General features: G+C 34.9%; 2 protein-coding genes, 1 long non-coding RNA gene and 1 pseudogene across 3 annotated transcripts; 1 reads left to right on the top strand and 3 right to left on the bottom strand.

Annotated features, from left to right (window-relative positions):
- Window positions 1-16,438: 16,438 nt before the first annotated feature.
- Window positions 16,439-25,700, bottom strand: LOC123649698. The gene is made up of 3 exons (XR_006739122.1): window positions 25,628-25,700; window positions 16,901-16,936; window positions 16,439-16,734 (listed from the first exon to the last, which is right to left on the bottom strand). It is a non-coding gene; the product is annotated as an uncharacterized LOC123649698 (long non-coding RNA).
- Window positions 25,701-31,431: 5,731 nt separating this feature from the next.
- On the bottom strand, window positions 31,432-32,630 carry KLLN (killin, p53 regulated DNA replication inhibitor). Its single transcript, XM_045567912.1, is given in 5 exon segments — window positions 31,432-31,498; window positions 31,500-31,587; window positions 31,590-31,673; window positions 31,676-32,108; window positions 32,460-32,630. Coding segments are annotated over 5 exon segments (843 nt in total).
- A 1,163-nt stretch (window positions 32,631-33,793) lies between these two features.
- PTEN (phosphatase and tensin homolog) lies at window positions 33,794-120,861 on the top strand. The gene is made up of 9 exons (XM_045569062.1): window positions 33,794-34,004; window positions 59,248-59,332; window positions 81,091-81,135; window positions 86,894-86,937; window positions 88,787-89,025; window positions 106,347-106,488; window positions 111,439-111,605; window positions 114,014-114,238; window positions 117,390-120,861. The coding sequence occupies exons 1-9, from the start codon at window positions 33,926-33,928 to the stop codon at window positions 117,573-117,575; spliced, it is 1,212 nt and encodes a 403-aa protein (XP_045425018.1). The 5' UTR covers window positions 33,794-33,925; the 3' UTR covers window positions 117,576-120,861.
- Window positions 71,635-71,729, bottom strand: LOC123650492 (annotated as a pseudogene).
- Window positions 120,862-129,369: the final 8,508 nt, after the last annotated feature.

Below are 129,369 nucleotides of genomic sequence, written 5' to 3'. Positions count from 1 at the left end.
AAAGCTTAAAGCTTAAATAGAGAAACTTTCCAAAGTTCATGCACCTAATATATGGCAAAATTTCTTTGGAACCTAGATCCATCTAATTAAAACCCTGCACTTTACATTTTCTCTTTGAGATGGTGCTTTTATACTATTAATAGTTAAATTAATAGTTAAATTTTAAAATCTAGTTGAAAGAGGTAAGACCATGAAATGCCAAAATCACAAGACTTTAATGGATAAGGATGGGATGAAAGGGATGTGTGAGTGTTGAAAAACTATGATTAAGTTCATTGACAAGAATCATTCAAAATGGAATTTAGTACTATTAAGTGGTTCATGTTTTACTTCCAAACCTTTTTGTCTTTAAGGCTTCATATATGTGTGTGCCTACATTCATAATATAGTTTTTGAAAAATTAATGTGAAGCTAGGTATGGGACTTCTAGACTGATTATTTAGAGAGTGAAATAGAACTTTGAGAAGAACAGGAAGATTATGAGACCAGGACAATGTTCTCACACACACACACACACACTCAAAACAGAGGCCATCTGTGCTCAGCAGTCTTGGAAGAGACTCTCCACTGGGTCCATTGGATGATCCCAAGCTTAGTCATTGCTTGGGAGGTTCATGGGGACATGATTTGACAGGGCTAAAAGGGAGAAGTTACTGAAGGAAAGAAACCTAGGTTTTGTGATACGCTAGGATAATCATACCCACTGGTTAAGGAAAATGAGCTGAGAAATTCAAAATGGTAATGGATTTCCATCATTAGTGAGTGAAACGGATTCACCTAAGAATTTCACCTTCCTTACTCTAAGGACTAGGGTGACCAACCTATTTAGTTTGCTTGAGACTGAGGGGTTCTCTGGGATGTAGAATTTTCAGTGCTAAAACAGAGAAAGTCTAAGGCAAATCACAAGGAATTGGTCACCCCACTAAGGACATCCTAAGTGAATTCTGCAATGAGCTGGAGCTCCCAATATGGTTACATCTAGTCTCAATTCATCTGCCTAATATCTAAGGTATGATTGCACAGGAAAGGAAATTGTTGGATAAAGTAATCAAGGCTGACTGTAAAGAGTCTACAAATTTTAAAATAAGTGCTTTCTCTTGTTCCCTTTCCAGCAGTTTGGCTATAAACCCAATGCCTATACCTAACACCTTTTGGACCTAATACTTTTACCTAAGAAATCCTTAAGAAAGCTCCTACGTCTAGGCCCTAAGACATCAAAAAACTGCCTTCCCATATACCTTTCCAGCAATCACTCTATCAACTAGATTCTTCCAGAATAGATCAGAGTGAACATATGCTTTTCATCTCAGGATAACTTTATATAATCCCTGGCAACACAAAATACCACAGTAGGGGCTCAATAAATAATTTATTATGTGTAATATTGATCAGGATATTATAACAACAGATTTTTCGTAGACTTTCTGGGCCTTACCTCTTTGTTAGAATCAAGATATTAAAAATCAGTGTTATATTTATTATAGAAAATTGGAGTTTTTTTGAAGTGTGTTTTTTTGTACAACATGTGCTAAAATAGTTACAGCAGTTCTCCCCCATGATAATGAATTTTCCGTTTTTATTATTGGGTGGGATGTGGTTAGTTTGCTTTGCAGCCAAGGTCAATACATTGGATATCTGGTGTGAGGAGGGGATTCCTAAGATTAGTTCTCAAATTTCATTGCAGATAGATTAACTTGGAAAACTTGGCAAAATGCAGATTCGTGACTCCTAGCCTTAGAGGCTCCCATTTAAGTGCTCTAGGTTTTGGCCCAGGAATCTGCATTTTTAATAAGCATCTGGCTCTCTGCCATGTGAAGCTACAATGGGTAGATAGATGTCTGTCTGCAAGCCAGAAAGGGTGCCCTCACCAGACACAGAATGTGCCAGCACCCTAATCTTGGGCTTCCCAGCCTTTAGAACTGTGAGAAACAAATTCCTATTATTTAAGCCTCTCAATAATGAGATGATTTGGATATAGGTAGTTTTGGACCATACTTGGAGAAACTCTGCCCTAGTGAGTGAAGACTTTAGATGTATTTTTGCAAAAATTTCTACCACCCCAACCCAAAAGGCCTATCTGGGCATCTGAACCATTAAGCCAGCTGCAATACATCAAGAAATTAAGCCAAGGAAACTTCATGATGAGATTTGGAATAAAATCCCTTTAGAAGGAAAAACAAATCTGAAATCCTTGGATAAGTAAACATAGCAAACCTGACCTTATTCATTGCTCATTAGAAATAATTCACTTGACAGTAATTTAGAAAGAGCAGAACTTCAACAAATAGATAAAATTATATAGCAATAATTATACCAGTAATAATAGTTACTTGGTAACTTTGATTATTTTTAAAATATTACATCAGAAAGGGATAATCTTAATTATCATTTTGACAAGGTAAATTAAATAGACACACTTAGCCTTAGCCAAAAGCCTGGGAAGCAATGGGGTAAATGAAATAGAATGGGTGGAGAAAGAAAGGTAACTATGTGAGCATGACGAAAGACCAAGATTTAGTGCTTGAAGCTCAAATAGAAAGAGTAAGGTGGAATCAAGGCAAAAATAATGGAAAATTAAAATTTCAACAGAGAGGAAGAAGTAGAAAGATGAATTGATAGCTCCATTCTATAAAAAGCACCGAGCTAAAAGAAAGACTACAGCAAAGTTCAAAAGACACGTTGTAAATCTGCTTTCCATGCTTTTGTGTTTTGAAACCTTACACATAATTTAAAATAAGTGTATATAAAAATGAGATATATTAATAATTTTCCCATGTTATCGGAGTAGCACTACCTACAATCTTACATTCTGCATAACCCTTTTTCTCACACAGTGCTGCCAATTGTACATTTTTTAACTGTCTACTAAAAAACATATCCTAGAACTTAGATAATTTACTTAAAATCCACAGTATTTTGTTGTTTAGCTTTAATACAGTACTGTTAAAATGATACTGTCTGTGAAAAGTCAGGATTGAGCAAAAACAGAGAATTGCTTTAGAACATGTCTAATCTTACTATAGCCTCATCAAAAGTTTTAAGGCATAAATGGACTTTTGTAAATGCCCCCCATGTAGTTTCTTAAATGGGGGAGGAGGTGGGAAGAATTAGGTAAGAATAACAAAGATATAGATTCACTAGCTAAAATAGAAGAAACAGTAGTTGAAATTTTAATTCTCAATTCCTGTAACAACAGATTGATAGATGAGGCATAAAACAAGACCAGATGCTGTGGTTTCCAGGATGCACTTGGCTTCCCATCCTTTATAACCCAGAGCAATTTTTGCTCTAAGTAGGTCACTTGCTTGCTCTCATTTACCTGATTCTAGGAAAATGCCCTTTAAAGTATTTAGAAAATAGTATGTACTGGTGCTTAACATTTTAAAAATTAAGACTGCATAAAACCTCCCCCCAACCTGATTCTCTATTAGGCAGAATAACTTATAAACTTGAAGCATAAGTTAAACTAATATGGACAAGAAGAATTTGAGACCTTTTATTTTCTAAGCACAAGTACACTGAAATCTGTGCCCATTTTGTTAGCTCCCATAATTCACTTTGCTTAGCACTGGCATAATACTCAGCTCACGAAATTATAGTTGAGGTCTGTATTCTCCTAGCAGATAAGAACTTGAGAAAAGAGGATGCCTAGGACATAGGGTGGATTTAACAAATGTTTTAGCTTATTTATTTATTTGCCAAATCTGGTATATCTAACAGGGCTTTTCAGGCCCCATTACTGTAGATTTAACCTGACTAGAGAGAAAAAAGAGGGAGGAAAGAAAAATAATGCAAAGGTAGGGTATATGAAGCAAACCATTTTACTGACCATAGTTATATTATTGCCCTGTCATGCTAAGTCTGCTCCTGGTGTATCTATCAGAAACCAGTTGAATCAGGGTTTAAGAATATAGACTTTACAGACTTGGGTTTGTATTTAAGATCTGCTATTTGCTAGCTCTCTGATTTTGGACAAGTTACTTACGCTCTCAATCTCAGTTTCCTCATATTTAATATGGGAGCAATAACAGTACACATGCCGTGGACTTGCATTAAGAATTAAATAAGACAATGCATGTAAAGTGCTGAGCTCAATGCCTAGCACTTAGCAAATGCTCAATAAACATGCTAGTGTAAATACCTCAGATGATATTTTTATTATACTATGAATTGATATTCTCATTCCCAGGAGTCTGTGAGGACAGTGATCCTTTCCTATCTACTTTGTGCTTGCATGAGGAATTTACCTCTCAAGTTTTCAACCATGGCATCTTGTCTGAAATATTTATTTTCTCTGACTTGTGAAGAAGCCATGCCTCTCTCTTGTTTTGACCTCTTGGTTTTCTTATTCCCAACCTTAATATATCCTTTTGGCTGAGTCTTACTGATCGGTAGTCTATAAACCACTTATGATAGTTATATAAAATCTATAAGATTCCATCCTTATCATCCCAACATAAGTTTAAAATATTGATCAATCCATGAAAATAACTGTGTGGATATTTCTCAGTTCACCGAAAATCATCATTAATATTGGCTGTTATTCCCATCTGTCTAATAACAGCCATTTATTGAGCACACAGTTCCTGGTCTCATGGAGTTTGAAAGACCAAAACATGTTACAAAATCACAAGTCCTTGTAGAGCTGTTGATCTTTTTTTTTTTTTTTTAAGCTAGAGGTTTGTCCCATATTTCATCCCCATTCATTTTTTGTTGAGAGAAAACTTCCTTACTGAAGTTGCGAGGTGGGTTTTCCACAAGAAAAAGAAGTTAGTTCAGTAGATGAAAGTGAGATGCTGAGCCAGACTTAAAATTTTTAGAAGTCAGTACTTCACATGTTATATCTTTTCTCTGCAAACCACAACCTTCTTATTACCCTCGGGGACTATTGTAACATCAGAGCTGTTTTTCTTCATATAAAATTTAACTCATTTGAGCATAACACATATTTTTTAAAAAATTATTACTATGTGCAATTCATAGAAACATTCCTAAAATTGAGGAAGTTTTACTGAGCAAAAGAAATGATATATCCTGTCCAGATGCTGAATACATTTCTTCCAAAGGCAAAGATAAGGGCAAAGCTGGCCCACTTTGGATGTTTAAGTATGAAATAATATCAACTAGGCCTTCTCCTTTCACCTAGAGGGGCCCTGCAGCAGTGCACTGGCAAGCCAATGTTAAAATCTACCCCACCCCACACTTCTTATTGTCATTGTTTGTAGAACCAGAAAAACTAAACAAAGGGGTAAGAAGAAAAAAGGCAAAGCCTATAACTTGAGTTACAGAAATACGGAAACAAGTATGCTCAAAGTCTCATTCAACTGAAAAATATTATACCTTTCACAAGCCTTTCTACTTTTTAGCCTGCTGCTTATTGAGTTTAAATACTGGAACCATTCTGAGAGCACTAAATGCCCCGGTGAGACCTAGTGCATGGGGGCATTCTACACTCATTTCTTTATGTCTTCTGAGTTCTCAGGTTAATGAGGGGTCAGAAGAGTGGATAGTAAAGGACAGAGAGCAATGTTTGCTTCCCCTATAGTGTTTTGTAAAAAGCTGAATTGATGCCAATAATTCTTACCTGATTAAAAGCAGCTTTAGAATTCTGCCTAGGTATTCTTGAACCTCTGGCTGGACTGTGTCTCACCTTCTACATTCATATGCACCCACCATCTAATCTTACTTATATTAGATAAATTGGCTTTCCATAGTTTGTCATCATATTGTCCTCAAAGGCTAGTATTTAAGAACCCTTTTCCCTCCCTCCCTCATCCCTTACTTGGGACTCTTAGAAATAAACAGGTAAAGCAGTTTAAATGAATGGCATATAAAGCCATGAAATATAAGGATTGTGTTTTATTTGGTTTTGATGAATAGTCATATTTCTTCAGTTCAATGAATCATAAAGCTTTAGTACTTGAACCCACACTCATAGGCCAAAAAGAGAAGGCAACTAAAAATCTCTGCAGGGGTACTCTGTTTCCTCCTCATTCCATAGGAAGGTAGAGGCCATGACACTTCATTTTAATGATCACTCCCAAAATCTGTTTCTGTACCCAACACAGAAAAGTGTTGCCAAACATAGAGTGTCAAGTAGGGAAAAACAATATAGCCTCTGCCAAAATAGTTTGAACAATGCAGGATACAGATTATTGCTGTTTTATTCAGTATTTAATATAATGTTATTTACTATAACTAAATATTATAACATTATACTATTTATATATTATACTATTATAATGTAATTATATAAACTATAATCCTAAGTATTTATGTAATAATTTAATAAAATTCTATTTTATTTAGTATTTATACAATATTTGAGAAATTCTGAATTATGACAGTATTAACTAAGAGGGGCCAGCTCCATGACCTGTCCCATGTCAGACAGCTTTTCTGAGTGTCCTCCTCTGAAACTGAGATACAGACATACATCATTTTATTGCGCTTCCCTTTATATTTCACCTCACAGATATTGCGCTTTCTACAAATTGAAGGTTTGTGGCAACACTCCATCAAGCAAGTCTATCCACTGCCATTTTTCCAACAGCATGTACTCACTTTGTGTGTCTCTCTGTCACATTTTGGTAATTCTTGTGACATTTCAAAGTTTTTCATTATTATTGTATCTGTTATGGTGATCTGTGATCAGTGATCTTTGATGTTTCTGTTGTAATTGTTTTGGGCCACGGCCATCTGTGCCCATATAAGACCGTGAACTTGAGAAATGTGTGTGTTCCGGCTGCTCCACCAAACCGCCATTCTCCTATCTCTTTCCCTCTCTGCAGACCTCCCTATTCTATGAGACACAACAATATTGAAATTAGGCCAATTAATAACCCTACAATGGCCTCTAAGTGTTCAAATGTAAGGAAGAGTATCACATCTCTCCCTTTGAATCAAAAGCTGGAAATGATTAAGCTTAGTGAGGAAGGTATGTTGAAAGCTGAAACAGGCCAAAAACTAGGCCTCTTGTACTGGTTAGCCCAGTTGTGAATGCAAAGGAAAAGTTCTTGAAGAAAATTAAAAGTACTACTCCAGTGAACACATGAATGATAAGAAAGTGAAACCCTTATTGCTGATAGGGAGAAAGTTTTAGTGGTCTAGATAGAAGATATAACCAGCCACAACATTCTCATAAACCAAAGCCTAATCCAGAGCAAGGCTCTAAACTCTCTTCAATTCTATGAAGGCTGAGAGAGTAAGCTGCAGAAGAAAAGTTTGAAGCTAGCAGAGGTTGGTTCATGAGGTTTAAGGAAAGAATCTGTCTCCATAAAACAAAATTGTAAGGTAAAGCAGCAAGTGGTAATGGAGAAGCTGCAATAAGTTATTCAGAAGATCTAGCTAAGAGAATTGATGAAGGTGGTTACACTAAACACAGATTTTCTTTTATTCATTTTTCTTTTTTCTTGAAAGATGGGGTCTCACTCTGTCACCCAAGCAGGAGTGCAGTGGTGCTATTGTAGCTCATTGCAGCCTTGAATTCCTATGCTCAAGCAATCCTCCCACCTCAGGGGAAAGTCCTCTAGGACTTTCATAGCTAGAGAGAAGTCAATGCCTGGCTTCAAAGGCCAGGCTGACTCTCGTGTTCGGGGCTACTGCAGCTGGTGATTTTAAGTTGAAGCCAGTGTTCCTTGACCATTCTGAAAATCCAAGGGTCCTTAAGAATTGTGCTAAATCTACCCTGTCTGTGCTCTGGAAATGGAACAACAAAGCCTGGAGAACAGCACATCTGTTTACAGCCTGGCTTACTGAATTTTTAAGCTCCCTATTGAGACTTACTGCTCAGAAAAAAATGATTCTTTTCAAAATATTACTGCTCATTACCAATGCACCTGAACACCTAGAGCTCTGGTGGAGATGTATTAATACTAGGAGATTAATGTTGTTTTCATGCTAACGTAACATTTATTCTGCAGCCCATGGATCAAGGAGTACTTTCGACTTTCAAGTCTTATTATTGAAGAAATACATTTTGTAAGGCTATAGCTGCTACAGATAATGATTCCTCTGGTGGACTTGAGCCAAGTAAATTTAAAACCTTCTGGAAAGAATTCACCATTCTAGGTGCTAGTAAGAACATTTGTGATGGGAGGAGGTCAAAATTATCAACATTAACAGGAGTTTGGAAGAAGTTGATTCCAACCCTCATGGATAAGTTTGAGGGGTTCAAGACTTCAGTGAATGAAGTAACTGCAGAGAATAGCAAGAGAACTAGAATAAGAAATGGAGCCTGAAGATGTGACTGAAGTATTACAATCTCATGATAAAACTTGAATGTATGAATAGTTTCTTCCTGTAGATGATCAAAGAAAGTAGTTTCTCAAGATGGAATCTACTCCTGGTGAAGATGCTATGCACAGCATTGAAATGACAACAAAGGATTTAGAATATTACATAAAGTTAGTTGATAAAGCAGTGGCAGGAGTGGAGAGAATTGACTCTAATTTTGAAAGAAGTTCTGCTGTGGTTAAAATGCTATCAAACATCATTGCATGCTACAGAGGAATTTTTTGTGAAAAGAAGAGTCAAAACACATGTCCACCCTCCATATACAGGGTGTCCCAAAAGTCTCCATACAAAGGAAAAATTTTGTAATGAATATTTTGTAAATAAATGTACATTTAGCTACAATTTCCCATTTTCCCTATGTATGGCAACTTTTGGGACACCCTGTATAATGAGTGGAGAATAACAGTAGGAGACTGGGTCTGGAAAAATCATGCCCTTCATTTGTGGAAGGACCAGCTGGCTGCTAAGAATGTTGCCAAGGCTTATAAAAATGATAGCAGTGAGAAAGCAAATATAAGCATTAGATATCAATATAGTAAGAGCTGGATCAAAAGCTTAAAAAAGAAATACGGTTGATGTAAATAAATGCCATCTTCCACAGCAGATCATGACTTTCAGAATATGAGCTCTTGAACAACTCAGGGAGAAGATTCTTTTCTGCTTCATTACCAATTTTGTCAGTTTATTCTCTTGTACATTTCCTGTTTTCTTGAACTTGCCAATGAAGGTTTTACCTAACATGACATTTTTCAGGAATGTAATCATCCCCACACTTAGTTAATGAGAGATTATTACTGTAACAAATTCTGAAAACACTTACAGAGATTTTCATGAATCTTGTTTTAATTGAGAGTTAGCCAAAGGGAAAGAGCAGAGAGGTAAGGACATAGATTTTCCTCTGCTTATGTGTTCATTTACTACTTTTATCAAGATAAGAAACATTTTACCTCTTTTTTGTTTGTTTTTAAATCTCACTGTCTAGAAAATAAATTCAGGAGTAAGAAACATCATACCTTTTGGCATAGACCAATTTATTGTTAATTTCATTGTCTATTGACATCCTGAGCAGTATGTTGGCTGGTAACACATCTCTGTTATAGAAGTAACAAACCAACATTAAAGGTAAGACAAGTGCCATCTTTGCAATTGAGAAATACGCCTTCTCCCCTGTTATAGAAATGGCTAGGAAAGATCTGGATCTATATCCAGGAAGATATAATTTCAACAAATCACAGACTCTCAGGATTGAAAGGAATGTGGAATGTCATTAAATCTTCAACCAAAAGCAGTATGGATTGTAGAAAGAATGTGTGCTATGGAATTAGAGGACCTGGATCAAATCACAGCTTTACCACTTAAAAACCGTACATTTTGGACAATTTATTTGACCTCTCTGGGACTTGGTTTCCTTATCTATAAAATGGGGATAGTGTCTACATTATAGAGTTGGTGAGAGAATTGAAGATAATAAGTGTAAAGAAACTGGAACAGACATAATAAGCATTTTGGGAATGACTGGTTGGTGTGATCATAATTGTCCTAGCAAGTGGTCATTGAGCTTATTTGAACTTTATGGTGACATGGAATTCACTAACTGCTCTGGCAGTCCATTCCATGTTCAGAGACTCTTTGGTATTAGTTCTTCCTTTTATTGAGCCTAAATCTTTTCCCCTAGAACTTTTATCCACTATTCTCTTGCTTGCCAGTGAGGCTGCACAGATTAGGTCTGTGTAACTAGGTTGAACGTGAAACTGGAGTGGAATATATGCTTCAAGAGTAGTGTGACCAGTGTGGATAATATAAATTTATCAACATGATTTAGGATCAAACTAGCTTCCTTTTGCTGGTACCTACCCTTTTGATACCTAGTGAATTTGCTGTTCATAAAGCCTATTCACCTTCTTCACTAGAATTGTAGACAGACAAAGCTTGGGTACTACAAACTATACCTGTCATAGTTTTGAGGAAAGACTCAAGTGCAGAACCTTACAATTAAACCTTTTCATATTTATTAATAAATGTAAAATTCCTTATGAGTCAGCAGATATAATTTGGGTATTTAATCAGTTATAATGTCAGGTGGCATACCTGTAAAGATATGGATAAGAACCTAGTACATTTTATTTAACAAACACTTATATAGCATTTACTAATAATAAGTGCCAGCTACTGTTCTAAGTGCTTTACATATATTAACTCATTATAATTTTCATAACAAACTTATGTAGTAAGTACTATAATTATCCTCAGATAAGGAAACTGGGGCACAGAGAAGTTAAGTAATTTGTCCAAGGTCAAAGATTATTGCGAAAGCCAGGATTTGGACCAGGCTGCCTAATTCCAGAACCTGTATTCATACTCATTATGCCTTGTTCCCAAATCTGTCAAAAATGTAAAAAAATTCTGGTACATAGACTGTTATGGCTCCTTAAAAGTAAGAAAAGTGTGATGAGTTAGTGCTATTGAATTCAAAACATCTAAGCTTTATGAAAGCACTATTAGAAATTATCTTTTGAGTTGCTATGGATTTGATATATAAGAATACAAAATGTTGACTAGAAACAATGTCTAGCTCCATTCTAAGCAAGACTAGTTTATCTAATGTTGCATTTTATATTTCAGCTGTACAATTAAGAAGGAATTAAGGAATGTCTTCAAATTTTGATCTTTTGATGTATACTTATTCTGATAAAGATTGTATTGAAATATTAAAACAGCAACATGTCATGTTTTAATTTTATTTTTAAATTAACATACAGTAAAATGGACTCTGTGCGTGTATATAGTTCTATGAATTTTAATACAAGAATAGATTCATATAAACACCACCACAGTCAGAATACAGAACAGTTCTATTACTCCAAAAAACTCCCTTGTGTTACCTTTTTGTAGTTGTTTCCACTCCCTCCATTCCAAAATCTGGCAACCACTGATCTGTTTTCTGTCACTATGATTTTGTCTTTTTTGAGACTGTCACACAAATGAAATCATATAGTATTTTAAACTTTTGAGATGGGCTTGTTTTACTAGCATAATGCCTTTGACACTTATCTAAGATGTTGCATGTCAATAGTTCATTCCTAAATAGTACCTCATTGTATAGATATCCCACAATTATCCATTCACTCATTGAAGGACATATGAGTTGGTTCCAGTTTTGGGTAATTATGAATAGAGCTGCTATAAACATTTGAGTGCAGGTTTAGGTGTGAACAGAAGTTTTTATTTCCTTAGAGTAAATACCCAGGAGCGGAATTGCTAGGTCATATGATAAGGGTATTTTTAAGTTTATAAGAAACTGCCAAATTGCTTTCTAAAGTGGCTGTATCATTTTGCATTTCCACAAGAATATATGGGCATTCCATTTGTTCTTCATCCTCACCAGCTCTTAGTATTACCAGTATTTTTTATTCTAGTTATTCTCATAGGTATCTCATTGTTGTTTTAATTATTACTTCCCTGATGACTGATGATATCAACATCATTTCATGAGCCTTTCATGAGGTTATTTGTCATCCATTTATCTACTCTGGTAAAATGTCTATTCAAATCTTTTGCCCTTTTTTTTTTTTTTTTTTTTGAGACAGAGTCTTGCTCTGTTGCCTAGGCTGGAGTGCAGTTGTATCATCAAAGCTCACTGCAACCTCAAACTCCTGGGCTCAAGTGATCCTCCTGCCTCAGCCTCCCGAGTACCTGTAGCTGGGACTACAGGCATGTGCCACCACACCCAGCTAATTTTTCCTTTTTTTTTTTTTTTTTTTTTTAGAGATGGGGTCCCGCTATGTTGCTCAGGCTGGTCTCAAGTGATCCTCCCATCTTGGCCTCCCAAGTGCTAGGATTACACTCATGAGCCACAGTACCTGGCCTTGCCCATTTTTAAATTGGGTTGTTTTCTTACTGTTGAGTTTAGGAATTCTTTGTATAGTTTAAATACAAGGTCTTTGTCAGACTATGTAATTTGAGAATATTTTCTTCTATTCTAGATATAAGGCCTTTGTCAAATAAGAGATTTGCAAGTATTTTCTTCTAGTCTGTAACTTGCCTTTTTATTCTGTTACCAGTATCTTTTGTAAAGTTTTAAATGTTGATGAAGTCCAATTTATCATTTTTTTTCTTCTTGTGTTGTGTTAGAACCCTTTGCCTAACCCCAGGTCCTGAAGATTTTCTCTAAAAGTTGTAGAGTTTTAGATTTTACATTTAGATCCATGATATATTTTGAGTTAATTTTTGTATAAGGTATGAGGTTAAGGTCGAAGTTCAATTTTTAGCATATGAATGTCCAATTGGTTTAATACCATTTGTTGAAAAGATTTTCTTTTGGACCTTTGTCAAAAATTAGTTGGCCATGTTTGTTTGAGTCTGTGTCTGGGCTATTTCTTCTGTTCCACTGATCTAGGTGGCTGTCCCTTCACCAATACCACACAGTTTTAATTAATCTAGCTTTATAATACAACTTAAAATCAGGTAGTTTGATTCTTCAACATTATTCTTCTTTTTAAAACTTATTTTGACTTTTCTAGTTCTTTCAAATTTCTATATTAATTTTAGAATGAGCTTGGCTATATTTACAAAAAATTCTGTTGGGATAGTTAATGAAATTGAGTTAAAATATTGATGAATTTGGGGAATTGAGTCTTTCAGTTCTGAACACGGTAAGTCCCTCAGAGAAACTCCCCAATATTAGACTGGTAGCTTTAGAGATCCAAATAGTTTTGTGTTGTTTGGTTGAATATATTTTTGATATGTCTTTTTATAATTAATTCATTGCTCGATTGTTTGGTCGCTAGGTCACTTGACTAAATTTGCTTCAAGTTTCTCTAAATAATCTCAAGGCTAACTGATGTAGGTCCTGTTTGGGCCAATTCTTTTTAATTTTTTGTGTCTCTCAGAAGCTTTCTTCAAAGAAAACATATGGCTAGAAGCCCAAAGACCATTTCTTTCACATATAGCCTGTTAATGTAAGAATCAAGGGTAGTATTGAATACATATAATTGAGTAGAAGGAAGATACAGGAGTTTGCTTGTCTTCTGCAGATAATAGTTTCGAATGCATTCATATCTGATATTAAGAAAACACCAGTAATTCTTGACCATCAAAAAAGAAGGACAAATCCTCATAATTGGAGTGAAACTGGACCAGAACTAGGCTATTGTCTGAAGTGGGACGAAGACTAGAATAGATCAGTGAGCTTCGGTACCTAAGGCAATTTCATGTTATGCTCTATTGCTCTCTACCAGATGGACTTCTTTCTTTTCTTTTTTTTCCTCACAGTAATCTTTTCCATCTCATCCGTTCCCTTTTGCTCTTCCTCACAGTTCTTACATCTATGAACTTGGCTTAATCCTAAGGATGGGATTTAAAGAAGCTGCTGATCCTTGAGGGGCGTACTTTTCTTTTATCCCTCTGCCTCCCCCGTCTTTTCCTCATGTGCTGCATTCCTGTTCCTGTTCTGCCTCTCCATACTGTTGTTCCCACAGCCACGTTTTTACTCTGCCACTCTGGCCAGAAGACACAAATGAACTGTTTGGCTCACTTGGGAAAAAAAAGGTTATTACTGATCCTGGTCCCAGAATAAGAACACTCTAGTTTTTCTCTCCCACATTAGAGTTTTACTAAAGTGTTACATTGTTCCAGAGTTAATCAGGATAATCTGTGAAATTCAACCTCAATTATGATTTGGCCACTTCCCTTTTAGAGAAAATTAAAAGAGAAATATTCGAAAGTAATAATTGATAATTTCATCAGAACTTGTTTGAAAGAAAAAACCCTCTTAAATAATAGTGGGAGTTCACATTCAGGGGAATTTTTGTTATTTCTATGTACTGCAACTGAGGAAGAAGGAACATTACTGTATTTAGTTTGTAATTTAAAAAGCCTCACAGCGTTTTTTTCCCCTTCAGGGGACAGAATATTAACTAAACTTGACACTTTCTCTGTTGATATTCCCTTCGGGAAACAAAAAATGGAAATAGTGATTAAGGTCTTTCCAGATAATGTCCCATACCAAAATGTAGAAAGAAAAGATTATATAACATGACGTGATAATGTAAAGTAACATATGGATGATGTTATTATCTCAGGACTATATAATATTTAGCTGATAAGTATATTTGTATGTTTGTTTATATTTGAACAACCATGTAGTCTTTTAGTCATTGAGTTTCTAAATACTTAACTAAGCATCTCTCTGCTGCATAAGAAATTACTAGGCATTGTACGAAGGTACAAAGGTTTGCACAGTAATTTTTTTTAACTTCCAAGAAACTTCAGTGGGAGTGGGAGCAGCTTCACTGAAGCGAAAAGTAGGATACAGTTAGGAGCTGTCAGGTCTTACACTAGAGGGTCTATATGAAGTTTTGATTCTAAGTGTTACTGTACCTTCTGACAACTGTGAATGAGGCTGGTTCTTGCAAGGCCCGTGCTGGTTTGCTCTTTGCTCAGTTCAGCTGGGACTAGCATCCTTCTAGTTTGTAAGAGACATTCTCTGGGAAGCTAGGCTCTTGGGGAGGTGACATCTTCTGAACCTGGTCCCCACAAAGAACTTTAAATGGGTGGAGGAAAAAAAAAAGGTTGTGTGTATTCTTGCTCATGTCATAATGCTGGACATGTGACTTCAGAGAAGCATGTGACAGGTAAGTGTGATTGGGCTGTTCTCACAATACCAAGCCTTGACCATAAATAGAGTGACTCAGAGGCAAATGCAGTTTATTTAGACTCTTAATTGAAACATTGGTATGACATAAGATTATATTAATAAAAAATATAAAACTATTTCAACAGTACTGTTTCATTGGGGCATCTTAAAGAACTGGAAGAATCCTTATTTTCTTATCTCCTATCTTATACTTGTTGATAGTTATTCATGATTCATTCAGCATTTACTGAAAGCTTATCATATGTCAAACAATATGCCAGGTGTCAGAGATGGCAGCAATTGTCAGAGTACGAGAGAGTAAGACATAGTACCTGTACTCAATAATAATAACAGCTAATAGCTAAGACTTACATAGTGCTTACTATATGCCAGGCTTGTTGTAAGTGATGATTTTATATATATATATATACACATACATATAAAATCTCCATCAACCCTATGAGTTGGCTACTGTAAAAGAAAATAAAAATCTTAGGACCCCCATCCCCAACCTCCTTATGTAAAAGGAAAGGTCAAGCCTGAAGGCTGAGTTGTGCTAAATGAATAGCTCTTACTAACATTATGCATTAGGCAGATTCCCACAGAAAGATAAAAGGCCTCAGGCATCTACAAGGACTGTCCCCCACAGATCATTCATGAGGAAATTCTTTGCTGGCCTCCCATAAATGAGGACATGCCAATTATAGTCTAAGTCTAGCACCTAAAGTCCATTTGATTCCACACTGATAAATGTTGATTACAAGCTTATCTTCCCAGATCCAGAAGAGAGACAAGAGGAGATCAGTCATTCCCTTACCTACTCAGAGATGTCTGCATAATTGATTCTTCCTTTACTTCCTTTTTCTCTTCAAACATTCACCTTATCTTATATAAAATGTAGATTTCCTGGGCACTAACTAAAGTCTCACAAGAATATAACCATTCATCTTAGGCCCCTTTACCTACATGCCATCTCCCCTTTAAGGAAATATGTAAATGTTAAACCTCCTGAAAGCCTCTTTGGAACTAAATCCCATATGTGTTTACTGTTCACATTTTTCCTGGGCATGCCCTAAAGCTGGCTTAATAAACCATGATTGGTTGAGATCCTTGCCTCAGTCACTCATTTCAGTTGTCACTATTATTATTATCCCCGTCTTACAGATGAAGACACTAGGTACAGAGAGATTAAGTAACTTGCCAAAGATCTTAATTTGAAAGCAAACAATCTGGCTCTAGAAACTGTACTTTTAACCTCCATGCTAAATAGCCTCCCAAAGGAATTTATGATCTGAGTACACTTAATAAGTACCTCCTGTTTCAGCATAAGACAGTGGGGAATGGTGGATAGGGAAGCAAAATGTGACTCAGGTTGTGTTTCCTGTAAACCCAGCACCAAGAATATCGACTCAATAAATGCTGCAGTCTGCCCCAAAGAGAAGAGTGGAGTCATAGGGAAGTATTAAACACAACAAGAAGGTGGAAATATTTATCAGCAGATTGGCAATCCAGTTTAATTTTATGTCCAGGGCCACAGCCGTTATTCTACTGCACCCTCCTTTCACATATACATTACGAAGGTTAATGAATACAATGAATCCAATAACATTTCTTTTCTCCCTCCTCTGGTAGAGGTGCTTTCATGAAGGCTGCATTCACTCTTGAGGTGTAGACCTGTCTAGGCATGTCTGGTGAAATGCTGGAATGGGTCTGCTGGGAGAGTACTCACAGAATACTGGGAACCTTAGAAAGAAAACTCCTCCTGAAGGTGGACGATCGCAGAAATTATAATAAAGCCTCAGCTGCTATAGTATAGGAGAGGGATGATTTTAGTACTCTTGGTAGAGAAGCAGTATAGGATCAAATTGTAAGAAATACATGAGAGGCATTTAAGTAGATCGTGCTTATAGGTCATTTAGTAGTAGTGTGCTATCAGTAAATATTCATTATTACTTGTATGACAATGCTTACCCCATCCTGTCCTTATAGACACATGATTGCAGAGACCTAAAAGAGAAAGTACAAACATGCTATAGAGGGCTAGAGGGCTTCGTAACACCACATATATCCTTTAATGACCCCATACATTTTTAAATGTTACTAACAAATGTTAGTAATAATAAATATTGGTAGTTATCATTATTGTCTTTATTACATCACCATTTTACATTATTACTAATTTTTAAATGTGGTCAGTGAAAAAATAGTACTTAATTTTCAAAATATTTAAATGTTTAAGCAGATTTTGCTAAATAGAAAGGAGGAATGAAATTCACATGAATGGGCAAAGAATTGTTACTGATTAGGAAAACCCCCATTTATTACTTAGCACAGCAGCCACCTGAGACCCCCACCCCTCACGGAAGACCCACATTAACATATTACTAACCTAACACCTGGCACATTAGCATACCACTAACCTATAACCTGGTACATTAGCATATCACTAACCTAACATCTAGCACATCAGCATAACACTAAACCTAATTACCTGGTGCAAGACACTAACCTAAACTTATTACCTGGTGGGCTCTAGTCACCTGAGACCCCTCCCCTTGGATCACCCCAACTTAATAAAAATGGGAAAAATTGGGTAGACGGGGCTCAGAATTTGGTGACGAGACCCCTCTGAGCCCGCCGGCAAACAAACCTTGATTCTCCGACTCTCCGTGTGCCGCTTGGATTGTCCTCAGGACCACTCGCTGTAACCCTTGCTGTAACATTATTACTGGGCATTACGGATTTTGCTTTCCTACAGAAATGAACATCTGAAGGGATTTTATTATTACAGAATCGATTTGCTAAGAGTCACTATTTGCTTATCTCAGCATTGTATATTTTCTAGATCACTAATATTTCCTCTATCTGTTAATAGAAAAAAACCCAAACACTATAAAATAATTTAAAAAGAGTTTTGTTATGAGCTGAATATGTGTGACCATGTGGCCCAGGGCGCCAGCCATACCCCAGAAGCCTTGAATAAGTGTTCCCAAGATGGTTGGTTACAGTTTGGTTTCGTACATTTTAGGGAGATAGGAATTGTAGGTAAAATCATAAATCAATACATGGAAGGTATACATTGGTTTGGCCTGAAAAGAAGGGATATCTTGAAGCAGGGTCTTAGGGGTTACAGATGGATTCAAAGAGTCTTTGAATTGTAATTTTTTAAAGAAATAAGGCTTTGTCTAAAGGCTTTGAATGTTTTAAGTTAAGATAAGGAAGTCTGTTAATCAGAGACAAGCCTCAAAGACTCAAGCGTTCTGTTAAGCAAATTGACGGTCTGCAGGTGTGATTTAACCTTTGCCTTGCATAGCCTTAGAATAGATCTTGTTAATAATTTAGCATCTTATTGTCACGAAGAGTCTCTTTTTTCAGTCTTATGATCTCTGTTGTAACATTAATGCTGGTCCATTGTGTCTGAACTCCAAAAGGTATAGGGTATAACGAGGTGTCTGAGCTCCCTTCCCTTCATGGCTGGGAACTCAGTTTTAAGGTTTTTCTGGGGACCGCTTGGCCAAGAGGGGTTCATTCAGTCAGCAAAGGGTTAGAATTTTATTTTTAGTTTACACATCCTTCCTATATAAGTAAATAAGTACCTTACTTCCTCTTTCCAGGCAAATAGAGATTCTAAATATAGTTATATGTCACTTAACAGGGATATATTTTGAGAAATTTGTCATTAGGTGATTTCATCATTGTGCAAACATCATAGAGTGTACTTACACAAACCTAGATGGTATAGCCTGCTACACACTAGGCTATATGATATGTAGCCTATTCTCCTAGGCTACAAACTGGTGCAGTATGTTACTATACTGAATACTGTAGGCAATTGTAGCACAATGATACGCATTTCTTCATCTAAACGTGTTATAGAAAAGGTACACTCAAAATACAGTATTATAATTGTATTGGACCACCATTGTATGTGCAGTCTATCATTGACTGAAATGTTGTTATGCCACACATGACTAGATGATGAGGAAATCCTTTCCTCCAAATTGGTTCTTTGACCCTTTTAATCTCCCCTCTACTTCCAGCAGGGGTAGTCTTTAAAATAGCTCAGATAATTATGGAGCCTTCATGACTATAACTGGGATATGATCATGTTACACACCCACTCAAAGTTCTCTGCTTCAGGGTGAAGGTTTGGGTGACATCACACAGCCTATAGACTTTCTGCATCTTAGACTGGTTTCTCTGTTGTGAAGAGGATAGGAAAGAAGAGAAAGATGAGCCCACTATAATTCTGAGGATCAGATTTAACTAGTATCTGATAAAGCTTGAGATACTTTCATGTTGATAAATTGACCTAATTTATTCCTTTTAACCTGCTGTATAATGTTATATGAAAATATCACATTTTGTTTATCCATATTGATGAACATTTAGGTTCTGTCTAATTTTTTGCCATTACAAATAATATTCCCATGAATATCCCTATATATGTTTATGTTTTCTCATGCACATGTATGAAAGTTTTGCTAGGGGAGGAGTCTTTAAACTTTTTTGTTAGCTTATCCCACAAACAATTTGGAAAAACTTTTCCTCCTACCACATTTTAGAGTTAGAATTAAACTTTTTTATTGTACGTTCAAGTAGTTGCAGAGGAAGTAATTTCTTTGTAATGTAAACATTAACATTTGAAAGTAGAATTCTTAAATGTACCCAACAGAATATAAACACAGTAGTAATTTGTTACTTATTATCCATCTAAACATTAAAAACATGAACAAGCTCTTTTCTTACAGTGGAAAATTTTATGACATACTTTTTTCTCTTTGAACTTAAATTTTCTTTCCAATTCTGCCACAGAGTTTTATTTGTATGTAATATGTATCATGTGAATATCTTTTATTATATATAGTCGTAATACTTATTAATGACTATATATTTCCTTGCAGCAAATTTTATATAAAACTTTAAATTAAATTATATTAAATTTTCTTAACCATAATACTCCTAAGTGTTAAAAATTCTTCTGAATTATCATTAATTATTTTTAGTTTATAGTCAATCAGATACTTTTAAATGTTGATAACTGTTACACATAAAAAAGAAATGGGCTTCTTAAAACTTGGTTTATATATCGTAAATGAATTTTATGTATTTCTGGGAGACAAGTTTAGCATCAGAATACTTATCCCTAGTTTTTGGCTTTATGTTGTAAACACTGAGTAATATTATCCACATAAATAAGTAGACAGCAATTGTAAGGAATTGTTTTAGTAATGTCACTAATTTATTTTGAAAGTTTCCCACATTATATGTCACACATAGTGATTTTATTTTTAATGATTTATTAATGGACAATTTGAATAGGTCCTCCTTTTATTAGCCAGTTTCTTATTTTTTGTAGAGATGGGGTCTTACAATGTTGCCCAGTCTGATCTTGAACTCCTGGTCTTAAGCGATCCTCCCATCTCAGTCTCCTAAAGTGCTGGGATTACAAGCGTGAATCACCACACCCAGCCAAAAAAAAATTAGTGCTAAACCTGCTATCTTTCAAAAGGGTTTGTTAGTAAAATAATTTAGCCTCTCAGCACCAATATCATTATTGCAGATGACCTTGTTAGCTTCTTGCAAGTTTTTATGCTTGGGGGCAGTACATCACTTTAGCATTCAGATGGAGAGGGTATACCTTTCTTTTTTAAAGTGGGAGATAGAGCCACAGTGAAAGGGGAGATGGGGACAAGGAACCACTAGGTTCACTTAGTCAAGACAACACTGGTTCTCAGGTAGAACAGATTTAGGAAAGGGTATCTATGAAGTTAAAGATCTGGAATTGATTCTCTTAAATCTAAGTGCCTCAGTTCTCCAGTTTGAAGACCACTACTTGGATGTTGATACTCAGAAGAGGAATTGCTGGTGTTGGAGTCTTCTAAGCTGTGTGATTATTTCACTGAAGCCACATCACTGAGGACATCTCAAGGGCTTGGGAACAGTCTCTCTGAAAGTCCATCTATGTGACTCACAGGAGTCTTCTAACTTTGGGAAAATCCATAGTCACTTGATTTAAATAACTGGTGACCAATGAGTAGTAACCCACTAGAATTCTATGAGACACTAAATTTATTTCTATAATTTGGCTTATGACAACCTCTGGAAGTGTTTTTATTCATGACTTCCACATTTTTTTCTTTAAAGGGCATCTTTAGTCTACATCAACCAAGATAGCATAAAGACAGCACGGTAATTCATTTACATTCTGTGCCCTGAAGCACAAATGCCTTTAAGGCCTTTTTACCCTCTGTTAATTGCAAAATAAAAAGATGTCTAGTAGAGAGGGTTATTAGAAATATTTTGTGCAGTTTGGGAGAACTAGGGGTCAGGATTGCTTGACCTAGCTTATGATGACAAACTCAAGCCAAATAATCTAGCTTACTCTTAGGGCAAAACTTTTCTGATTTGGAAACTTCCGGGTGTAGCTGAAAAGAACAGTACATTTCAAAAATACAATAATGGCCATTCTCAGGCAGGACCCAGTTTAATTCTACTATAAAGGCTGAGAAGATTCGATATGCCAAATTTAAATAATGAGAAAAAGTCGACCAGTTGATAGGACAAATGCCTCAACACTGTAAAAGAAACAAGATTTGAAATGCAGACAATCCTATTTTGTAATTAGCAAGTTCACAAGAACACAATAATAAGGCACATTTTAATTAAGCCCTCCCTCCTACTTGCTTCAACAGGTGATAATAGGAAGAGAGTGGTCCCATGAGCTCTAGCAGCCAATGCCCTGGGGCTGCACTCTGGGAGGCAGCCAAGACAAAGGTACTGTGTCCAGAAAAGAAACTTCAGATAAAACTTATGGCTCAGAGCCCTGTAAATGAGATTATTTTTTCCTCTGAAAATGGGCTGTTTCTATCCATTAGCTTTCTCCCAGCCCCCTGACTTCATAAAATTTATGTCAAGAATTTGAAACATTCCCAAATTAATTTTCAAGTGCCATGACTTTGCTTACAGACTTCCTTTAGGGTCTCCTGCAATGCAAAATCTGCACATCTTTTAAGATATGCAACACTTTTAGTACAATTAAGTCGCCAAAATCCACAAAAGAGAACTGTTTTTCTGTTGTATTTACAAAAGATAAAATTTCCCTTCTAAACTAGGTCTGACAACATTAGGTTTTTCTATAGTATTCTTTCTAAAGTTCCTACAAGATAGAAAAACCTAAATCACAATAAGAGTACCTTTCAAACTTATTCTGTTAATCCTAAAACATTGTTTTAATAAGAAACTTATAAGTGGGCAGGGGCAGGGTCTAGAACTGCTTTGTTTTATTATCTAATGTAACCATTAGATATTAGAAATTAAATAGTGGTCTACCACTGGGTACCAAGGTCAGGTTCAAAACATTAAAGATAAATTAAAGATATGACATTTACATGGTTGAAAAATCAAAAGGTACAAAACAACAGCATCATATACAATGTGAATTGTGGCCCTTGTAGTTGTATAACTTGGGAGACCTGTATATGTCACCTTCTCTTATGATCTCTCAGCCACATCAGTTTCTTGTATATTAATAAGGGAATCTTGGCCCCACATGGTAGCTCATGCCTGTAATCCCAGCACTTTGAGAGACCAAAGCATGAGGATCACTTGAGGCCAGGAGTTTAAGGTTGCAGTGAACTATGATCCTGCCACTGCACTCCAGCCTGGGCAACAGAGTGAGACCCTGTCTCAAAAAAAAAAAAAAAAAAAAGAATAAAAGAGGACTCTTGAAACAGAGGTAAGGAGGAGGAAAATGGGGGTTGGAAGAAAGAGAATGGCAAGAAGGAGAGCTGGAGAAAAAGAGTGGAGAATGGAAAGATAGATGAAAGGTAGAAAGACTGAGCCTTTATACAAAGGATCAGCAACCTCCTCCCAGTCCTCTCTCACAACTGTCCTTTGTGTGTGTATGTATATTTGTATATAAATAGAAAAGGAAGAAATGGGAAGAGTTAAAAAAAAAAAACAAAAGACACCTGGGGAAGGGTATTGGTGAGCCACTGGGAATTTTTAACCATGTGCATGCATTACTTGAGTAAACTTCTTTGTAGTGCTTTTTCTTCTCATATCATTTTTATCTAGATTCAACCAAGTATATTTTAGTATTTTGAGATTTAGGTTTAAAAAAATCAAAGCTAATTGGCATAAATGTTTGTACAAGAAGGGTAGTAGGAACTCAGGCCTCTACCACCTCATACCAAAGACAGACTAACCTTTCTCCAGCACAAATTGGCCTGACAAAATCCAGAATTAAGTTTTCTCTGCACTGACCTGCCTCAGACTGCAAACAGGTCTCTTAACAGATTTTGAGCCATAAAGAAGGGGCTAATTGTAACTCCGCGGCAACATTTTCATTGACTCCAACTCTTCAGCAGGTGGCAGTGTTCCCCTTGTTCCCAGTGGGTTTGGTATTTCCTTCCTTTCAAACGAGCACGGGCCTCACAGTCCCTTTTCTTTTTTCAGTCCACATATAATGCCCGCCTCCTTTATATTCATGCTTGGAAGACATTCTACCAATGATCTTAGGGACTGAGGAGTAGAAGCAAATTTGCAACATGCGGCAATCTGTGTTTTAATGTTTGATCCTTAAGGTACTAATCCTCACAGGCTAATTTCAGGACACTTGAGGACCCAGAGTGAGGATCAGTAATCATGTTGTTCACTTATCCCCATTTTTCCCTATTCTAAGCCCTATTTATCATCTCTACTTAAGCAGTCTCCTTGTTCCCTTTGTTTGTTCCTGTCCAAGGCTTGAAAATGTCATTAAAAGCCATTTCTAGTTAAATTTGTTTCTAATTGACGTGTTTGGGTTTCTCTAAAAGCTAGGTTTTCTTCCCATCTTTATTCACTGATGAAGTATGAGGAAATTTCTCAGCCTCCTATTAAGGATCCTTCACTGAGTTGCTATGTAATCTGGGCATGTAAATCCTTTGGGCCTCAGTTTCTTCATTTGTAAAATGGGATTGGTGAACTAGGTGATCTTTGAAGTTTCTCCTAGCTCTTATACTCTTGGATCGTAAAGTAGTCTGCCACTGCCTTGAATGGAAGAAGATGGTGGTACTGGGGTATCATATGACTATTTCTGGAGGAAATTTTCATTGAGCGGCAAAAGTCATTAAACAGTACAAAGAGTGACGAATAGATCTCATTGAGACCATTGATCTAGGGAAGAGAAGGTACTCAGAATGAGATACAGCCTGTCTACTACATAGCATCTCTACTAGGCAGCATTTATGGCAGATAGACCTATGTATTTCTATGGTGCAGCAGATACCAAACAGACTTTTAAGCTTAAATGCTAGAAATTCCTTAGTGTGCTCACTTATTTAAAAATGAAATTAGAGTTGAGCTCCCTCCCTGGTTATTTAATATTCTTTTCATAATAGTCATTTATTTTTAGCCTTAATTCTATTGGATGAAATCACTTTTTTACCTTATAAAAATAATAAGTGATAAATGTAAAGAACCTTCAAACCATACGGAAAGCAATAAATGAAAAGAGAAATTCCTCTCCCTCTGAAGCCCCTCTCTGCATCCTCCCCTCAAAGATAACCAGTGTTCTCCTGTCTCTTGTTTATTCTTTCAGATATTTTCCATGTATTTATGCAAACACATGTATATGTATGTATTATCACTTTTGTTTTATTTCATTGCATTTTAATGAATCTTTTGGGAACTGTATTAGTCCTAGAGTAAATAGAATTATTCATGTAAAATAGATGAGTAAGCAAATTAAGAAACTAAAAGATTAAGGAACAAAACAGAAAACATTCAGTTGCCAATCAAATTGTCAACTTACAAGGAGGGTTCTTAAATGATAGCTGTTGTAATTGACCCAAGAGAAGGACCAAGGAAAACTGTCTGGGGAGTTATTTACAGGGGAGAGGACTCGGGTCATTGTGGTAGCTGACCACCAATTCCTCCATGCCTCTACTTACATGCCACCCTCCCACCAAAAGATGGCGTCTATTTCCTGTCCCTTGAATCTTGACCCTGTTACTTGCTTTGGCCAATAGAATGGGGCAAAAATGTTGCTATTATAGTTCTGGGCCTAGGTCTGGCAACTGTAGTTTTTGCTCTCCTGGAAGATAACCAGCATACGTAAGAAGTCTGACTACCCTGCTGAAGAGAGAGGCTCCATGGAGCGAGTGTGCATCTGAAGGATAAGAGACTATGGAGAGACATAGGTCCAACCAGCCTCTAGTTATTACAGCCACTCCAGCTGAGGCACCAGACATGTGATTGATGCCATCTTCTAGCCCAAGTCAAGCCACCCCAGCCAACACCACATGGAGTAGAGACAGCTGTCACCACTTATCCTGTTCATATTGCAGAATGGTGAGTAAGTAAATGGCTGTTGCTGTTTTAAGCTACTGCATTTGGGGGTAGTATGCTTTGTGGAACAGATAACAGAAATTGATGTCTGAAAGTTGGGTGCTAGCATAATAAAAATCTTGTGGCACTGGCTTTGGGATCAGGCATTGGGTGGAGAGGTTGGAAAGGTGATGAGGAAACCCTGTTTTTTAAAAAAAACTTTTAGGTTTTAAATATTTTATTTTAAAGCAATTTTAAACTTACAGAAAAGTTACAGAAATTATACAGAGTTCATGTATACTCTTCATCCAGCAGCCCTAATATTAATAACTTATTAATGGCCACAGAACAATTATCAAAACCAGAAAATTAACATAAGGTACAGACCTTATATGAAATTCACCAGTTTTTCTAGTGATCTTCTTTTCTTGTTCCAGGATCCAATCTAGTTCTCAAATTTGAGGAGATTCCCAATGGGGGCTAAAAGAAATTGCCATTGGAGTTTGGCAAAATGGTGTTAATGTAGTAGCAAAATGAATGGTAACACTTATATGCAGTAAAACATACAAGATAGAAAATATACTTTATGAACTTGTGGATGTGGCAAAGGAGATCTTTAGGATGAATGTTCAAAGTGTCAGTTGGCTTCTTTTAGGGATGTACAATGGTATACAAGTGAGGTATGATGGTATCAGAAGAAAGAGACATATTAAATAAGGAACCATTCAGTTTTCAAGCAGAATGTAAAGGAGATATACAAGGCCTAGGAGAATCTCTTTAGCCAGCAAGAGTCTTAAAGTAAGAAATGGCCTAAAGGGCCTGCCTGTAAATTGGCCTCAAGGTAAAGATCCAATCAAAACTCTGTGCTAAGACTTCTAAAAGATTTAAATATTGCCTGTTTTCTAGACAAGAGGGTTTCTAAGAATCTTAAGGGCTGTCCCATAGCAGCCACCTCAACAGTCCCAAAGTAGAAGGAGGTTTGTTTTTAAAAGAATTATAGATGTCGCTTTGTGGGCAAGGAGTGAACCCCAATAAGAGTCATAGAAAACCCACAAAATTTAGAGAGAATTCTACGGATAAAACTGCACTAGCTCAAACTAAAGAAGAAACAGTTCAAAATGAAACAAAAGCCTCCAAGCCCCTAACTTTCTATGAGCAAGAAGTTGGCTGAGAGAGTTATTCAACCATAAAGGGAAGGCAGTTTCTTATGAAAAATGAACAGTGACTAAGAGGTCCTAGACTAGACCCCAGAGGGTAAAGCCAAGAGCTATTGATAAGAATGGATTAGGAAATTACTCCCAGGGAGAAGAACCTAGGTTGTAATGGAGAACTTGATCCTCAGAGGCAAGGTGACAGTGCTTGGCTGGATTTTAGAATTACTATTCACAAGCGACAGTTATATGCCTTCCATTCCCCCCTTCCCTTTTGAATAGGAGTGTCTATTGCAATTATTCCATCCTGTTTCAGCATTGTATGTTGTGTATGTATCTTATCTTTTTAGCTCACAGATCTCCAGATTTAGAGAAGCAACATCTGAAATGCCTCATCCACATCTGGGCCTAATGTATACTAGATCCTGAACTTTGGAGCCAATGCTACACAGAATGGTAACTTTAGGGAAGGGGAGTGTATTGTATGTCTGTGGGTATGTGCACATATATATATTGTAGCTAGAGGATGGATCATGGTAGAGTGTTTCCAAATATGACTACCAACAATTTCTCCTATCCCAGCTACTACTTCCATCAAGAAATAGAGTATTTTTCTCCTCTCTTTGAATCTGGGCTGGCCCTGCAATTTGCTTTGGCTAATAGAATGCAATGGAAGTGACATTCTGGGACTTCTGAATTCAGGCTTTAAGAGCCCTTGTAGCTGCTGTTTTCTCTCTTCTGGGATCCAGCCACTGTGTAGAAAAGCTTGGGCTGGACCACTGAATGGTGAGAAATCACATAAAGAGAGGGAAGCCCCTAACCATTTCAGTGACTCCAGCTGAGGGCCAGAAATGTGGGTGAAACCATCCATCGTGGACATTCCAGATCCTACCAGACTCACAGCTAAATAAAGCACGTGTCTGACCCTAGCTGACATCATGGGGGAGCAGAAGAACTGCCCAGCTGTACCCTTCCCAAATTACAGAATTGTGGGGAAAATAAATGATGGTTGTTGTCTTAAGCCACTAAGTTTTAAGGTGATTTATTACACGGAAATAGATAATTGAAACACTTATCAAATTTCAGGGTATTTTCTATTGCTTTAACTTTATGGACTATGAAGGTATGTGGTTCACACCTATAATCCCAGCACTTCGGAAGGCCAAGGCAGGTGGATCACTTGAGGCCAGGAGTTAAAGACCAGCCTAGGAAACATAGTGAGATCTCATTGCTACAAAATATTTAAAAATTAAAACACACACACACACAAAATTTATGGACTGTGAAAAGTCTGCAACAGTGTCAGCCAAAGACATAAAGTTTTCAAGGCAGACTTAATTCCATGAAAGTGAACCCTATATGTCATAGTCATTGCTCTGTCCATAGAGCTTAGCACAGTTCTGGCACATAATAGGCTCCCAAATATTTGTTGATTGAATCATTAAGTGAATGGATGGAGATAAGACCCCTTACTATCAAGAGGATGGACAAAAAAGGTACTTTAAACAGAGTTTGTCCCATGCATTTTCTCTTTCAAAAAGGTGCTCTTTGTTGTCAGAAAAAGTGATGCCCCAGAGATGAGAAGGATGTTTTGAAGGGAAAGATTGTAGGAGTGAGCTAGTGGTCAGCCTTCTCAATGTCCCTCCTGTACCCAGACAAATTCGGGGTACTCTGTGAAGCACCTGGTAGATGCCCCAATAACTATGGGTATATCAGAATTATTTTTTTCTACTACTGTAAAGGCTAAAAAGCAAAATATGTGTTCCATAGAACTAGATTAGAGTTAGCATTAAGGGGACAAAAGTAGACTACCCAATTGCCAATGTTAACCTGGAGACTAACATAGTCAAAGCTGTCTTGTCATGTTAGGTCGTTATCTCTTTTTTTTTATTATTCATTCCCTGGTTCAAGTCATAATTTCTGAATGCCACTTGGACATAGTGAGTACCTGGTCTGCTCTGTGATTCCCAGGAGCACCCAACGCAACCCTTACTTCTCCAAGAGTGATGATTTCATACAGCACCCCTCTCTACTGAGATGTGAAAAGTGACACCATGCTATCTGAAATAGCTTCAGGAGAGATTTAGGACATGGAAAGCTTATAGACAATAATGGAAAATTCTCTTTTAGAATATATTATGGTTATTTGTATGGCCCATAGCACTGCCTTTTGGAGAATGCCTTGGGAAGCTATCTTTATTTAAAGGACAACAATATTTGTTATTAGGATAAATGAAGTAAGGGAAAAGCCTTCAGACCCTTGGAAGAATGGGACAGTTTAAATTCAAACCAGTAATTATTATATTTTTCAATTCTGTATTATTTAGAAGACAGTAGTTAAATAGATAGAGAAGATTGCTTAAAAATTAAAACCATTGATGGCCAGCCACAGTGGCTAATACCTGTAATCCTAGCACTCTGGGAGGCCGAGGCAGGAAAATCACTTGAGCCCAGGAGTTCAAGACCAGCCTGAGCAAGAGTGAGACCCGATCTCTACTAAAAATAGAAAAAATTAGCCGGGTATGGTGGTACATGCCTGTAGTCCCAGCTATTTGAGAGGCTGAGGCAGGAGGATTGCTTGAGCCCAGGACTTCGAGGTTGCTGTGAGCTAGGCTGACACCACAGCACTCATCCAGGCAACAGAGAGAGACTCTGAATCAAAAAAAAAAAAAATTAAAACCATTGATTTAGATATCTTTTTGAAAGGTCAGTGTGTGGGAGATGAGAAAGGCACCACAGTGAACAGAGTGTTTAGACTAAAGACATTTTAGCAGCAGGACCTACAAAGAGCACATCAGCTATTTATATTAATATCATCACATCAAGTTGCTTGGTCATTTCACTTATCAAAGAAAATAAGAAAGGAATTTTCTTTGGATATTCTTTGGGTGTAGTAACAATACAGTTTTGGAATCAGCTGTTAGAAACTATAATCAAAGCTGGTTTATCATGTTCACTAATTATTCTATATAGTTAGTCTCCCTGAAGCTTTATATAATTCTCCCTTTGTTACAAGCTTCTGTTTTTCCCTAGGGTGTTCTGAATCCAGAAAGGTAAAGAACTGAAGTACTTGGAAACCAGTGTATTCTAATATATGTACAACTAAGCAGATAATTTCAACTGAACTTTAAAAAAATATTATTTCTAATTTTCTGTACGTTAGATAGGGCTAGCTATTTAGAAGTTTCAGCTCTACCACTTGGGTAAGTGGATCCCTTGAGTAGAAGGGATTCACTTGGAGAGAAGGGAATAGTGAAGAAAAACAAAAATTAAAAAAAAGATACATCTGTATTTCTTTCAGAAACAACTTAACACTGGGCATGGGAGGAGGTTTTTATTAAGCAACTCCTAATAACCACCTGATGTTGCTGCATTGGTGATCCTTTCATTCACCACTAGAGAGAAGTAGAGAGACCTGATGTTTAGAGAAGCATTTCCCTTTTCCTGCTTTGTTCCTTTCCCAAACTCATTTCCCGCTTTCTTCCTTCAGCCAGATGGAAGTGGTTGTGGGCTGGTGTCATACTGCAGCACTTTGGTGCTCATGACTCTTCTCTGTTCCAAAGTAACTCTATGTCATGGAATTGAAAAGGATCCTCTTTCTTCATCCCTAATATAATACTAACAGGGACAGGAATTAACCGTGTTTTAGTTTCTTCCAAAGAAGCACATTTCAGAGCTTCTCAGATGCCAAGAGACTAATGGTCACATAGGGGTAGGCTCCAGGGGAGAGGCAGAGTAGGGCAGTGCTAATAACAGGGACTAAGGGGACAAAATCAGCAACTTGAGAAACAAGTGTGGGACATTTTACCACCCCCCCCGAATCTACTCTCCTTTATTTAAGTTCATCTTTATTTCACCTTTTTCTACTAAGCAGCAGTTGACACTCAATTGAGCATAGATCAGGTTTTCACTATGCAATCTAGTAGAACACCTAGACGTCAGGGACTCCTTATCCTTGATTATTTGTAAAATGAAGAAATCTCTAGCTCACACTAGGCTGTGTGGACAGGATTTGCACCTTTGGAAATCAAATGGAGACCTCTCTCCTACTCTTTTCAGGTTTCTTTCCATTTCCTTTTCTACTTGGGGTCCCTGCCTCTCCCAAGCTAACCAGAACCATGCACAAAACCATCCTTCAATAAATATCAACACTGAAGCTTCAGCAGATTGTTAACTCCTGGAGAGCTATCTTAAAAAGATATTGTATATAAATGCAAAGTTTTATAGAGCCTCAGAGACCTCTAAGAATACTGTAAATATCCCAGGTTTAATTAGTAGTCCTGGAGTTAGGTAATGGCCTGTGGCTTTCTGAGCTAGGCCTCTTGGGGTTTCTAGTCTTCAGGGGCTGCCTGCAACTATGAAGTGCACACATACAATCTTTCTCATGCACTGCATAAATCCTCTTTAGACCTTACTAGGCACTACTCACAATTATGGCAACACACATTGATTCTCATTATCCCAAATTTTGAAAAAAGACCCAGTGCCTCAGCCTAGGTTTCAAGAAAGATATTTTTGGACTCAAATTGTCGCCTTGAGTTCTACTTCCCCAGGGAAAGAGAAAGAAATTTCCTAGATTGGTGTTGATTAATGCCCATTCTCTTCAAGCATAAGGTGGACTATTTGCTTTACAACTTTCTGAAGTCAGGGGAAATGCACTGCAGGTCTCAGCATTTCTGAACCAGCTTTCTCATGGGGGATAGGTCAACCACTCGGGACTGCAGGCAGACTTGACAGGTTTGTTTGGCGCTGACGGCCACTGACTAGGTTCTCAGACCAGATAAGTCACTTGGCTGAAGTCTACAGTAGGTGGGGCGCGCTCACCAGCTCAGGGGCAGTGGCTGGAAGTTTATTGCAACATCGGACAATCCGAGCAGCGGGCTGCAGCAGGAGATACCCTTTTGCCCCGCGAGCACACGACCAGAAGGGTTCACCTGCAGTGGCCGGCACCGGCGAGGGAGATGCCCCAGACCCCTGGCGCCCAGCTCCTTTTCCCACGTTTGGGAACGCGCAGCGAAGGTCGCTCCAGAGCAAGGAGTCTCAGGTCTCGGCCTTTGGCTTGCTCTGTGGGTGGCATGCGAGGAGTGGGACCAGCCCGGGGACTCTCCCCGCGTTCTGTAAGAATCGGCAGCGGAGCGGGGAGGCGGGGGCACGTGCTTGGATGTGGGTGCTTGTGTAACCAGCTCCCCAAGCGCCGGCCCGACAGCGCTCCTTCGGGAGGCTCGTCTGAGCTCCTTGTTTCGCCTGAACCGGGACGGGGCTGGGGTCCCGTTGTCCGCACCGGCGGGAGCTCCCCGAGCAAAAGCAGCAAAGCACTTGTCTCTGGAGTTATCAGAGAGGAGTGGGAATTTGGAAAGTTCCCCAACTAGGCACACACGTGACCTCCTTCAGAAAGTAGTTCCGACTGCGGCCCGCGTATCCCTCCACCTCCTTTTGAACCCTCCTAAGCATCCTCGCCCCGCCCACTCTCAGGGCTGCAGCTTCGTGCCGTCCTGTACTTCGCTCTCGGGCCCAGTAACCCCGGCCCCAGCGTGCACGGTCCGGCCCGGGCAGCGCCACTCGGTTGCCCCGGGCGATCCACCCTGCCACGTTTTTACGGCGGCCAAGAGGGGGCGGGGCGAGGTAGCCTCTAAGGACGGAGCCTGAGTTGGACGCGGTGAAGCGACCTGGAGCCCGAGGGGGAGTGATGCTCGACTCTCCCGGGCCGCTGGAGGAGGCTGAGGGGTGCGTCCCACTCACGGGGATCCACTGTCAGCGCACCTAGCTAGGTGTCCTTGGGGCCTTGGAAATTCGGGGGCGATGTGTTCACACTCTGCGCTCCGCTGGAAGCTTTTGATTTTAGGGCAAATGATTGGAGTTGGGGAAGCGAGAGGTGGGGCGGTGAAAGGGAGCCGGAGGAGGTGATCCATGCAGGAGACACAATAGGAGGTTGTTCTTTGTGCTGAGACTGACACCTTGAGGACAAGGGGGGAGGGGGGAATGTCTACGCAAAGGCTGGTACAGGCAAAGGCTGCAAGCGATTGTGACCCCACATTGGTGCAAAACGAAACGGGGAATGCAGGCCATACCGGGAAATCCAGGAGCAGAGGCAGGGGAAGTATGGCCTCACTGCAGGGACTGTCCCTGCATTTCCCTGTGCACTGACTAGCACGGTCACCTGGTCCTTTCCACCTGTGCAAAGGTAACCTCAAGCTCGAGTCAGTGACACTGCTCAACGCACTCGTCTCAGCTTTCGTCATCAGCCCTCCATCTCCACCCCCGGCCCCCAACAGCCTACCCTGCCTCCGGCGGGGTTTCTGGGCACAGGCGGAGGCTTAGCTCGTTGCCCTCGCCCCGCGTTGCTGCAGAAGCAGCCGCGGCAAGTGCAGGTACAGCGGGCGCCTCGGAACAAGCCCGAGCGAGCCCCTGGCAGTCACACTGGGCATGCTCAGTAGCGCCTGCAGGTTGGGGGCTCTGCGCTCGCACGGGACCTGCAGTTCCTGCCCCTCTCCTACCGCTCCTGCCCTCCCCTCCCCCGGCGCGCTCGCGTCGCCTGTCGCTCGCCTCCCGCCTCCCCTCCGGCTCCCGAGGCCACCGGCCTCCCTGCGCGGCGGCGGAGGGGGCGGGCAGGCCCGCGGACGGTGATGTGGCGGAACTCTTTGTGCACTGCGGCAGGATACGCGTTGAGGTGCGGCGACGCGGCTGCGCTCAGTTCTCTCCTCTCGGAAGCTGCAGCCATGATGGAAGTTTGAGAGTTGAGCCGCTGAGAGGCGAGGCCGGGCTCAGGCGAGGGAGATGAGAGACGGCGGCGGCCGCGGCCCCGAGCCCCTCTCCGCGCCTGCGAGCAGCCGCGGGGGCAGCGCCCTCGGGGAGCCGGCCGGCCTGCGGCGGCCGCAGCGGCGGCGTTTCTCGCCTCCTCTTCGTCTTCTTTTCTAACCGTACAGCCTCTTCCTCGGCTTCTCCTGAAAGGGAAGGTGGAAGCCGTGGGCTCGGGCGGGAGCCGGCTGAGGCGCGGCGGCGGCACCTCCCGCTCCTGGAGCGGGGGGGAGAAGCGGCGGCGGCGGCCGCGGCCGCGGCGGCTCCAGCTCCGGGGAGGGGGTCGGAGTCGCCTGTCACCATTTCCAGGGCTGGGAACGCCGGAGAGTTGGTCTCTCCCCTTCTACTGCCTCCAACACGGCGGCGGCGGCGGCGGCACATCCAGGGACCGGGGCAGGTTTTAAACCTCCCCTCCGCCGCCGCCGCACCCCCCCTGGCCCGGGCTCCGGAGGCCGCCGGAGGAGGCAGCCGTTCCGAGGATTATTCGTCTTCTCCCCATTCCGCTGCCGCCGCTGCCAGGCCTCTGGCTGCTGAGGAGAAGCAGGCCCAGTCGGTGCAACCATCCAGCAGCCGCCGCAGCAGCCATTACCCGGCTGCGGTCCAGAGCCAAGCGGCAGCAGAGCGAGGGGCATCAGCCACCGCCAAGTCCAGAGCCATTTCCATCCTGCAGAAGAAGCCCCGCCACCAGCAGCTTCTGCCATCTCTCTCCTCCTTTTTCTTCAGCCACAGGCTCCCAGACATGACAGCCATCATCAAAGAGATCGTTAGCAGAAACAAAAGGAGATATCAAGAGGATGGATTCGACTTAGACTTGACCTGTATCCATTTCTGCGGCTGCTCCTCTTTGCGTTTCTGTCACTGTCTCTGATAACGTGGGAGTAGACGGATGCGAAAAATTCCGTAGTTTGGGTGACTATAACATTTAACCGTGGTCAGATTTATAGATCATATATTTTGTGTTTCTTTTCAGTGTAGTCAAGCTAGGGTGTGTTCGGCTAGAGGGAACTCTTGCCTGGTTGCAAGTGTCACGGCACCGATTGGTTTCTTGATCTATCTATATGGTCTCTTCCTGAGGGCTATTGTCCGTTAATAGAGAATACAGTACACTGTTAGTGGCTTAGTGAGCTCGATAATCCGGTCTACTAAATGAACAAAAAAGTAGACGCTTTGAGGTTGAGCATATTTCGATTAAATCTTGGCTTAGGCCCTGATCAAGGGTATAGATCAGATTAAAATGAAAATTAGTGTTGCACGTACGCATATTGCATCAGAATCTTGCAGTGATTCTTTTTAGTTTCCTGGGTTGCATCGATAGATTCTTTTATAATGTGAGTTTTGGACTGATTTGCATAACTTTATAGAAGCAGAATCATTTTCAGCATATGTGGTGCGTATTTGAAGGCAAAAAATAGGTTTTTTATGTCTAAACAAAGTTAATTGTAACTTTGAATTGCATTTAGAAGTTTTGTAGTTTGAAATCAATAGTGCCATAATATACCTTATAAGGCGCTGTTGCTAGATCTTTGTTATATTTGCCTTTTTCTGTCCCAATCGGGGATGTAGAGGAGGGCATGAAATTTGCAGTTCAGTTTCATTTTATTTTCAGTGCTCTTATCATGCATAATAGAATGGTGATTTAGTAGTTTTTGATCCAAGATGATAGTATTGTGTAGGTTCAAGGGTATTGTGTGTAGCAGATGATTGCAGAGATTAAACTTCAGTTGTCCCTTGAAACTTAAGTATTACTATGATGCCAGAATTGCTGTTCACCATTCTTAGGTTTCAGGTCTTCTGACACCTTTTGGTGTCCGTTAATTTTACTCTGACTAGTGTAGATTGTCAAGTGTCTTTTACCAGCTCATACCCAGAAATGTTGGCAAGAGTGGTTTACTCCAACTTCAGATTGTAGGTATGTTAGCTTTTCTCATACGGTGTATTAAATTTACTGAGTCAGCTTGTTGAATAAGACAGAAGCCCAAGAATTTTAACAGTGTATAGTTTTGGTTGTCTAAAAGTTAGGTCTTTGTATTTCAAAAGTTAGTGGTTATCGAAAAGTATTAGTCTTTGCAGTTTCGGGTACCTCAAACTGGTTTTGATCAAGGATGAGGATAGAGCCCTCCTTTTTTGCAGAATGGAAAGTATTGACAGGAATTGAGAGCTCTAACAGAATTAAGTTATTGGGCTCTGATTGGGGTGGGGAACCTGTGGCCTTTTGGATCCTTGATTGGGGCCTTTTGACTGAATCTAAATTTTACAGAACAAATCCTCTTGATAAAGGGATTTGCTCTGTGAAGTTTGGATTTGGTAGCGGGGCTGCACTTGGGGATCTGGAGGGCTACATGTGGCAGCAGGTTCCCCACCTCTTACATCAGTAAATATTTTGTTTAAAGGTAGAGTGACACCGAAGTGTCTTTATGCCCTGCTAAAAAACTGTGGGGAAGATTTTTTAGAAAATGTTTTATATTGGAAGAAATTTTATTCTTTTGGATTATGTTAGCTTCATACAAATGTGCACAGTTAATTTTGCCCAAGTTTTTGTTCTGAAATGAATATAAAATTTACTGAAGTAGCTTCATGAAACTTAATTTTCTGTTAAGTTTAAAATAATATTTTAGAAGAGTATTTGGAAATTTTGGAATCTGCATTAATTGAAAAACGTTACTAAGGCTGAACTTCACCCGCTTGCCCAGAAGATAATTATGGAAAAATTCTTCTGATTTATGACTTACTCCAAAAGCATTCTACTATTGGTGTGAATTAATGACAGTCATCTAAATATATAGGAACAAAAAATTAAATGTTTATATAACTTTTTTTTAAAAGCCCCTATTCAAAGTTATTCCTACAGTGCTGTCAGGGAGAGAGACTTATTTCAGTATTTAAGGTACATTTACGTTATTTTTACTTCCCTTACTTGATTTAAGATTATCAGGGTTTTAAGACCTTAAAATTATTTCACGAGGTTCTTGTATGTGAGCAGTGAGGTGACTGAAAATTTCTTCTTTGATTTCAAATTATATGGGCCTCTACACATGAAATTTATGTGACTTAAAACTTTCTCTAAAACTGTACTTTTAGTTATGGTATACATAGAAAGCAGTATCAAATATTGCGTCAAATGACTAATAACACTTAATTTCTAGAGTTGTGGTTTTATTGAGCCAGACGTTGATATGAAAAAAAGTCAGGAAAGTTAATGAAGTGCTTGCTTTTTTGATAATTGCACTCCCAATAATTTTGAAATACCAAAGTACCTTAGTTTGCTTGGTTTCACTTTAGTGTCTTCTGTTTATTGGGGGCGGGGGAGGGGATTAAAATGGTCAGTAAGGACTGTTTCTGGCAGCTTGTATCTATTGTAGCAGCTAACATGTTAAAAGTTAAATTCCTTTATGAAAGTAGTGATTGAAATATTTTTATCTGATAAAGATTAATAATGAAGTCATTTCTCCAAGGAAAATTAAGGACAATAATTCGGTTTTAAAATATTTTTGCAAAATTGAGTTATTGAAATTTGTTAGGGTTTTATTCTTGTTATTCTGAAAGATTGTGCTAAACTTGACTATACAAAATTTAGTGTCTTTAGGATATGTGGAAACTTTAGGCTTCTGTTGTATTTTTATTGTTTGGTAGATTTGCATCTTTTCAAATACAGATCTTCATAGGGAATATTTTTGACTTGTAGAGTACAGTGATTATCAAAGTTAGCTAAATTATCTCTGAAGGTAAGTGATTATTGAAATTAATCATGAGGTTTTTAGAAAAGATTCTGTTCACTATCTTTATTTTACAATGTTTTATATCTGCTAAGTTGTATTTCTTTCCTGAAGAACATGACTGGACCACCTAATTGCTGTATGATAATTTACTAAGTTCATTTTTCATAAAGCCTATTCAAGAGTAAAGCACAACTGAAAGGAGTAATTTGCAGTTTATAAGTCTGTTAATATAAGGAAAAAGAAATTTTACTTCTGTCCATTGTAAAAGTTTGCACAACAGTGCAGTCATCAATGCAGATTTAAGTTTCTTACAATATGCTAAGTATATACTAAGTGATTAAAGATAATGAAATATGGTGAGGTATAACCACTTTCGTCTTAAAGTTAATTTTAGAACATAGTAGAGAAGGATGCCTTTATTACCTTTTAGAATTTTACTTTAATAATATGGAAAGGCAGCTGGCGATATTTCAATTTTTGTGTGGAACAGCGTATCTGCTTTCTCCATAACTATATAAGATATGTAAACTTCTTAGTGCTAATGAAATTGCTTACTTTTTGGAAGTGAAGAAGTCTTCTGTTCTTGTTTTCAAATGTTTTCATTTTGAAATTTGCCTCCATTTACTATTTGTTCATTTGGTGTCACTTAATACTTCTTAAGAAGTTTTAAGCCACTTCTGAAGTAATCACTTCAGTGACTTTTAATGGAGGTGTACTCATTATGGGAAAATCAATTCACAAAGTTTCAGTGGTAATTCACTTTCAGTAAACACTCTTTTTAAATTTTTATCTCAATCTTTTAAAGACAAGTGTGGGAAATGTTTTTATATTGATACTGTATGTGAATTCAGCATTTGTAAAGGGAACTTTAGAAGCATGTATGCATATGACAGTTTTCCACTAACTTGAAATGTGAGGCCTTTGTCATACTATAAAGATGTAGCTTCCAGAAAATGTGTTGTTAATGTAGGTTAAGAAATTTATTTGGTACCATATTTTTTTTTTTTCTGTAGAAACCATTGGGTTGAAGAAACAGTTCTGAAGTTTTAGTGCATAGAACCCATTACTCCTCACTTTTGTTCCCTTTTCCTTCTCCCTTTTTTCTGATAAACTTGATTTTCAAAATCAATATTGAAGAATTCACTTTGTGGCTTGAATTCATTAAGAAAAGGTGTTAGGATTTGTTCTAAAGATAGTAACTTAATTTGTATCAGTTTTTGAAATTGGGGTCAATAATGATTTATGAACATTTAGTTCTGTTTTACAATTGCTTTCTGTCTGGTAACTTTGAAATACACGGAGTTACTATCAAGATAATAATGTTGAAATAGTTAGACTAAATAACCTTAAGTTGGTAGGGATTTGCTGAGCAAACTGACAGCTGTAATTCTTTTATATAGGCCGTATCACTGCCATATACATTCTTTGCTAGGTGGTTAAAAGTGTTTTGGTCTGTGAATAATGGTTCTCTTTGTAAATATTGAACGTATACATTCACTTATTTAAAATAATTTCATTTTTCAGGAAAGGTAAAATGTTAACTATTCGCCTTCCCCAAATTTTTTGAATTTTTCATTGGTTGCAAAAGAGGTATTAGCAATTTCATTTCTTTAAAATAATTTGCACTGGAATAAAAAAGGCTATTGGCAAATATTAATATAATAAGAGTAAACATAATTTAGGGGTGAATTAATTTTAGATGAGAAGTTTTGATTTAGTTCAATGTAGTTAAGGCAGGCTATTCATTTGCAACAGTTGACATTAGGGCATGGGTGAACCTCTTGAAGGTATTAGTTATGCATATACTTATTGGGAGTTTTGAGAATATTGAAAGGTGGATATTGTGGCTGCACCTGACAGAGAAAAGAATATTCTTGACCTGTACATAGTGTGGAAAAGAAGACTGTTTATGCATTACATTTTAAATAATTTTATCATCAGTAGTCATCACTTAAAATATGAACAGTGAATCTAACTTATCAGTGTTCGTATTCTCTGTATGTATGTAAATAAATACAAAGTTAGCAAGCCTTCCATGTTAATGTTTCAAAAAAATAGATTTTCTTCTCTTTAAAGAAGAGATTACCTTGGAGGATATTGTTTTATAATTTTAAAATATGGTTAAATCTATTTTAAATTATGTTAAAATATTGAGTATTACTTTTATCTACACTTTAAGTGTATACATTGTTTCATTTTAGATTTTAGTGAGGCAGTGTGGGCTCTGGAGCCAAACTGCCTGTGTTGTAATCCTTGGCTCTGCCACTTAGTAGCTGGATGACTTTGAGTAGGTTATTTAACTTTTCTCAATCCATTTTATGTGTAAAATTTTATGTGTAAAATGGGGAGTATAATGGAACCTACCATATAAGTTTATCTTGAAGAATAGAAGAGATAATATAAGTAATTCACTTAGCATAGGACCTGCCATATTGTAAAATACTTAAATGGCAGCTGCTTCTCTTAAAAATTATAATTTCAGATTACCTATGGAGAGAATTATTTGTATTTTCATTCATGGTTGAGCAGTGATTGTAACTGAATTTCCTCAGTTTTGGACATGTTCGAATTTTAACTGGCTCAAGCTATGTGTTTTTTAAAAAAAGGGGTATTGCTTTAGAAGCCCTGAATGTGACATGTCTCTGATTTTGCTGTCTTGTCACAAATAGAATGGAAAGCTCTACTCATACTGTTGACCAAAGTCAATCATGCTAATCAAAAAGCATTTGCTTTAAAATATTAAAGATGAAAACTTGCTATTATAGCATAATGAAACAGAATTTTTAAAATGAAAATTTGTTTTAATATTAAATTTTCTTTAGTATTGAAGTAGGCCGACTTAAATATCATTTATTTTTATTCACAAAAAGTAATCTCTGCAACTGTAATAAAACTTATAATTTATGATAAAAGTTATATAAACTTATCAATAGAAGTATACTGGCATTTCCTTTTAAGTTCAGTTTTTTGGAGGAGTCAGGCAACTGAATGTTGTTACATTTATTACAGTAAAATTTGTACTTAATATAATCTGTAGCACTAATATAGGAACTTAAATTCGTGTTAAACCTCTATATTATTGTGTCCCAGTTTTATATTTGACCAAGATTCTTAGTATAATTTAGGCTCTATAAAGTGGGAAGAGAGAGCTGAAAGATTTTTTTCATCATATTTTCTCATCAAGTATGGGAAAAGACGGAATAAGCTTGCAGTCTGCCCAGTAAAGGCATAGGGACCATTCTTTTTTTTTTCCTTATACTGGTCTTCCATCTGTATCACAGTACCTTCAAGAGTGAAGCAGTTGATTTCCAGTTAGGTATTTTTTTTTTTCCTTGTTTTGTATTGCAGAATAAATGTACTCTAATTATATATGTGACTATCTGATTATGTGATTTTTTTGTATTTTATGTGTTTTGTAAACTAGCTGTATTTTTGTTACAAGTCTAGGTTGTGGAATTGAATTGTGCATTTTGACATCTGACCACAGCTGAGTTGTCTAAAATCAATCTTTCTCCCCATTCCCCCCATGCACCTATTTTTTGCTTTTGCTTTGTGTCACCACCTACCTAAAACATACTGTGGGTTTAATGTTATTAGGGCCCTTCAGAATAGCTTAGATTTTTATTTCGTTTATTTTTGTAGATTTACAGGCTGAAGTACAATAAGGTTTTCTTTTCTTTAGTAGTAATTGCAAAGATTGCATTTTGTAAATTTAATATTTTTGATCTTTTGAAAAAGATGTAATTATTTAAGGTATTATGAAATGCATTGGCATTTGAATGAGGTATTCTTTTAATTAGATGTATTTTTAAAGTGATCGATAAATATGGTATATGTGTTTAAAGTTGCCAACTTTTTGCTCTTTTCAAAATGCAGGGGTATTTTCCTATTTGAAATTCTCTCTCTTCAATTAGTGAGACGACTTTTTGAGTATTCTAATTACTCCAAACTGATTGGAGATTAAATTAAATAGAATAAAAAACTTTTTTCTACTTTTAATAGAAAGTTTTGGGAATGTTGTTAAGCTTGAGTTGTTTTTAGATGTTAATTTTTAAAATGTGTAATTATGAATTATTTTACTCTGAGTCTGTTAGAGATTAAGTGGAATGCCTGGCCTTTAGTTCTTTTTTTTTTTTTTTTTTCTTTTAAATAACGTGGAAATAGTGCTTTGCTTATTTTTCCCTTGTAAAATTTATTCAACATTTTGACGTTATTGTTTATGAAAGATATTGAGGACTTGAGTCCAAAGTCATTTTTTTAATAAATGTATTAGAATTAACTAGCGTATACTCTGACAGTGTCTTATTTATTTAGTATTTTTTGATTAACAAAACCCAAAACCCTTTCTTAATAATTAGCTCACTTGATTTAGCAAAGAAAAACAGAGGCAGCCTATGAAGCAGACAGAGCAAGGATTACTTTTTTCATTTTTTTATAGTTTAGGAATTGTAGCTCAAGTGGAATCAGTAACTTGTTAAAGGCCAGTAGAAGATTTGAGTCCAAAGAAGACAGAGTTTTTCGGGCACCTGGTGCAGTGTTTTTCCCATTGCGTTACATAAGTGGTTCTCATGCTTTGGTGTGTATCAGAATAACCTGAAGGGCTTGTTAAACTATAGATGATTTGCTCCACTCCCAGAGTTTGATTTGGTAGGTCTGGATTGAGGCCTAAGAATTTGTATTTCTAACAGGTTCCCAGGTGATGCTGATGCTGGTGGTCTGGGGATCACATTTGGAGAACCATGCTATTACAGTTATCTCCCATCAAGCAAACCCTTAATATATTATACTCCTTTAGGTTAATGGAGTTTATATATGCAGTATCTCATTTGACCTGTAAGCCCTAAAATAGTTCAGCGTGGAAAATATTATCCTGATTTTATAGGTGAGACAATGAGTTTAGAAAGGCAGCGTAGTGGAATGGAAGGAGCACAGATTTGGAGTTTGTGAGACCTGAATTCTAGATTAAATCCCTGCTCAGCCACTTAACAGTTATATGATAAAAGACACACTGCTTAACCTTAGTGAACCCCAGTTTCCACTACTATAATGTAGGGGTAAAAATCCTTAACTTGTAGGGTGTTTTTTTTTGTTGGTTAGCAGTATAGGTTAGGTTTTTTCCAGAGTATTGGTTGCCAACTGGAGGTGATCCCGATCTCCCACCTCTGGAACTTTTGGCAATATCTGTAGACATTTTGTTGGTCACAACTAGGGCAGTGGGGTGTGCTGTTGGCTAGTGGTTGAGGCCAGGGATGCTGCTAAACATTCTACAATGCACAGGACCCCTCCCCTACCCCCAACAAAAAATTATCTAGCCCAAAATGCTGTGTGAAGTGTCTGGTATATACCTTTACCCTCAGGTGTGGTATTTAAGAAGGTCAAATTGCTAATAAATGATGGAGCTAGGCCTAATATCTTGGTTTTCTGACTGCTGCTAGGCGAGTATTCTTTATAATAAGAACTTTGTCACAAAAGGTATTCCTAGTAACAAAAAATTTATTTGAAGAGGGCTTATGTGTTCTTTGGCTGATTGTGAAAGTGTTGCTTTGAACTTCTGCTAGAAAAGGTTGAAGATGTTTTTAGTAAACATTTGTAAGTGTAATACTATATGTGGTATTAGAAGGATGTTACACAGAACTAATAAGATGGATATGCTTTATTAAAAGAAAGCAATTTTTAAAAAATTTTATATTGCCAGTAGTTTTAAAAGTAATACTTCTTTCCTTTAGTTATGTAATTGTTGAGCTGTTAGGTGTTACTTTGCTCTTGGTATTTTGTTGTTGTTTAATGCATTCTTTAAACTTAAACTTTTTTATTCTAAAGCTGCTTTTCTTATAGTCAGATATGATAAAGTTAAATGTACTAATGTAAAATGGCAAATTTCTGACAAGTTGTAAAAACTTCTCAAATGTTTCTAGGTGAAGAGAATAGGGCTGACTCTAAGGTCTCTGATGCATGTGTTACAATCTTTATTTATTTATTTATTTTTGAGACAGAGTCTCACTTTGTTGCCCGGGCTACAGTGAGTGCCGTGGCGTCAGCCTAGCTCACAGCAACCTCAAACTCCTGGACTGAAGTGATCCTACTGCCTCAGCCTCCCGAGTAGCTGGGACTACAGGCATGCGCCACCATGCCCGGCTAATTTTTTTTCTATATATATATTTTTAGTTGTCCAGATAATTTCTTTCTATTTTTAGTAGAGACGGGGTCTCGCTCAGGCTGGTCTCGAACTCCTGACCTCCAGCGATCCACCCGCCTCGGCCTCCCAGAGGGCTAGGATTACAGGCCTGAGCCACCGCGCCCGGCCTGCATGTGTTACAGTCTTGTCTAGGCTCTAAATTTGCTATGTCAGCCTATTGCATTAAAGTGCTTTATATCTAAGTTAAAAACTTGCATTAATGAGAAGTTTTTTAAGAAAAAAAATGGAATGGGAAGATGCCAAGTGACTAGCTTTAGTGGATTCTGAATTTTTTGGTTTTGTTTTGTTTTTAGGGCAGACAAATATAATTAGGAAAGCATTCTAGGAATAGGTTGTTTGCTATGATTTTTTTTCTGTTAGCTTGATTTTACACTTTGCTTTGCCTCTGAGTTTGCCACATGCAGAATAAAATGTCAAGGCCTTATTTTTAAAATTCTTACAAAATTAAAATTTTGACTGTTAAGATTCTTTTTGAAATTATAGGGGATATTCAGAGATACTGATAAATATTTTAAAGCCAGGATGATTAATCATGTAAAAAAAATAGCGTTCCTGGCTGTAATTTAATTGAATACGGCTTATGGTGTTTATTTCAGTATGTGAATAAAAAACTCCATTTGCTTGCTGTACTTAAGAAAATTTCTTTTATAGAAACTTGACTAATTAAAGAGAATTTAAAAAATCACCCATTGTCCTACTTCTCTAAAATTTCATGTTTCGTATTAGCTTCCAGTTTTGTTCACTTACATATATTTTAAAATCTAGTTCATTGCAAACTTTAAAAGGTGTTTTTTTTTTAACACAGTTTTCATTAGCATTCCATAATTGTCTTAATTATTTTAAATGGTGAAATCATCAGAAATATTTAATTATTTTCTTGTACTTATACATTAAGATTGTTCCTGGTTTGGGCTAGTATTTTTTCTCTTATTTTCTGATTTTTTTTTTTTTTTTTTTGGAGTGGGCTAAAGACGACCTAAATATTAGGGAAGATTTTCATGATTTTGATTCGCAAAATCAAAATCTCACACAAAAACTATCTGAAATGTTGGAGCCTTGAAGGTTTTTTTTCCTAAATTGTAGGAATTCTATTGCTTATTTAATACTGAAAGCATGTTTTACTTAAGTGAGACAAAATACAATTTTATCTAAATACTTTTCTGTCAATTTTCTTTTCCTGTTGTAGGAATATTACATTTTGTTGAAATTAAAGTGGGTATAGAAGATAATTTGAATAAACTATCACATCATTTTTATACTAAAGTGGTTACAACACTGTTGTTTTCTGTTTTTCAATCAGAACGGGTATTGGCTTGTAATGATATTACTGTTCTCTGAAGCATATTTTGAATGATATGGTTTATATTTGCGTAGTTGCTTAGGTAATCGATGTGATGTTAATGTACATTTATAATCAATAGTAGTTTTGTGATAAATATTGTATTTTATCAGATTTTATTTTGAAGTATCAGATACTAAAGCAAATAATCTTATTAGCTAAATGATAACTTTTTTTCTTGTGTTTATGCCTGAGGCCTTTTTATTTGATCATTGTTTTATTGATGGACTTGAACCTGTGTGCAGGCTGTTGAAAGTTGTACTGATAAGGTATACAGTTTGAAGAATGACTTTTTCCCCCCATATCCAGGTGTAATACAAAAATAATTCCTTATCAGTGAGGTATATTTATTAATTCATGTAGTTAGAACAAAAATACTTAAAATGCTGAGGTAGAAACATTCTCTTTTTAAAAACAAAATTACTTCTTTGAGTAAGATTTTCAAATAACATAAAATTGTTTCAACTCTTAAGTAAATTTTGATCTAGGTGTGCTGTATACCTTCTTGGATGCTAATGAAAACACAGTGATGGCAAAAATGTTTTGTGAGTGTATGCATGTGTGGGGTTTTTTTGGCAACCCAAGAAACACTCTTATATCTGAATAACACTCATGGACTAGTCGTAGGAAATGTATATAAAATAAATAACTAGTACACCGAAAGTATGATGCAGTTTTGCTTATCTAGGTTGTGGTCATGAGTATGTGTAATATTGTAAAATATGCTAAGGTGCTGGTTATTAAGGCTATTTGGATTCTTTTTAATACTGAAAAGGTCACACAGATTGTGATTATTGTGTAGTGTCCAAGAACTAAGGCCTGCCATCTGTTACTCAAATGTAGGGAAAAGTTAAGATAATTTAGTGATATAAGTGGTTTTGACACTTCTGTTTTTGGAATCATCTACTAATTATTTTTTTTAAAGACTAATACCAAATTTTAAACTTCTGCAAAAATAAAACCTAACAGTTATGCTAGTGTTGATATTTTTCTGCTAAAATATGAAGATACTGGTTGAGCACTAAAGATTATGTAATGAAAGCCTGGCTTTCAGTCATTTGCTTTTACTAAATTGTTTGGATAGTTAACTGGAAGCATTGTGTTTTATCTTGAGATATTAAAGTATACAAGATTTTGATATTTTTAAACTGTAGTTTTCCTAACAAGTTAAGATATATAAGAATTAATTGTTATAGAAATCAGCAGACTGATTTAATAAGAATCCCTTAAAGATTTGCTTTAAGTATTTTTCAGGTTCTCTGCTTTCTTCTCGTTCAACTTAGTTTTTGTGTGTATGTAAATGAGCTTCCCTATTTAAAATTTTGCTGTTGAATTTTAAGCCACTCTAGGAATTGTTTCTATAACTTTCTTTTCACTGCTAAGAACTTGGTCTTATCATATTTTATACAAGTCTTTAAAATTGCATATTTGGCTTAATAGAATCTTACTAATTTTAATCTACTTTGTTTTATTATGTTGGCATTGTTTTTATTTTCATGAGAAGCTTATGCCAAATGATTAATATGATCAAAAATAATATTTAAGTTTAGATGTGATTTTGAATTTACATTTTCAAATGCAGCTTTGTGTCTGGGGCCTATGTTTTTTGTATAAGAAACATCTTGCCAATTTTTAGATTAATGTCTTTGAGGAAGATAGGTTGGTTTACTAGCATCAGTTTAGAGACTGTGGTCAGGACTGAATTGTAGGCCATGTAAAGAATGATACACTCTTTTGGACCTTTGTGGATAGACAGATGTGCACATAAATTATAGCTTTTACATTAAATAAGGCACAAGTGTAGGTGAGATTTTTATCCAAATACTGAAAGTTTAACTGTTTACTTAATAGTATTTAAAGGGCATGAGGTGTTGAGAACACTTACTTTAGTATCAGTATATTTTAAAGTTGCCTGTTATTAAACTTTAACATATGAATTTTAGCTAGTATTTTAGTATATGTAAATTTCAAATTTTTTTGTAATTATTCAAATGATTTTAAACTTGATAATATGGTTAAGATATCTTCAGTGGGAATTGAAATCATTTTATAATATTAGAACAAGGCAATTATAAAATCTGTGATTCTTACCTAGTAATGGATGGACAGACAATATATTTGCCTTTATATTTTAAAATTCACATGTATTTTTAGTTCATATTGTTTTTCTCTAGACTAAAATTCTGCACTTAGGCAAAGCTATTTTTGCAAATTGGAAAAAAAGCAAGTCATTTCCAAATGATTTCCTGGGTTTGCAGTATAGAATTAGAGAGACTTGATTTTATTATATTAAAGCCAAATTTAAAATGAAGCAGTCTAGCACACACTTGTTTGGAGCTTTTCTCTTTTAAAGTGGCTTCAAATTAATAGGGCTTTCATTGAAAGGTAAGTTTTGATTGTTAGAAGCAAATATAAGAGTTTTGCAATTTTTGCTTACTAGAAAAAACCCACTTGCCGTAGGCACATTTGTATTAGAACTTTGTTTTGTTAGTACCTTGTATATGGTAGGTTTTGAATATTGGTAAATTAGTTCATGGTTGCATCTGCAAAGTCAGTACAGATGGAAATTTTGGAATCTGTTGGTTTTTTTTCAGCTAATATTGAGTGAATTGGCACTATTACTAGGTCTTTGTTCTCAAACTACTGATATGTCCCTTGGCGTCTTCTGCATCTTACCTGTTTGAGTATCTTTTCTGCTGTAGAAGTTATTGGTCTTATGTCTTTTTACATAATTATAGAGTAGCCAAAACCTAGTGTCTTAGGGTAATCACTTGTGGTTAAAACACATGATAAAGACATAGCTTTTATAAGCAGAATGATATAACAGAAGTAACTTATAAATCTAACATACGTAAAGATTAGAGTATTTAAAGATATTCTCTTATGAACTTTATGGTAATGCTGGATCAGCGTTATAATTTTAACTTTCACAATCTTTTATATGCTTTATTGTGATTTTGTTGTAGAAAATTATTAATAGTTAGCATTTGGCTTAGTTCAAGTATATAATGCTGTTGACAAGTATGTCTAATGCATTTGTTGAGCTAGTCATCCTTTTGAAAGCTGTTATGTAAGTTATATCCATATTTTGTTTGATTTCTCATTAGTGGTGAGTCCTAGATGTTTTTTAGGGAGAGCAAAACTGTCAAGGAGTGTGTGTGTGTGAGTGTGCAAGCGTGTGTGTGTATGTGTGTGTTTTAACAGCAGCAGAGTCCTGAAACAGGAAACCAGTCTTATCGTATTCATCCAGAGACCTAGGAAGAAGGTAATTGTTTTACTCGTTAAAACCAGTTAGGCAACTTAAATTTTTGGAGGTTCACAGATGTAGGCTTGAACAGTTGTAGATAGATTATTTCATAATTAACTGCTTATGAAGAAAAATTTATTAAGTTAGTTGAGAGGACTAATAAACGCTGAGCTAATACAATATGTAAATTATACTTTGGATTTTAGAGTATTGTTAATATTATCAGTGATGGGTTAAGATATTTTTCTGAGGTTCTGATTCGCTTAAATTTTTTTTTTTTTTTTTTTTTTTTTTTTTTTTTTTGAGACAGAGTCTCGCTCTGTTGCCCGGGCTAGAGTGAGTGCCGTGGCATCAGCCTGGCTCACAGCAACCTCAGACTCCTGGTCTTATGCGATCCTACTGCCTCAGCCTCCTGAGTAGCTGGGACTACAGGCATGAGCCACCATGCCCGGCTAATTTTTTGTATATATATTTTTAGTTGGCCAGATAATTTCTTTCTATTTTTAGTAGAGACGGGGTCTCACTCTTGCTCAGGCTGCTCTCGAACTCCTGACCTCGAGCGATCCACCCGCCTCGGCCTCCCAGAGCTAGGATTACAGGCGTGAGCCACCGCGCCCGGCCTCGCTTAAAATTAAATAATTGAGGTTCACAGTACTTTGTTTCTTTAAAAAATTAGTTTTTTAAACTGAGTATAATTTTAATATATTAATTGCTTTCAAAATTATTTTTAAACTTAATGCGTTCAATTGGAAAAAAGTTAATTCTATTTCAGGTGTTTGTCACTGGAAATTATCTTCCCTTTGTTTATATATATATATATATATGCACGTTGTTATATAGTTGTAATAATTGTTTTTGTACTATTCTGTGGTCTGTTTTTTCACAAATATAATTCTTATCTGTTAATAGGTACTTATTTTTAAAGCTATTTAGATAATCATCAGGCTAGGCTAAATACCATGGTTTGCTTACCATACTGTGTTAGAGTTATTTCTGGTTTTTTTTCTTTTATAAACAACACTCTTGTGAATATCTTTATATAATTTTCCTTGTTTGTTTTTTGGAGTATATTGCTACAGTGTTATTGCTGGATTAAAAGTGTAACAGAGTGTGGCCAGGCACCATGGCTCATCCCTATAATCATAACACTTTGGGAGGCCAGGGCAGGAGGATCATTTGAGGCTGGGAGTTTGAGACCAGTCTGAGCAAGAGCGAGACCCCATCTCTACAAAAAATAGAAAAATTAGTCAGACATGGTGGCCTGTGCCTGTAGACCCAGCTACTTGGGAGGCTGAAATGGGAGGATTGCTTGAGCCCAGGAGTTTGAGGTTGCAGTGAGCTGTGATGAGGCCACTGCACTTTAGCCTGGGGGACAGAGCAAGACCCTGTCTCAAAAAAAAAAAAGTATAACAGTTTTTAATACTTCTTTTTTACAAGTTGCAGATTTCTTGCCAAATGAACCAATTTATAATATTGCCACCAAGTAGAAGAATTACTAGCTATTCTTGACATTACTTTTGATTGTGATATTTCCATTTAGAAAGTGACATCTAAACTTCTATTTGAAAGCAAAAATATGTGTAAACTCTTTCGCCATGACAAGTTCATATAATGTAAAAAAAAAAAAATGAAAGAAAGATGTGAGATTAGGATTGTTTGGAGAAGTAAAAAACTTAAGTAGAGGTCATAGATTATTTGGCAGTCAATTTTTCTTTCTGGTTTGGCAATGCTAGCAGATTAACTAAAAAGTGTTAAAAGAAACCTAAACTTCATGCTTAAGTGAATTTCAGTTAATTAATATATCAGAATTCCTTCTTTTACAATTTGTTTATAAAAAACACTATATTGAGTTCCCTTGTAATTAGACAATTAAACTAAATTTAAATAACAGGACATTTTTAATTTACGTAAAACCTCTGATAATCTATTATTTACAATTATAGAGCCCTTTGCAGTTTTTTAGATTTAAAGATATTTTCAGATATACCATTTGGTCCTTGAAACAATCAGTGAAGAAATTATAGCAAGTGGTATTATCATTATTGCAGAGAAGAACAAAACAAAAATATTTGAGACCCAGAGATTGAGTGACTTACCTGAGGTCATAGGCTTTAAATTGCACAGCTGGGAATGAAACCTCGGTCTTCTATATTAAATGACAATATTCATTAAGTGCTTAGGACAGGACCTGGCACCTAGTAAATATTTAAATGTTCCTGTGTTATTCCTTCTTTATTCTTAAAACCCCATTTGTTGGAGCACTCATGTTCCTAACATTTTTGTAGTTCAAGCTTTTGTATCCATGCACCCTTTTCCCTTAGACAATAAAATCTTAGCCTGCATTAATTTGATCTGTACAGGAATGATTATGTGCTTTAAGTATTAGGGCAAATTGTTCTTAAATAATGAACAATTAGCACTTTATCAACTGGAAAATTCAAGGAACTATTTCTGCTATCCCCTCAATGTGAATCTTCAATTTAGGAACCAAAGCTATCATCAACATTCAACATACTTAATTGGGAAGAATAAAATCTAGTAAGAAATATAAAATCTTTAATTAAATGAGAAAGTCATAAAAGTACATGAGAGTGATATTTGAAACATAATTTGGTTAGAAGAGTTGATAATATGGCTTTAACTGTGACATACTTGGAAAGTAAGTTTAAATTTGATAAAAATTTATTGAAGGAAATGTAAATCTGTTGTCGCTTATGAATCAATGACTGAATTTCTTTTCCCCTCTAATGAGCTTTAACTGTGTGTTGGTTGAAAGCACTGACAGAAAATTCCAGAAATTGCTAGTAAATAAAATTAAGTGGTAAAGTCCTAATATCTGCTAACTTGCTTTCTGTTCCTGTTACCTTTCTTGTTAGTCTGACTTTATTCATTTCTTTACTCCTGCCACTGGTTTGGCTTAGTGTTCCTTTTATGAGCCAGACAACTTCAGATTTGCTTTTGATGCTTTTTGTTTATTACCTCTCTAAAACTGTATTATCAGTTTCTGTTTTGCCGTTTACATGTTACAGCTTCCTATTGTCACTGCAACTTTTAGTTTTAACTATAATTTTAAAAATAACTTTGATCTGTGGCAATTTAATTTTTCTTAAAATAATATGGCAGAATAAAGTATGATTTGTAACTAACACTGAATTTTAGTTTATAAGTTATTTAGTGATAAGTATACTTACATATGTTAAGCACTACAAGGAAACTTTTTATAACTGCTTTACTTTTAGTGAACTTAAAATAAGATTTAGTATACATGTCAGGAACACATTTTTATAGGATAAGATTTAGGGAGCTATTTTTAGTTACTATATTCTATTTGAAAACTTTCAATTTCTAGTATAAACCGTGTTAATTTAGGTACAAATACAAATTTGAAATAAGGTAGATACTTTATTTAGATTTCAACTCAGAAGTTTAATAAAAGATATTTTGTTAATTATATGAAACTTGGAACATATTTGTAGTGCTTTCAGTTATGACTAGATGCTTAGAATAGGCAATAAAAATTTACTTAGGCTAGGAGAGGTGGCTCATGCCTGTAATCCCAGCACTTTGGGAGGCTGAGGAGGGAAGATCACTTGACCCCGGTGTTTGAGACCAGCCTGAGAGCAACATAATGAGAACCTGTCTCTACAAAAAGTAAAAAAATTAGCCAGGTGTGGTGGCACATGCCTGTTGTCCCAGGTACTTGGGAGGCTGAGGCAGGAGGATTGCTTGAGCATAGGAGTTTAAGGTTGTAGTGAACTATGATGATGCCACTGAACTCTAGCCTGGGCAGCAATGTGAGACCCTATCTCAAAAAAACAAAAACTTTACTTAGCTGGTAAAATAGCCACATTATTATATAATAAGTAGGTTGTATTATGGGTTAAATTAATTTCTGTGGACAGACTTTAGAATTTAATTACTGTTAATTAATTTTTCCCTTTGTAGAGTATGTGTGTTCTATGGTGAGAAGGAATTGTTGTAGCACCTAAATCAAGGCTGTTCAAATATGGTATACATAATTATCAAAAGTCATCAAAATGAATCACTTAAGATCTATGTATTTTCTTGTGTATAAATTATACCTCAAAACAAAACAAATTTAACATTTGTTCAGAGGTGGAGGGAAAACACTGTTCAGTCTATCTCAGATCTGGAACTGTGGTGGCCATCCACCCTAGACAAGGTAGAAAATACCATGTGTGCATTTCTTCCACTTCTCTTCTTATTGTATATACAGTATTCACTGATATTGTGAGAAAAGAAGGATTTTTTTTTTCTTTTGGAATAATATTTTACATATGTTCTTAAGTTAAAATAAATACTCAGGCTGAAGTTATAATAAAATAAATATGTAGGCCAGTGTGGTGGCTCACTCCTGTAATCCTAGCACTTTGGGAGGTCGAGATGGGAAGATCGCTTGAAGTCAGGAGTTCGAGACCACCCTGAGCAAGAGTGAGACCCCATCTCTACAAAAAATAGGCGTGGTGGTCATGCCCATAGTCCCAGCTACTCAGGAGGCTGAAGCAGGAGGATCGCTTGAGCCCAAGAGTTTCAGGTTGCAGTGTGCTGTGATGATGCCACTGTATTCCAGCCTGGGTGACAAAGTGACATCCTTTCTCAAATAAAAAAGTGAAATAAAATAAAATTAATACTTAAAAGGCAAATTGATATAGTAAAGATTTCAAAAGCTAAAGTTTCTGTTAGGGTTTGATGTTCTTTAGAAGGGTTAGGTTATTCCACTAGGAATGATGGGCTCTTACGGGATAAGGCAGTACCATTTGTTCAATTGATAGACAGCTATCACTGTGTTATAAGCATTGTTCATATACTAGTTCATTTAATCCTCATAACAACTCTATATAATAGGTACCTTTATTAGCCCCGTTTTGCTTGGGAAACAGGCACAAAGTATGTAACTTGCCTAAGTTTACACAGTAAGTAAAACTGGGGTTTCAAGTTCAGGCAACTTGGCTCTGGAATATGTGTTATTAATCATTATGCCACCGTGCCTGTAAGTAGATCTCTAGATGCCAGAAATATTGAGCTTTTTCTAGTGACCTAGTTAGTATAATTCTTTATGCTTAATACTTATAAGTCATTAGATTAAAATTTCATATTAAACACTCCTTATTTAGAAAACTATCAGGTAAGCGTGGTTAAGCCTGTTTTGTATTAGAAATCATATATATATATATTTGTATTTTAGTCCCTCAGTTCCCGTGTGGTTTCAATTCTTTTTATAAAAATGTATGTCATAAAAATTATAATGTATAGAGAAATATAAACACTGTATATTAGAAAGATTTCGTTTATTGGTATAATTCTTGGCATAAGAAATATTTGTCTCAAGAATCAGTACTTATTTAGGTAGATGCTGACATTAGCTTTGGAAATGCCAGTAGATTTTTGTATTGTATTGTCTTTTAAAAATTCTTGTTTTTTTTTTTTTTTTTTTTTTGAGACAGAGTGTCACTTTGTTGCCCTGGCTAGAGTGAGTGCCCTGGCGTCAGCCTAGCTCACAGCAACCTCAAACTCCTGAGCTTAAGCAATCCTACTGCCTCAGCCTCCTGAGTAGCTGGGACTACAGGCATGTGCCACCATGCCCGGCTAATTTTTTCTATATATATTTTAGTTGGCCAGATCATTTCTTTCTATTTTTGGTAGAGACGGGGGTCTTACTCTTGCTCAGGCTGGTCTCGAACTCCTGACCTCAAGCAATCCACCCGCCTCGGCCTCCTAGAGTGCTAGGATTATAGGCGTGAGCCACCGCGCCCAGCCTAAAAATTCTTCAGTTTTAAGATTTCATAAGTAATGTAATTACAAATTAGTAAATCGATTTTATTTCATCCTTCCTTTGAAAATTTATGTTTTTATTTTTGACTGGAAATATAAAAATCATAATCTCTTGTGAGGCAGTATGGTATAAAAAGCTTAGGTTCTGGGTTTTGAACATAACTTGGGTTAGAATCATAACTTACTACTTACTGATTTTGGGACCTTGGGCAAACTGCCCAGTCTTTTTGACCCTCAATATCTTCATCTGTGAAATGGTATTATTACATTATAGGATTGTTAGGATTAATCATGAGAATGTAAAGGCATGTTGTCTGGCACATGATATTCAAGAGATACTAGTTGTCCATGTCTTTCTAACTTGTAATGGATGCCAATGGCAGTTTGAGGTAAAATCTCAAACTGTATGAATAAGGAAGGTGAGAATTTGAGGAAAATGAAACCTTAAAAAGACTGAATTCCTACACTCTGTTTAGAGGAAGAAACAGGGCTATGAACAACATCATTGCTTTGCAAGGGGCAGCCTTTGACTCCTTGTCTGTCTGATTAACTTGAACTCCCTGCCGTCACATCCTTAAAGCTGAACCATATCTTCTGTTAGTTCCACATTCTTCATACAGCTTTGTGTGTAAGCTGCACTAGACTGCTTGCTTTTTCCTGAATATTAAAATTTTGTTTTGTTTTTTTAATTGCTGGTCTGACTAGGGTATTCCTGAGTATTTTATATATTTCCATGTCTCTAGCCTTTGCTTGCAATATTCTAACTGCTCTTACTTCTTCCTGTATCTACTGGTGTCTAACTTACCTCTTATGGATTATCTAATATAATAGCTAGTTGGTAAAGCTTTATCTGTGTCCCCACAGAATTAATCCCTGGCTCTTTAACACTTAAAATGTCTTGATCTTTTATGTAAAAGAAACTTTGTCACAGTTGTAGGTCTGTGTCTCTCCTCAAGGGCAGTACTCGTTACTTAGCCCTATATTCTCAGCACCCCTTGCACAGAATGTTCACTGTATGTTTGAATAATTATGTGAATTACGTATGGGGCCAGCTGAGTTTACTTTAAGGAGTATGTAACATGCATTTGTGTATAGTTATAGGCAAGTTTTCTTAAGGTAACCAAATCCTTTGCACCTTTATTTGTTGCTATGGTTTGAATGTCCCCTCCAAAACTCATGTTGAAATTTAATTGCCATTGTGATGTTATTAAGAGGTGGAACCTTTAAGAGGTGATTAGATCATGAGGGCTCTGTCCTTAGGATTACTGCACCCTTTTTGTCTGTTCCACACACTTCCTCATCTTTCACCTTCTGTCATGGAATAACTCAGCAGAAGGTCCTTGCCATGCAGTGCCATGCTCTTGGGCTTCCTAGCCTCTAGAACTGTGAGCAAGATAAATTTCTGTTCATTGTAAGTTTCCCAGTATGTAGTATTCTATAGCAGCAAGAAAGGGACTAAGGCATTTGCTTTATTAATTAGTATTCATACTGCAAGGATAAATTTGAGTTTAGTCCCGGCTAGGTTGACCACATTTCAAGGGGCTTTGTACTTCTATGTTTTTCTATGAGTATCTTACCTGAATTCTCACTGAAATTAATGGGCTAGGATAGGTAAGTTTGTTAGTGGTAATAATTCTTCTTTCTTTTAATAAAATATAATACTTTGTTGCATTGCTCAGAAAATCGTAGATTTCAGTTTATATTTTCGACCAAAATGTATTTGTAACTTTTTGGATAGGAATTCCAGAGTGGTAGTAGCCACAACTGCTTTGGATTCTCTATTGCTGCTTCTGGTGCCTCATTTTTTTGGTGACATTTTTCACTTTCTTACATTTGTCCTTTAAGACAGACTTAAAAAGATAAAGATACTCAGTTTCAAGAATTACGTTGCTTTAGGCTGGATTGAACCTCTGTTGTCTTCTGCTATTTTTTTCATGAGTGGACATAATATCTCAAAATATTTTGATAATTGAACAAGAGCTACATTTTTAGGTGAGGTTGATTTCTTATATGAGAATAACATCGCAGCTTATATTTGTGATGTTTAAGTGATAATCATAATAGTTTTATTTGGAATCTTCATAATAAGAACTCTTTGAGCTCGGGGGTGAGTTTATGTGTTCCTAAAGTGAAAAAAATTGTCCCTGGCACATAGTAAATGTTATTTAAATCTTAGGTGCTTCTATTAGTATAAATTTTTTGGTAGGAATTTAGCACTTTTAAAAACTACATACAGAGCTGATTCTAAGTCATACAGGGTAAGACAGTATTTTGCCAGGACATTTAGTAAATAGACTTGGAGATAATTATTAATATGAAGCACATAATTTAAGAAATCTGTTATAGAAATAGTGCAGGTGTATTGTAGCAAAAATAGAAAATACAAAGCAAGCAAAAATGAGGGAAAAAAATCTGTATTCCCGCCACCAACAGGTTATTACTTTGAGTACCTTAATTTATAATCTTTTAGTCTACATATATCTATATAGATATATATGTATTCTTTTATCTATTACACTGCACATTCTGCTTTGAAACCTTTTATTTTAGTCAATTATACCAGCTTTTCCATATCAGTAAATTTTCATCTTTGTAATACCCAGATCGCATTAAAATTTTTCTAGTTGGCTCAAAAATGTCCTTTATGGCTGGATTGTCTAAAATAATATCCAAACCAGCATTGTATCTATGAAATTGCCTGTTAGGAAACTTGCCTTTAAAAATCAAGGGCAGCCACCCAGTTTTATTTTTTTGTTTGTTTGTTTGTTTGTTTGTTTGTTTTTTAAAAGACACTGATTTGTTGAAGAGAGACCAGATCCTGTCCTACAGACTTTTTGATTTTGTCCAGTTTACTCTCTCATAATATATCATTTAGGTTGATCTATCCTATTAATATGTATTTCCTGCAGGTTAAAATTTATATCTAAAGGCTTGGTGGATTTAAGTTGAAGATACTTGACTATCATAGATGATACTGTGTCTTTTATGTTGCATATTGAAAGTTATATGGTCTCTACCTGACTTTTGTTTATGCTGAGATTGAGAACTGCAAGTGGGCATTGGCAGTCTTCTTGCCAACTGTTCGATTATCTTTGTTTCCTTACGTTAGAAAATATTTTATGTAGTATTGTTTTGGCTCTGTAAAAAAAGTTCAGTTCCTCATGAACCACTCACTTATTGGTTTAGCATCGTATGTTCATCTTTGCATTATATAAGTTAATTTCATTAGGGCTTGTAAAGTAGGACTTTTCTCATTCTATCCTTTTATATTTATTAACTGGTGTTTTTCTGTAAAGTAGAGCTTGTTAAGTGGGTCTATTTGGTTGCTCTTAAGTGTAGTTCCTACAGGAAAAACAAGATGAATACTTGAATCTCTCTTTTTACCATTTTTCAAAGTGAAAAACTGAGTCTGTAAATGAAAAAGGTATCTTTTGTTGTTTTAACTTTTTTCTTTTGAGCATGTTTATAGACTCAGGGATTTTTGTTTTATTCGGGGTTTTTAAATTTACTACCATTTAATTTTTTATTTGATGCTTAGATTATCACAACTAGTCATTGGGACTTTTATGCTAGCTCATATGTCCGTTTGACATAGATCGTTAATCTCTATAAGCCTTCCCGTTCTCTGGCACGGAAAAGTATCCCAGGCTTGTTGTATCTTCCCTGCCCCAGACCTGGCATCAACTCTTTTTCCAAGGAATGGTACCTTTTAGTGTATTATATTAGAGACAAAACTTTGGGTGCTAGGAGTGTTTACTACTGCTAGGGTGATGTTGTTTATAGGCCATTTCGGTGAAAAGACCTATAAAATATAGGCTTTTAAAAACATGAATTCATATTGATATTTTTAATTAATGTTTTACTTGATTTCTTGATTTTATAATATTATCTGTTTTCTTACACTAATAATTATGAATCTTAAAATCAATAGCATAACTTCATTGCTTATTCCTACAATATAAAGAAAATAATTTCAGGATATCAATAATATTACTAAATCCAGTAAAACTATCAAAGTTTACAATTTTTATTAGTTTCTGATCATTCATGTGTACATGTGTGTGTTGAGGATGCTCAAATTCAAGCAAATATACGTGTAAATATTCTTTCTCCCATCTCTGTACAAAAAATACACTTTGTATACCCTGTTTGGTATATTCTGTAGATCTCTCTAGTCAGTACATACTTAGTGTACATACAACCTTTTTAAAAAATTGTAATATCAAAATAAAAGCTTTTGGTAACTTGATAATTTTTGGATCAAAAATACTATTGAAGTCAACTCAATAATGTGAAGGCTGCAGAAAGAAAAATATCTAGAAAAGGACACTGGATTAGGTGATTTTTGAATTGTATTTGGAAGATAAATGGGTCCAGAAGTGGATGGGCAGAGATCATTAGAGATGATCTTTAAGGGAAGCTTTAGGCAGATTAGCTGGGCTGGTGTGAAAGGTCTGTATCAGAAAATCATGAGATTAGAGAGGACTGATGGAGCTCAAGAAAAAAATGAGAGCTGGTATGATGGATGGGCAAGACTAATAAAAATGTAGATTGTTGGTGATTTTTATATTAATAGTTGGATATAAATTCTTCTTGAGTGTAGAGGTTTGTTTTTATGCCAGTTATAGTCTATAACATAATTGAATATAATGAACATGCTAAATATTGATGGCAGGTGACCTTTGAACAACTTGGGGGTTAGGGGTACCAACCCCTGCACAACTGAAAATTTGTGCATAAGTTTGACTCCCTCAAAACTGAAACTACTAAACAGCCTGCTGTTGACTGAAAGCCTTACTGATAATACAGCCAGTCAATTAACATGTATTTTGTATATGTATTATATACTGTATTCTTAAAGTAAGCTAGAGAAAAATGTTATTAAGAAAATCATAAGGAAGAGAAAATATGTTTACTATTCATAAAGTGGAAGTGGATCCTCATAAAGATCTTCATCCTCATTGTCTTCACGAGTAAGCTGAAGAAGAAAAGGGGTTGGTTTTGCTGTCTCAGGGGTGGTAGAGGTGGAAGAAAATCTGTGTAGAAGTGAACGTGCACAGTTCAAACCCACGTTCTGCAAGGGCCAAGGGCCAACTGTGCATTAACTGGAAGTGGGAATAATAAAGTTTCTATCTCAGTTCAGTATTATCAAGTCATAGATAGCAAGGGTTGGAAGAGACCTTAATGATTGGTTATTTCTTTGAACCTAATTATCATGTAGAATAGAAATGTTAAGTGGCTTGTCCAAATTATACAACTAGTTAGAGGCATAGCCCACTCTTAAATCTGGCTTTCTGAGCCTCACTTTATCTACTTTTTTGCTATACCATGGTGTCTTCTTTGGCCATGAAAAATTAGAAGTTGAACTGTTAGTCTTTCTAGGCAGGTGCAGATTTTTTGTTTTTATTTTGATTTTTGTCCCAAAATACTTTAGTTCTGTGATTCACAAAGCCCTTGGTTTTTGTTTTTCTCATATCCCTAAATATGGATGTTACCTTTTGCCTTACATGCATTTTTAATGTATTAAATAGAGGTGTTTGAAAATTATTTTGCTGTATAATGGTCTTGAGGGTCTTTTTTTGGAATTGATATATTTACGACTACTTCTTAATTACCCATAAAGAATTATAGATAAATACATTGATGGCTTTTTATTAGTATAGCTATAGTAGGGAAAGCTTTCTTTTTATAATTAGCTAATGTTTTAAAATGTATACATTTAGTTTGCACTGTTGCATATTTCAGATATTTCCTTAACTTAAGTACCCAGATATTTATCCAAACATTATTGCTATGGGGTTTCCTGCAGAAAGACTTGAAGGCGTATACAGGAACAATATCGATGATGTAGTAAGGTAAGAACACTTTGATTTTCTATTTCAAATACTGATGTTTATATTCTTGTTGTATTTTCATTTAGAAAAGATTTTTAAGCCACAGGAAAAGATACACTTTGTGATGTAAACTTTATTATTATGGTTCTCTATAACTCCTATTTTGCCTGTTTTGCTTAATATACCTAATGGACTTCAATGGGAAACACTTCATTTGATAAGAACTACTAACCTTATACATAATCAGGTACTTACATGATTTCTCGGACTCTGTAAAATGTCTCTGACCAGGTTAATGCCTGGATTCCATTACAATATGATTTTTGTCTTTTATTTGACATCAAAGATTAAGCCATTCTTGAGTGGATTTATTCAGTTAAACTTATACTAAGGTAGATGACAGATACTATGTATTTTTATGGAGAGCAATTTTTAGTGGGGCATAAGTGTACCAAGAACCTGAAGAATTATTTGGTGCAAGGCATATAGAAAGGAATGGCTGGGTATACTGAAGCCTATATTAATCAGTTGTATTATTTTGCACAATTTTCTAAATATAATTATCATTCAGTTGAAAACAATGAATTTCTCAAGGCATACTTAAATATTGAGTTTTAAATACACCTATGACCTAACAATACAAGTTATATTTTATAGAGAAGGAATTTATATCTGCTGTGCAAGTGGTCTTAATATACTTCTGATTTGAGAGCAAAAATATATATTTATGTATAAATTAATTGTAAATTGTCAATAGGAACTTCAGTGGCCTTCAAAGTTAAAATTCTGAGCCAGGCATGGTGGCATACACCTATAAGTCCTTGCTACTCAGGAGGCTGAGACAAGAGGATCACCTGATCCCAGGAGTTTGAGGCCAACCTGGGCAACATAGTGAGATCTGATCTCTTTAAATTTTTTTTTTTTTTTTTTTTTAATTTTTAGAGATGGGGGTCTTGAGCTGTTGCCCAGGCTGGAGTGCAATGGCCTGATCAGCTCAAGTGATCCTCCTGCCTGAACCTCCTGAGGAGCTAGGACTACAGGTGTAAGCTACTATGCCCAGCTAATTTTTTTGTTTTTTCTAGAGACAGGGTCTCTCTATGTTGCCCAGGCTGGTCTAGAACTACTAGGCTCAAGCTGTCCTACTGCCTTGGCCTCTCAAAGTGCTGAGATTATAGACATGAACCACTGTGCCTGGCCTGAGACCTCATCTCTTAGAAAAGAAAAAGTTCTGGATTATTTCTTTTACACTATTTCATAAAAGTCTTTCCTAGAGACTTTTCATTTAAATGTTTAGTGCTTATGAGAGTTAAATGTTAAAAATGGATGGGAAAGCACTTTGTGACTTATAAAGCATCACGCAGATATAAAATCCTTTTATAATAGTTGTTTAAGTATGTGAGACTACTTGTATTCTTTTATGAGCCAGTCATAAGTTGTTTCACTAAGCAGTTAATTTTTAGTAACTTGCTTTGAACTACAGTGTATTTACATCTTTGCAGTATTGAGTTGTGTTCAATTGGAGTTTTGTAGTATTTATATTTTGTTCAAAATTTAATTTTAATACTTATGAAAACTATAAAAAACCCTACTACTTTGTAGTTTCTATTAAAATTATAGATAATACATGGAGGGGACAGAGGTGCTGTTTAAGAACTTGAAAATAGGGAAATGAGTTTGCTTTCTCATAGTTAGGCAGGATGCAGTAGAAGGATGTTTAACATTATAGGCTCATAGGAGCAGCAGCACGACACAGCTTGTGATAATAACACATCTCAAGAAAATGCCATGAGCCATAGAAAAAAGAATGAGGGAGGTAAATTTTGAATCAAGAGAGATGGAGAACCTGGGATAAGAGCAGTATAGTCACCAGACATGTATTCTTTGCTATGGTGCAGAAGTGTTTATCAGGCCTGGATGAAATATCTCACAACATGATCTACTTCACATTACCGTATTCAACTAAGTACCAACTCAACACAGCCAGATTAGTAGTATTCATACTGAAAAAGAGTATGAGTACTCTGAATGGAGGGCAAGTTTTCTGATTATGGTAAAGGTATCCTCATGGTAAATTAATCTGGTTTGCTAGTTTTTACATTGGTCACTTCTGGGTATGTATTAGTCACTGAGACCAATTGATTATCTTTTAGGTTACTGATGAAGTCCAGTTTCTGGACCTGCACCACTGAGGATCAGATCTTAGATTGTAATAACTTCACCAAGAAAATACTATGCTGGGAAGCATTTTGGTTCCTCATCTTCTGATTTCATAACTCCTACCATGCCTCTGAATTAACAGATTCATACACTCAGTAATTAAGGCTGAAGTTTATTTTTCTAGATTTAATCTGTCTAGTTTGTTTTATTCTAGCCTTACGACTTTTTGAAATCTGCTTCCCTAACAAATATGTGTTTGGGTTATTACTTAGCCAGTAGTTCTTTTAGCCAACTGATCTTGCCACGTGTTATGGTAATATTAATGATATATCAACCTGAAGGATTATCAGCAGAATATAATACCTATGCTGTCCCTGTTTTGTTTGTTTTGTCTTGTTCTTTTTTTGATTGGAGGATAAAGGGCTAATAAGGCTTTGATAGCTTATCTTGCCCAGTCCTCTCCCCTTCTTTTATAAGAGAAGGAATGAACAGTGACTTAGGAAGGGAAGGTATAATTCTTCCTTAAACTAAAATGAAAATAAATAAGTCCTAATAATTTGCCTGTTAGGATTAAGCTCTCCAGGGGAATAGCTGTGTACAGTACCTAAATGATTGAATTCCCTGATTGGTTCACATTATATTGGGGACAGTAGTAATAATCAGTAATGGTCCTTTTTTTAGTAGAAAGGTGATGATGTCTCTGTGAAAAATGTGTTTTTATTTCTGTATACTTTTAATTTTCTGTTAACAAATCTATTTTCAATTGGATTTTTCTTTGCCCTCTCTAGTAAGATGTCCAAAGAATATTTAAAATTACTTTTGTCTTTAATTTCACATTTTTTCTGTGATTTTCCCCGAAACGGGAAATATTGTACAGAGTTCAGATTTTTTTGTTGTTGTGCTACATCATTGCTTTGTAGTAAAATAAATTGCAAATACCTTCATGTTTAAATTGTCCAGTATTTAAATGTTTTGGGGATATGGTTTGTTTGTTATGGCAGTGCCTCAATTTTATGCTCGAGGTACTCAGAGTACTTTGAGACAGACTTCTCCTTTTGAGGTTACCTTCTAGGATTAGGAATAAATGTAAAAAGTAAATAAAAAGGGAGGGGAGGGGAAGTGTACCAAGCTGAACATTTTTACTATCTTAAGTGGAAATGTTTTGCTTAATAAGCAATCAGAATTGACAGGACAGGACGGGACAAGGACATCTCATAGAAGGGAAATTAAAGAGCTAACTCTTCCCAAATTGATTTTTCTTCTTTTCTTCTTACTACTACCTTTTTTTCTTCCTCCTTTTTTGCCACTAAGCTCTTCCCTTGACATGCTGGAAATATGAAACAATGTTTTATCCAGATAATTGATTATTCTTTGATATTTATATTAATCTTATCCCTCAGGCTAATATTGAAGTTATCTAATTTATGTCATCTGGTATAAATCTAAGCAGCCTTTAACAAATTGGTGCTTCATGTGTTTAAGAGGCATAGCTTAAGATCTGTTCTGTCCCTAATAAATCAAGAAAATGTAGGCTTAATAGAAGTGAACTGGCTCTCTCACTGCAGAACCTTTAATATGCCACTATACATTGTAAATCTCCCAAGAGTAAGATACTAGTATGTTGCTTTTCCTTTTCTTTTTTTCTTTTTTTTCCCTTCTACCTCCTCTCTTTGCTTTTGTAGTGCATTAAATAATATCTCTTTAAATGATGTTTCATGGAGCATAGTTTGGGAAATGTTATAAAATGAAAAAAGATGCATATAAAAGTATTTCCCCCTCTGTATCTAGAGGAGATAATTCATTTCCTCTTCATTTATTGGAAAGTTTTTGGTGAAAAGATTCCTATATTTAGGGTAAGAAAATGCTTAGAGCACAATCTTGTGTTATATAGTGATTTTTTAAAAAAAAGATTTATCCATCTTCTTGTTTACTGTGAACTTCTTTACTTATGTATTACAGATTGGAGAGCTCATCTTTGTTTTGTGCTGTTACATACATTTTCTTCCTGAAGAAACTTTTCAGATATTTTAATAGTATGTTGATTTCTCAATCAACCTTAATTGTATGTTGATTTTCAACAAAAAGGAAGTGTTTGTTGCCCTAACATTATCATTATTGGCTGTTCAGTTAAAAAAAGAATTAAAAAGAAATTATTTATAGGCAAGTATGAAAACAATTTAAAGGAAAGAATAGCAGTTCCATTCTTCCTTTCTAACATTTTCTGACTCCTTCCCTTTATTGCTTCTCTGTTTCTCACTTTTTTCTTTATTGAGGTGAAATTCACACAACACAAAATTAACCATTTTAAAGTGTACAATTCAGTCACATTTAATACCTTCACAATGTTGTGCAACTGTCACCTCTGTCAAGTTCCAAAACATTTCTCTCACTCCAAAGGAAACTCCTGTGCCCATTGGCTGCCTCCCATTTCTTTTATTAGTCTTATTTTGTTACAGAGAACCTAGATGGATTAGACAATGTTTATTATCTTCACCAATATTTTTTAATAATAGGTAACATTTTTGAGCATTTATTTACGTATTATTTACATATGTAACTGTTGTATAAGCATGTATCATCTTATTATTGCATGTGTCATCTTATTAGATCTCTACAGTAAGTCTGTCCCCATTTCATAGATGATTTAAAAGAAGTTAACTTCCCCAAGTGCCATAGCTCTGGTAAGTAGTGAGGCTGAAGGTTGAGTCCAGATCTTTTGGATTCCAAAGCTAATTTCCTCAGTAATCATATTAGCTTGTATATCAGAGGACAAAAACTGGAAATTCTTGAGCTAATCTACCCTGCTGATATGCTTTGTTTGGTCTGACACAGTGTTGGTTCACATAGTGTTTAAAATTGGAATTTATTGCCTGTGTTTAAAAATCAAGAGACCTCACATAAAAAGCTATATTTCTAACTTCTTTTGAAAAGTTGGAGGATCTGACAACACTTGGCTTGCATTCCTATGTGACAAAAATTAGCTGACATTATGTAATGCCTGACCTGTCTCTGTTATTGAACAGCTTATTAATTGCCATTTCTCATGTATTCTGCTTGCTTTACTTAAATTATCGGAACAACCACTAGGCATTTGATTCTGTATAATTCGTAGAATCAGTAAGTAAACCTATGTGTTATAACATTATTGGTACATGTAAAGACTGCTTTAGACACTTAGTATAGTATTATAGAATGTTGTGTGTAAATTGCATCAGTTAAAATGTACTCTAAGATCATTGTAGAAGTCTAGTATCCAATAAACAGAATAAAGAGAAAACAAAGGGAAGAAATCATCAAGAAAATAATACTAGAAAATTTCTTTAGGATTTGAGTCTTCAGATTAAAAAGACTGAATGGTGCCAAGCGTAATAAATGAAAAAGTCCCATACTAGGCAAATTATTATGAAATTTCTTTTACAATACCAGGAATAAAGAGAATATCTAAAACACTTTTAAGATGATTTAGGAGGGATTAGGAATGTTAATGGAATCTAACTTGTTGGTGGTAGAGTTAAAGGTAGAAGATAATGGAACACCATGTCAGAAGTTGTGTGTTCAGCCTAGAATTTGATGTCCAGCCAAACCGTCAATCAAGTGTGAAAGTAGGAAAAAAATGTATTCATGAAAAACATTTTTTAGGAGATTACTAGCTAACATGTTGCAGCAAAACAAGGTAATAAACCAAGAAAGGAAAGAAAAGGGCTTCAGTAAACTCAAAAGCAAGAAAGGAAAGTCCAGGATGACAACTGTCACAATCTGAAGAGCTACCAGTTCTGATTAGATCAGGACAAAGAGGGCTTCAGGGGGGAAAAAATTGAACTGATAGATAAATACTGAAATATTTAGGAAAAAATGCATTAGATTCTGAGAAAATTAAACGAGTTAGAAAAAGGAAGCAAATATTAACATTAGTTGATTGATTTAACCCAAAATCGTGACATTGCTACATTGAGGGGATTAAGAAAAGTGAAATATGTGGAGTACTACTAGTTTTGTAAGCCTCTGTCATGGCAGGAAATGTATAGGTAAAAAATCTATAAGAAGCAGTATAATAATATTTAGAAATACTGAATTAAACACAAGAAAAAGGATCAGAGTAGTTGAGGGTGGTTGCATATGGGAAGAAGCAAGAATAAGGGTTTGAAGATGAGTAATAGGGCCAGTAGTTTTTTTTATTGTAATATTTAATATTTTTTATATATGTATAAAAACATAACTCCCTATTTCCCATCCTCTCAGTTCCTGGGAACCACTACTACTTTTGTCACAATGTATTTGACTATTCTGAGTACTTCATATAAGAGGAATAGTGCAGTATTTGCCTTTTTGTCACTGACTTATTTCACGTAGCCTAATATCCTCAAGGTTCAGCCATGTTATAGTATGTGACAGGATTTTCTTCCTTTTAAAGGATGAATGACATTCCATTGTGTGTATATACCACATTTGTTTATCCATTCACCAGTGGACATTTGGTTCCTCCTTTTGGCTACTGTGACTAATGCTGCTATGAACATGGGTGTATAAATATCTGTTTCAGTATCTGCTTTTAGTTCTTTTGAGTGTGTATACCCAGAAGTGAAATTGCTGGAGCAAATGGTAATTCTGTGTTTAAAGTTTTGAAGAACTGCTATGCTGTTTCCCACAGTGGCTATATGATTTTACATTCCTACCAACAAAGCACAAGGGTCTGATTTCTCCAAATCGTTACCAACACTTGTTATTTTGTTTTTGATTTTTTTATAATAGCCATCCTAATGGATGTGAATTGGTATCATTTTAGTTTTGCTTTTCATTTCCCTAATGATTAGTGATTTGAGCGTTTTCATGTGCTTATTAGTCATTTGTATATCATCTTTGAGGCAACGTCTGTTCAAGTGCTTTGCCAGTTTATGAATTGGGTGGGGTTTTTTGTTGTGTTTTATAAGTTCTTTATATATTCTGGATATTAATCTCTTATCAGATATGTGATTTGCGAATATTTTTTCTCATTTTGTGGGTTGTTTTTTTATTCTTTTATTTGCTGTGCAGAAACTTTTTAGTTTGATGAAGTCCAACTTGTCTGTTTTCTATTGTTGCCTGTGCTTTTGGTGTCACATTAAAAAAATCATTGCCAAATTCATGCCATGAAACTTTTCCCTCATGTTTTCTTTGAAGATTTTTATAGTTTTAGCTCTTACATTTAGGTCTTTGATCCACTTTGAGTTAAGTTTTGTATATGGTTATAGGTAAGGGTCCAGCTTCACACTTTTGCATGTGGCATCAAGTTTTCCCAGCCCCATTTGTTGAGAAGACTGTCCTTTCTCTCATCAGATGGTCTTGGCACCCTTGTAGAAGAATATCATTTGACCATAGATGCAAAGGTTTATTTGGGGGCTCTCTATTGTATTCCATTTGTCTGTATTTCTGTTAATAGCAGTACCACATTATTTTTATTACTGTAGCTTGGTAGTAAATTTTGAAATCAGGAAGTGTATGTCCTCTAACTTTGTTCTTCTATTTCAAGATTGTTTTGGCCATTCAGTAGTCTTTATGAATTTTAGGATGTATTTTTCTATTTCTGCAAAAAAGAAAAAAAAAATTATTGGGATTTTAATTGGGATTGCATTAATCTATAGATTGCATTGGATAGTATTGACATCTTAACAATATTAAGTCTTCTAATCTCTGAACATAGGATGTCTTTCTACTTATTTATGTCTTCTTTAATTTCTTTCAGCAATGTTTCAGCATACAGGTATTCACTTCTGTGGTTAATTCTTAAATATTTTATTCATTTTGATAATATTCTAAATCTAATTGTTTTCTTAATATCTTTTTTGAAATCTTCATTTGTAGGGTATAGAAATGAAACTTAATTTTTGTACATTAATTTTGTGTCCTGCTTCTTTGCCAAATTCAATTTTTTGTTGTTGTTGTTGAATCCTTAGGGTTTTCTACATGTAAAATTATGCCATTGTAACAGAGGGAATGGCCTGAAAAAAACTGCAAAAGTATTTTCTGTCTCTTTAAAACATCTTCCACTCCTTTTTGAGAACTAAAACCTGCATCCCTGCCTCAGGCCAGTGATTGGGAGGGGCAGGGTAATGTCTTTTGTTCTTTGTACTACAGAAGATGGCTCAGCCCAGACCTGGACCTGGCAGAGGATGGTCATGGGATTAGATGGGATGGAGATGGTACAATCAGGATCATCAACTGTAGTTTAACAGCAATTGCCTGAAGCTGAGAACCCACCCTTTAAAAGCTCTGTATTTCTGCTTATTATTAGGACAATAGCATTTTTCAGATAGTAGTCTCCATCCTCCTCATTTGCCAGCAAGTTAATAAATCTTTCTTTCCTTCTCAAACCACTTGTCCTTGTTTTTCTGATGTGGCCTCAAGGACAAGTGCTGAGCTTTTGGTAACACCATCTGCAAACAGATAATTTTACTTGTTCTTTCCAATTTGGAATGACTTATTTCTTGTTCTTACTTAACTACTTTCTGTTGAATATTAAATGCTATGTTGAATAGAAGTGGTAAAAGCAGGTCTTGGCACCCTTGTATCCTGTCTTGTTTCAGACCTTAGAGGAAAACTTTCAGTTTTTCACCATTGAGTATCATGTTAGCTGTGGAATTTTCATATATGTCCTTTATTATGTTGGAGTAATTTCCTTTTATTCCTAGTTTGTTGGGAGTTTTTCTCATAAAATGGTGTTGAATTTTTTCAGATGCTTTTTCTGCACCTATTGAGATGACCTGGTGATTTTTTTTTCTTCTTTCTGTTAACATGATGCATTATGTTATTTTTCATACATTAAACCATCCTTGCATTCCAGGAATAAATTCTACTTGGTCCTCGTGTATAATCCATTTAAAAGGCTGTGGAATTTAGTTTGCTGATAGTGTGTTAAGGATTTTGCATTGGTGTTCACAGAGGGTATTGATGTATAGTTTTCTTGTAATGGCTTCATCTGACTTTGGTATCAGGGCAATGCTGTCCTCATAGAATGTGTTAAGAAGGGTTCCCTCCTCTTCAGTTTTTGGGTAAAGTTTGAGAAGAATTGATGTTAGTTCTTTAAATGTTTGATAATTCATGGGTGAAGTCATCAGGTCTAGGGTTTTTCTTGGTCTGGAAGTTTTTTATTATTGATTCAATCTCCTTACTAGTTATAGATCTATTCAGATTTTCTATTTTTTTTTCTTGTGATTAAGTCTTAGTAGATTTTGTGTTTCTAGGTATTTGTCCATTTAATTTAGATTATCCAATTTGTTGGTAATAGTTCATAGTACTGTCTTACTATCTTTTTTTATTTCTGTATAATTGTTAGTAATGGCCCCGCTTTTTAGATTTTAGTAATTGGAGTCTTCTCTTTTTTTCTTAGTCAATCTAGCTAAAGGTTTATCAATTTTGTTAATCTTTCAAAGAACCAACTTTTGGTTTCATTGATTTTTCTCTATTATAATATTTTTCTATTTTCTATTTTATTTATTTCCACTCTAATCTTTGTTATTTCTTTCTTTCTGCTAGCTTTGGGTTTATTAGTTTGTTCTTTTTCTAATTCCTGAATGTGTGAAGTTAGATTATTGATTGGAGATCTTTATTCTTTTATAATGTAAATGTTTTCTGCTATAAATTTTCCTCTTAGTATTGATTTCACTGTATCCCATAAGTTTAGATACATTGCAATTTTTTTTTTTTTGAGACAGAGTCTCACTTTGTTGCCCAGGCTAGAGTGAGTGCCGTGGCATCAGCCTAGCTCACAGCAACCTCAAACTCCTGGGCTCAAGCAATCCTTCTGCCTCAGCCTCCCGAGTAGCTGGGACTACAGGCATGCGCCACCATACCCGGCTATTTTTTTTTTTTCTATATATATCTTTAGTTGGCCAGATAATTTCTTTTCTGTTTTTAGTAGAGACGAGGTCTCACTCTTGCTCAGGCTGGTCTCGAACTCCTGACCTCGAGCAATCCACCTGCCTTGGCCTCCCAGAGTGCTAGGATTATAGGCGTGAGCCACCGCACCTGGCCTATGTTGCATTTTCATTTTCATTTTTTCTAAGTATTTTCTAAGTTTCGTTGTAATTTCTTCTTTCAGAGTATGTTTTTTAATTTTCACAATTTTGTGAATTTTCCATTTTTTTGTTGTTATTAATTCTTAATGTTACTCTGTTGTGATTGGAGAAGATACTTATTTGATGTCAATTTTTAAAAATCTATTGAGTGTTGGTTTGTGGCTTAACGTACAGTCTGTTCTAGAAAACGTCCCATGTGCACTTGACAAGGATGTGTATTGTGTTATTGTTGGATAAAGGGATCTGAATATGCCTGTTAGATCTAGTTGGTTTATTGTGTTGTCCAATCCTCTGTTATCTTACCTATCTTCTGTCTGCTTCTGTCTGTTACTGAGAATGGGGTATGGAAGTTTCTATTATTTTTAAACTATTCCTCCCTTCAATTCTGTCAATTTTTGCTTCATATAATTGGATGGTCTCAGGTGTATAAATGATTATGCTTATTATAACTTCTTGCTGTTTTGATACTTTTATTAATATATAATGTCTTTTTGTCTCATAAGTTTTTTTATTTAGTTTATTTTGTCTGGTATTTTAATATAGCCACCCTCATTCTTCTTTGGTTGTTGTTTGTGTAGAATATCTTTTCCCATCCTGTCTCGTTCAACCTATTTATGTCTTTGGATCTAAAACGAGTCTCGTGTAGATAGCATACAGTTGAATTTGTTTTTCTTATACATTCTGCCAATCTCTGTCTTTGGATTAGAAAGTTTAACCAATTTGCATTTAATGTAATTACTGAAAAGGAAGACTTCTGCCATTTTGCTATTTGTTTTCTATATGCCTTATAGGTTTTTTGTCTCTCATTTTCTGCCTTACTGGCTTTGAGTTTAGTTGATATTTTGTAGGGAAACTTTTTAATTCCCTTGTCATTTCCCTTTGTTTATATTCTGTAGCTTTTTGTGTGTGTGTGTGTGTGGTTACCATTGATAATTACATTTAACACTTTAAAGTTACAACACTCTAATTTCAATTTATACCAACTTAACCTTCAGTAGCATACAAAAATTCAGCTTTCATACAGCTCCATCTTCTTCTCCCTTTCAGTTGTTGATGTCATAAAATTACATCTTTGTGTATTGTATGTACAAAAACATAGACTAATAGTTGTTTTTTTTAATACAGTAACATCTTCAATTATGTAGAAAACAAAAAACAGAGTTATAAACCAAAGTTACATTAATGCTAGCTTTGATAATTGCTCATGGATTTACCATTTCCCAGAGATCTTTATTTTTTAATACAACTTCAAGTTATTATCTAATGTTTTTTCATTTCAACCTGAAGGACTCCCTTTAGCATTTCTTGCAGGGCAAGTCTAGTGGTAATGAATTCCCTCAGCTTTTTATCTGGAAATGTCTTAAATTCTTCCTCATTTTTGAAGGACACTTTTGCTGGATATACAATTCTTGGTTGACAGCTGATAGCTTCCTCCTTTTACCCCCCTTCAGGAGTTTAAATATATCATCCCACTGCCTCTGTCTTTCAAGGATTCTGATGGGAAATTTGCTGACATTTTGAGGATCCTTTGTATTTGACAAGTTGCTTGTCTCATTACCAGTTCAAGATTCTTTTTGTCTTTGTCTGTTGACAGTTTGACTGGAATCTGTTTTGCTGTGGGTCTCTGAGTTTCTCCTACTTCGAGTTCATTGACCTTCTTGAGTATTTATATTCATGTCTCATCAAATTTGAGAAGTTTTTGATTACTGTTTCTTCAAATGATCTCTCTGCCCTTTTTCTTTTTTGCTGAGATTCCCAGAATGCACGTCTTGGTCCACTTGATGATGTCCCACAGGGCTATTAGGCTGTTTACTTCAGTTTTTCTTCAGGTTTTCTTTCTATTCCTCAGATGTGGTATTTTCAATTGTCCTACCTTTCAGGTTCACTGATTGTTTCTTCTGCCTGCCCAAATCTGCTTTTGAATTGCTGTAGTAAACTTTTATTCCAGTTATTGTACTTTTTAGCTCCAGTGTTTCTGTTTTGGTTTTTTATATTTTCTGTCTCTCTGTTGATATTTCCATTTTGTTCATACATCGTTTTTTGACATTGTCAGTATCTTCCTTTAGATTTTTGAGCATTTTTAAAATATTTGTTTTATTTTGTTTATTTATTTTTAAAAATACAGGACACCCTTTTGTGTGTCATCCTTGAGCAGGGGCCATGCTTCTCTGTATCATTCCGATTTTTTAGCATATGTGCTGCCAAAGCAAGCATGATATTTATTTTAAAGTCTGTATCTAGTAAGTCTGCCATCTGATCTTTCTCAGGGACAGTTGCTGTTTGTTTATTTTTTTCCCCTTTGAATGACTTATACTTCTTGTTTTGTGTTGTTTTATTTGTATACTTTGTGACTTTTTGTTGACAACTGGAATTTGAATCTTAAAGAGTGGTATTTATGGAAATCAGATTCTCCCCTTTTTCTAGGATTTGCTGGGGTTTTGTTTGTTTGTTTCTTCAATTTTTCAGGGTATTTCTGTACTGGGAATCAGCTTAAAGTGTAAATGGAAGATCTTCTCAGCCTGTGTTTTCCCCTGGGCATGTGTAATGACTTTCTAAATTCCCCTGTATATGTGGTTCTTTTCCAATGTTATTATCATCCTTAGATGTCTGGCTCCTAAAAGGCTCCCAAAATAACTCTGGATCTTTAAATCCCCTGGAAACTATTTCAGCTCGTGAAGGTTGCAACAATGGCAGCCTGCTTCTGTGTCTGTACATCCATGATCAGAAGCAGCAATTAGCAGTCAGAACATAGAGTCCTGGTATTTGGAGGGCAAGGTCCTTATTGCCAACCCTGACTCCTGCAAGCTGGATGCAAGTTGAACCAGGAACATGTGCATGGCTGCCTGCTGTGGAGGTGAGAGATGGGTAGCCACAACTGCATTAATTGCTGAAATTTACTCACATTAACCATGATTTACTGTCTAAGCCTTCCCTTTCGAACTGAAAACCTTTGAATAGACTCCAGAGTTCCAAAATAGTTCCACCAGATAGATTCTGCCACTGCATTTGTTGTCTTGGTGGGGAGATGGATTCCTTGTGCTTCTTACTCTGCCATATTTATTTGACTAATTTTTTATTATAAACTTTTTATGTCATTTGAATTATGTATGTTTATATGTTCTTTTGGCTAAAATAATTTTAAAATGTACTCTTGCAACTTGTTTAAATCTGTTTTATAGGAACTCTTTGAAGAAAGTAAATAATTTTTTAAAATAAAGACAATGTTCTCAAATCTGAGTTGTTAATGAATTCAGATTTTTATGTATTGAAATTACTTGAATTTAAGTATAGTTAGAAAGATTTATATTCTAGATTATCCAAATTTGGGGAAATTACCTCTCTGCTTTTGTCTAATTTTTTCGTCTCTACTTTCCAAGTATCTGTAGGCAGATTTTCCCATTTCCGTTTGGAAAGTGCTGTTTTCTTGCTTTTTTTCCCCACCTTTCCATTGTGTCAGACTTACAAGGCAATGAGCCAACCCGCGGGCACGAAATCTTTGGGAGGAGAGAGGAGGAAGAGGGAGGGGCAGCCATGGTGAATGTTTCCCTAAATAATATTCAAGTTTTTTGAAAGAACATAACCTCCTCCCCTTCTTAAAATGCCAGAACATGTTCTTTTAAATAATATTGTTTATTCTCCTACAAGCCTCACTGTTGGCCACAGTGCCAGGTAAGAAATCAGAGAGTTCAAATACTAAAGAGAACACACAAAAAGTGTGATTTCGCCAATCCTCACAACAAAATTACAGAAAAATACTTTTTTCTTTTATAAAAGAAACTTTATGATTTCTTTTTGGTTACAGATGATATAAAGTGACTCTAATTGACGTAAACAGAAAGGAATTTTTTGAAAAGTATTATGTAGTTCATAGCTTAAGAACCAGACTTGGAAGATGAGTAGAAGCAAGGCATGGCCAGGAGGCTGCAACAAAAGCAGTCTGCTTTAAGACACTGCTGCTTGGACACCTGATATACTAGGTACTGCTGCCATGACTCAATATGGTGACTGTGCTCATGAACTTTCAACTCCTCTGGTGATCTCTGTGAGTAATCTCTGACTCTCCAGTACCTTGTCCTCACTCACTAGGATTCAGTGTCCAGAGCAAAAGGGCCTAATTGGTATCAGGCCTGTACGTGTGATGAAAGAGAGATGAGGAAAGAGGTATCTGTTTCTGATCTCTGGAAATTATGTCCAAATTGGAATGGTATTTGATTGCTCAGCAGCCTAAAGATGACAAATATACCCTAGAAATTTCTCTTACCTTTACACTCCTTATCCTTTAAATCCTCTTCCCAATGGTATCTACAATTAAAAGCTTCATATATTCTTTTAAAAATTGTTTACCCACTTTTTAAAAAACAAATGGGAACATACTGTATAGTGTTCTTCACCATGCTTTTTTTCATTGAGTATGTCTTAAGAATCTTCCATATTGGTGTGGGTATCTGCCTGATTGTTTTATTGGCTACCTTTTAGTCTATTTTATGATCGTATCATAATAAACAGTCCTCTATGATGGATATTTAGATTCTTTCCAGTTTTTTGCCGTTGAAAACAGTGCTCTAATAAAAAACATCTTCACACATGTATCTTGGTGTTCTTTTCCAAGTATATTCTTAAGGTAAATTCTTGGCAGTGAAGTTACTAGGTCCGCTGCATCTGTGGTGTAAACTTTTGCCTTCAAAAATGGTGTTTTATAGTCTTACCAACATGTTTGAGTGCTTCTCTCCCTTTTCTTCACCCCCAACCTTGGCAAACTGAATATTATCTAATTTTTTGCAATTTGTTGGCCAAAAATGGTATCTTATAATTTGATTGCATTTCTTTAATAGTGAGGTTAAGCAGCTTTTTGATATATTGGCCATATATATTTCCAGGGTATGTGTGTATGTGTATACTGACTCTATCTTCAATGTAGTTTTCTTTTAGGTTGTTTGTTGTTTTTCTTAATGATTTTTAGGAACTCTGAAAAATAAGGAAACTAGTTTTACTCTTTCTTCAGACAATTTTATCATGCCTGCCTCTGTTGCCATTTGAATTTTGTGACTACAAGATTCAGATGAAGCAATGATAGTGCAGAGAGCTTGGTGGGTTATCTTTTGGCTTGAATTATTGATAACTATCTTCTTTAAATATGTATAATCACAGAATATCAAAGATTTTTCTGTTGATAGCTACTGTATCAAGAAATATTCTTTTAAAAATAGCCTTGCTTAAATTAGCACATAGAAAATGCTTTTAATCCAGGGAAATGTCATGTACCCACCACTCCTAATTTATTGAATCAGAGGAATATTCTCGTGGACAGAGAAGATGGAAGTGAAAAGGGAATTTAGGAATTCCTGCTTTTTTCCTGTCTCTAGCATTATGCAGCTGTTTAACTTGTGGAATTCTAATTTCTTTATTATTCTTTTTGGTCTGAGCAGTCTCTCCTCTCCAAGCCATTTCTTTTGTTTTTTACTATTTTTGTATTCCTTTAGATATGCTGCTATTATGTATTCATCTGTGATTATCCCCCACCCCGTTTTTGCTTTTATATATATATATATTCTTTAAACCTGAGCTTTGTGGGTAAATTCTCTTTAGCTATGTTGGTTGGTCTTAGATAATTTCTGTTTTTCCTCCTTTGTCTTTTTAAAACTAGAATCTTTTATAGTTGTTTATACAAAATTTTAGTTTTTAAAGCCTTTAGCCTTTCCTTTTCAGATTGAGTTACGAATTCATAGCCTGTTATTTAAATGAAGCTTTTGAAATCTGTTTTACTGATCTGTATCATATCTAACTATGCCAGTATTTCCTTCCTTGTCTGACGTGAACGCTAAAATTATATGAACACTTTCTCCCTGTTTCCTGGCATTTCCACGCCAAGTTGTTCCTCATTCTTAGTTAGAAACATGACCAGAGTTGTAGTTTCTTTCTAATCTAATGACAAAAGAAAATCAAGCATATTAAAAATTTGTTAGAAAACTGCATGTAATTAAAAATATTTTTGATATTTTGACAGTTGTGAAATCCCTAATTTTTACGGTGTCTTTCCTCTGTTCCAATTTTATGTTGTATTCTAAGAATATACCCATTTCTATTACCTGATTAGGAGGCATGTGTATTGTGCACTAGTGGATTTTTTTCATAGATAGGTATCTTTTAGATCTCCGCTATCCAATGTGGTAGCCACTAGCCACATGTAGCTATTATGTTTAAATTTAAATTAATTAAAATAAATAAATTTACTTATTTGCACTAGCTACATTTCCAGTGCTCAGTAGTACATGTGGCTAATGACTACGGTATTGGATAGCACAGATACAAAACATTTTCATAGTGGACAGTACTATTCTAGGCAATCGGTGCTGTTTTGCTTCTCATTCTAAAAAGTTCTAATTCCTGAAGATAATGTATTCCTTTTATTGGTATTCTCTAGTATTAACCAAAAGAAATTGGAGATTTTTTAAAATGTAAGTTACATTTTACAAACTGATACTTATAAATCAGAGGCTATTCGTATTACATTTAAAATCAACTTTCTGAGGTATAATTTGCATGTAATAAAATATACCCATTTTAAGCATACAGTTCAATGAGTTTTCACTCAAACACACCCATGTACACACCATAAACACCACTACAATAAAGATTTAGAATATTTGTATTATAAAAAGTTTCCTCCTGTCCATTTGCAGTCAGTCCCCAAAATGGTCCCAGCCAATCTCTTCTAATCTGCTTTCTATCACTGTAGACAAGTTTTGCTTATACTATAAAACAGAATTTCGTGTAAATACAGTCTTAAAGTATATGCTCTTTTTGTGTCTGGCTTCTTTCTCTTAACATAATATTTTTGAAATTCATCTCTGTTGCTCATATCAGTAATTTGTTTTTATTGCCAAGTAGTATTCCTTTGTATGACTATGACCTATATTTATCAATTACCTGTGGTAGACATTTGAGTTGTTTTCAGTTTGGGTTTATTATGAAGAAAGCCACTGTGAGCATTCATGTATAATACAGTTCTGTGGACATATATTTTTATTTCTGTTCATTAAATACCTATGAGTGGAATTGTTGAGTTGTATGGGTCAATGGAACAGAATAGAGATTCCAGAAAAATTCACATTTAACATTTTTTGACAACAATGCTGAGATTGTTCACTGGGGAAAGGATAATCTTTTTAACAAATGATACTGGAACAACAAAGAAGTCAAAGTGAACGTTGACTTACACCTCTCATCATACAAAAAAATTAACTGAAATGAATTGTAGACCTAAACTCAAAAGCAAAATCTAAAACTATAAAATTAGATAAAAACACAGGAGAAAATCTTTGTAACCTTTGGTTTAAGGATTTCTTAGAACATACAAAATTTACCGTACAAAAAAAGATGGACAAATTGGACTTCATCAATATTAAAAACTTCTGCTCTTTGAAAGACTCAATTAAGGAAATGAAAATGCAAGCACAGTTTTGGGGAAAATATTTGCAATACGTATATCTTACAAAGGACATGAACATATATATATGTAAATATATATAAAGATGCTCTTACAACTTCATAATGGGAGGATAACTTCATAAAAAAGGGCAAAAAATATGTGAACAGAAATTTTACAAAAGAAAATATATAGATGGTCAAGAAGCATACGAAAAGATGTTTAAAATCAGTCATCAGGGAAATGAAAATTTAAGACACAAGGAGATGCTGTTTCATATTTACTGGAATGGATAAAGCTTAAAGGGCTAACAAGGGTTGGGAAGGGTGTAGATCAGCAGGAATTCTTACGCATGTTGGTAAAAGCACAGAATGATACAATTTCTTTGGAGAAATGTGTGGTAGTTCTTTATATTATTTTTGATAGCCTTTTGAATTTCTTCAGTGAGTTATAGGTCACTTCTTCCGCTGTTTCTTTTCCTTCCAGTTTTACACCTCTTTATAGATAGTAAAGTTTCTTTAGTACTGGGAATCACTAGTTTGGAGCAGAATTATACAAAGCTGTTATTTTTGCTTTTTTTTTAAGTTGAAGTGATGTGTAGGAGAAAGCAGTACTATGCAGGTAAAGAGTTACAAGTACATTTTCAACAAGATAGTTACTTTCCTTGTATTGGATATATAACTGATAAAGTAATTCTAACAACATGAGATGACCAAGAGATAGTTAAGGATTAGAATGTTTGCAAAGGGGGTGAGGTATGTGTTTAAAAAAAAAACGGCCCAGTTCCAAGTATTAGTAATAGCAATAATAGCTGCAATTATACTAGGGTTCTAAGAGCAAATGTTGATTAAGCATGAATACAGCAGGGGAAATATATATGGTCACCAAATAGTAAGTTAATTACAGGAAAAAGTAGCAAATAATTATTTTGCTTTTTCACATGCTAATTTTTCTTTTTCATCTATTTTAGGATTAGTGGGAGCTGTCCAATGTCCTTAGGCTGTTTTCTTAAAAGCTCATTCTTCACTGGGTTTATCAAGCTGCCAGGAGCATTCATTTTGTGGTTGTTGTTACTTGAAGTTTTGTCTACAGTAGTGCTTGTCACATAGCAGATGCTCAATAAATATTTGTTAAATTAATTTTTGGAAAATACAATCTGCCACACCTTTCTTCTACAGTCTCCAATCTTCTGTTGAGATTGTCCAGTAGATTTTTCTTCTCAGATATTGTACTTTTGAGTCCTAGAATTTCTGTCTTTTATGTTTTCTACATCTTTGCTGAGATTTCCATCATCTATTCACTCATTGTAATCATTTTCCTTTACATTCTTGTACATATTTATAATAGCTACTTTAAAGTCCTTGTCTGCTAATTCTAACATCTAGTTCATCTTGGAGTCTGATTGTATTGACTGCTTTTTTTTCCTTAGTGATAGGTCACATTTTTCTGCTTTGTCTAGTCATTTTTAATTATATGTTGAATGTTGTAGGGAGTCTAGATTGTTATTTCCTTTAAGGGTGCTAAGTTTCTTTTTGGCAGGCATTTAAATTAGTGGTTGATCTGGTGTTTGTCAGGCTTGGTTTTCTGACAAAGGCAGGCCTATTTCACATTTGTCTTTTGTCATAGTGCAGTGGTTCCCAACCTTTTTGTCACCAGGGACCAGTGTCATGGAAGACAGTTTTTTTTTGGGGGGGAGGGGTGCAGAGGGATGGTTTTCCGATGATTCAAGTGCATTATATTATTGTGCAGTCAAACCTTTCTGCTAATGATAATCTGTATTTGCAGCTGCTCTCCAGCGCTGGCATCACCGCCTCAACTCCACCTCAGAGCATCAGGCATTAGATTTTCATAAAACATAGATCCCTCGCATGCGCAGTTTACAGTAGGGTTTGCGCTCCTATGAGCATCTAATGCCAACGCTGATCTGACAAGGAGGCAGAGCTTATGCGGTGATGTGAATCTTGGCTATAAATACAGATGAGGTTTTGCTTGCCCACCTGCTGCTCACCTCCTGCTGTGCAGCCTGGTTCCTAACAGGCCACCACTCCCCTGCTGTGTGGCCCGGTTCCTGCAGACTGGGGGTTGGGGACCACAGTCCTAATGCATGGTCCTTACACCTGAGATGTTGCCTTTTTGGAGTCTCAACTGAATATCTGGGGTGCCCAAGCTAAAAGCAAGGGGTGCCACGTGTTTCTTTTTCCTTAAAGATCATAGCCTATTTGCAACAACTGTAGTTATGATATAAAAGTAAGTTATAAGTATTGCTTGTACTACTGTATAACATAATTTTTCATATTAAAGTTCATGGACTCTTTTTTTCATCCAACTCAACACACACATATTTTCGGACTTCCTCCCCATCCTTCCTCCTCCTAGTAGTTTAATTGTAATTTTGGTTATATCAATATTGAATTTGTATGTGATTTATAACTAGTTAAATGCCATTTGTAGTTAAGCATTATAGTATATTGTGACTGCTTTTTCCTGCTTGTGTTGTTTTCCCTGGAGTTAAAATTGTCTCTTTTTTTTCACTTGTTTAGTTTTCAGTGTTCTTAATTTTAATTCATAAATTTACCCCTTATTGGATAAATCTCTCAACATATTTGAACCTATTTGGTATTATATCAGTTTCATCTTCTTCAGAAGGCTGATCTTCCTTAATCTGGATTAATTGCTCTCTAGACTTGCTGCATGGCTGTCTACTTGAGATGTCCCTTCACCGTCATTCTGGGGATTCTCTTTTCCTCTCCTATAAGTTGGATTCTTTGGTTCCTAGAACCTATTATCTTTTTTCATGGTATCCCACCTTTGTATTCGTGGAGCACATTTTTTAGTAACTTAGAATATATGGGAATCAAAATTATTTGAGATTTTGCTTATTTTAAAATGCCTTTGTTATGTACTCACACATGAATTATATAGTCTGTCTTGGTATGGAATTCTAGGCTGGGAATAATTTTTCCTCAAAATTCCTGCCCAGTTTTTTTTTTTAGCAGCTAATGTTTCTGTTAAAAAGGGTAATGTCATTTTGATTCCAGATTATTTTTATAAAACCTATGCTTCTCGGGCAGCTTTTAAGGTCTTCTGTTTGTTTTGTTAGTATTCAGGTATTTCACAAAGATATGTATGCCTCAATTTGGGTCTGTTTTCATCAATTTTGCTGAGTGCTAATGCACCCTTTCAGTTTGAAAACACATCCTTCAGTTTGGGATATTTTTCTTGAGTTATATCTTTGGTTTATTTTCTGTGTTCTCTGTCTCTGGAATTCCTAATCATATGTTGAATATCCTGGACTCTGGTTTTTTTTGTCTTCTGTTTTTCATTTGTTGTTTTATTCTGTGTATTCTGATAATTCCTCAGCCTTGTACCCTTCTAACCCTTCTATTGCCTACCTCATAGGATTTGAGGATTAAACAAATTTATATACAGAAAGTGCTTAAAATAATACCAGGCATGTAGTAAGTGCTTGTGTTAGCTGTAATTGTTGTTATTGAGTTTCATAACTGTCTTGAGGTCTTCGGTCTTCATGCTTTGACTTACTAACTGTACATGACCTTGGGCAAGTCCTGTAATCTCTTTGAGACCTACTTCCCTCCTCTGTGAAATGTAAATAAGCTCCACCTCTCAGAGGTTTGTGAGGGTCAAATGAGAATATATATGTGAAAATGCTTAATAAACTTTGTACAGAGGTAATAGTTAATACGTCTTTCAAATATCAAAAGTCTGATTTTCTGAGTTATTTTTAAAAGTACTTGTGATTGCTTATGACTTTCTTGCAAATCTATATGAGTTACGTGAACATGAACTAAATGCTAAAGCTGCTTTTTAAAAAAGTTATGTCTCACTATTCAATCTTATGTTAGGCTGAAGACACAATTATGAATATATTCATTGTATGAAAAGCTCTGGCTTTACTTCAGATTGTATAAATCTGTGTAAGGTAATAATTATATGAGAATGACATGATTAGTAGCTTAAACCCATGGAGGGGATAGTTATTTGAGTTATTTATTTATTTTTACTTAAATGGTATTGAGATTAGGAAAAATAGAATTTGTCTTTTGGTTTTTCTCAATAGTATTAATGTAATTTCAAATGTTAGCTCATTTTTGTTAATGGTGGCTTTTTGTTTGTTTTGTTTTAAGGTTTTTGGATTCAAAGCATAAAAACCATTACAAGATATACAATCTGTAAGTATGTTTTCTTATTTGTATGCTTGCAAATATCTTCTAAAATAACTATTAAATAAAATTTATTTCCTTGTTAGAATGAGGGGTAGAGTTAAAGATATATTTTAACAGAGTTGTGTTACTAAAGCAATTAGTTCAAGAAGTCTGATTGAAAACATTGTTCGAACATTGTTAGATTTAGAAAGTGTAGTGACGAGGTAAAACAGTGTTGGCACAGATTCATGTTACTTGATCTGCTTTAAATGACTTGGCATCCAGCCCATCTTTGAGCCCATAACCACATGGTAATTTGAAGTGTTATTCACGGTAGAGCTTCTGTGAAAGCATTGATGGCATTGTCCATGGAGGTATGCTCCTGAGCAAATATAATTTTGTTTATTTTGTGTCTGTAGGTCTATTGACTAAAAAAGCTATTTGGGTATTCTCTAACTGTATGTAACATAAATATGTTATCTAAAATTGTTGAATTGGGTGGTTTCTTTTGTCTGGGGAAGGGTTTTAAGGATTGCCCACTTGATAGAGCTAGTTGACCTTATCTTTTTGTTTTTTCTTTTGTTGGGAGTAGAGATGTGAAAAGGAAAAAAAGGAAGGAAGGAAAGAAGAAAATCTTCACCATTTTTGAAGACTATAATTCCTTCCCTAAATATTGCCAATTTTCTGATTTTTTAAAAATGACACATAAATATGTTGTTTTTCTACCTGGCCTTTCTCTTTCCCATGTGATATCTATAAATTATGAATAGGAAATTTTTTAATGTAGAGTTTATTTGTCAGATGTAAGATCAAGATTCTCTTCTGTCTCTGGCAGGCATTTAAATCTTTACCAAAAAGGATGAAAGATTCTCTCTGTCTTATTGGCTTGTGGGATGTTGTTTTTTTATCTTTAGTTTAGTGATCTTTCTGTTCTGACAAGACCTCAAAAGCACTGAGAGTGAGTAGACACCAATATTGGTTGTTACTTTTAGTGAGTTTTCACTAATTTTCTCAGATTTACAAAGGAGCAAACATTTGTTGAATGCTTACCGCATGCTAGACATAAAACATGTTGAGGAGTATGGAGGTGAGTAAGATGTAGTTCCAGTCCTCAGGTAGCCTGTAGTCTAATGTGAAAGGTAGACAAAGTATTATAGAAGAGGTAATTCTTGTATAGAAGAGAGCAGGGAACGGTGGAAATGGTAATTGTACCCCATACGGAAGGAAGGTTCCATAAAAGAAGGCATGTTTGAGCAGGGGTGAAAAGAATCAGTAGGGGTTGACCCTCAAGGCCTAAGAGGAGAGGAAATGGCATTGCAGGCTGAAGGAATGGCAAGTAAGAAGCTTATTGGAATAATAGTGTTTAGATTTTAGAATATGGCAGACAAGTCATTATGATCAGATTGTGATATATGTATGTGTGTGGGGAGAATTGTGGTGTTAATAGGTAACAAGATGAAAGAAAGTAAAAGGTACTATAGAAATTTAAGTTTAAGTGGGCCTAGCTTATAAATGGTCTGTGCATTCAGGGTTCTTCCTCTTTTCTTGATTAACTTGTACAAGCCTCATGGGAGATGCCATAGTGTTTCTCTGAAGGAAAATAAAAACCACAAAGCTTTGTACTTTTTGTACAACTAGATTCAGAAGTTAAATAAAAAAAAGGACAAGAACTATTAAAAGCTGAATCCATTAAAAGAGTCTCTTCAGGCTTAGACTCTCAGAATTGGGGATTTAGAAAGTCTTGGAATGGAAGTCAAAAGACTCTAAAGACAAATTCTGCCTTTTTCAAAATTTTATTCCAGTTTAACATATCCAAAGAAAGGGAAGGAAATTCTTTTCATTCCTGTATGTAGTGGCTTCCTGCTTCCAGAACTTAGGACTTAGGCTCAAACTAAGTATTGTAGGTCACTTACACTATTATGGTGAAAGCTGGCGTTGGGGGATAGCCAAGGAAATTGACTGCCTGTTTGTTTTTGTATTTCCAAACATTGGACTCCCAAGCTAATGAACTATTTCTTTATTAGTTGAGAATAGCTTTTAATGCATATATTTTAACACACTTTCCCCACATGGAATCATAGACTTTCAGAACTGGAAAGTATCTGACAGAGATTTAGTCCAACCTTCTCATTTTACAGATGAGGAATCTGAGGCCTAGAGAAGTTAAGTGAGTTGAACAAGGTCACACAGGTACATATGGTAGTAGACCATCCACTGTTTATGCCAGTATTCCTTTTGGGTTTTTTGTTTGCTTGTTTGTTTGTTTTGTTTTTTGCATATTTGTTTTAACTTTCCCAAATTTTACTGACTTCCTAAGTTTCTAGTACCACCAAGTTGTAGCATGTTTTGATTTCTGATGTCACTTTCCCATCTTCTCTACTTTCTTTCTGCCCTTGTTTATATTTCTAGTTCTGGGTGAGTCTAGCAAGCAGCAGGTGTTTGTGTTTTATTTCTTTTATTTTTAGGATGATAATTACATGTGATGTATATGTCTTTGCAAACATATATAAATTTGAAGATCTGAAAATAATTGTATTAGGCATACCCATAATTAATAGTATGTTAAACCTTTCATTAGGAATTATGATATACATGGAAGAAGAAGAGTTATTAATGTGGACTTTCTAATAATTAAACTGTATCTGTTTATATCTCTGTATTTTTTCAGGGATTTAAGAAACGGCAAAATTAGTCCCATAATATTAACCAAATTCAGGCATACTGTTTGTTTTGTACATGTATATTTCATTTTTGTTTCTTTCATATAATCTGTACTCTGGAAGGGATGCAGGAAGGAGGGCAGGTAGGGAATAAAGGAATATATAGTAATTGCTTTTGGGGAACTAAAGCATGCACTGGATACTAATTTTTGAAAGATATTTACTGTATTTCACTGTATATTGTATTTGACATACTTTATCATTTTGTGGTAAACCTTTAGCTATTATTAATTTTTATCTATTAAGTTTTCTTTTGTAAGATAGGGATAGCTTCATTGAAGAGAGCAAAGAAGAAACCTATTTACCTAGCTAATTCTATGTCAAGTCTACAAGTCTTATTTCTCTGGAAGCTTTTCCTATTAATCTCATCCCTTTCTTTACTTTGTCTACTGCTTCATAAAAACTCTTTTGAAATGCTTCTTCATTTCTCTTGTCTCATATAAGCCAGTATGAGGTAATGATGAAAAAAGTAGTATCTTTTAAGTTGAGTTTTAATTATAGGGAAATATAAATGGTTAAATTTAAATGGTTAAACCACTTTTGCCATTTGTGTATCTTTAATTTCAATTTGTTGAGAGACTTATGACTAACATACTACAAAAAAATTTAAAAGAAACTGTGTGTGTGTAAGTGTAAGGAGGACGTTTATTCATCAGAGAAGATTTGAATTAAGAAAGTCTTCATCCTTACCCTGCCAGCTCCTTCCCTGAGCACATTTATCATTGCCAGTCCCAGCATACATACTCCCACATTCCCTATGCTTAACCTGTAAAGATTTTCATAACTTTTTCTTGTTTTTTACCGTGACTGTTGGTTCTGTCTTTTGTGACAGTTATTGCTAGGAAGGCTGGCTTTGAAAAAAAATTTATTATTGCTTTTGTATTTAAAACTATAGATTTTATTACAAGTGGAATTATGGAGCAGTGGTAGAAAAAGTTTGACATTTATAATCAGAGATACTGAGCTTCATTGAGTTCTGGTTCTTTGATTTACATATTGTGATTTGGGGCAAATTTTTAAGTGTTCTTCTAAATCTTAGCATTCTCATATATAAAATGAGGAAAATAATAGCTTACCACGTTTGTGAAGATGAAACAAAAACATAGAAACACCTTTGTAAGGTGTGTGCATCTAGTAGACACTAAGTAGTCATTATTTCCATAGATACTTCTCTTAGCAGTAATATTTAAGAACCATTTTATGAAGATCTTAAGCAGTGTTTGTCAAACCAAATGTTCTGAGATCCTGAGAAAGTATGGGAATTTTAGAGAGCTGAAGCAGCACAAAACTACGTTTATTTTCTGTTCTGCTGTCATAAGACCAGCTAATTAGATTGTTTCCTAGCCCTACTTCTCTCTCCTACCCTCTAAGCCTTTACATCACTCCTTACGAAATACTTCATTATGAATTCTTCACCTATTGACCATTTTTCCTTTTTAATCTGTACCAAAGAAAGTATAAAATGTGTGTATTCTCATGAGTATTCTCTTGGTCAGTCCTCTTCTTGCCAAGTTTTTCATATCAATGGGTATGAAATTATTTAGCAAGGATGCAATATGTGCATATGTCGTAAAAAATAATTTTTTTTCTAGCAGAGCTTACTATACTAAACTATAATATACTAAAAAGGAAAAAATTTTGAGTGATAATATGAAAGTTGATTTATTTCAGGTCTGACCAGTTAGAAACCAGTGGATTGCAGTTAGTTCAACCTTCATTCAAATTTGGTTTTGAAACTCTTTAAAGTAGAGGAACTACATAGATGTTTTCAGAGTTTCTAAATGTATAATACAAGCCTACAATCACTCATTTGAAACACTTGGGGCCAGACATGTTTCAGTATTCAGAATTTTTCAGTTTTCAAAAAGGTAACACAGAAACATATACTTTGTATTACATAAACAGTACACAGAATGAAATGGGTTCGCTCTAAGTGTATTAGTTAAGGCCTGTATATACAATCTCATGATCTCAGATCAGGATCTGCTTCAATTGAGTTTGCCATAAACTTAGAGAAAATGTTAGATGTTTAGAACTTTTGGAATTTTGAAATTGTATAAGGAGCTACAGACCTTAATTTGTTTTAAAATGCTAAGTTTTTGTTTTAAATAACTTTTTAAAAAATTTGTTTTCATTAGTAGTTGGAGTTACCAGGATGCTACTGACTAAAACTGATAGGAGATCCCTTTCTATGCCTTTTAATGTGTGTAAACATGTCCTATTAATTAATAATAAGCCAGTGTACAATAATAAACATACACCCCTATGACTATTAAAAGGACAAATATTAGCATATTTTAGTAATGCTAAGTCAGCATTTTACTATTCTGTACTGATTTTACTTATTCTTTCATTACTTTCACACTTTAATTAAAACTTGTAACCTGAGAGATTATTGAAAAGTGAACTTTGGCCTTTCAAAAGGGAGAAAGATCTGGTTTTTAAAAAATTTAGTAAGCATTGTGTCAAAATAGATTAGTATCCCTTTGCCCTTATGCTTCTACTATTTTTAACATATATCTTTTTGAAGAATAGTTTGAGAATTGAGTATGATCAACTGTGAGGTAAAGATAATAGTTGAAAATAGTCAGTTGTTCTTAGTTTCTTGTGAAATGAAAAATAAATTCCTTAAAACAGCAACTCAAAGTACTAAAAAAAAAAGAAGAAGAAGAAAAAGAATGCATTCCAATAGCATGCAAAATTCCATAGAGGAAATTTGAAGGTATGGATGCAGCTGAATTTGCACTATTTAATATTGGTAGCATCATAGCTTTCTTTTTTCTTTTTAACATAAACCTTTAGCAGCTATATCACAAGTTTTGTAAGCAAATATATAAACTCTAATTGCATAGAGTTAACCTTTTAAGACCCAGTTTCCTTAATTATAAATGGAGATAATAGTATCTACTTCATAGAATTCTTGGGATTAAATGAAATAGTGAATATAAAACACTTAGCACAATGCATGGCACATTATAAAGGTTCAGGAACTGTTTGTTTACTTTGATATCTGCCCCCCCAAGTGCAAAAGGTAACTTTATATCACATTTAAACTTTTCTTTTAGATGTGCTGAAAGACATTATGACACCGCCAAATTTAACTGCAGAGGTAGGTATGAATGTACTGTAGTGTGTTGTATAACTTAAAACCAATAGACTATATCTTACTGTCATAGCAATAACAAATCATCTAGATTATTGAGATATTTATCTTAAGAATAATCTTAGATAATTTGAAAAAATAAATTTAATTTTGCTCTTGTGCTTTAGGAACAAGTATCACATAAACCTGTTAATATTGTCAGGAAGATTAAAATGCAGAATAGACTAAGAATTAGGAGAAATTCCTAGACTAACAATAAAATAGAGAGTATTTACCTGCCGTTTCAGGCATTTGGTGTAATAGTAAGTGATTATAGAGAGAAAGTAGAACTACTTAACTCTTCTGTGTTCAGCAATTATGTACAAGGGTGGGAAAGAGTATAATAAATATGGATAAGAGGAGCTTGATAGATGAGAAGAGGGAACTGCTTTAAATGAGTTCTACTCTAGGCATAAGTAAATTCTGTCTCAGAGCCTGCAAAAACTTCTACTTGTATTTGTGGAATCCCTGAAACCATGAGAGAACTGAAGAGTTGAGAAGCTTGGCAGATGCTGCATGATAGTCAGAAAGAGAAAGTAGGTGCTGTTGTGAGCTCTGCTGATTGATGTAAATGCCCTTGATCCCTCCTGAAAATCTCGAGTGCCCTTTCAAACAGTTGGTTTGAGAATTCTAAATTATTAATGATTGAGATTTAATACAGATTCACTAAGAATGATCCCCCCCTTTTTTGGTGGATTTAGGCTATTGCTTACTAGACAAAGCATGCTTTAGTTGAGGTTTATCTAGCTTTAAGTAGACATGTAACAGATTTTCCTGGATGTTTTTGTGTGCCACTGGTGAAATAAAGATGGAATGATAGCACAGTTAGGCAGATGACTAAGTGAAAGCTTTCCTCCTGACTGCCTATAGTGGTACTCCCTGTCTACCAGAAGAGCTTTTCTGTCACACCAAAGTATTTAATTGATTGTATCCTGTACCACATTATGTGTGAGTTTATTGACAATATAAGACACACTTTTCCCATATTTAGACAACAGAGTATAATTAGTACATTGGATACCAGTCAGGATTTTTAAGGATCTTAGTAAGGTGGAACCAAGGTGGATACTGAGAAAATTTAATAGTGATATATCTAAAGTCCTATTTTTAGACAAATTTTAAAAAAAACCTCAACTCTGACTATAGGGGACAGAGAAGTCTTGGATTCTTAATAATTCATGTGAAAAGACCCGAAACTTCATTTGATAAACTTTACTACAATTGTATACTTTTTGTAAGTAATTTTTTCCCAGTTTCTTTTGTAAATGCCTTTAAAGTCATGCATATATAACACTAACATTTGCAGGACCACTTTTAAATAGCACACTTAGCATTTTTATTTCATGGAATGTGAAATGCAGTTCTTTCCATAGTTGATTCTATTAATAATCTATACTTTCTTTGGAATATATTTGTGATGATACAATATTATAAATATTATTATTTCTTTTGTTAGAAAATGCATCGAGAGTCTTGACAAAAGGTCCATGTGACATTTCATTTTGGCTTCAGCTTTACCTCTGATGTGTTTTGACCTGTGTTACCTCTCCATATAGCATAAATTCCCAAAGTTTATCCTCCTACATAAAGTACAGAAATAATATTTGGCCTCCCTGTCTACTGGGTACATTTAAGAGTTAGTGAGAGGCAATATTTTCTATTCAAAAATTAGAAAGTTAACAGGCAATAAATTATTTTTCTCTGGAGTCTAGTTTTTAAATACATGTTATTTGCAACATTTCTGAAGTTAACCTACTTTTAATTAAAAATTCAGGAGAGATTTTTTTCTTATTCTGAGGTTATCTTTTTACCACAGTTGCACAGTATCCTTTTGAAGACCATAATCCACCACAGCTAGAACTTATCAAACCCTTTTGTGAAGATCTTGACCAATGGCTAAGTGAAGATGACAATCATGTTGCAGCAATTCACTGTAAAGCTGGAAAGGGACGAACTGGTGTAATGATTTGTGCATATTTATTACATCGGGGCAAATTTTTAAAGGCACAAGAGGCCCTAGATTTCTATGGGGAAGTAAGGACCAGAGACAAAAAGGTAAGTTATATTTGATGTTTTTCCTTTCTTTTTCCTAGATCTGAGAATTTATTGGGAGAGATTTTGTTTTTGGGTTTTTTTTCCTTCAGTTTATTGAGGTATATAGTTGACAAATAAAAATTATATATATTTATGGTGTATAATGTGATGTTTTGATATATCTGTACATTCTGAAATGATTACCACAATCAAGCTACTTATCCATCACCTCACATAAATGTTCTCATCTCTCCCTGCACCTGTGGTGAGGACATTAAAGACCTAGTCTCTTCAGTTTTCAAGTATACAATAAAAACATTATTAACTGTAGTCACCGTGCTGTTCAGTACATCTCTAGATCTTATTCATCTTGTCTACCTGAAACTTTGTACCATTTGAGCAACATTTCCCCATTGCCCCAGCCTTTCCCCCACCCCGTAGTTCCTAGAAACAGATTTTAAAAAGATAATTGCTAATCCTTATTTCTTCTAAATTTTTTAATCAGTTGCTGCCTCAATTTTTATATAGGCGAACACCTGATACATTCCATTTTTCTGTTCATGCTACCATTTTCATATCATGCTAGCAAATCTTGCTCATTATGCTGCAAAATTGGTCTCATAAAATCCTTCTTAAATAGTATTTTTAAAAAGCAGCATATTAATCACAAGTAAGCTTGATATTTCTGAAGCTTGCTTGAAAATAGAATGCCTTTGGATAATAACTTAGATGCTGTTACCTAGTAAATAAAATGTGATCCTCTTGTAATACATAAAATTTTTTCCATATGAACATTCATAAATATAGTTATGATTAGATTAAACAAAGATTAATTATTCAGGAAACTAAAGACTATATTGAGACTTAATGATTAATTTGTGTAGTACATTTGAAAGCAAAAAGCAAACTCATGGGAGAACTTCCTCAGTGATTTTCAAGGGATCTATTTCTTTGGATAGTAAGTATGGCAAACCATGTTAACATTTAATACAAAGAGATTTGTACGTTCCTCCATCTCTAAGAAGGTCAAAACCTACACACTCCAGGTAGATAGAAAAACTCATGAGCTCTAAGGAGGAAGACATCATAGCTTTATGTGAAAATTTTATTCTAGTTGTAATAATTTTTATAATCAGGAAGGTTCTCCTCCAGATTAAGCTAATTTCTTCTTAATTCAACTTCAGAACAGAAATGGAGGTGAACATATCCATGATTTTAAGCTCTGTAGTTACATTGATTCCTTGTTCCTTTACCCCTTCCCCATCTCTTATTTTCTAACCCTTTACTTGTCTTTGTGACTTTTTTGAATTATATATAAAGATGCCAAAGTACTATTTATTGGAGTTAGTTTACAAAATTGAATCTTGTATTAGTGTGTAATTTTGGGTAAATGTTGAAAATTGTAGTAGATTGTGTACATTTCTGCATATTGTTTGTACCCTGGGATGATTGCACTGGAATGAATTATAGAACTGAGGATCTAAAGATGTTTACTTTGGTTCATCCCATCATCATCTGGAGGGAAACAATTGGTTTTACTGATTAGAAGTATAGAAAGTAAATTGTCCTCCATGTAAGTAAATATATGCAGGGCAGTGCTGGGAAAAGAGATTGATGGGAAGAAAAACATAGAGAAAAGGGTAACATTAAAATACAGTATCAGAGGCAATGGTAGAAATTTAAAATAGGGTTGATGAGCAACAGACATTTTGGTAATAGAAAAGAAATCAGGTAAAAAAAATTTTTTTAATAAAATAGAAAAGTTGTATAATGTAGAGCCAGAACACTTGACTTACACCAGGGTCCTTGAGCTTTCTGTGTTATATACCTTTTAAAAATCTTATGAAAAGGCCAGGCACAGTGGCTCATGCCTGTAATCCCAGTGCTTTAGGAGACTGAGGCGGGAGGATCACTTGAAGCCAGGAGTTCACGACTAGTCTGGGCAACATAGCAAGACCCTGTCTTTACAAAAAATTTAAAAATTATCCAGGTGTGATGGCATGTACCTGTAGTCCTAGCTACTTGGGAGGCTGAGGCAGGAGGATCACTTGAGCCCAGGAGTTTGAGGTTACAGTGAGCAATGATTGTGCCACTATACTGAAGCCTGGGCAATAGAAGGAGACCCTGTCTCATGAAAAAAAAAAAAGAAGAACTGATGAAAGCTATAAATGTTCTCCCACCAAAAATATAGATGGTGTACATAAACATAAAATCTTGCTTACAGCATTTATTGCACTGAAACATTTTTTGAAGCATAGAATGTAAAGGGAAACTTCATAAGAATTATGTCACATTTTTTTCATGCAAAAACCAGTGGCCACTACTTGAGAGCAATGAACAAATCTAAGTGGTACAAATTAACCAAAATTAAGCTTTAGTTCTACTCAATAGTAAATTTTAATGAAAGCTGTTATTTAACTTTTAAAATAACAAGTTGAAACTATACCATTGACTTTGACTTTGCAAATTTTCTGTCATCTTTATATCCAATTAATTTTGACTTTGTTTTTGGTGAAAACAAGTGCTGAAAACCCTATTTCATGAAAGAATGAAAGAGTAAATGGAATGTGTAAATGGATTCTTTTGCCCATTGAAAGTAGGCTTCTGTCAAGAAATAAGAATTTTCGGCCGGGCGCGGTGGGCGCGGTGGCTCACACCTGTAATCCTAGCACTCTGGAAGGCCGAGGCAGGTGGATCGCTCGAGGTCAGGAGTTCAAGACCAGCCTGAGCAAGGTGAGACCGCGTCTCTATTAAAAATAGAAAGAAATGATCTGCCCAACTAAAATATGTATAGAAAAAATTAGCCGGGCATGGTGGCGCATGCCTGTAGTCCCAGCTACTCGGGAGGCTGAGGCAGTAGGATTGCTTAAGCCCAGGGGTTTGAGGTTGCTGTGAGCTAGGCTGACGCCACGGCACTCACTCTAGCCAGGGCAACAAAGTGACACTCTGTCTCAAAAAAAAAAAAAAGAAAAGAAAAAGAAATAAGAATTCTCTAAGACTCTTCAGATAAATTCATATTGCATCATTTTCTTTGCCTTCAAGTTAATGAGATCATTTTTTTGGCAAGATCTGTATCATTGGTGCTATGTTAGGAAGGAAAGGATTATAACTCCACATTTTAATTTAAGGTTGAAGAGTTAAACTCTTCACACTTGATCTTAGCCAAAATGCCGCGAAGTTATTGAAGAATTAAATTATTTAAAAAGACTTTGTATTTTATCCAATGAACAGCAATATTGGGCTTCTGAATTTGTCTTCTGAAAGCCAGTGAACTTCTTTTTTTTTTTTTGAGACAGAGTCTCACTCTATTGCCCTGGCTAGAGTGCCATGGCGTCAGCCTAGCTCACAGCAACCTCAAACTCCTGGGCTTAAGCCATCCTTCTACCTCAGCCTCCCGAGCAGCTGAGACTATAGGCATGCACCACCACTCCCAGCTAATCTTTTCTATGTATATATTTTTAGTTGTCCAGATAATTTCTTTCTATTTTTATTAGAGACGGGGTCTCACTCTTGCTCAGGCTAGTCTCGAACTCCTGTCCTTGAGCGATCCACCCGCCTCGGCCTCCCAGAGTGGCCAATGAACTTCTGTGTACCAAAGAACTTCATAGTTGCTCCCATTTCTTGACAAAACCTCTTGAGAAGCTTTTGATTGAAAGTCTTGGCTTTCATAAATTTGGCAACTTCACAATAGTAGATTTTTCATGACAAATCCTCTTACACAGGCTATGATTCAAGGCTTGACACTCCTAAAGGAATAGAATACTTTCACAACAACAGATAAGATTTCTTTCAGGATTGATGATAGAGTCTTGCACTCCAGTTTATACTGATGAAGAAAGGGGTGACAATGACATGGAGAGCTTCTATCTTTACCAATGCCCCCAAACCAGATGTGTTGCCTGGCATTAAGGTGTACTGTTTGTCTACAGAATACTGAGATTTCTTCCGAAGTTTTTTGGTAAAGAAACTTCACCATTTTGAAAATGTCATTGTTCCCTGAAGTTTTCAAAAAGGACTGCAAAATCAGTACTCTTTGATTGTGTCACATGTATGCAATTTGATGAAAACTAGTAGCTGGCTATGCTGAGAAGTCATATGCTTGAAGGGAATGGTACTTCCTATCTTTTCATGAACTGCTTCAGAGCCTTTTTTTTTTTTAAGTGTCAGTTTTTTTGGAATGGATGAAAGTATTTGATAGAAATACTACATCAGTCTTACTTTTCTATTCCAAGCTACAAATATGTTTGACTGTTTCTAAGATACTTGCCTTCACCATGGGTTCAACTGTGTCACTTTTCTGCTTTGTCTGTTTGGAGTTACAATCAATAACCTGGGGTAGGTTGCTTTAATCAAGGATTTTGAGTTGAGGCAAATAAAGGTTTTTGTAATGGTCTAGGCTTTTCTAACTAAATTGTACTCTCACATGTGCTCTCTTTTTCTACCTCTCTCTCCCTCTTACACACACCCACCCACACACATATGCATACATACCCCGTCTGATAAAGGTGCTTCTTCAGAATAATTGGCTGTGTGCTGTGCTGATGGTGAGAACTTGCCATTTGAGAAACACTTGGGATATTCCATCTCATCATGTTCAGGAATAAAAGTAAAACCCAAGGATACTTAAACTTTATTATATTTCATTTTCCCTATTGCCAGTTCAAGTTAGATCCAAGAGCAGTATCCAAAATCAAAAAGTGAGAGCATATTTTAATTTGTCAGTGGGAAGATATTCTAGTCATCACAATCTGATCATATTGTCTATTCTCCTTCTCTCTAGAGATGAGGCAAGACTATTTGATAAAATGGCAAGTCCTATGGGATCTTGTTGTGAAATAGGGCCAAAGTGAAAAGACAGCAAGAGAGGTACTTATGAAAATAAAGTGTAAAGTCTATAGTATCATGTGGTAAAATGTAACAGTACCTACTTCAGTAGAACTGCTCTAGGCATGGTATGTTTTCCGTCCTCTTTATAGGTTGGACTCTCTCTCAGGTGAAAGGTAACGGGCTAATAGTAAGTAGAAAATGGAGATCTGTGCATACTGTTAAGGATGTATTTGGTAAAATTGTTATGTTTAGCTGTTACATGATATTAAGACTCAGAGAGCTGAAGTTGATCACTTTTAGCCTCTTGGAGTCAAATCACTACTGTACTTAGCTCATGCTTAATTAATATACCTAGACCATGTTTTAGATGAATTATTCACAGGATCTACAGGAGTATTCTAATATGTTCCTACTTTTATCCCTATGTTTATTTAAAAAGGCAAAAAGAAATTTATGAGCAGATACTGTTGACTGTTTTTTACTAAATGGTAGCATTTGCATTTTAGTTTGAAACAGCATTAGAAAACTAGATACAGTGAATAAAAGTCTAAGGAGGTGTTCCACCCCCAGGAATGTTTCTTGTTTTGTAGATAATAAAACAGGGCCAGAAGGGTGAAGTATTGTAATCAATGTTATCCAAGTAGTTAAAACAGCATTCAGAGTAAAATTTGAGTCCCCTGATACCCTGTTTATTTATATACTATCAAGTCCACAAATCCTGGAACTGCAAAAGAATTTTGAGACTGTTCAGGACAATTAATCTCTGTACGGGGCCAAGCTCCTGTGCAAGGCTATGTAACGCTGATGAAATTGGTCTGTTTTGAAAGGCTCCTCAGTTTATACCCTCCCTTAGAGATGCTATAGCATTTAGTGACCCCGATTTAAAGAGAATGAGGGCATATTGAGGCTGTTGGTCTTGAAAGTATAATGCTGCAGCCTACCTTAAAATCTTTGAGATTTAATTGTCTTAAAACTTTCAAAGATAACACTTGTTTACCTAATGGTTACAGTAGTGGTAAAATCATGAATTTTTAACCTTTGATGAATAACTAATTTCATCATAAGAAAGCTAAGCATGGTAAAGCTGTTGTATAACTGTAGAATTCTTTCTGAGAAGTGTCTTATAATTGATTATCTAAAGTCGTTTTATTCTTGAAATATCTGGTAATAGGTCTGCCTTCTTTTTGCCAATATTTCCTTTTAGGTTGAGCTTGTGGAATTGCGTTTTTATAATTGTGAATCACTGTAACAGGAGATGCTTACATTTCATCCATTTTGTAATTTGTATGGGCTTAATTTTATTAGAACTATCTTTAATATTATTTTGCTTGTATGCTTAATTATAGAGAAACATTAAGAAACTAAAGAAAATTGTGTTCTGGTGACATACAGGAGCAGAATCTCATTTTTCTGTTATTTATTTTTATATTTTTGAAGAGACAGGAGACAGTCATCATATTTGGGTGAAGAATCTATAGACTTTGCAGAAGCTCTTTTCAAAATAATCTGACTCAGAGTCTTGACATATCTTCAGCAGACATGGTGCAGATTAGATGGGAGAATGATGGGTGCAAACTGACCATAAAATGTGGCATTGTATTAGTAATGCCCAAATAGTACTTTAGGTTTTGAGTGTTGCAGAGAAGTCAAACAACTGATACATCCTCTAAAGAAAAGTGTTCTGAGAATGGGGTAACTGCTTGAAGGAAGGAAGATTCTTACCTTTTTTTCAATAATTTACAAGAAAGCAACTGTGTTACACTTCCTTAGGATTAATTTGATACTTTTGCTTTATGAACATTTGGCAAATTATTCAAAAGCAAGCTGTCAGTGGTTTTTTCCCCCACCTCCAAGAAAGCGTGCTGCATGCAGGGAAACTCTTAAGGTTGGTTCCCTTCTAATCCTATGCTCCACACTGTATACCGCTGCACTTATGTTTCAGAATTGTAATAGATGACTCACACATTTATTGTAGACTATGAAGAAAGTTTGATTCAACTTTTAGGAAAAAAAATTTGAGCAGCTTTCAATTTTCTTTTTCTTTGTTTTCATATCAATTATTAGAGATAAAATTCTTATGCATTATGAACTCTACATGGGCTCATTGAGTTTATCTTTAATGAAGACTTAAATCTTCTAGAAATAATAAATATTAACTTTAAATGATCTCAAGAAAAGGAAATTTAGTTTTTCTGGGGAATTAGGTTTTATGTTTTAATCTTAGATTTTAAAAATTTTGTTTACTAAATGTCCCCATATTGTAACCTAATGAAATTTTATTTCTTTATTTAAAACAAGCTATAATTACTCTTTTTAAAATTTTCCCTAACATTAATTTTCCTGTGCTAAACTATGTTGCTCTGATATACATTATTTAAGCCTGTTATTCCAGTCCACAGATTCATAAATTGTAGAACTTTTATACCTGGGAGGATTGTAGCAATTATTTAATTCAAACCTATTCTAATATAACTGATAAGACAGATCTGCAAAGTTCAGCCTGTCCTAAGTCATATAATTTGTCAGTATAATAACTCAAAACCCATCTTTTAACCTGAAACCCGCTGTTCTTTCTGCTGTTATTATTTTTCTTTGTTATTTTGATTCCCAAAGTGGAAATAGAAACATAAAAGAGAAAAAAAGCAGTTGCTTTATAATGCATGAGGACTTTTCAGTTTCAAGTCAAAGAAACTCAACTCAAAGTAGCTTAAACAAAAGGAGACATTTATTGACTTATATAATCTAAAAGCTCTGGCCTGGATCTAGACGCTCAACAGGTGCCAAGAATCTCTCTCTTTTTCTCTCTCTTTGTTCCTTTCCCTCCCTGTCTTTTCTTTTCTCTTCTCTCTTCTGTATATACTTTATTTTCAGACAAGCTTTCCAGGAGTAATGGTTCCTAGTAATGGTTCAAAGTATGGTTCCTAGTGGCTTTAGGTTTACATTCTACCTATTTTAGCAACTGCAATGGGAAGAGAGCTACAATTTAAGCAAAAATTCGTAGGTGGAGTCATGATTTCCCTGGATTGGGGAATGTGCCCATTCCCGAACCACATATCTGGCCAGGGAATAAAATTCTCAGAGTAAGGCGTGTATCTGAAGCGGAAGAGTAGGGTCTGATACCCCCAGGCACAAGGAGAATAATAGCTTAGCTTCCCAAAGAAAACTCACGGAGGGGAAAGGATGCTGGTCAGAGAAAAAAGTATCAATTGTCTACTTGCTTGCATTTACTTTCAAGGATTCTGTGGAGCATGTACAACTGTTTAATATATAGTTATAAGTTTCATAGACATGAAATATTGTAACACTTTGAAGATTCTTTGTAGACAGGAAAAATAAGACCTTAAAGAGATTCTGACTTCATTCAAATCACATAGTTAGTGTGCATGCTATTAGTAAAACCCAGGACACTCGAGTAAAAAAGTTTTGGATTCAGATTCACATTGAGGTCCAGATCCTGGTTTTGAGCAAGATAATTAATGTGCAGTGGGACTGTTTTCTTACCTTTAAAATAGAGGTGATAATATCTATCTTGTAAAATTGTAGTTTATTTTTTATTTCAAAATATTAAGGAGATACAAGTGTTTTTGTTACATGGATGGATACCTTTTATAATGCTTAAGTTGGGGCTTTTAGTATGTCTATCACCTAAATAGTGTTCATTTTACCTAATAGGTAGGTTTTTACCTCTCTCCCCTGTTACATCTTTTTGTGAGCATTAAGGATTTTTGTAGAATGTTGGCAAGTAGCTTAATATGCAGTAACTACTGTTATATGTTATAATTGTAATAATAGTCATTCCTAAGAGCCATATTTCTTCCTTTGTTGAATTACTTTCCTTGTAATAATCTTACTGTGATCATTCTGAAGTGTAGATTTCCAGGCTTCAAGCTTCAACACTATTATGTTGAAACATCTTCTACATTATTTCTGAGTTTAGAAGTGCCCGTGAACATTTACTGAAATAGAAAATTGCTTTAACTGAGGAATCTAGTTTGTGAATTTGTGTTAGAGAAGATGATCTGAGAGTATTGATATACAGAATATGAACAAAACATTATATATCTTGTGTTACGGTATTAAGGTAGTATTCTGTTCTGGTAGTATTATGGCAGTATTTTAGGTCTAAAGGATATATTATAAGCTATAACTTTAAGTCTCTGTTTTTAAGAAATTAATCATATACAAGAGATTTACATAAAACAACACGAGCTTAAAAATAAATGGTTGATTAAAGATATATCAAGCAAATTTAAATTTCAAAAGCAGATTACAGGATCTCAATATCAGAGTAGCATTTAAAGCATAAAACTGGATCAAAAATGTCATATTGACACAGGGTACATTCCATGTGAAGACTTAGCAGTTATGAACTTATATGTGCTAAACATAATGTCAAAATTTATTAAGCAAAACCTGGAAGAAACGAGGAAAAATTGATAGAAAAATAATGATAGAAATCTTTAATGTACTTCAGGAATGTAAAAAGTAAGAAAATAAAGTCATGTGCGGCACAATGATGTTTGGGTCAACGCCAGACTGCATATACAATGGTAGTCCCACTAAGATTATAATGAAGCTGAAAAATTCCTATGACCTAGTGACATGACTAGGTGTCATGACGTCATAGTACCACACATTACTCATGTGCTTGTGGTGATGCTGGTGTAAACAAACTTGGGTTGCCAGTCATAAAAGAAAAGCAACTACAATTATGTGTAGTATATAATTCTTGATAATGACACTAAATGAATATGTTACTAGTTTACATATTTAGTATACTTTTTATTGTTATTTTAGCATATACTCATTCTACTTATTAAAAAAGTTAACTGTAAAACAGCCTCAGGGAGATCCTTCAGTAGGTATTCCAAAAGAAGTCATGGTTGTCATAGGAGATGACAGCCCCGTGCATGTTGTTGCCCCTGCAGACCTTCCAGTTAGGACAAGATGTGGAGGTGGAAGAGAGTGATAATGATGATCCTGACCCTGTGTAGGCCTAGTCTAACATGTGTGTTTGTATCTTAGTTTTTAATAAAAAAGTTTAAAAAGTAAAAAAAAAAAAAAAATTAAAAATAGAAAAATCTGTGTAGAAGGATAAAAAATTTTTTGTAAAAAAGTTTCAGAAAGCTAAGTTTATTATTGAAGAAAGTAATATTTTAAAATAAATTTAGTGTAGCCTAAGTGTACAGTGTTTATATAAAATGTACAGTGGTGTACAGTAGTTCCTAGGTCTTCACATTCAGTCACCACTCACTCGCCGAATTAACCAGAGCAACTCCCAGTCCTGCAAGTTCCATTCATGGAAAGTGCCTTATACAGGTGTACTGTTTTTTATCCCTTATACTGTATTTTTAATGTTCCATTTCTATGTTTAGATACACCAATACTTACAATTGTGTTACAGTCATCTACAGTATTCAGTTTAGTAATGTGTTGTACAGGTTTGCAGCCTAGGATTAATAGGCTGTATCATCTAGGTTTGTGTTAAATACACTCTAATGATATGCATACAATGAGGAAATTGCCCAAAGACATCATTCCTCCTAAGTGACATATAACTATATATAGGTGACTTGAATAATATAATAAAATTAGCCCATAAAGTATATTTCTTTTTTTCTGTCATTCACAAAACAGTTACCAAGATTAATTATTCATTAGGTCAGCTACCAGAAAAACTCACTTGTTAGGAGACATGTATAAGACCGATTCCTTGATTACAGTTCTATTGAACTAGAGGGTTTTTTTGTTGAAGTTCAAATTTATATGAAAATTTAAAACCACTTTCTTAAATAATTTTTGACTGAATAAGAAAATATAAATTCATATTAGAATTGAGTATAATGAGTAGGGATTAGGCAAAAACATTAATTAATGAATTAGGAAACAGTAAACTATTTGAACTAATAAATCCAAACACTGATTGCATGAAAATACCAATAAAATCAGTACATCTTTTTGAAAGCCAATCAAGGAAAAAGAAAAGAGAGAAAACAAAAATGAATTGTTAAGTATGAGAAAGGTGATAAAACTACAGTGTGGAGACAATGGTAAAAATGATATTCAGGCCTATGCTAATCAATTCAAAAGTTTCAATGGGAAACAGGTAATATTCAGTAAGATATGTCATCATAAATGATTGAAGATGCAATATAAAATCTGAATAGACATTCCAAGAATGAAAATGTCTAGTAGCCCTCAAGAAGTACCGGGTCTGAATTGCATTTCAGGTGGCTGCTTATCAAACCTTGAAGCATCAAGTGATTGTGTTATCTAAATTAGTTCAGGTGTTAGAAAATATGTAAAACTTCACAGTTGGCTGTTTGCATAGCTCTTATACCTTAATCTGATAAAAGGTAGCATATTTTAAAAAGAGAGGGGAAGCCAGAAAGTACAATTAGGGGAAATTAAATACTTCAGTTTGGCCAAAAGTAAGAGTACATGCAAGGGAATTGTGAGAGGTAAGAATGAAAAAAGAGGTTGGGGCTGTATATTTATATTGTAATTGGATTATAGTATTCTCTGGGTAGACACCAGGATATCATTTAATACTTTGGATTTGTTTGTAATGGGATTAATCTTACACTCTTGTAAAATTAATCCAAGTGTGGTTGGTATAAAAGATTGAAGAATAGATAAGCGTTGATAATTAGGCCAGGCATGGTGGCTCACGCCTGTAGTCCTAGCACTCTGGGAGGCCGAGGCGGGTGGATCGCTCAAGGTCAGGAGTTCAGGACCAGCCTGAGCAAGAGCGAGACCCCATCTCTACTAAAATAGAAAGAAATTAGCTGGACAACTAAAAATATATATAGAAAAAATTAGCCGGGCATGGTGGTGCATGCCTGTAGTCCCAGCTACTTGGGAGGCTGAGGCAGTAGGATTGCTTGAGCCCAGGAGTTTGAGGTTGCTGTGAGCTAGGCTGATGCCATGGCACTCTAGCCTGGGCAATAGAGTACGAGTCTATCTCAAAAAAAAAAAAAAAAAAAAAGGAAAAGAAAGATAAAAGTTGATAATCAGTCGGCTATCACGATGTTGCAGGAAGAAACTGAAATAGGCCACAGAAAACCAGAACTGATATTTTGGGTAGTATTTAGAGTCAAAATCTGGATAGACGTGTAGGAATCAAAGATGGGTATACTAGATGAACTCAATCTCTGGTTTATTTCCCATTTTGTGTGTATTCGTTGTGTATGCATGTATTTATGTATGTCTACATGTGCCAGGTAATTATTAATAATATGCTGACTGTATCTCTTACCTCCACTCTGCTGCCTGGACTTTTACCATAGTGCTGGGTTTCCCTCACTTCTCTTTTCTATAACCCCATGTATATCATCACTGCCATCTGTCAGCTCTGTGTCCTTCCTCTAGCAGAAAGAAGATAGCAGGATACTGTAGTGGTTGAATGGAAGCTCTGGAGTTTGGGTGCCAGGATGAAATCTAGTTGCATTACTTATGAAGATATATGACCTTATGATGTGGTATTATCAATAATACCCACCTTATATGGTTTTATGAGTATTAAATTATATATTTCTAAAGACATTTAGAAAAATGCAAAGAACATAGTAAGAGCTCAATAAGCAGTGGTGGTGGTAGTTATTAGAATTGGTTTTGGGCTTGGGTGCTGGAAAAAATAGTGAGTGAATATCAGTGACAGAAATAAGAGAGCTTGGTCCGTATAAACAAGCTTCAATTTTTGGATATGTATGTTTTAATTATTTCTGAGATATCTAGGTAGAAATGTCCAGCTAAGTGTTGGAAATTCTGTACTGGCAGTTGAGAATAAAGTCATATTGAGGGAGACAGGTTTTGAAGTTATTGTGTAAGGTTGATATTGATAATTAAAATACTGGAATAGATGGAATTGACATAGAGAAGCGACAAAACTTTTGAGAGATGCCTACATTTAGGGTCAAGAAGAGAAGAGACAACCTATATAAGGGTAGAAAGAAACTTTTAGAGAGTAAGTCTTATGACAGAAGCAGGGAGTTTCAGAATGGCTGCCAAAAGGTCAGCCAGGAAGGGACTAGAAAAACAGTAGGAAATTAGGTGTTAAGGAAGTGTTAATTACCACTAGGAAATCAGCCTCATAATAACCAATTTTTCTGGATTAGGAGTAGAAGCTTCTACAGATTTTGCTGTTTATAGAGAGAAGGGATGATAGTTTGAGAGAGAGACAAGATCCAAGGAGAGCATGGGTTTTTGGTCTTTAAATTGTTTACTAGTTTTGGATAAAGAATTAAGGATTACCTGGGCATATTGTTGGGAGGAGACACGTAGAGAGAATAATGGCCAATGCCAGAGAGAAGGTAATTAATAGGGCATGGGCCCAAAATGGAATCTTGTTGAACAAGAAGAGATACTTATTAAGCATGAAGAGATTTTAAGATGGCAGAAGGGAATTTTGAACGTTCATATTGGATGACCTCAGTGTTCCCAGTAAATTATGAGCCACATTCATTGAGGATGATGTGTAGGTCAGGATAGAAAAAGAGGTGGGGTGACAGACTATAATCATTATGGTCAGGAGTTTAATAAGTGAATACGAAAAGAAAGAGTTATTGAGTGACACAGATTTGAAATAGGTGAAGCTGTGGGAAAGTGGGCTGGAAGGAATAGTGGGAGTAATACTACATACACTCCTGAGTTCTACCTCCTAGTCTATGAACATAAGGGAGTTGAAGAAGCAATGGCTGACTTTGGAGATGATGGCCAGGAACATAGTGCTAAATCAACCAGAAGAATGCTAACTTTAGCTAAAGTTAAAATGTGTTGAAAGTTATGTTTGAAGAACAAAAATTAAGAATATAGTTGACCCTTGAACAATGTGGGGGCTAGGGGTGCCAATCCCCCATGCAGCTGAAAATCTTCCTATAACTTTTGACTCCCCCAAAACTTAACTATTAATAGCTTACTGTAGACCAGAAGCCTTAACAGTAACATAAACCATCAGGTAACACGTACTTTGTATGTTACATGTATTATATACTGTATTCTTATAATAAAGTAAGGTAGAGAAAAGAACATGTTATTAAGAAAATCGTAAGGAAGAGAAAAATATTAAATGCATTTAGAGTACTGTACTTACTGATACTGTAAGTTTACATCATCTGTTTACAAGATAAATCATCTATCTGAAATGACAGCTGCTGACCTCAGTCTACAGTGCATAGCAAGGAATTCAGCTTTTTCTTATGACTTTTCTCTGCTTCTTGGGAGTACTTCCGGCATCACTGGTGGCACTTCATGTGGGTCCCATAGTGTTATTCAAGGTTTATAGTATTGCACTAAACATGGTGAAATTATGGGAGAGCTGCCAGAAATCACTTTTTACTACCATATGCAATTTATTGGAGAGACGAACTGCTTACTTGGCATAACGCAGTGTTTTAAATGGATTCTTGCAATACATGAGCTCACCACAGTAGCAATAGGAGGTGGCTATGAAATTATTACAGTAGTAGAGTATGTACTACAGTTAATTTATGCAGTTATGATTTAATACTGAATCTTCACGTTTACATTTCTCTCAACTGCAAATGGTGCCACGTATGGTTTGTAAATGCATGCATAAGTTTTGATAAATTTTAACTTTTTATAATAGATTTATATATTTTTATGATAGTAAATGATAAAATAGACTAATAATCAACATATATTTTTTTCTTAATTTTTTTTATATTTCGAGGCTGTGTGATTTGTCTGCAAGTTTTTTCAAATTGTTGTAGATCTCCAAAAATTTCCAGTATATTTATTGGGGGAAAAAACATGTATAAGTGGACCCATGCAGTTCAAATCCCTATTGTTCAAGGGTCAACTGTATAAGTAATTTTTTTCACAAATGGAGTGGAAAAGGAGAGCTACCTAGCAGTAGAAGGTAGAACTGTGGTATATATAATATAGACCAGTTTAACTTAAAAGTTCTTGGCTAGAGAACAAAACTGGTTTTTATTAATCATAATTTAAATGAAAAATGGAAAATTTGAATACAGTATTTTTTAATCTCCAAGAGCTTAAAAGGTCAGCCCTTTTTTCATATTAATATGCATAAAATAGGTTTTCAAAGATCAGTAAAATTTTAATTTCTTAGATTTTAAAAAGATACCTATTTTAATTAAACCTTCATAATCAAGGTGCTGTAGATAAACCATGCACATAATCATAAATCATTGTTTCAGTGTATATATTGAAGAATTATGATATTTGAAGTATAAGTTGCATTGTTAGCAGTTTGGACTTTATACTCATTTTATTTGAAATCTAGATTGCAGAGCATTAATTAAATTTGAGTGAATGTGCATCATGGCTCAGAGAGATGAGACTGGAGTAGAGAGGACGCATTTGGTATTGTGACACATACACACATGGGCCTTCCAACTTTTTAGTTTCTGTTAATCTGGGTGTGTTGAATTTGAGATCCTGGCAAGCTAACAGGTAGATAAGAATTGCAAAGTTAAGAAATGGAAGCCTAATTCTGTATAATTTTGATAGTAAAATAATGAAATTTTAAAATGTGCTTTTCCATGTTTTTCTTTAAATTATCAGTAATTTTGGTTTGGCCGGTATTCACACACAAATTGTTTACCCAATGTTGACACCTAGTAGATTCATATGTTCTTTGTATGTTTGCCTAACCCTTTTTGGTGAGGATTAATTGAGTGTATAAACACCTATCTGCATTGTAGACATACTACCAATCACTTGCTACTTGGAAAACTCAAAGCTTTAAAATCTTTTTATTATTGTACACAAACTTATACCAAAAATGGAGGTAAAGAGAAAAATATCCACTAAACCACAACAAATAATTACTTGACAACCTGGTCTTATAGACTTGCATTGACTTAAAAATGTGTTAAATTTATTTAGTTTTTTGACTGGGTAATAAAGTCATATGGTTCAAAAATTCACATTGTTTACAAAAGTACCCTGCCTCACCCATCTTCTGTTTATTTCCCCCATCCTGCCTGCTTAGCAATTCTATATTCTGTCTTGATAAACATGAATGACAAGTTGTTTGCTGAAGTGGCATGGCATTAGTGAATAAATAATGGAGTATAATAAACCATTTTAAGTATTTTTTAAACTTTAATGATTATTTTTAATGTTAATTTTTGTAACAGCTCTTCAAAGTCATACAAGTTTACCACTATTTCTTTAAGGAAAATACAGAGAAATAAAATTCCAGCTATTCCAAAACTATACCTTAAATACAGGTAGAAATTTTAAAACTGTTAATTAGTATTTGCGTACCATTTTGTAGTTTTAGCATGCTTTTGTGTAACTGCATTTGGTGTTTGATCCTCATGAGAATCTTAAGAAGGAAGGGTATGTCCTCATTTTCCTGAGGAAACACATCAGTTTGTGTTTTGACTGTCAGCATTCAAATCCTAATCTTCTGACTACAAAATATATGGTCTTTGCAGTATAGCCAAAACCTTAAATCACTTGTACTTTATACTTTTCATTAGGGGGAGGAAGGATATTTGTGTCCAGAATTTTTAACACATTGGGGAGCTTTACATACCAATAGTAACTTAAAGAAAAATATTGGAAATTCTTTTTCCTCTTGAGTGTACTTTAATTTAAAGTACAGTTTTCTGTAAGTCACTTCTGTTAGACTTCTTAATGTTGTTTATTATTTGCCTTATATATCTAAGTTGAATTTTTCTTAAGTCACTTTGTGTCATTAAAAAGAAGCCTTAGATAAGCACCCTATTACCTCCTTTAGTCAGCACCATTAGTGAATGCATCATTGCATGTATTTGATTTTTTCTTTTAGATAATTAAGTCAAGTTTGTTTCCCTTTTAAATACCACATGAATTATGTGTATTTTAAGCCTTCGTAATACTTAAATTTTCTAAGGCATTTTATACTTCTCTGGTTTCTTTAACAAAGAGATATATGTAGCATAGGAGTGTTTTTAAGTACCTCTGTTAGTGGATTGTTGTATACATTTATGTCAACCGCATACCCTGTTTTTGTTGGGCTCTAAGGCTAGAATCACTTTTTGCTACTGCTGCTTCTGCTTCTTAAAGGTGGTATACCTCTATCTAGTTTGCTGATTCTGATATGCTTTTCCCTGGAAAGTAAGTAAGCAAGTTTGTGAGGAATTGTGTGTTTAATCAGAGTTCATAAATCCTTATGGAGAGCCATAGGTGTCAAGAGCATAAGTGTAGTACAGAGATCTTTGACAGTTATTTGGGATATGCAGTGGCCTTTGCTTATTGGGTTCATTGGTCAAAGCATTGCTGTGACCTTTGAATAAATGGGGTGTTATGATAATTGTATTTTAAGGGAGAAAAGTTACTCTGATATTGTCCTATGTATTAATGTTGTTCTGATTTATTCTATTTAGCTGGATTTAAGTATTAATCATTTAAGGTCAAATTTCTAATGTGTATATATTCTTCAATGGCTATAACTCAGTTACTGTCGCAATGTAGTGAAATAATGATAATGAAACTTTTCTTTTGAATTTGGCTTCTCTTTTTTTTTTCCTCTCCACCAGGGAGTAACTATTCCCAGTCAGAGGCGCTATGTGTATTATTATAGCTACCTGCTAAAGAATCATCTGGATTATAGACCAGTGGCACTGTTGTTTCACAAGATGATGTTTGAAACTATTCCAATGTTCAGTGGTGGAACTTGCAGTAAGTGCTCTAAATTCTCATCCTTCCATGTATTGAAATACTTTTCTTACCATATCTAGAAATTTATGTAAAAATCTAGAATGAAATTTACCAGGAGAGTGTATTTATGCAGGAGAGTGTATTTCTGAAGTATTTGAGCTAATGAATGAGCTCCGTTGTTCAGCTCATTGGGTTAAGGAAGCCAAGAGCAATGGATTTTAATGTTGTTGAAGCCAAATTATATTTGTCAAAGAAGTATTCTGTGCTTCATCTACCATATGCAGGCTAAATTCTGACCTGATGACTAAAAAACCTATCTCATCAGAGGTCTAGCATGAGATTAGCGGTGGAATTCATGAGTTTGCTGGTCTTAGGGCAGGGACCAGTTCCCTAATACGTTGGGAAGACTAGATATTGACAGAAGTTGTGACAGGACAATGAAAAGTAAAGGAAGAAGTGATAAGACATGACAGCAGGCTGAAGTATAATGAGTGAAGAACGGGATTGAGTCAAAGTGTGTGGGGTGTTAGAGAGAACCTGGATTAAGAGCTGTGTTCCAGTCCTAGATTAATGTGCTGTGTGACTCTGGGCACGTCATCTACCTCTCTTTGATTTTGCTTATTAATAAAATGAAGAGACTTTGAAATACGGAACTTTCTGGATAAGTACTAAGTATAGATCATGTAATTGTTGTGTGCCTCTAATTATTTCTCTCTGGCCTAACCTCTATAATTTTATTAGCAGTTTATCTAGAAACGAAGGCATCTACAATATATATATTATAAACAGTTACATAAAGTTTATTTTATTAGCTTATCTAGAAACTATAAAATTGTTTCTGACAATTTTATTGAAGAGACAACTTCATATCTTTTAATGCTTCTAATAATAATTCAGTGATATTTTACAATTTGCTAAGTGGTTTTAGTTTTCAACTTTCAGTTTTGCTTCTTGAAAATGTTTATGTAATTAAAAATTTTCTATCTCCAAATTAATTTCTGTGCAGAAAATTGATTTATGTTGTTTATCTTTGTCGGATAGATGTGATCACCGTCAACAGATCTATCTTGTATTCTTAGGGTGAGGGAACTTTATCAAAGACCACAGATTTACGAATATAGCATGTTAACACATTGACTGCCACACAAAAAAAGCAGAAACTTTTCCTTGGGGCCACAGTGTTTTATTATGAAAATAGAATAAAAACTTCAAGTGTAATTTAAAGTTAAACATAAATAGAAAAATGAAATTTATTGACTTCATTTAATCCATGTTTTTACAATTAAATTGTCAATATTGACTGTAATTATAAGAACATCAACAAGTAAGGTTTTATATAGGCTTCACACAGCCCCAGGGTCAAAACTAGAGTGAGTTAAATACAACTCTAGTGGTAGTTAATGTGTTAAAGGCTTCTAAGGAATTCCATTGATGCTTTTTTCATCTAAGTACAATTTTAAAAATTGCTGAGTGCAAGGCACTGGGCTGTTGGAGGTAATTGACATAGGAACTTCACAGATTCATAGAGAAGGGAAAAGGAAGAAAAAACTTATCCTCTTCCTATAGTGTAGATATCAGTGTTAGAGCCAAAAGAAAAGTATAAAATATTATGGAGATAATGAGAGAGAACATTCAGTTCAGTAATCTTACCTAATACAATTTTTTCACTTTGGCCTCTCTAGCAAAAATCTCTTGTCAGTTCTGCTCTGCCTGTCTACATTTAAACTCTGTTTTATTTTTTTCTTTTGGTCTCACATTATTACATTAAAACTTCCAGTCTTAAAATTATTGACTACTGAAATCTTTTTAATCTTTGCTAATTTTCTAGTTCCCTCTTTATGCCCTGTGATTTAATACTATGTAGTAAAGCTGTATTATAATACAAGTAATATGTAGTTAAATGAGAGATTGTATGTGTATGTTATAAGTGCTATATTCAAAAAAGAAAGTTTTGACAAAAGTAGTCAAACAGTTGCATGAAGGAAGTCCACTGGCTCTTTATTGAACGTTGGAGAAAGCATACAGTTTAGATTGTCATTAAAACTGAAAGAAGTATTACAGGCAATGGGAAATAGCTTGAATTGAATCACAACAGAAGGAAATGAACTGAGTAAGAAATGTAGTGACAGAGAATAGAATAGGGATGGAATGTGGGACTTACTGTTAGAGGATCCTGAATGGGGATGACAGACTGGCTTTGATAAATACTACAGTATCATGGTAATGCTAGAGTCTTAAACCATGTTTTAAGGACAGTTGTATATAAAGTTGTGATTGTAAGAGGAAAAAAATTAGTGGAAAAGGAAACTAGTGATGTGACTGGCCTTACGCCAGATGTCCTAGGGCAATCAAATGGGATTTGGTTAGTTTTTCTGTTGTCATTTCTGTCCAAAGATTTTGTCAAAGCGTTCATCCTGGTCAAATGAATGATTCACAGCAAAAAGAGAAGAAAGAAAAGTAAATCTGAGACTTGGAGACATGAATGTTGATATTTTGGTTTTAAACATGTTTTAAGTCAGCTGAAAGTGAGCTGTTCTGTGAAGATATGCAGTGTGAGTAGTTGGAAGCATAGGTTCGAATCTAGGTGAGAGATACCTGATATTTTGGGTAGCATCAAGAGAGTAGTGAAGTCTTTCGTGAAAATATGTATGGAGTTAGGGGATGGGAAGGCTTGAAGGAAAGCAGAGGATAGGACTGAGATAAGAGGAATGGCAGCTTGGGTTGAGAAAGAAGAAGAGGAATTAGGGAAGAAAACAAAACTAGTGGTGAAAAACAGAGTATTAGAAACTTTTTTCTTGATTATTGTCTTAGTATTTCTAAGTGAAGGAAAAGTTACTAAAGGGTTAAAAATGTTAATAATAAAAGATGATCAATGTGGTTTTCTCTGAAGACTATATCATCCAACATGTATACATCCAAGAAAATTTAATTCTGATTTTTATTTACTGGGTATGGATCTTGTCATTTCTTTAGAACACAGTTATATCAAAGGATACATATCAGAATTGTTGTGTCTCACAAGTCCACAGAACAATACTAACACTGGATTTCTGACAAGTTAGGCCATATCTATGTAAAATGTGAAATTCATATTGTAGAGATTATTTTCTTTAGTGATTTGAGGAAACCTTTACTACTTATTTTTACTAAAACAATTTTGGCTTAGTTTTTAGGGGAAATTCTAAGTAACACTGATTATAATTAGCTTATGAATTATTCATACAATTCTAAAATTCTTGAAGCTATACATTTTAGAGGTTGTTTAATTGAAATCTGGCTCTACTACTAGTTTGCTTTTTAAAATCCTAAAATCAGGATTCAGATTCTGAATTAGTGGAGCTAAGATTAATAAGATTATAAGGCATTTTCGTCCTGGTTAATTTTATAACAGCTATGAAATCAGACCTTGTTCATTTGCTTCTTCAAGCTAGACTTCCCAGTGAAATTTTCAGTATCACACAAAGTTTTGTGAAATGGCTTATTGCACCTTGTATCAAGGAAGTAAAATTTATTGACAGATTATTGATGTAGTTATTTCTCCTTTTTGAGGCAGCTTTTTCTCACGATAAATGTCTTACAAATCCATGTTAAAATAACCCTGCATGCTTTTATCAATTATTTTTGTGATTGCTGATATCACTTTAGATATCACATAGATGAGGTAGTAGATGTTTATTAAACTGGAAATTTAATTTACCTTGGTTTCGCTTTTACCTTGTTCTTAGTCACTGGTCACATTGATAAAAACGTGAGACTTTTCTTCATCTTTAAAAATAATGATAACCTTTTGATGTTGAGAATTTTGTTTATATGTATATGTATGTATATATTTCTCATATACTTTAGGCAAGCTTGTGTTTCTATTTCTTGATTATCTTGGTATATTTCCTTCAAAAGCTGCTTCTTACTTCCTAGGGTTAATCCATTTCTTTTTAAATAGATTCTTGTTTTGTAACTCCTTGGTGTACTACAAATGAATTATATTTTGTCAAATTATTTAAGTAACTTTAGATTTTTAAAGTCCTAGAATCTTAATATTCATTAGTCTTTAATTTCTTTAATCATTAGTGTCATTAGCTAAAAATGATTTATGAATACATTTAAAAAATAAAACATACTCCTTCTCTTTCCATACTTTACCACCTTTTAGTTGAATTGTTAATGTAAAAACATGATGAATTGTGAGAATTTATGTTTTACCAGTTATTTTAAAACAAATTCACCAAAACAAACATAGTTATTAATGAAAATGGTGTATTTTGGAGGGAAGGAAGGTTGTACTACAAGTTTTACTTAAGGTCTATTGCATTTGTTTGCAGACATTTCAGATCTCTTCCTTCCTGTTTCTCACAATGGTGGCTTTATATACCTTTAAAAATAAAATGTGGGCTATAGGTAAAATGAATGATGGTTAATATTTTTATAAGTATTTACATTTGTGTTTATAGAATTTATTATAACTTGGTTATAGGTTATATTCTCCTTCCTCTTGTGAACATGTAATAATATATATTTTGTGATTTTTGTTATGGGCTAAGAGACTTCAAAATACTACAGCAAATATCTATTTAAAAAGTTACCTTTTATGCAATTCACATGTGTCAGAAAATTATTTTATCATTTTTAATCCTTAAAGTAATTGATATTAGGATTTTTAGCATAATTTTAATGTTAAAGTTTTGATGTTATATTGCTAGAAGTCTAATCTTGGGATTTGCTATTCATGAAATAGGAATTGATTTTTATACCAGTAGTAGAACCTTATTTTGAAGATTCAAATTGGAGGAAATCTTGTATTGATTATATTTTTTGTCTAATGTATTTCCATTGATTTGTTTTAGATCAGGATTATAGATACAGAGTCACTATTTTGTGTATGTTGCTGATATTTATCATTAAAATCATTTTTGACAGTTTGAGAGTTAAAGGCATTTCCTGTGAAATGATACTAGTATGTATTTAACCATGCAGATCCTCAGTTTGTGGTCTGCCAGCTAAAGGTGAAGATATATTCCTCCAGTTCAGGACCCACACGACGGGAAGACAAGTTCATGTACTTTGAGTTCCCTCAGCCATTGCCTGTGTGTGGTGACATCAAAGTAGAGTTCTTCCACAAACAGAACAAGATGCTAAAAAAGGTTTGCACTTTACTTTTATTGAGAAAAATATCCAAAATAGCCATATTTTGAAGAGTAACCTGGGATCTTTTGCTTAAAGCCTTTGGTTAGGCAGAAATCATTCTGTAAGGAGAGATTAAAGGAAATATTTTATTTTATGACTGACATCTAATGAACTATAATTAGTTTTCTATTAGACTTTGATTACTGTAAGTAACATTGATGAGACATTATATTGGTAAATAATCCTGTTAGAAGGAAAAGGCCAGGTGTCCTTGTAACATGAGATGAATATGCATTCCTTAACAAGGATGGTTAATTAGCTGAGACCATAACTTTAAAAAACTTTGTCCTGTAGGTAGAAATAAGATCTGTTCTGTGGTCTTATATAATGACATAAACTACTTTTTCCTCCATTGTGGTTTATGTTTTTTAAGACTGAGTTATTTTCTATTTAGCTTCCTCATATTTACTGATTATTTAGTTTTTTAGCTGAGAGAGAACTTGTTATGAAGAGGAAATAATAAAAAATGAAAAAATGTGGTATTATTCAAATATGCAGGTTTAGAAAATTAGTGAGGTTTGTATTTTCCTGAGCTATATTTAGAGAAGGCAAGAGCTCATTTTAAAACAAACTATCTTGGTTTAAAATATTAAATATGACTATTTAAAGTGAGCCTAGGTGTAAAATGTTTAGGTAGTCATGAAGAATGGCACTAGCTAGCTTTATGTATTGTTGCCTTGGTAAATGTGTTAGATAGTTAGCATATTGCCAATCTTCAGACATTTTTAGTAATAAGATTGATTTAGTTTTTTTTTTTTATCTTTTTCTTTTGAAAGAAAATAAGAGGACATTTCATTTACTGCAAAAATTTCAAATGCTACTTTGACTTTGTCCAGAAGTCAAAGAAATATAATTTCCTTTATCCAGAATCCAACTAGCTAGAAAAACCACAAAATATTAAACTGATTTTTATTTCACCAGAAGCCCAGTTCCTGCCTCTTCTGTATAAATCAAAGTTAAATATATCTTAATAACTTTGAAAAGTTACTTTTTATTCCTGGAAGCATTAGAAAATGTTTTAAAATTAAGATAATTAGTAAGTTTGGGTCCCCGCCCCATTCATAGTATTTAATACACATAAAATTTTATATTTTGCATTTTAAAAGTCACCTGCATTACCATTTCCCTACACCTTTAGAATGTACTAATTTTTGTTTCAGTTCTTATCACCAGTACTTAACAATAGCACACTTAAAATTGATTAAATATTTGTGATGTTTGTGTGTCTTGGATTACATAAATTTCCTTTTTAATTTTCCTGCCTTATTTAAATGTCTGCTGTGATTTAAACAAATGAAAACAATGTTAGTATAATCTATATACATAAGGAATGAACATTTTTGGAAACTTAAATATTAGCTTATTTTCTTCTGGCTCTAAGTAAAATATAATTACTAACTCAATGACTTTGCTAAAATAATTGAAGTTAACAAAGTAACTTGTCATATATAAAATTGCCTTGCTAGGTTCTGTTAAAAGATATAATGAAATTTTAAGGCATAGATCTTTAAGGGTCCTATTGGAGAAAAACACAAAACTTGAAGATAAATTAGAATAAAAGATTTAAATTACAGTTTAAGGCACGAGATAAGATGTCACAAGGCTTTACACCATTAGTTGTCAAATGATTTATACAGGCCAAATTTCTGTGTTGGTCAATAAGTTTGAAATTAGGAACTTCTGTTGTGGTTTTTGATTAAGCAAGCTTCATATTATTACCAAGTGATTTTTTGTATTAAGAATAGGCATTTTATAACAATAAGAAATCAGAAGCACTCCTTCCTGCCCCCGTCATATTTTATTATGAAAATTTTCAAGCATACATTGTCATGTAAGAAACTGGAGCCACTTAAGTTTTTATTGCCATAAAAGTAAACATGTATTTGCCACACTTGATCAGGGAAATTGCACTAACCTTCCTTTAACTTTTGTTAAAGTAAATCTTGGAATATAGCTTATTTGAAATACACAAAAATTAAATCCATATCTGAATTTTGTTTGTACATACAAACTGAAAATATTTTTTTAATTAAAGCTAGTATTAGAATAGAAAAGAGGTATTTTACTTAAAATTTTAAGATAAAAGTAAGTTATCTTAGTTCTTGAGATTATATTTTTGGTCTAAAAATCAATAACGGAAAAATCATATGTGAAGAAGACAGTAGCTGACCCATAGATTGCCATATGATAGTCTTTGTGTTTACCTTTATTCAAAATACCAAATGATCACATTGTTTTGTTGACTTCTGGGGGGATTTGTCTAATATAGGTGACATATTTTCCTTTTTAAAAAATAAATCATTTAATAAAAAGTAAGTCTTTTTCTTCTTTCTTTTTCTTTTCTTGTCTTTTTTTTTTTTTTTAGGACAAAATGTTTCACTTTTGGGTAAATACGTTCTTCATACCAGGACCAGAGGAAACCTCAGAAAAAGTAGAAAATGGAAGTCTATGTGATCAAGAAATTGATAGCATTTGTAGTATAGAGCGTGCAGATAATGACAAAGAATATCTAGTACTTACTTTAACAAAAAATGATCTTGACAAAGCAAATAAAGACAAGGCCAACCGATACTTTTCTCCAAATTTTAAGGTCAGTTAAATTAAATATTTTGGGGAGTTGGTAGTGACTTTTGTATATGTGTGTGTATGTGTGTGTTTTTTAAGCCAGTCTATCTTAAGTGAGAAAGTGTGTGTTTTATATTAGGTGTATAGCTGATAAAGAACTTGCTTGACTAGTTTTCAAATTATGTATTATTTAGAAGCAATGTTTATGTAGCAGTAACCTGAAAGTTTCAAATGAAATACCCTGATACACACAGAGTCAAAAAAGCTGCATTTTTCCTTACCCAATTCTTTGTTGTTGTTTGGGGAAATCTGGTGCAGAGGTACAGCTGGGGAGTTAAGTGAGTAGGATATGAATTAGGAATAGGGGAAGAAAGAAATGGATGGAACTCAGTCATTTGGGAATCATTCATATGGAATGTTTTTACTGCCTCCACTCTTGTCTCCTTTCCAATTTAGTCTCAACTCCTTAGAGTGATCTTAAAAATAGACTTGATTGTGTCACTCCTGTTGACACTTTATGAAGAGCTTGTGGGTTTTTTACCAATGACCTACAAGGACCTGCATAATTTAGCACAGGCCTCCCCTCCCACATAGACTCTAGCCACCTTCTCTCCTTGCTCCCTGAGATTAAGCTGTACTGGTCTCTCTTCAGATCTTCACAGTGCTAAGCTTCTGCCTCTGATCTTTCCAGTTCTTTTCCTTTTCCTTGTACCTTTCCACCCCAGTCTTTCCCCTGTCCTTCACACGGCTCTTCTCATATTTCCACCCTTAGCTTCAATCTCATCATTTTTGAAAGGCCTTCTCTGATTGTCCTGACCTTTTATTCTTTTTCACAAACTCTCTCTATTAATATTTCTTCATTGTTTCTTGTTTCATTTTTATTTCATTGTATCTTTGTTTCATTTTTGTCTATATGTGATATGTGTGTATGTGTGTGTTTCTATTTATAGACAGGAATTCTTCAGATTAAAAAAAAATCTGATATGTAAACACTCCCAAATGGTTATCATTTTTTCGTCCCCTTTTCTATTTCTTATTTTACTTGATTTTTCCCCCTCCTATTCACCATACTCTTCTCCTGTCTATTTTTGTTTCTCCTATTTTTATGACATATAACAAACCTAACCATAGCTTATAAGCATAAGAATATTGCTAGTCATACTTTTAAAAAGTGAGGAGGGAGCCCTACAGGTTTTAAGCAAAAATAGATCTAATATTAAATGCCTTTAGATCTTAAATTTATTTTAAGTATTTCAAGGTCTCCTCTTTATTTTTAATTGACACATAATTGTACATATTTTGGGTTGCAGAGTGATATTTCTGTACATGTGTATAATGTGTAATGATGAAATCAGGTAATTAGCATATCCATCACTTCATTTATCATTTCTTTGTGTTGGGAAAATTCAAAATCCTCCCTTCTAGCTATTGGAAAATATACAATATGTCGCTGCTAACTATAGTCTCCCTGCAGTACTATAGAACACTAGACCTTATACCTCCTGTCTAGCTGTAATATTGTATCTGTTAACCAATCTCTCCCTGTACTCCCTTCACTACTACCCTTCTCACCCTCTAATAACCACAATTCTACTCTCTACTTCTGTGAGCTCAACGGTTTTAGCTCCCACATAAGAGTGAGAAAATGCAGTATTTGTCTGTGCCCAATTTGCTTTACATAGTATCCTCCAGGCTAGACATTTCTGTTAGAGCCATCAGGTTTCCTTTCTTTTCTCTAAATCTACATTTTTCTCAACTGTCAGCTTTTGAAGTGTCTTTTTCCTTCTAGTTTTATTTCCTGTTTTAATATTGAAAGAGGTTTTATATTTGTGATTATAAATAAAAACTTTGTTACTAGTAAACATTTTAAAATGTCCTATTGTGGTAAGCTGTATGAAAATAGAGATGGGATAGAGAGTAGTCTCGGTGTGTGTTTTGTTTTGTTTGTTTTTTAAGCTAGGATGGTTATAGAAGGCCTGATCAAGCAGGTGACATTTAAGTAGAGGTGTAAATAATACTAGTGAGCTATACAAATATCCGGAAACATAGGGGAGAGTAGAGATGCAAAAGCCCTGAGACAGGAATGAGCTTGTTGATACATATATGAGAACTGACAAGTCATTTTAACTAAAACAGAGTGGACAAGAAACCCAGCCCAAGTGTGAAGATATTAGAGTGCTTTCACTACAGAAAAGATGTAATCTGAATTTCGTCTGTAAATGTTCACTCTGTTCATGCCATTAAAATACAGACTGGTGAGGAAAGTAGGGAGGGGAACAAGAATGGAAGCTAGGAGATAGTTAAGAGGCACTTGCAGTGGTTTTAGTGGTTCATTAAAGGTGATAGATCGTGGTTACTTGGAGTAAAATAGTGGCAGTGCGGGGGTAACAACCTGTCAGATTAATTTAACAAATTTACTGATGGAGTATGGATGTTGGTTGTAAGAGAGAAGAGTTGATAATGACTCTTGAATAACAGAGGAGGGGTTGTTAATATAATTGAATGAGAAAGGGATTTGAATTCAGATCCAATTTAAATCTCACATCTACTGCCTACCAGATATGTGGCCTTTACCACATACCCTAACCTATCTGGGCCTTAACTTCCTCTCCTTTAAAATGGAAATACCTAACATATAAGGTTGTTTCAACAATTATTTTGTACATATCAAGGTTCCTGGCCTATTTAGACCACTATATGATGTTAAATTCCCTTTTCTCACTTTAGTTGAAGTTTTTAAGGCTAATGGATCCTAAACATCATTGTTGATCACATATTTTGTATGTTTGTATAGTGTTGTTTATATAAAAAAATACATTGAGTTTTAGACAGGTAGTAAGAAAAACATTCTTTTGGAACTCAATCATTTGTGAATTGAATTTTGTAATTGAAAACTATTGATAATCTTCAATCTTCATTTCTTTTGTAGAATTATTTAGTTAATACTTGCAGTTTATGTTTTTTAAATAATGTATTAAAATCATCTTTTTAAGTACATAGCAAGAAAGAAAATGTAGGAAATCCTAAGAAGTCATTTAAAAGGCAGTTGCCTTCTAAAGATCGTGCTTGTTATTTAATAGTACTTAAAAATTAATCCGTTAAATGTATATCTTTACTAACTAATTTAAGATTAGTCATATTTGTGGATTTTCATTTTAAATTTTTTCTTTCTCCAGGTGAAGCTATACTTCACAAAAACAGTAGAGGAGCCATCAAATCCAGAGGCTAGCAGTTCAACTTCTGTAACACCAGATGTTAGTGACAATGAACCTGATCATTATAGATATTCTGACACCACTGACTCTGATCCAGAGAATGAACCTTTTGATGAAGATCAGCATACACAAATTACAAAAGTCTGAATTTTTTTTATCAAGAGGGATAATACACCATGAAAACAAACTTGAATAAACTGAAAACGGACCTTTTTTTTTAATGGCAATAGGACATTGTGTCAGATTACCAGTTATAGGAACAATTCTCTTTTCCTGACCAATCTTGTTTTACCCTATACATCCACAGGGTTTTGACACTTGTTGTCCAGTTGAAAAAAGGTTGTGTAGCTGTGTCATGTATATACCTTTTTGTGTCAAAAGGACATTTAAAATTCAATTAGGATTAATAAAGATGGCACTTTCCCATTTTATTCCAGTTTTATAAAAAGTGGAGACAGACTGATGTGTATACGTAGGAATTTTTCCTTTTGTGTTCTGTCACCAACTGAAGTGGCTAAAGAGCTTTGTGATATACTGGTTCACATCCTACCCCTTTGCACTTGTGGCAACAGATAAGTTTGCAGTTGGCTAAGAGACGTTTCTGAAGGGTTTTGCTACATTCTAATGCATGTAATTTGGGTTAGGGGAATGGAAGGAATGCTCAGAAAGGAATATATTTTATGCTGGACTCTGGACCATATACCATCTCCAGCTATTTACACATACCTTTCTTTAGCATGCTACAGTTATTAATCTGGACATTTGAGGAATTGGCCGCTGTCACTGCTTGTTGTTTGTGCATTTTTTTTTTTAAAGCATATTGGTGCTAGAAAAGGCAGCTAGAGGAAGTGAATCTGTATTGGGGTACAGGAATGAACCTTCTGCAAGATCTTAAGAATCCACAAATGAAGGGATATAAAAATAATGTGGTCATAGATAAGGAAACACAGCAACAATGACTTAACCATATAAATGTGGAGGCTATCAACAAAGAATGGGCTTGAAACATAAAAATTTGACAATGATTTATTAAATATGTTTTCTCAATTGTAATGACTGCTCCATCTCCTGTGTAATCAAGGCCAGTGCTAAAAGTCAGATGCTATTAGTACCTACATCAGTCAACAACTTACACTTATTTTATTAGTTTTCAATCATATACCTGCTGTGGATGCTTCATGTGCTGCCTGCAAGCTTCTTTTTTCTCATTAAATATAAAATATTTTGTAATGCTGCAAGGAAATTTCAATTTGAGATTCTACGGTAAGCGTTTTTTTTCTTTGAAGATTTATGATGCACTTATTCAATCCAATAGCTGTCAGCCGTTCCACCCCTTTGACCTTACACATTCTATTACAATGAGTTTTGCAGTTTTGCACATTTTTTTAAATGTCATTAACTGTTAGGGAATTTTACTTGAATACTGAGTACATATAATGTTTATATTAAAAAGGATATTATTTGTGTTAAAAAGGAAATTAGCATTGCAGTACATTTTCCTAACACTGCACAAATAAGACATTTAATTTTTCAGTAGAAATTGTCCTACATATGCTTTATTGATTTGCTATTGAAAGAATAGATTTTTTTAATGTGCAGTGTTGTATCATTTCTTCATAGTGCTAGAGTTGGGACTAGGGCTTCAATTTCACTTGTTAAAAATATCATCATATATTTGATATGCCCAGACTGCATACAATTTTAAGCAGAGTACAACTACTATTGTAAAGCTAATGTGAAAATACCATTAAAACAGATTTTTTCCAGAAATTTGGTGTCTTTCAAATTATACCTTGATCTTGACATTTGAATATCCAGCCATTATATTTCTTAATGGTGTAAAATTCCATTTTCAATAACTTATTGGTGCTGAAATTGTTCACTAGCTGTGGTCTGACCTAGTTAATTTACAAATACAGATTGCATAGGACCTACTAGAGCAGCATTTATAGAGTTTGATGGTAAATAGATTAGGCAGAACTTCATCTAAAATATTCTTAGTAAATGTTGACATATTTTCCATACCTCATCAGTTTCATTCAACAAATAAAATTTTTAAATTTTTAACAAAGCTCTTAGGATTTACACCTTTATATTTAAACATTGATATATAGAGTTATTGATTGACTGCTCATAAGTTAAATTGGTAAAGTTAGAGACAACTATTCCTAAGATCTCACCATGGAAATTTATATACCATCTTGTTTTTCATAAAAGCTAAAAATTGTTGACTAAAATGAAAATCAACTTCATATTTTGAAGATAGTTATTAATACTGTTCTTTATTACAATTTTGGGCACAGCATATTCAAACATAGCTTGTATTGTTCCAATATGTAACATGGAGGGCCAGGTCATAAATAATGACATTATAATGGGCTTTTGCACTGTTATTATTTTTCCTTTGGAATGTGAAGGTCTGAATGAGGGTTTTGATTTTGAATGTTTCAGTGTTTTTGAGAAGCCTTGCTTACATTTTATGGTGTAGTCATTGGAAATGGAAAAATGGCATTATATATATATTATATATATATAAATATATATTATACATACTCTCCTTTATTTCAGTTACCATCCCCATAGAATTTGACAAGAATTGCTATGACTGAAAGGTTTTCGAGTCCTAATGAAAACTTTATTTATGACAGTATTCATAATTAGCCTGAAATGCATTCTGTAGGTAATCTCTCTGAGTTTCTGGAATGTTTTCTTAGACTTTTTGGATGTGCAGCAGCTTACATGTCTGAAGTTACTTGAAGGCATCACTTTTAAGAAAGCTTACAATTGGGCCCTTTACCATCCCAAGTCCTTTGTAGCTCCTCTTGAACATTTTTGCCATAATTATAAAAGGGTAGTTGAAAAATAGCATCACCATTCTTTGCTGTGGCACAGGTTATAAACTTAAGTGGAGTTTACCGGCAGCATCACATGTTTCAGCTTTAAAAAATAAAAGTAGGGTACAAGTTACATGTTTAGTTCTAGAAAATTTGTGCAATATGTTCATAACGATGGCTGTGGTTGCCACAAAGTGCCTCGTTTACCTTTAAATACTGTTAATGTGTCATGCATGCAGATGGAAGGGGTGGAACTGTGCACTAAAGTGGGGGCTTTAATTGTAGTGTTTGGCAGAGTTGCCTTCTACCTGCCAGTTCAAAAGTTCAATCTGTTTTCATATAGAATATATATACTAAAAATTTCAGTCTGTTAAACAGCCTTACTCTGATTCAGCCTCTTCAGATACTCTTGTGCTGTGCAGCAGTGGCTCTGTGTGTAAATGCTATGCACTGAGGATACACAAAAAAACCAATATGATGTGTACAGGATAATGCCTCATACCAATCAGATGTCCATTTGTTATTGTGTTTGTTAACAACCCTTTATCTCTTAGTGTTATAAACTCCACTTAAAACTGATTAAAGTCTCATTCTTGTCATTGTGTGGGTGTTTTATTAAATGAGAGTTTATAATTTAAATTGCTTAAATCCATTGAGATTTTAAATAATGGACAGCCAAATGCCAAGTTTTCTGTAAGTTTTTTTGGTTTTGTTTTTGTTTTTTTGGTTTTGTTTTTTCCCTGCTGTCCTTCAAAACCTATTATAAATGCATGGCCTTTGTGAGCTCAGGAGTAGAGTATCTGTCTACTCATGTTTAAGAGAAGCACTTACTTTTAGGGCCTTAGTCACCACTTAATAAATTGTACAAGCACATTAAATAGCATTCTAATACTGAAAAAGTTAAAAGATTTTTGGGAAATTGTGCATATTTTTTGTTTTATTTAAATAAGCCAGGTGTCTAAAGATAATTCCCCAGAATAGATCTGATACTTCGTATTTCAATTTTGTCGCTTTTCCTTATAATTCTATACTCTGCCATCAACATATGGGAAGATTTATCTGCTCATCATGACTTATGCTATATAAAAATCAATATTCCAGAGTAGTCTAAAGGAATTTTGTGTACTTGAATTTAATCTTGATATTTCTAATTTTCTTAAAAGCTTAAAGACTAAAGCATATCCTTTCAACAAAGCATAGTAAGGTAATAAGTGAAAGTGCAGCTTGTTACCAGTGTTTTGAAAATAAAGCAGATCATTAATGTAACAGTGAAATTTAATGTTATTTCAAGTTTACATTTTCTCCATGTGACTTTTTAAAAGTAAATGTGAATAATGTGCAATAACGTAAAGAAGTATAAAGTGTATGTGTTGTGTGTACACGCATTTTATTTTTAGGTATCTTAGGAAAAATTATGGTTGAAAACTATACTGGAGTCTGAAAATATTCTGATTTATAAGAAGATATTTTGATGATGTTTGAAAAATAGGAATTTACTGACAATTTTGTTTTTATGTCCTCACTACACTGTAATTTGAGCTGGTTTGGTTCAGTGAATGCCATCACCATTTCCATTGAGAATTTAAAAATCACCACTGTTTAACATGCAGGCTTCCAAAGGCTTACAAAAAATCAAGACCCTTGGATCTAGTTAATTTGCTGCTAACATGAAACTCTTGGTTCTCTTATTTTTTGCCAGATAATTCGCCACACATCTAAAGCTTAGTCTTAAATGGTTTAAGTATTACAACTTTTGATTAGCAGTGCTGTTGCTTGTGAAGAGAAAAATATTTGTGAATGGAAACAAAAATATTCAGTCCATACTGGTTGTAAGAACAGTACCTAAAAACTGGCAAGCAAGATAATGGAGAAAAACTTTTAAAGATGAGATGTTAAAGACTGACTTTCCTATAGATTTATATAGCTATAGGAAGCCTAGTGATTAAGTTGCTTATCAGCTTTTAATTTTAGAGCAAATCCTTCCTTTATGACTATAGTCTTGCTATTTTTTTCATCTTTGAAGAGATCTTTCTTATATCAGAATGTGGGTAGCCACACTGACAAATTCATGTTGGTTGGTAGCTTTAAAAAATGTGTAATGTGAAGACGGGAAAGGACAAAATAGTTCAGTTGGTGGTAGCACTCTGGTTCTTAAGTTAGGTATTTTGAGAATACTTTCCCATCGCAACAACAAAATCACTTATAATCCCACCACCTGGAGACAGCCATTATTAATACTTAAGTGATTATACAATCATTTTTTCTGTATATTCATGTATATATGTTCCTTAAAAAATTAAATTTATACTGTGCATACTCTCAAAGCCTTTTAGCTTAGTATTTCTGTCATGGATTTGTAGAATGTTCCATTGCCCCAGAAAAAGGACAGTGATTTGATTACTTTCTAATGCTACAGATGAAGATTACATGCAGTTATTATGAGTCCTTTCCAATTCATTTGGTTATTCATGTTTAAATATTGCTGGCATTAGAATGACGTATGTCTAAGCAAATGAAACAGTTAAATTTATTTAGCATAGACAAGCTTAACATTGTAGATATTTCTCTTCAAGAATCATCTTAAACATTTGCATTTGGAAGTATATGTTAAATAGTTAAACAGAATGTGTAAAACTATATTAGTAGTTAACTTCATCACCTTTCTATTTCCCTTATAGGTTGGAAAAGAGAGATGAACTTTTCAGTTTTTATAGTTCCCAAACAGTTGCTCTATTTAGAGCAAATTAGTAACATCTGCAAAAAAAGGGGGGAGCATCTTCTGGTTTATCACTTAGTTGTCCTTAAATTTGAGTGCTCACGTGACTTCCATCACATCAAAAACTTAATATTTCATGAATGGTTCACCTTTAGCTCTGAAATTTACCATGTTTAGTATTATGGTGGGCTTAGAAAAAAGGTGCAACTCCTTTTTTGACAGTTATTTGAGAATTTTGGTGAAAAATTTAGCTGAGGTCAGTATATAACTGATAAACCAATGTATTGATATTTTTTTAACTTTACATACGAATGAACTGCCATCTTTGAGCATAACTACATTTAAAAATAAAGCTGCATATTTTTAAATGAAGTGTTTAACAAGGATTTATATTTTTCATTTTTAAGAATTAAAAATAATTTATTTCCTCTGTCGCATGTGGATTCTCGTCTGTCCTTATAATGGTTAGAGATTTTGTTTGTGTAGAATGGAGCAAAGCTTGTCATGGTTCTAGTGTTTTCAGTCTGCCAGATCTGTTCACTGCAGTGAAATGTTTAGATGTGGTTTTCTGTAGCCTGTCACTTATTTGGTGTCATTTATATGCACCTTTAGGATTTTCTGCCTACTCTATCCAGTTGTCCAAATGACATCCCATGTTTACAAATGCCCTTTCAAGTTTCAATTTTCTTTTTCCATTAAATTGCCCTCATGCCCTAATGAGCAGTTTATAAGTGTGCGTATACATGTGTTTGTGTGTGGGGGTGTGTTTGTTGTATGTGGCTGAATTAGTTTTTCAAAAGTGCTAGACTCCAGCTTTAGAAATTAACTAGTTTGATTCCAGCAAACATTTCTCACTGGAATTTCACAGTTCATTGTAATGAAAATGTTAACCCTGGGTGACCTGTGACATACAGTAATGAATCTTGGATATCAAGGAATTTGTTAGTAGCATCTTGATGTATGCTTTAATGAGTTATTTTCAAAGTTGTGCATTAAGCCAAAGTTGGCATATTGGAAATGTTTATATAATGTTCCATTTGGCTACTGATGGACATAAAAGCAGAAATGCCTTCCTATGGAGAGTATTTTTCCTTTAAAAAATTAAAAAGGTTAATTATTTTGACTATTTGGTTTTAAACTTTTTATTCATCTAACAAATATTTCTCAAGTCTCTGCTATATAAAACTGGTGTTTGGAGTATAATAGTGATCAAAACAGACACAAGTATCCTTGCCTTTGAAGAGTTTACACTCCAGTAGAGAAAACAGACTTTATTAAAATAATTATAAACTGTGATACATGTTGTGAAATATGAAATGCATATGATACACTAATCATCATTGAACCTTCCATATGCCCCCTAAATATCCGTCCCTGTGGAGTTAGATGAGGCCTATGTAACTTGTTCATGCCAATGAAATACCAGTGAAAGTGGTTGACACTCCAAGTAAAGGCAATGAAAAAAATTCACAGTACTGTCTGGTTTCTCTCTTCCTCTGCTACAGTGACCAAGGATTTGACATGTTCTAGATGTGCAGCTATCAGCCTGGGTCTTGAGTGACTCCTTGAAGAAGCAGAACTCCCTAAAATTCTCGCTTCCCCAACATTGAACTTGCTAGGTATTAGCATGGAGAAGAAATAAACTATATTTACACTGATACTTTGGGGCAATTTATTGTCATGGCAGAAGTTATTATATCCTGACTAATACAGTGCTTTGGAAAAATCAGGGAAGGGTTTCTTGAGCAACAAAGAGGGAGTTAAAAGTGAAGCAAAATGAAAAATGGCATATTTAAAAAAACAATGGAATAAATTCTAAGTTGCAAGTCATTCAATAGTTCCTGAGCACCCGATAGGTGTCAGGCACTGTTCTAGATGCTTGGGATACAAGTAGGTGAACAGCAGATCCTTGCTCTCATGGAGCTCACGGTCTAGCAAGGGAAACTAGACAATAAACAATCAGGGTGGGGGGATGTGGAACAGTTAGGTAAGGGAGATCAGGACTGCAGGCTAGAGAGATTGCAGTGTTGAATAGGGTGATCTGGAATAGGCCACATTGGGAAGGTGAGATTTGGAGACTACTGAAAGAGTGGATTAGGATCTTTCACCCTTTCAACCAGCAAGATGCACTCAGAATCCTTTATAAAATTTTATTCTCACCTTATACAACTTTGAACATTAATTTCTGAGTTTTTAAGATGATTGTTGATGTATCTAGGGAGTATTTTTAGGAATTCTTTAGAAACGGTTCTCGCTCTGTTGTCCAGGCTGGAGTGCAGTGGCATGATCATAGCTCACTGTAGCCTCAAACTCCTGGGCTCAAGTGATCCTCCTGCCTCAGCCTCCCAAGTAGCTGGGACTACAGGTGTGTGCCACCCTGCCCAGCTAATTTTTTTATTTCTGTTTTTTAGAGACAGGTCTCACTATGTTGCCCAGACTGATCTTGAACTGGCCTGAAGGGATCCTCCTGCCTCAGCCTCCTAAATTGCTGGGATTACAGGCATGAGCTACCGTGCCTGGCTCATTTTATTTTCTAAATTGTTTTGGAAAAAAATCTATACAATCTGTTGCTCTTCATTCTCAGAGTTGAATTTATTTTTTTAACTTTTAAACTTTAAAATTAAAAAAAATTAATTTTTCTTATACTTTTTAAAGTGGGAGTGTGTGTATTTTCAAAATAATGTCACTTTTCGGGAAAAAGTTCTGTCATGGCCTTAAACATTTCTGTAAAGCTGAAAGGAAATGTCATTTATGATTTATTGATGGGAAACAAGTTATAAATTTTGAGTTACTTGAGAAACAAAAGGGGTGAGATTTATAGCTTAGTGCTGTATGTTTTAATTCTTAACCCATAAGCAAAATCTCTGGAAAAGTACCAATATCTAAATAGTAAAAGAGATATTTTTTCACAAAGAGGAAACCTCCTCTCACTTCACCTCGAAGTTCAAGAAGTTTAACTTTGTGATCCAGGAAAAATAGTATAATTGAATTAATTTGCTACAGTAGAAATTTATTTAACTATCAAGGCATTATTAATTTTTTACTAGTGATCAGTTTCTTCCATCAGGGCAGATACATACAATTGGGCATGAAATTTTGAAGGAAAATGCTGACTATTCGCTTTTCCTCTTTTAATTCTTTTAAAATAGATTTTGAGCAATGTTAAAGACATTTTCCTGGGCAATTTGTATTCTGAGTTTTAAAAGGCTTTTTTTTTTGACATTTCACTTTGCTTTAGAAAGGATTTAAGGTAGCTGAATGGGTTTCCCTGGTGTGAGAAAAATTGTCATGTAAATTTAGATAAAAGTATTGTATACATCCTTTGGTCTTGGCTTAAGGGTTACAATTTACTAAGACTGTCTCCTGAACCTCACTGGAATTTGAAAGTACTTTCCAATAGTATTTTGAGTGGGTTCTTTAAACATTGATAAATAGGCCTCAAACTTAATTTTCAAGGAAATTAGCCATGCTTTTACTGTTTACTCTTCTTGAAATATGTGAGAGGGAAAATGATTTAATTAAGTTATGTGTTCCTATTTAATAATATACACAGTTAAATGTGACCTGCAGATATTGTGAAACTTAGCAAAAATACATTCTGTAAATTACTACGTATACTAATACTCTCTAGTTACTAAAACTTAGAGAGCTAAGGTAGTCCAATTAACTGATGTTAGAACACATCATGACATGGGAAACTATTAGCAAATTATAGTTATGTTTATACCTCTCTTTTCAACTATCATCATGTTTTTGAAATTAGATCTAATTTTTTAATCCTTATTACCCATAAGGAAATGTATTTAAATTTCACAAATGCATATGAAAGTTACCAAACTTCTTAGTTTTATTCAATATTTCCATGCAAATATCATTGGTGAGAAAGCCCAACATTTTACATGATTATCTTTCACAAGGGAATGACAAGTGGTTCTTTAAGTAATTAATTAACTAATACTTTATTTACTGGGAATAGCCATCATAATTCACATGAATAAGGATTATTCAAGAATAAGAATTATTCATGTGATTATTAGGATTATTGGTACTGTATATTACATGAATGTTCAAAAGGAAAAATAACTTTCAGCCTTTGGTAAAAGAATAGGTAGGTATAAGGTAAAATTTCCCTTTTGCCAGACTTAGCAGATCCTATTTAACGTGCTTAGCTGTCCTTGGAGAAGACTGAAGCCATAGTTTCTATAAAAATCCAATAAAGTTAAAACAAAAATATCACTTTGAACATGATGACTGAGGGTAAAATTTTGAGTAGGAGGCACTAGAAAGCCTCAAGCAACTTGACTCTTTCTCCAGAAAGTTAAACACAGTTCTACCCAAAAAAACCAGAAGACATTTCAAATTCATAGGAATTCTGTGAAGTCAGCTCACCTGCCTGGAGACCAAAGTAAAGATGCACCAAAACAAAGGAAGCTGAAGTAAGAGGAGAAAAGAAAGCCGGAAGAAAAGAAGTGTGGAAGCAGCCCAAACTAAATCTGACTGCGAGAAAGAGACAGGAATGTAATATTGTTCAGAGCTGGCAGGACGTGTCAGACACTGTAGTAGGCATTTCACAAGCCTGATTCCACCCCACTTCAAGCTGGGATTTTTATCTCATGGAAAGCAAAAAAAAATGGAAAGTCATTGTACTTAAATTATCTAGATCTCTCTCAGAACTAGTAAGCAGGGAACTGGATTTGAACCCAGGGCAGTCTGTGATTTCTATTATACCATGCAGACCACCCCTTAAACAGAATCAAATTTACAAAGCAAACAAAAAAACAAAAGGCTAAAACAACTCACAGGTCATTGGAGTCATGCCAATATTCTTTATTACTAACAGAGGAAAAGCAAACTTTAGTGCAAGGTATAAATCCAGCAAAATGAACAGCAAAGAAGAGAAATAATTAACAATTATTCAAGTTATAAAAGAGGAAATAACTCTCTGTATCTCGCAACATATTAGACAGGTAAGATGTTGACACGTTTTTATATCAAGACTCAGAATGAGAGCTCTTTGACGTGCTAGTTTGGTGTAAAATCCGCTAAATAAACTTGTACTTTATTTTTGCTTGACCTAGGATCCCTAGACCGTTTAAGATGATTTGTTCTCAGTTAAGCAGCCAACCAGCCATCTAACAAGTATGTATTGCATGCCTACTGTTTAAAATTGGAATTCCAGTAGTATAGAAATCAGAAAACGTCATAGATTTTACCTTTTAGAGTGGGGAAAGAGATTTCATACAGGAGGAACAAGTGGAACAGCTTTATGGTAGAAACAAACGTAGTCATTTAGGAAATGGTAAGAAGAGAAAGGCAAGGGCAAAGGCAATAGGACAATGGTGAAATTCTTAGGAAGCTACTTTTTGCATCTGGTCCAGAGATTTTAATTTGTCATCAGTGGGAGAGACAGGCTTTAGTGGTTTTATTCCACCTTGGCTGAAACCAGAAGTTCCCCTGCCTACTTCTCCAAAATTTATCTTTCACCAAGATTTTTGGTCTCAGGACTCCTTTATACTCTTGAAATTTATTGAAGACCTCAACGAGCTTTTGTTATTGTTATTTGCCATACAAGAAATTAAAACTGAAACGTTATTATCTGATAAATAATTTTAAAATAACAATAATAAACTCGTTACATGTTAACATAAATAGCAAGGCTCACGCCTGTGATCCTAACACTTTGGTAGGCCGAGGCGGGAGGATTGCTTGAGGCCAGGAGTTCTATACTAGCCTGAGCAAGAGCGAAACCTCGTCTCTACAAAAAAATAGAAAAATTATACAGGTGTGGTGGCGTGCACCTGTAGTCCCAGCTACTTGGGAGGCTGAGGCGGGAGGATTGCTTGAGCCCAGGAGTTTGAGGTTGCAGTGAGCTATGATGATAACCACTGTGCTCTAGACTTGACGACAGAGCAAAACTCTGTTTTAAAAACAAAACAAAAACAAAAAGAACAAACCCATAAATAACATTTTAGTGAAAATAGCTATATTTTCCAAAGCAAAAATTTTAGTGATAAAAGGTAGTTTTTTAGGGTTTTTTTTACATTTTTTCTTGAATGCTTGGCCTAATAGAAAACAGCTGGATTTTTTTTTTTTATTTCAGAGTATTACAGAGTATTGCAGGGATATAAACGCTTTGGTTACATAAATTGCCTTTGCACCCCCCAAGTCAGAGCTACAAGTGTGCCCATCCCCCGGGCAGTACGCACCTGCATCCTTTAGGTGTGAATTTACCCATCCCCTTCTCCCCACTCCCACCTGCCCGACACCCTGTGACTGTTACTTACATGTGCTCACTATCAAACTGGTACTAATCAAACAGCTGGATTTTCATCTATGCTTCTGCATGTGATCTGTTGTTTTGGTTATAGTATATGAAGAAAATATGGTCTCA

This window comes from Lemur catta, chromosome 14 (genome assembly GCF_020740605.2).
Source record: "Lemur catta isolate mLemCat1 chromosome 14, mLemCat1.pri, whole genome shotgun sequence".
NCBI classification, from domain to species: domain Eukaryota; kingdom Metazoa; phylum Chordata; class Mammalia; order Primates; family Lemuridae; genus Lemur; species Lemur catta.
Note: the sequence above shows the minus strand (reverse complement) of the source record. Positions and strands in the feature narration are given on the sequence as shown.

Bases quoted from the DNA above. Each gene is read 5' to 3' on its own strand.
- PTEN (XM_045569062.1), top strand. From the start codon at position 33,926: ATGACAGCCATCATCAAAGAGATCGTTAGCAGAAACAAAAGGAGATAT. The intron at 81,136-86,893 runs GTAAGTATGTTT...CTTTTCTTTTAG, and splicing joins CATTACAAGATATACAATCT to ATGTGCTGAAAGACATTATG. The intron at 106,489-111,438 runs GTAAGTGCTCTA...TTAACCATGCAG, and splicing joins GTTCAGTGGTGGAACTTGCA to ATCCTCAGTTTGTGGTCTGC.